Raw genomic sequence first — 144,179 nt, forward strand, 5'->3', positions numbered from 1 at the left:
AATCCCATCCCCAAACTGGGTCTTGAACCAGCAGAGGGAGCAAGACAATGCATTTCACAAGGAAAGCTGTATTCCAACCTGCTGAGATTTTTAAAATAGCAATTTCTAAGCCATGACAAGAGATCCTTGTCTGAAAGCTAAGCAGGATCGGAATTGGTTAGAACTTGGATAGGACAGCAACAACAGATCCCCGGTGCTGCAAGTTGCATTTCAGAGGAAGGAACAGGGAAAACCACCTCTAAGTCCTCTTATCAAACTCTACAAAATGAATGGGGTTTTCATAAATTGATATCACACATATACACATTTTCCTAATGAGTAAACAAGAGCCAAAAGACCCAGCTCCAGGCACATCCCAACTATGTGTTGGGAAAGCTTGGGCAGTGTCTTCCTTTGTGGAAGAATTCAGTGGACTAGATCACCTTAAAACTCTATGATTTTATGATAAAAGAGACTCATTGAGTAAAGTAAGAGTTTGGATGGTCATCTGTCAAAAGGGCTTTGATTGTGAGTTCCAGACTGGCAGAAGGGTGTTGGACTGGATGACCCTTGGGGTCGCTTCCAAATATAGTACATGGGGGTCCAATTGTATTTGTCTCTCTGCAGATTTTTTTAGCAGGGGCTGGATGGCCATCTGTCAGGAGAGATTGGATGTTGTCTTCCTGCCTGAAAAAAAGAAAGAGGTTGGCCTGGTTGGCCTTTGGGTTCTCTTCCAACTATATTAAAGTACAGGTAAAGGTTTCCCCTTGACATTAAGTCTAGTCGTGTCCGACTCTGTGAGGTGGTCTCATCTCCATTTCTAAACCAAGGAGCTGGATTTGTCCATAGACACCTCCAAGGCCATGTGGCCAGCATGACTGCATGGAGTGCCATTACCTTCCCAAAGACGCGGTACCTATTGATCTACTCACATTTGCATGTTTTTGAACTGCTAGGTTGGAAGAAGCTGGGGCTAACAGCGGGAACTCACTCAACTCCTTGGATTTGAATCACCAATCTTTCAGTCAGCAAGTTCAACAGCTCAGTGTTTAAACTGCTGCACCACCAAGGGACCCCTCCAACTATAGTCTATATAGCACCATATCGGAGCCCCCCCCCCCCCCGGTGGTGTGATGAGTTCAACCTTTGTGCCGGCAGGTGAAGACCAGCAGGTCAGAGGTTTGAATCTGGAGAGAGTGCAGATGAGCTCCCTCTGTCAGCTCCAGCTCCCCATTCGGTAGCATGAGAAAAGCCTTCCATAAGGATGGTAAAACATCAAAACATCTGGGGGTCCCTTGGGCAATGTTCTTGCAGATGGCCAATTCTCTCACATCAGAAGTGACTTGAAGTTTCTCAAATCACTCCTGACATGGTAAAAAGCAAAACAAACTACAGATCCAAGCATTATCTAGCATTGATCCATGGCAATTAAATTAGAGATGACATCTCTCAAATAGGAGCTTCAAATGATCTTGAAGTAGCTTCCCATTTTCCTTTGGCTCAGAACTAAGATGACCATATTACGCTAATCTGAGGTAAAGGTAAACTTTTTTCTATGAAGTCCAGTCGTGTCTGACTCTGGTGGTTGCTGCTCATCTCCATTTCTAAGCTGAAGGCATTGTCCATAGACACCTCCAAGGTGCCACTGGAGGCTCCTGTGAATCTAAAGCACACCCCAATTTTGACAGTCATTTAGCCAAAAAAAGGTGAGAATAGATTTGAGTAAATATAGGTTACGCTATGATTTGGTGATTCCACGAAGGCAACCCAAAGCAAGCGCCTTGCACCCTATGTTTGGGCCTCTTTGGCTGCACATGAAAGAGAGGGAGCTGAAGAGTGACACAGAAAATGGTCTGCCAGGGACGCCCCCTCCCTCTCTCCCCACTTTTCGGATGTGGCCTCTGCTGAGGAAGGCGCATCTCAGCTGTCTCCTCTCCCATATATGGTCATAGCTGAGCCACTGCCGAGAGCCACACACAAAAAGGAGGCTCCTCCTCCTCCTCCTCCTCCTCCTCTTCTGAGAGCCAGGAACAGGCAGCCTATCAGGCTCCAAGGAAGCCACGAAACCAGGTCAGGCGCAGCAGGATGAGGATAGGGGGGTGGTCTCTGTCACCCCTCTTCTCCCCAAAGAAAGGCCATCTCAGGCCTGAAACCCGACCCTTCTTGATGTGTGGGGAATGAGAGATGCGATGGTTGCAAAATCCAAGGGCAGCATTTCCGACACAGCATTTCTGAGAGGCAAGAAAGAGCACCTACCGACTCATTTCTTGCAGACATGGAAACTATGGAAATGGGTGAAGTGTAAAAGATATATCCTTAAGCACCAAAAGTCTGGGTCATCCGTGCTGTCGTCGTTGTTCTGATTTTCTAAGCATGAATTGTGAATGCGGAAGAAAGCTGATGGGGAAAACAGGGACTCCTTTGAATGGGGATTGTGGAAAAACTGGGCAGCTGAAAAAGAGAAAATGGAGTGCAAATGGAATTCTCCTAGAAGGTGAAATGATTCAATGGAGGTCGTCGTACTTTGGACACCTTTGAGCTCTTTTTGCAACACAAAGAAAGTAGTATTCAATCTGGAAGTGAATGGTTGACCAAACTGCTAAACCAGTGTTTCTCAACCTTCCTAATACTGTGACCCCTTAATACAGTTCCTCATGTTGTGGTGACTCCCAACCATAACATTATTTTCATTGCTACTTCATAACTGCAACTTTGCTACTGTTATGAATCATCATGTAAATATCTGATATGCAAGATGTATTTTCATTCAGTAGACCAAATTTGACACAAATATTCGATATGCCCAAATTTGAATACTGGTACAGTTTGGAAGGAGTTGTCATTTGGGAGTTGTATTTGCTGGGATTTATAGTTCACCTACAATCAAAGAACATTCTGAACTCCACCCACAATGAAATTGAACCAAACTTGACACACAGACAGGGGCAGCTCAACCCATAACGCAAAGTAAGCATTTGCAGTATAGTTGATTTTGCCCAGGGGCACTCTTGAGGCACTCTTGGGAGAAATATATGCGAGTTGTAGTTACTGGGATGTATAGTACACCTACAATGAAAGAGCATTCTCAACTCCACCAATGATGGAATTGAACCAAATATGCCACACAGAACTCCCACGATGAACAGAAAATTTATATCAGTGATTGGTTGGGGGGGGGGGGGCAGCACCAAAATACTGTTTGCTTACCGTTGAAAATTACCTCTGCACACAGAACTCCCACAACCAGCAAGGGTTTGGTGGGCATTGACCTTGAGTTTTTGGAGTTGCAGTTCTCCTACATCCAGAGAGCACTGTGGACTCAAACAATGATGGATCTGGACCAAACTTGGCGCAAATACTCAATCCGCCCAAATAAGAACACTGGTGTCGTATGGGGAAAATAGACCTTGACATTTGGGAGTTGTAGTTGCTGGGATTTATATTTCACCTACAATCAAAGAGCATTCTGAATTCTACCAATGATGGAATGGGACCAAACCTGGCACACAGAACTCCCATGACCAACAGAAATTTGTAGAAGGGTTTGGTCGGCATTGACCTTGAATCATAGAATCATAGAATCAAAGAGTTGGAAGAGACCTCATGGGCCAACAAGTCCAATCCCCTGCCAAAAAGCAAGAATATTGCATTCAAATCACCCCCTGACAGATGGCCATCCAGCCTCTGTTTAAAAGCTTCCAAAGAAGGAGCCTCCACCACACTCCGGGGCAGAGAGTTCCACTGCTGAACAGCTCTCACAGTCAGGAAGTTCTTCCTCATGTTCAGATGGAATCTCCTCTCTTGTAGTTTGAAACCATTGTTCCATGTCCTAGTCTCCAAGGAAGCAGAAAACACGTTTTCTCCCTCCTCCCTATGACTTTCTCTCACATATTTATACATGACTATCATATCTCCTCTTAGCCTTCTCTTCTTCAGGCTAAACATGCCTGAGTTTTGGAGTTGTAGTTCACCTACATCCAGAGACTACAGTGGACTCAAACAATGATGGATCAGGACCAAACTTGGCACGAATACTCAATATGCCCAAACATGAACGCTGGTGGCGTTTGGAGAAAATAGATCTTAACATTTGGGAGTTGTAATTGCTGGGATTTATAGTTTGCCTACAATCAAAGAGCATTCTGAAGCCCACCAATTATAGAATTGGGCCAAACATCCCACACAAGATCAGCATCACCAACAGAAAATACTGTTTTTTCTGATGGTCTTTGGTGACCCCTCTGACATCTCCCTCGCAACCCCCCCCCCCCCAGGGGTCCCAACTCCCAGGTTGATTAACGCTGTGCTAAACTGCAGAATTTGATAAACTGACTTTTGTCTCCTTAGAAACAAAACAATACAGTGTTTTCAAAATAATTGGAATCCTTTTGCAGAATATACAGATAGAATATTTAAAGGTGTTCCGTAAGAGTGCAGTGTGATTAAAAAAATATTGTCAGAAAGAAGAGCCGGATTATGATAAATGTTGTGCAATTAGGTCACCTTTGAATACTTTATGTAAATTTTATACATCTATATATACTGCTTGTTAAGAGTTTTGATAAGAAAATATATTGTAAGACTTTATACTGGCTTAAGGTCAGGAACTTTTCTTTCAAATGAATACACATACACACACACATACACACACACATACATAAGCTAGCCATTTCCTGCCACAAGTTGCTGTGGCCCAGTCTGTGTATATGTGTTTTTTGTTTGTATATATGTGTATATGCGTGTGCATATATTTGTGTATATATGTGGTTTTGTGCATGCGTTATAATGTATTCCTATTTTTTGGTTTTTAAGTCTCATCCTCTGTGTTTTTCAGTGTTTTTATGAGTCATGGTCACTTGTTGGCCTGAGAGGTGTATTGTGTCCAAATTTGGTGTCAATTCACCCAGTGGTTTTTGAGTTATGTTAATCCCACAAACTAACGTTACATTTTAATTTATATAGATATATTACTGTTACTAGAAAGTGTAAGATTGCAACTGTTAATTGGTGGCCTTACATACCAAAATTTATGTTATAATGTGTACACTTGGGAAATAAAAAAATGGCCACAAAAAGGAAGCATCACACCTCCTGCAATCCCAAAACTTTCCTCATGTTTTTCTCTGCTTTTGAGATTCAGGGCTAGATGAACCTACCCCAAGACATTCACCTCCTTTTGCCCTGAAAACTAGGCTAGTGAGGTTTATATATTTGTGGAATGTCAAGGGTGGGAGAAAGAACTCTTATTTGCTGGAAGCAAGGCATGAAGCAGCAAGGCTTTGAAGCTGCAAAGCCATTCAATGCTTATCAAGGTGGCCAAGTGTAACATTTACATTAGCCTCAAACAGACAAGAGTTCTTTCTCCCACCCTGGACATTATTCCACAGATATGGTATATAAACATCACTTGCCTCATTTCCAAGAGACCTCACAAGCTTTGAGGATGCTTGCCCTAGATGTGGATGAAACATCAGGAGAGAGTGCTTCTGGAACATGGTCATACAGCCTGGAAAACTCACATCAACCCAGTGATTCTGACCATGAAAGCCTTTAACAACAACAACAATAAATAATAATAACTGCATTGTATGGTAGTATAGAATTATAACATAAATTTTGGTATGTAAGGCCACCAATTAACAGTTGCAATCTTACACTTTCTAGTAACAGTGACCATGACTCATAAAAACACTGAAAAACACAGAGGATGAAACTTTAAAAACCAAAAAATAGAAATACATTATAACGCATGCACAAAACCACATATATATACATATACACAAATATATGCACACACATATATACACATATATACAAACAAAAAACACATATACACAGACTGGGCCACAGCAACTTGTGGCAGGAAATGGCTAGCTTATGTGTGTATGTGTGTGTATATATATGTGTGTGTATATATATATTGAAAGCAACCCTCATCATGTGTCATATTGTATTTTAACTTTGTATCAATGTACTGATATTTAATTGCTTTTTAATCTTTTGCTTTGTTTTTAATTGCCATTAGATGGTGTGGATGTTAGGCACCTTGAGTCCTTATGCGGAGAAAGGCGGAGTATAAATAAAGTTAACAATCATAATAATACTGTATATACTCAAGTATAAGCTGAGTTTTTCAGCCTTTTTTAGGCTGAAAAAGCCCCCTTTGGCTTATACTTGAGTCAAAGTTATTTATTATTTTACTCTGTTATTATTATTATTACATTTATTATTTTACACTATGATTATTATTACATCTATTCTTTTACTCTATTATTATTACATTTGTTATTTCACACTATTATTATTACATTTATTATTTTACTCTATTACTATTATTACATGTATTATTTTACTCTATTATTGTTGTTATTACAATAATTGTTATTACATTTAATTACATTTACTGTAATAATTGTTATTACAATAATTGTTTACATTTATTATTTTACTCTATTATTACTGCTATTATTACATTTCCATTATGTTACTCTATTTATTTTTATTACATTTATTATTTTACTCTCATTATTATTGGAAGGATATGTAAGCATATTTACATTGAAGAAGGTTAGAATAATGGTTTGATCAGAGTTGGGCAGTCTTATCTGAAATTACAGTTGAATGTAAATATTCGAAAACATTTAACCTACTGATATCTCAATTAATGTGATTTTATTGATATCTATTTTTATTTTGAAATGTACCAGTAGCTGCTGTATTTTCTACCCTTGGCTTATTCTTAAGTTAATACATTTTCATGGGTTTTTTGGTGGTAAAATTAGGTGCGTCCGCTTATATTTTGAGTATATATGGTAACAGCAACAACAACAACAACAACTCTGAAGTCTCTCCTAGATTTCAGCCAGGACTCTTTCCTAGTTCTTCCTAAGGATCCAAGTTTTTCTCTCTTACTAGTCTCCTATTAAAAGATGAACCTGGACCAGACCTGTTTAGCTTCCAAAACTGGGCTCGAGTACGTCTAGTTTGGGTTGTAATAATATAGTCTTTCCAGGAATGGTCTGCTGAGTCAGACCATTCAGCCACCAAAATAAGCCACCGTTGCCAATTCTTGCTGGCAGCAAGAGCCTTCCAGGGTTTCATGCAAGATCCTTATGCAATATCTTTGGAGATGTGCCTGAGGATTGATCTTGGGGCTTTCTGCATAGGGGCATATACACACATATATATTAGGGCTGGGCGGTTTCGTTTCGTAATTTCGTAATTCGTTAAAAATTCGTTATTTTTTTTTGTTATGAAGCGATAACGAAGCATTCAGGAGCATCTAAAAAACGAAACGAATTTTTCAATTCATTTTGTAATTGCTCCATATTCGTTTCGTATTCGTATCGAAATCGTTTCGTTATTATTTCCACATGTCTGGGGCAAGTTTTATAACTGTTGTTTGTTTAATCAGTGAAAAAAAATTATAAATATCACACCAACAGTCAACAACAGAGGGAGAGGGAAGCTTCAGAAGTTCCCCCTGTCCCATATGGAGGTTTTTTAGCGTATTGTGCGGTCGGGTCCGCCATTAACGAATCGATTCGTATTCGTTTCGTATTCATTTCGTAATTTTACGAAATTTCGTAAATATCGAACTTTTTTAAAGAAAAATTTCAGAATTCTTTTAAATATCAAAATGCAAAAACCCCCAAAAAATGAATCAAGTTTAGAAACAAATTTTTCCGTGGTTGCCGAGCCCTAATATATATACCTAGACCAGTGGTTCTCAACCTTCCTAATGCTTCAACTCCTTAATATAGTTCCTCGTGTTGTGTTGACCCCCACCATAAAATTAGTTTTGTTACTACTTCACAACTGTAATTTAGCAACTGTTAGGAATCGTAATGTAAACATCTGATATGCAGGAAGTATTTTCATTCACTGGACCAAATTTGGCACAAACACCAAATACGCACAAAAAATTTGAATGCTGGTGGAGTTGGGAGGGATTGATTTTGTCCGTTGGGAGTTGTAGTTACTGGGATTTATAGTTCACCTAAAATCAAAGGGCATTCTGAACTCTACCAATGATGGAATTGAACCAATCTTGGCACACAAAACTCCCATGACCAACAGAAAATACTGGAAGGGTTTGGTGAGCATTGGCCTTGAGTTTTGAAGATGTAGTTCACCTACATCCAGAGAGCATTGTGGACTCAGACAATAGATCTGGACCAAACTTGGCACCAATACTCAATATGCCCAAATTTGAACACCGGTGGAGTTTGGAGGAAATAGACCTTGACATTTGAGAGTTGTAGTTGCTCGGATTTATAGTTCACCTACAATAAAAGAGCATTCTGAACCCCAGCAACGATAGAATTGGGCCACACTTCCCCCACAGAACCCCCATGACTAATAGAAAATGTTGTGTTTTCTGGTGGTCTTTGGCAATGCCTCTGACACCCCTGTCAACCCCTCGCAGGGGTCCTGACCCCCAGATTGAGAAACGCTGAGCTAGACTGAATGACAGTCGTTACCCATTTGAACTAATGCTGCCCATTCCAATTGGGAGCAGGACCACTCTACACTTTAAGTCAGGATTATCTTCCTAGATCAGGCATGGGCCAAACTGAGCCCTCCAGGTGATTGGACTAGATGGCCTTTGAGGTTCCCTTCCAGCACTATGGTAGGTCTAGGACAGGCATGGGCCAACTTGGGCCTTTCCTCCAGGTGTTTTGGATTTCCCACCATTCCTAACAACCTCAGGCCCCTTCCTTTCTCCCCCCAGCCACTATCATCAAGCCATAACTATATTACTTCCACTGAGTGGGACTCTTTCCTGCAGTCCGGAATTGCATTGGCCTTTTTCACTGCTGCATGACACTTTAAGTGGCTGAGGGGGGAAAGGAATGGGCCTAAGGTTGTTAGGAATTGTGGGAGTTGAAGTCCAAAACACATGGAGGGAGGGTCCAAATTGGCCTATGCCTGTCCTCGACCAACCATAGTGCTGGAAGGGAACCCCAAAGGCCATCTAGTCCAACCATCCACCTACCAGGCAAGGATTCTTCCATGGTGTGGCACAGCTGGCAGGGGGTCAACTGCATTAAGATCACTACTGACCGAAAGGTCATGAGTTCGAAGCTAGCCCGGGTCGGAGTGAGCTTCCGACCGATTTGTGTAGCTTGTTGTCAATCTTTGCAGCCTGAAAGACAGTTGCATCTGTCAAGTAGGAAATTTAGGTACAATTTATGTGGGGAGGCTAATTTAACTAATTTACGAGGCCATAAAAATCTCCAGTAAGCAAGCAAAGAATGAGGAAATACTTCATCAAGTGTCACAAATGGACGACAAAGCAACAGCTCCCCTGGTGGCCAGAATACCTTCATGAAAAGCTGGAATGTTAAATAACCTCTAAACATCTGTCTATATATGTTGTGTGGGGTGGGTTTATTCCAGCGAACACTTTCGAGAAGTGCTCGGCCCATCTCTCTAGGGAGATATCTGCTCTGGGTGGTTCCTGGGGGTAGTTTGTTTTGTTTACTATTGACCAGAATTTCTTGGTGTCGTTTGATTGTGATGCCTCCAGCAGCTGCTTCCAGTCAGCTATGATGCGTGCCTTCTGTTTTTGGCCCATAAGGAGCTGGAGCTGTTGTGTGTCTATGGCATTGAATGTTTGCCATGCATATGTACTAGGGCTGGGTAACCACAGAAAAATTTGTTTCTAAACTCGATTCATTTTTAGGGGTTTTTGCGTTTCATTTTTTAAAAGAATTCCGAAATTTTTCTTTAAAAAAGTTCTAAATATACGAAATTTCATAAATTACGAAACAATTACGAAACAATTACGAATCGATTCGTTAATGGCGGACGCGATTGCGCAATATGCAAAAAAACCCCCCTCCAAATGGGACAGGGGGAACTTCTTTTTTTATATATAATAGTTTTTATTAAGGTTTTAAAAATAACATCAAAAGAGGGAGAATATTAAAAAAGATGATAGGAAAGTAGGAAAAAAGGAAAAAAGTAAGAAATACATCCCCCTACCCCCAAGTCCACCAAAAAAATACAAAAATATAAAAGCCACACAAAATAAAGGGGGAAAAAGGGGGAAAGGGGGAAAAAAAGAAAAAAAAGTATAAAATAAAAATTGACTTCCATCTCTCTATCAGGTGTTGTGTCCTCTATGATATTTCCATTATATCCACTTCATAGTATTCCTCTTATTTATTTATTTCCTTTTCGTAATTTTCATATAGAGTCCAATCTGTCCTCTTTATCGGGTTCCCGGTATTCTTTTTCAAGAAAAAAGTTAATTCGTCCATTTCTCTTATTTCTCTTAATTTCCCTAACCACTCTTCAGTGGTAGGGATATCTTCCTGTTTCCAAAACTTCGCCAATAATATTCTTGCCGCTGTTGTAGCATAGGTAAATAGTCTATCTTCGTTCTCATCTAATTGTAATTCCAAATCTGTAAATCCCAATAGATAATATTCTGGTTTCTTCTTAAAAACTCTTTTCAAAATTTTTTGTAGCTCTTCATGTACTTTCGTCCAATACTTCTCTATTTCTTTACACGTCCACCACATATGATAAAAAGTACCTGTTTGATGGCAACCCTTCCAACATTTATCAGAAGTATTCTTGTTCATTAAAGATAATTTCTTAGGAGTGGTGTACCATCTGTGGAACATTTTTATCCAGTTTTCTTTTAAATCTGTTGCATATACATATTTCAATTTTTTGTTCCACATCTGCTCCCACTCCCTAAATTGAATAGGTCTTCTTATGTTTTCGGCCCATTTTATCATACATGTTTTCACTTGCTCACACTCCGTTAGCCAGGTTAATAGTGTATTATAAATAACTGAAATTACTTTCTTATTCGTCTTTAATATTTTGTCCCAAGTTGACTCTTCCCAGGCGAAGCCTATCTTATTGTCTTGCTTGATATATTCTTTCATTTGCAAGTAGTGTAACCACGTCAAATTACCATTTATTTCTTTCATTTGCTGGAAGGATTTAATTTCCATAGTATTCCTCACTAGTATATCTCTATATGTTGGCCACGCTCTCCAACCCAGTAATCTTCTTTGATACGCCTCCATCGGTGAAACCCATAGATGCGTTTTAGTATAAAAATGATTCTTGTATTTCATCCATACTCTTAATAATGATGCTCTTACAAAATGATTTCCAATTTTTTTTCCTTTTTTTCTCGATCGTACCACGTGTAGGCATGCCAGCCTACACGTAGATCATGTCCTTCTAAGTTCAAGCCTTTTCCATTTTCTAATGTCATCCAATCTCTTATCCACAAAAGGGCACTAGCCTCATGATATGTTTTCAGATCTGGGAATCCCAGTCCCCCTCGTGTTTTTTTATCAATTAAGTTCAAATATTTAATTCTCGGTCTTTTCCCATTCCACACAAATTTCAATAGTTCTTTCTTCCATTTTATAAATTCTGTTTGATTTTTGATTATGGGTATATTTTGAAATAAAAACAATAGTTTAGGTAAAACATTCATTTTTATGAGCGCAATTCTTCCTAGTAGAGATAGTTTCAATAAGCTCCATTTCTTTAAATCTTTCTGTATCTTGCTCCAAGTCAAATCATAATTATTCTTCAATAGTTGGCCATTCTTTGCTGTCAACCAAATCCCCAGGTACCTTAATTTTTTCACTATTTCCATTCCTGTAATCCTTGTAATTTCTTCTTGGTCTTCTTTCCCTATATTTTTAGTTAGTATTTTAGTTTTCCCTTTATTTATTTTGAGGCCTGCCACTTTCCCAAATTCTTGTATTTTTTCAGTCCAGTTTTGTAAATTATTAATTGGGTCTTCCACTATTCCCAGTAAATCGTCCGCAAAAGCTCTTATTTTGTATTCATATTTCCCAATTTTTACTCCTTTAACATTTGTATCTTCTCTTATTTTCATCATTAATGGTTCCAACGCCATTATAAAAATTAACGGGGATAACGGACATCCTTGTCTCGTTCCTTTTGTAATCTCAAATTCCTCTGATAATTGGCCGTTTATCCGAATTTTTGCCTTTTGTAGATCATAAATCGCATCAATTGCATTTATAAATTTAGCTCCCATATCCAATTCTTGAATCAATATCTTAAAGAAGTCCCAATTCAAATTATCAAACGCCTTCTCGGCATCGATTGATAAAATAGCCATTTCTTTCTGGTGGTTCGCCTCAAAATATTCAATCAAATCCAATACTGTGCGGATATTGTCTTTCATATATCTTCCGGGGAGGAACCCTGTTTGGTCCTCCCCTATCCAATCTTTCAAAAATTCCTTTAGTCTCGCCGCCAGTATATTCGTAAATATTTTATAGTCCACATTTAATAGGGAAATCGGTCTATAATTCTTGATATCTTCCGGGGCTGAACCTTCTTTGTGTATCATTACTATCTCAGCTTGATTCCAGGTTTCTGGGATTCTTTGGTGGTTTAATACTTCGTTTAAGACTTTCTTTAACATTGGTACCACAGTTTTTTTCATTGACTTGTAAAATCCTGCTGTAAATCCATCTAGTCCCGGAGCTTTATCTGCATCCATTTTATTAATTGCTCTTTCAATCTCTTCTTCCATAATTTCTTTATTCAATTTTTCTCTTATTTCCTCTGTAATTTTCTGCAATTTCAATTGGCCTATATATGCTGTAATATCATCCTTCTTTATTCCATCTTTCGTATATAATTTACTGTAGAATTTCATGAATTCTCCCATAATCTCCTTATCAGTTGTAACAGTTTTATCTCCCGATATTATTTTTGTAATTTGTGTAGTTTGTTTCTTCTTTCTTACTTGTCTTGCTAACCATTTCCCTGATCTATTCGCATTTTCAAAAGATTGTTGTTTTAAAAACTTCAGCTCTCTTGCTTGTCTTTCCGTTTCCAAGCGAGACTTCTCTTGATTAAGTCTCACTAATTCTTTATTCAATTTTTTACACTGTGGTTTCTTTTTTAACTCTGTTTCTTTATTAGCAATCTTATTCATCAATTCTTTCATTTTTTTATTTCTGTCTTTATTTTTCCTGGACCCATGTTGAATAAAGCATCCTCTCAAAACCGCTTTGAGGGCGTCCCAAGTCACTTGTATTTTTGTCTCCTCAATGTCATTAATTTCTAAATACTCTTGAACGATTTTATTATAAGGTAATTTGTCTTCTTCCGTTTTAATCAAATTTTCATTTAATCTCCATTTCCTTTGAAAACCTTTATGATTAATTAGTATTTCTAATGGACAGTGATCTGAAACGTCTCTAGGCAATATTTCCATCTCCACAATTTTAGTAGCTAATTTTTTTGTTATCCATACCATATCAATCCTTGACCATGTTTGATGTCTATGTAAATAAAAAGTAGAATCCTTTTTTTCTCATTCTTTCTTCTCCACGTATCCTCCAGCTCAAATTCCTTTTGTAAATCAAAAAACTTTTGGGGTAAAACACTGTTTCCTCCCCTTTTTTGCAGTTTATTCTTGTCTTTTTGTTTGTCCATCACACCATTGAAGTCTCCTATCAGTAAGAGTTCATCGAATTCTGTTTCTCTCAATTTTGATTGTAAAAATTGAATAAATTTAGTCTTTGGGCCATTTGGCACATATATATTACATACTAGTATTTTTAAATTTCCCAGTTGAATTTTTACCGCCACACATCTTCCTTCCAAATCCTTGAATGCCAATTCTGGTGTTAAATTTTCCTTTATATATGTTACCACACCCTTCTTCTTTTTTTTCATCTGATGAATAAAATGTCTTTCCCAATTTTTTATTTTCTAAATGAGCCACATGTTTGTGGCAAATATGCGTTTCTTGTAGCAGGATGATATCCCAATTTGCTTTCTGTAATTTATTCCACACTTTTTTGCGTTTCTGGGGTGAGTTCAGACCGTTGATATTATTTGATAAACACTTAATTTGTCGATCCACCATTTTATTCAACTGTGTCTGTATCTAATCCAATGTCGCCTAAATCCATAACCGATAACCTCTGCGCTGCTACTTCTGGGCCATATGCACCTTCTCCAAGATCGTGAAATGTTGCTGTTGTACTTCCTTGTCCACTACCCGTAAGTCCATAATCTTCCGGAGAATCAAACCTTGCTTTCTTTTTTTCTTTTCCATTTCCATTTCCAGGGGTCAGAGTTTTCTTGTCTACTTTTCTCCCTTCTTGTTTCTCCCCTTCCGATTCTTTCATTAGATTATCATAGAAAACTTTAGCCTTTTGTTCTGTTGTCAACCAGTATCTCTCTTCTTTATATGTTACCATAATCCCTTCAATCCTTTCCCATCTAAATCTGATTGACCTCTTTTTTAATTCGTCCGTAAGGAAGTAGTATTTTCTTCTTCTATTTAAAGTTGCTTGGGGAAATTCCTTCAGAACCGCAATCTTAGTTTCTTTATAATATATTGGATTTTTATTACTTCTGAACAAAACTTCATCCCTAGTCTTTTTTCTCGTAAACTGGACTATCACGTCTCTCACTGTCTTATTTTTCCTTGAGTAGAATGAGGATATTCTATAAATTTGGTCCAATTCCTGCTCCAATTCATCTTCATCTTCACATTCTAGGCATTTTGCAATTAAAATTTGCATAATCTGGGCAATATCCTCCTGTTTTTCTTCTTGAATATTTCTAAACCGTAGGTGGTAATCCATTTGTCTCTGTAATAATTTTTCTTGTTCTATTTCCAATTTTTCCTTTTGTTTATCACTCGCTTTAATCTTCTTCAAGATCTGAGATTGTGTTTCCTCTATTTTTTCTTTACTAATTTTTAGTTCTTTCACTTCTCCATGTAACTGGGTTATATCTTTTTTAATTTGGCCAAATTCTTCTTGCATCTCTTTTTTCATATCTTTAAACTCTTCCGACAGCTTTTTGTAGTTCTTTTCTTGTTTATTGAAGAGTGCTTCTTGCTTCTCCACCATCTCTTTCTTTATTTCCTCTTGTTTTTCAACCATCTCCTTCTTTGTTGCATCTTGTTTTTCCGATAGTTTTTTAATTTCCTTAAGTATATTCTCCATGCTTAAGCTGGTATCTAGTGAAGCTCTCCTTACTTGAAGTTTTTCTTTATCTGATTTTCCTTTCATTGACATCAACTTCCCAACCAAATCTTTAAGCTGGATAACCTTTTAATCCCCTTAGTCCAAATATTTGGTTTTATTCCTCCTCAATCACTTTAATTTTAATTTATTCTCTTCAAATAATTTCTTATATCAATTCATTCATCAAATATTTTCTAACTAATTTATTATAGAGTAGATCAATTCCTTAAAAATTCATTAAATCCAATTTAGTTATATTAATATTAATTGATTTATATTTTCCTCTAATTCTTTTTTCTTTCCTGTCTTTGCAGCTTTCCTGTTCAATTCCTTCTTATTCTAATTTCAGCTTCTTCTCCTCTTTCTGTTATTTACGTCTACTTCTCTTCCTTGGGTCTCGTCTGCTTCTCGTCCTTGAGTTTCGTCTACTTCTCGTCCTGGCTCCACATCTGCTTCTCGTCCTTGAATTTCATCTGCTTCTCGTCCTAGCTCCACGTCTGCTTCTTATCCCCGCTGTTCTTCTCTATCCTTCAGCCACTGTTGTCCTTAAATATCTATTTGTTTAGGATTTACACTGTATTTGCCGCTCTGCCGCTCTGTAGCGATGTTTCTCTATGGTTTCTCTATGGTTTCTCTATGGTTCCAACTTCCTCCTCCCAACTTCCGCCCTTTTTGAAGCTCTTCTGCCCTTTCTTTGTTTCTCCACCCTTTCCTCCCACAGCCTTCTTCTTTGTCACTTCCTCTTTGTCACTTCCTGCCTTGTCCTTTCCTTTTGTTTATAAAGAAGAGTGCCAGTTAGACACAACAATATGGCGCCAAGGTCAGGAATTTTCCTTCTTCGTTAACTACTAGGCTGAGTGGGAGGATAAGGGAATCAGGGGGGGGCAGGAGGAGGGGGACTCTCAAAGCATATAATATCTTCTCACTTCTTTCAGTTTATCTCATTCGTTTCCCTGTCTTCCAAATGCTTATTTTAATTTGCCGCTCTGCCGCTCTGTAGCGATGTTTCTCTATGGTTTCTCTATGGTTTCTCTATGGTTTCTCTATGGTTCCAACTTCCTCCTCCCAACTTCCGCCCTTCTTGAAGCTCTTCTGCCCTTTCTTTGTTTCTCCACCCTTTCCTCCCACAGCCTTCTTCTTCGTCACTTCCTCTTTGTCACTTCCTGCATTGTCCTTTCCTTTTGTTTATAAAGAAGAGTGCCAGTTAGACACAACAATATGGCACCAAGGTCAGGAATTTTCCTTCTTCGTTAACTACTAGGCTGAGTGGGAGGATAAGGGAATCAGGGGGAGGGGCAGGAGGAGGAGGACTCTCACAGCATATAATATCTTCTCACTTCTTTCAGTTTATCTCATTCGTTTCCCTGTCTTCCAAATGCTTATTTTAATTTAGTTTAATTAATATTGTTTAGTTAATTATCTAAGCCAAAATAAATCAGTAAGCGGGGAGTAACTATGTAATTTGATAAGTATTATCCAAATTGATCTATTCACAATAGCCCTTTCCGGGTTTTAAAATATAGCTTTAAATTTCGGGGGGAGGGGGGGGGAAGGTTCCCCCTTGATTTTGTCTCCTTATCTATCTTCTTCCTTCCTTCTCCTCTTCTGTTCAAATCTTTTACCTGGTGTTGAGATATTCTTTAATTTCTCTTTTGAGTTTCTTAATTTCTTCTTCGTATTTGTTGCATGGGCTGGCAGCGGTTGAAACGGGTCAATGCCCGATCCCAGCGGGGCGCCTGTTCTCCCGTCGGCTCGGACCCTCTTTACCCCCCTCCTTGAGGAAAGGGAGTATTTGGGGTCTAGGAGCCTCCCACGGGTTACTCTACACCTTCACATTCAATCTGGTGATGGTGGGGGAGCTTAATCTCACCCTTAAGGCGCCTCAACGCTGGTCTGCATCGGAGCTCCCTCTCAATGCAGCTTTCCCGTCGCCATCACCCACCGGAAGTCAGGGGGAACTTCTGAAGCTTCCCTCTCCCTCTGTTGTTGACTGTTGGTGTGATAATTTCTTTTTTTATCACTGATAAAACAAACAACAACTATAAAACTTGCACCAGACATACGGAAACAATTACGAAACAATTACGAAACGATTTCGAAACGATTTCGAAACGATTTCGAACCAATTACGAAACAATTACGAAATAAATTGAAAAATTTGTTTCGATTTTTAGTTGCTCCAGCATGGCTCAATATCGGATCATAAGCTAATTTAAATACGAATCAATAACGAATTACGAAATTAACAAACGAAGCCGCCCAGCCCTAATATGTACATTGTAATCCACCCTGAGTCCTCTGTGGGTTGAGAAGGGCGGAATATAAATACTGTAAATAAATAAATAAAACATTCTCCCATCCCTGCTGTAATTTACTAAATCAGTTGAAGCTGGGGTGCAAATGCTGGTTGGCATGGGGCTGCTGTCCTGCAGTGCATGCTGGTAGGAGGCCTTGCACACTTTCTATCAGGGTTGCAGACAGGGAAGTTTGGAACAGAACCCAGGGTCAGATGATTTTGCTGCAAATTTCTTGTAGGAGAGCAAGAAAAGTCCACTCTTTCTCAATTGACCCCAAGTGGGACCTCTTCTTTGCATTTCAGAGGACACTGGGTATTCAGGTTCCATAGCATTGAGCCATAGCAGCTCAAAGTGGGGTCGAACTGCACTCATTCTGCAATGCAGATGAACCCTAGAGCACCCCAGCCATTTGAATGAGAAGTAGAAGAGGAAGAAGGCTCTCTGCACATGCTCAAGGGCATGGCGCTCTTCATGCTTTGGGAAGAAGACCCGGACTCCCAGCCAGGACCAGGCTAGATGACCTCTGGGTGCCCCTTCACGGCCACTTGGCCCTTGGAAAGAGATGTCGGGTGGAGAGCAAAGGAGGCGACGCTCCGGGGGGGGGGGAGGAGTTAATCTGCCCTTGCTGACGTCACAGGTGTCGGGGAGGGAGGGGGCTCTTTGGGGGTCTTTGTCAGCTGCACCATCCCTGCCTCTGACGCGCGGCCACCTTCCTCCTTTCCTCCCTCCCTCCCTCTTTCCTTCCTTCCCTCTTTCCCCCTCCTCCTCTCTGGAGGCGTCGGGAGCGCGCCCGGCTCTCCATCCTTCTCTCGCCTTCTCTCTCTTTCTCGCTCTCTTTCTCCGGATCGAGGCCACTCCACCCAGGAACCAGGTGGGTCCCCCTTCCTCTCCATCCAACCTTTCCAGAGTCCGACTCCATACGGGTCTGGAGCAGATGGAAAAGGGTTGCGTGTCTGCAGGGTGGGAGGCGGAGGAAATGGGGATCGCAGGGCTCTTGGGGGGTTGGAGGGGCTCCTTTCTGGTCGGCATTGCCCCCCTCCCTGCCCCTCCCTGTGTACAGAGAGAGGGGCGCAGCAGCAGCAACGGGGGAAAGCGGGCTAAAGGAGGGGTCCCCATCTCTCCTTCAGGGACTGGGCACCTAATGGGGGAGAAGAATGCCCCTTCCCCTTCCTTCCTTCCTTCCGTCCTTCCTTCCTTCCTTCCTTCCTTCCTTCCTTCCTTCCTTCCTTTCCTCCCTCCCTCCCTCCCTCCCTCCCTCCTGTATTTGGCCAACCTATTTCTCTATTTCTCTCCTTCCTTCATCCTATATTTGACCAACCCATTCTCCTATTTTCCTCTCTCCTTTCCTTCTGTTTGTGGCCAACTCTTCCTTCCTTCCCACGTTCCTTCCTTCCTTCCCTCCCTCCATCCCTCCTTTCTTCTTTTCCTTCCCCTTCCTTCCTTCCTTCCTGCATTCTTTCCTTCTCTTCCTTTTCCTTCCTTCTCTCCCTCTCTCCTTTCTTCCTTCCCTTTCCTTCCTTCCTTCCCACATTCCTTCTTTCCTTCCTTCCTTCCTTCCTTCCTTCTCTCCCTCCCTCCTTTCTTCCTTTCCTTTCCTTACTTCCTGCATTCCTTCCTTCCTGCCTGCATTCTTTCCTTCCTTTTCCTTCCTTCCTTCCTCCCCCCCCATTTTCTCCCTTTCCTTCCTTCCTGCATTCTTTCCTTCCTTCCTTCCAGCATTCCTTCCTTCCTTCCTTTTCCTTCTTTCCTTCCCTCCCTCTCTTCCCCTTCCTTCCTTTCTTCCTTCCCTCCTTTCTTTCTTTCTTTCTTTCCTTCCTTCCCTTCCTTCCTTCCTGCATTCTTTCCTTCCTTTCCTCCCTCTCTCCTTTCTTCCTTTTCTTTCCTTTCCTCCCCTCCCCTCCCCACATTCCGCCTTCCTTTCTTCCTTTTCCTTCCTTTCTGCATTCCTTCCGTCTTTCCTGCCTGCCTGCATTCTTTCCTTCCTTTTCCTTCTTTCCTTCCCTCCCTCTCTTCCCCTTCCTTCCTTTCCACATTCCTTCTTTCCTTCCTTCCTTCCCTCCCTCCCTCCTTTCTTCCTTTCCCTTCCTTCCTTCCTTCCTTCCTTCCTTCCTTCCCTCCCTCCCTCCCTCCCTCCCTCCCTCCTTTCTTCCTTTCTTTTCCCTTCCTCACTTCCTTCCTTCCTTCCGTCTATCCTTCCTTCTTTTCCTTCTCCTTCCCTTCCTTCCTTCCTTCCTTCCTTCTTTCCTCCCTCCCTCCCTCCCTCCCTTCCTTGTTTTTCCCAGGGTCTCTGCCTCACAACCGGGCAGTCTCTTCATCCGCTCTCCCCCCTCTCACTCCCCCAATTATTTTAGATTATTAGATGCCACCAGGTTGCCCTCCCCAAGTTGTCTGGAGGGGCAAACAGCCCCTTAGCAAACCTGAGAAGCGTCCCTTTCCTCCCGCTCCTCCTCCTCCAAGGTTTTCTGTGAGACGTTCTCCTCTCTTTGCAGACCCCTGTGTGCCCTGCTTTTGGGAAGGATGCTGTGTGTGTGCCGTGAAGCCAGGCTGGTCAAAGACCCCTTTGCCCCATGTAGATGCATGCCATTTGCCAGGGGCTCTTTGGGCCAGTACTTCCTCCCCCACCCTCTTGCTCTGGCCAGGGCTGCCTTCTTTTGCTGCCTGACCTTGGTCCAAACAGAGGTCAAGGTCTCCAGGGACAAGGATCAATCCCAGCCTTGGAATCGTATCAATGACTGCCTTATCATCTTTCAGACTGATTATCTGTACACGTACAACCTGATTATTGATAATAATGGCAGCCTCATTAGCACTAATAGATTTTCCAATTGCTCCTGTAATCATAAAGTCCAGCCTGGTCTTCCTCTATGCCATCGGGCCTCCTTTTGAACCTTCCTTCTTTTGCTCACACCTCAAAATAACCAATGCAGGTGGGAAGCAATGGGATGGGAAGCTGTTTCCTTTTCTCTGGCTCTCAGAGGGTTTGGGTTGTCCATTCCTGGGCAGAACACCAAAGCGAGGGCCATGTCCCTTGTGGGCCATGCTCTCCAACCTTGGTAGACCATCTCCTTGGGATGGATCCTTGCTGCTGAACAAGTGGTGGGATTTCTGTTTGGGAGGAGGATAATTATAGACACTGCAGTGGTTGCTCCTCCATTGGATTCCCTGCAGAGTGTGCCTCGGTTGTGTGTGTGCAGACTCATTAAGAAAGGGGGAAAAAAAAACAAACCCTGACCTTTGCTGCTGCCACTGTTGCTTCCTCCTCCAAGCCCCTCCCGGGGTTGATTTAGGTCACCCATTGATGGAATTTGGAACAAGGGATTCCAACAGCTCCCTCTTCTTGCCATCTCTCCGAAATAGGGGCATAACAGGGGCTCCTTTTATCTGGCACCCAATCCGGACCCCAAGTTGGTTATTGAAACCTGGAAATCTCCTTCATAGACCAATAGGACAAGGAAGGAGTATATCTTGCATTTCCTCAAAGCATCCAGGTGTGGCGGTCCATTTTTCTAATTGATTCCACATTGCCCCCAAAATGCATTACCAAACTAGAAGCAGACTTCTCTTTTCTGTGTGGGGGGCTTTTGGCCTTTTGGAAGCATTTTGTACAGATTTTGGAAAGTGCCATGGCAAAAATAGAATTGTCAAAGGCTTTTATGGTTGGAATCACTGGCTTGCGGTGAGTTTTCTGGGCTGTACAGCTATGTTCCAGAAGCATTCTCTCCTGACGTTTCACCCACATCAAAGGTGGAGTCTCCGGTGGCGCAATGGGTTAAACTCCTGTGCCAGCAGGATTGAAGACCGACAGGTCGGAGGTTCAAATCCTGAGAGAGCACAGATGAGCTCCCTTTGTCAGCTCCAGCTCCCCATGTGGGGACATGCAAGAAGCCTCCCACAAGGATGGTAAAACATCAAAACATCCATGCGTCCCCTGGACAATGTTCTTGCAGACGGCCAATTCTCTCACACCAGATGCAACTTGCAGTTTCTCAAGTCACCCCTGACATGGAAAAAAATCCTCAGAGGTTGAGGCAAGGCAGGAAGCAGCTAGGCTTTGAAGCTGCAAGGCCATTCAATTCTAATCAAGGTGGCCAGTTGCAACATTCACACTTGTTTCAAACAGACAAGAGTTCTTTCTCTCACCCTGGATGGGAGACTTCACTTGCCTAGTTTCCAACAGACCACAAAACCTCTGCTTGCCACAGATGTGGGTGAAACGTCAGGAGAGAATGCTTCTGGAACATGGCTATACAACCCGGAAAACTCGCAGCAACCCAGAAATAAAATTGGCCCCTAGACCTCCATCTTCCCATTGAATGTAGTGTTACAATGAACTAAGAAAGAGGAGGAATCCCATCCTTGGAACCAGCTCTACAACCCTTTTGATGTGATGGTTTTCATTGCCTTGTCCCTCCCTTCTGACCTTCTGACTGAGCAGGCCAAGTTTCACAATGCAGGAGGGATGCAGGAGTAGGAATGGATGGAGAAAAGGGCTGCCTTCATCAAAGGAAGGCAGGTAAGAAGCCTTTCACCTTCATGTGGTTTGCCAGTGGCAAAAGGGAGTGCACGAGGAGCTGGAACTGGGAAGGCACAGTTGGAAGGCAATGCAGCTTAAGGAGGATTTCAGCAAGCTGAAACCTGCATTCATAGCACATAGGAGCCAAGCCTTTGAAGAACCAAGGAGGGCACTGGGCAGCTTTACCCTGGAGAAGACATATGATGGCAAAGTGCTATGATTGGCATCGTGGGATCTTTAAATAAATATCTCTGCACATCTGAAGGGCTGTCATCACATCCAAGATGGAGCAGCTTTTTTTGCAGAGAAGATGGAGAGGTGGTATGATAGCTCCAGTCTCCAAAAATCCAAAGTCCTGCTTTGTCTGTAATGGATTTCATAGCCATGGATTTGAGAAAATATGTTTTGTGGAAATAGAAGCAAACACTTCAGAAGATGAAGGACCACAGGGCTCTGGAAAACATGGAGTTTCCCGCCGCCTCGGTAGGTGATCCTGTCGAGGCCCTGGTTGCTCTCTGGAATGGGGAGATGACTAGGGCAATTGACACGATCGCTCTGGAACGTCCCCTCTCAAGTAGCTGAGCTAAACCAGCTCCTTGGTTTACCGAGGAGCTGGCAGCGATGAAGCGAAGGAAGAGGGAACTAGAGAGTGTGTGGCGTTCGGATCCGAGCGAGCCAAATAGAACATGGTTTGTGTCCTTTTTTAAGGGCATATGCCTCAGCAATAAAAGCCGCAAAGAAGGCCTTCTTTGCGGCCACTATTGCGTCTGCAAAGAACAGTCCGGCTGAGCTGTCAGAGGCCTTTTAAATCCCACTGCTCAAGGTGGGAACCCTGATGATTCGACTTCTCGCTGTGAAGCTTTTGCTCAGTTCTTTGCAGACAGTCGCTTTGATCTGTTCTGGTCTGGATACCATGTTAACGGCAGTCTCTGAGGATGTAACACGAGCACCTGCTTGTCCAGTGTTGATGGATTCATTTCAATTGGTGAAACCCGAGGATGTGGACAAGATACTTGGAGGAATGAGGCCAACCATGTGCATCCTGGACCCCTGCCCATCCTGGCTTCTAAAGGAGGCCAGAGGGGGATTGGCTGAGTGGGTTAAGGTGGTGGTTAATGCTTTCCTTCGGGAAGGCAAGATTCCAGCGAGCTTAAAACAAGCTATAATAAAACCACTGTTGAAAAAACCATCACTGGACCCCACTAAATTAGACAACTGTCGACCAGTTTCCAATCTCCCCTTCTTGGGCAAAGTCTTGGAACGTGTGGTGGCCTCACAACTCCAGGTATTCTTGGTAGACACAGATTATCTAGACCCGGCATAGTCTGACTTTAGGCCGGGACATGGTACCGAGACAGCCTTGGTCGCCTTAGTGGATGATCTGCGCTGGGAGCTTGGCAGGGGGAGTGTGTCCCTGTTAGTGCTGCTGGACCTCTCAGCAGCCTTCGATACTATCGACCACAGTATCCTTCTGGGACGCCTGGTGGGGATGGGTCTTGGAGGTACTGTTCTGCAGTGGCTCCGGTCATTCCTAGAGGGTTGATCTCAGAAGGTGTTACTGGGAGACACCTGTTCAACCCCACAACCTTTGTCTTGTGGGGTTCCTCAGGGCTCAATATTGTCTCCCATGTTGTATAACATCTACATGAAGCCGCTGGTTTTGCTTTGACATTTCCCCCCCCCCTTTTTTTCTCTTCCCCCCCTTTTTTCCACCACAGTGCTCCCCTCCACCCGTCTCAAGCCACCATTCTTACATTTCATCTGTCCAAAATTTCATTTCTTCTTGTGACGGTAATTTTCCTTCCTTATTTTTTAATCCATTTACCACAAATTTTCCCCATACAGCAGCAAAATCGCTTTGTTTCCATGTACCTTTTTTAACCTTTAATATACATGTCAATTTATCATTTATTGCTATTTTCCATGCTTCCTTATACCACTCCTCTATTTGTATATTCATTTCTTTTTTCCAATTCCTTGCTATAAGAAGTCTTGCTATAGTTAGTAAGTTTGTTATCGCTTCTTTATCCTCCTTTTTCAGTTGCTTATTGTTATATAATGATAGTAAGGCTATACTAGGACTTTTATCTATTTTCATATTCATTATTGTTTCTATTTCTCTAAATACTTTCTCCCAAAAATTATTTACATATTTACATTGCCACCACATGCGTATATATGTTCCTGGTTCTTGACACCCTCTCCAACAATTTATTGAGTTATTTTTATTCATATATGCTATTCTTACCGGTGTCAAGTACCACTTCCATATTAACTTATAATAATTTTCTTTAACTTGTATCGATAAATTTTTTAAATGTCTTTGTCCCCATAATTGTTGCCACTCTATTTCACTTATTTTTATCCCTAAATCCTCTTCCCAAATCTCCTTAAGGGTACATTTTTTTTATTTTTTCATCCTTCATTTCAATTAGTATCTTATAAATTTTGCTAATTATAACTCTCAAGTTTTCATATTCTTCTACAGCCCTTCCCTTCTGTATTATTTGTTCGAATTGATTGAGTTGGCTTCCATTTCTATTGTTTTTTTCCCAGTTTATTAACCATTGTTCTAATTGTATACAATGAAACCATGACAATTTTATTTCTTTAAACTCTTCCAACATCATTTCCCTCTTCATTTCCACCTTCATCCAATCCCCTATCCTATCTAGATTTATTTCCCTTACCTTTTTATCCATTACTTTTTAAAAAAAATTTGGGAATTTCTTTTCCATCACTATTGGGGTTATAATTGATCCCTCCTTTATTAACCTCCCCTTATATTTATTCCATACTTTCAGTATGTTACTCAGCATTGGGTTTCTAATTTCCCTCATTTCTTTTCTAGTAAACTGTTTAAAAATATATTCCAGGTTTCATCTTCCACTTTTCCTGAATCATTACTAAGCCAATCTATCCCCTCTTTTTTAACCATTCCTTCTATAACCAAACTTAATCTACTAGCTTCATAATATTTTTTTATATTAGGTAGTGCTAGTCCACCCTCCTTTTGCGATCTATACCATAACTGTTTGTTTAATCTGTTTCTTTTACTTCCATTACAGTACTTATTAATCATTTGTTGCCATCTAGTTAGTTCTTCTTCTGTGATTTGAAGTGGTAGCATCCTAAATATAAAATTTATTTTTGGAAGTATTTTCATTTTTACTAATTCTATTCTTCCAAACCAGGATAAGCGTATACCTTCGTACTCTATTAGCTTTTTCTGAACTTCTTTCCTTAAAGTTACTACATTTACTTCCTCTATCTCTTCTAAATCCTTAGTTATTATTACTCCCAAGTATTTTAATTTATTCTTAATTCTTATTCCCATTTTTCTCTGTTCTATAAAATCTTTTTCTTCTTCTCTTGTATAATTAAGTAGCATCATTTCTGACTTGTTCCAATTAACTTGTAAACCCGTTGCTTTCCCAAATATCTCCAAATGTTCTTTTATTCTATCCATTTTCTCCACTATATTTTCTATAAATAACAATGTATCGTCAGCGAATAAGCTCACCTTCTGTTTCTCCTTTTTTCCTAACCCTTCTAAATTTTTATCATTCCTTATGTTATTAGCAAACAGTTCTATCACCATAGCAAATAGTATCGGAGACAAAGGGCACCCTTGCCTAGTTCCTCTAGTCACTTTTATTTCGTTTGTCACTCCATCATTTATAGTTACCACTGCTGAGTTCCTTGAGTAAAATTGTTTTAGTACTCCTTTTATTCTATTTCCCATTCCAAATTTATTCAATATTTCCCTTAATGTCTCCCATTCCACACAATTGAACGCTTTAAAAATATCTAATAATAGTATCCCTGCTTTTTCCTTCCCCTCTTTAGCCCAATGAATTTTATTTAATACTCTCCCTATCAAATTTGACATTTGTCTTCCTTTTACAAACCCGCACTGATCTTCTTTTATGTACTTATACATACATTTATTCATTCTATTGGCTATTATCGCGGACGATATCTTTGCATCCTGATTAATTAATGATATGGGCCTATATGACCCTGGATCTGTTAAGTCTTTGTCCGGTTTAGGTATGTCAAAGCAAAACAACAAAACAACATGTTAAAGAGGCTGATGTACAAAATGCAATAGTGTGTAATAAATGTGATAAATCAATAAAAATTAATAAAAAATACATGAAGCCGCTGGGGGAGATCATCCGGAGTTTCGGGGTACGGTGTCATCTGTACACGGATGATGTCCAACTCTGTCACTCCTTTCCACCTGCTACTAAGGAGGCTGTCCAGGTCCTGAACCGGTGCTTGGACACTGTGATGGATGATGGCGAACAAATTGAAACTGAATCCAGACAAGACAGAGGTACTCCTGGTCAGTTGCAAGGCCGAACAGGGCATAGGGTTACAGCCTGTGTTGGATGGGGTCGCACTCCCCCTGAAGACGCAGGTTCGCAGCTTGGGTGTGACCCTGGATTCATCGCTGAGCCTGGTACCCCAGGTTTCGGCAGTGACCAGGGGAGCATTTGCACAGCTAAAGCTTGTACACGAGCTGCACCCGTACCTTGGGAAGTCTGACTTGGCCACGGTAGTCCACGCTCTGGTTACATCCCGTTTAGACTACTGCAACGCTCTCTATGTGGGGTTGCCTTTGAAGATGGCTCGGAAGCTCCAACTAGTCCAACGCTCAGCAGCCATGATCTTAACAGGAGCGGAGCGCAGGGAGCATACAACCCCCCTGTTGCGCCAACTCCACTGGCTGCCGATCTGCGACCGGGCTCAATTCAAAGTCCTGGTGTTGGCCTTTAAAGCCCTAAACGGTTCTGGCCCAAGCTACCTATCCGACCGCATCTCGGCCTATGAACCCACCAGGACTTTCAGATCTTCCGGGGAGACCCTGCTCTCGATCCCGCCTGCTTCTCAAGCATGGCTGGCAGGGACAAGAGATAGGGCCTTCTCAGTGGTGGCTCCTCGACTGTGGAATGCCCTTCCTACGGATATTAGACTAGCACCATCTCTAATGATATTCCGCAAAAAAGTGAAGACCTGGCTGTTTGAGCAGGCGTTCGAATAATTAGTGCAATGACTGGTTAATGAACACTGGAATGGAACAATGGATGACGAATCTGGATCATGTTTTTGATGATGAGACGATAATGAATGGTTATTGTAGTAATTGTTATTAATTATGTAATGTGTTAGGTTATTAACTGTTTTTTATACTGTAGCATTGAATTTTTGCTGTTCTTATTTGTTGTGAACCGCTGTGAGTCGTCTTCGGGCTGGGAACAGTGGTATACAAGTAAGGTAAATAAATAAATAAATAAATAAATAAATAAATCTGGCCCAATCACTGGCTCATTGAGTTACATTGAATCTGGTCTTTTCACTGTGGCCCTTGGATAGACTTTGGGTGGTCCATGGTCTACCAGCCCCATAAGTTCCAGATCCTATTATATGCGGATGACATGGTGCTCCTGTCATCTACGCAAATAGGTCTCAGGAGACTTTTGAGGGCATTAAGTAGAATTTGTAGACAAGAGAAGCTGTCAATCAATCACTCAAAAACCAAAGTGATGGTATTTTCCAAAAGGAAGCAAAGACACACTTGGAAATTGGATGGTCAGTCAATAGAGCAGTGTGATAGCTTTAAATACTTGGGCTTACACTTCTCTCATAATGGAAACTGGAAGAACCACATAGAGGCAGCCAAATTATCTGCCTGGAGGTCAGCGAAGTCAATCCTAGCCTTTGGGAAAACAAAGGGAGGTTCCCTGGTATGTCCCACAGTAAAGATTTTTGCTGCTAAAATTTTACCCCAATTGTTATACGGAGCGGAAATTTGGGGGCAAGGTAATACAAAACAGGTTGAATGCATTCAGAACAAGTTCGCAAGAGCTCTTCTAGCCCTTCCCCCTGGGTCCCCAGCTGCCCTGTTAAGACTGGAATTAGATCTTCCCTCACTTAAGGCCAGAATGCATAAACTCATCATCTCGTATGGGAAGAGATTGCTAGGAATGGAGGAGGAGAGCATAGCAAAGCAATGCTTGAGGGAGCAGTATAAACGGGGAGGATGGGTGCAATCCTGGCTAGCCTTGCTCCATCAGTATTTTGATGGGTCAATAACAACTCTAATGCAGCTGGACAAGAAGGAGATTAGTGATAAAATCTTTGAGATGGATGCAGCTGGCAATTTGGAGATTAGTAAAAAGCAAGGTTTTTCTACATGGTATCCCAGACTAAAGAGTGACCAATACTGCCAACAATATCTTCAAGATCTAACGTCACCAGTGTTGAGGAAAGCCTTTACAGCTCTGCGCTTCCAAACAATGCCCTCAAACTGGCTAGAAGGGAGATACAAAGGGATCCCCCATGCCCAAAGGCTTTGCATTTGTGGCTCTGGGGATAAAGAAGATCTAACACACTATCTATTACACTGCCCTCTGTATAATGATCCCAGAAAAAATCTCCTGGGAACACTCCTTGAAGAAAGGGCAGCATGGCAAGAATCGGCCGTGATCGGTGACTTGCTAGCAGATTATGACAAAAATATAACGCTAAAAGTAGCCACATTTGCAATCGCAGCCCAAAAGATCAGAGACAGAGTAGCAAAATCCTCGCTGGAGACCAGACAGGGAAAGGGAGAAGGTTAAGGAGGACACATACTACTGTTAGGTTTCTGCCAGCAAAATTTTAAAGATCTAGTTTTTTAAACTTTGAAGGGGTTTTTGTTTATATCGGAATGTGTTTATAAAGGTTGTATGTTATTGATGTCATGGCCTATGGCTAGTGCAATAAACTTTATTCATTCATTCATTCATAAGTTCCCTTGACCATCTAGAGCAGCGTTTCTCAACCTGAGGGTCAGAACTCCTAGGGGGAATCGCAAGAGGTGTTTCAGAGCAGTCTCTAAAGACCATCAGAAAACATATTTCTTATGGTTTCAGGTGCCCTTTTGGCTGAGAAGGCTGAAGATCTCTACACCTGACCTTCTCTTCACTTTTGGAAACAGACGGCAAATCTTCCCACCAAAAGCCTTCCTCTGCTGTGATTGGCCGGCCTCTCAGATGTCCTCTCAACTAAGGGGATGACTTTTTCTGAGACAAGTTCTATGTGGCAGGTTTACTAGCTCCATCACCAGTTTGGTACCCAGTGCTCTTGGAGTGTTGGTGAACTACAACTCCCAGAATTTGAAAACAGCTCCCCTCAACCCCACCAGTATGCAATGTTTCCCATTGTACAGGTAGTGTGCCAAGTTTGGTACAGATCTATTGCGGGTTCAAAATGCTCTTTGATTGTAAGTGAACTATAAATCCCAGCAACTACAATTTCCAAATATCAAGGTCTTATTTTCCCCCAAATTCCACCAGTGTTCACATTTTGGCATATTGAGTATCCATGCCAAGTTAGGTCCCTATCCATCATTGTTTGAGTCCACAGTGCTCTCTGGATGTGGGTGAACTACAACTCCAAAACTCAAAGTCAACGCCCACCAAAGCCTTCCAGTATTTTTTGTTGGTCATGGAAGTTCTGTGTGCCAAGTTGGGTTCAATTCTATCATTAGTTGAGTTCAGAATGCTCTTTGATTGTAGGTGAACTATAAATCCCAGCAACTACAACTCCCAAATGACAAAATCAATCCCCCCCAACCCCACTAGTATTCAAATTTGGGCGTATGGGGCATTTGTGCCAAATCTGGCACAGTGAATGAAAATACACCCAGCATATCATATATTTACATTACAATTCATAACAGTAGCAAAATTATAGTTGTGAAGTAGTAACGAAAATAATTTTATGGTTGGCGGTCACCACAACATGAGGAACTGTATTAACGGGTTGCAGCATTAGGAAGGTTGAGAAACACTGATGGAGAGGACGCCTGTCTTCTCATTCCATGCAGCTTTCCCCTCTTTTCCTTCTGAGGCTATGCACAAATTTTCCTTCTAGCATTATTCCACATCCTCCTCTTCTTTCTCTTCCAGAAGTTGCATTTTCTATTAACATTCAGCAGCTGGCAGCTTTGTCCTCAGAGGCCAAATGTGGCTAATGGATGCTTCATGGTGAGGGACTGAAGTGGAAGTGAGGAGGTCGCAAGCCACAGACTGGGGAAAGGCAGGACTTTTGCCTGCTGTGGTTTTTTTGAAACAGAATCAGCATAAAGAGAGACTGTTCATTCTGAATGCCATGTTCCAGAGCGAAAGAGGCACCGGAGAAGCATCTTTGGGGAATGCATTTTGCAAACATGATGCATGCAGGCATAACAAGGCCTGGAGTATTTCAGTCCTGAATCATAGAATTCTAGAGTTGGAAGAGACCTCAGGGGCCATCCACCCTTGCCCTCTTCATTCTGCAAGACAGGAAGATATCATCATAGCACTCCTGACAGATAACCTTCCAGCCTCTGCTTAAAATAGTGTTTTTCAATCTTCCTAATGCCGCGACCCATTAATACACTTCCTCATGTTGTGGTTTGTTTTTTGGGGTTTTTTTGTCATGTCAGGAGCAACCTGAGAAACTGCAAGTCGCTCCTGGTGTGAGAGAATTGGCCGTCAGCAAGGCGATGCCCAGGGGATGCCCGGATGATTTGATGTTTTATCATCCTTGTAGGAGGATTCTTTCATGTGCCCGCATGAGGAACTGGAGCTGATAGAGGGAGCTCATCCACCTCTCCCGGATTCGGACCTGCAACCTGTCAGTCTTCAGTCCTGCCGACACAGGGGTTTAACCCACTGCACCACAGGGGGCTCCACCGGGGGCACCACATGTGGTGACTCCCAACCATAAAATTATTTTTGTTGATACTTCACAACTGTAATTTTGCTACTGTTGTGAATTGTAATGTAAATATCTGATAGGCAGGATGTATTTTAATTCACTGGATTAAATTTGGCACCTGATGTGCCCAAATTTTAGTACTGATGGGGTTGGGGCTTGATATTGTCATTTGGGAGTTGTAGTTGCTAGGATGTATAGTTAACCTACAACCTAAGAGTATTCTGTACTCCACCAATGATGGAATTGAACCAAATCTGGCACACAGAACTCCATGACCAACAGAAAATCCTGGAAGGGTTTGGTGGATGTTGACCTTGAGTTTTGGTGTTGTAGTTCACCTGAATCCAGAGAGCATTGTGGACTCAAACAATGATAAATCTGGACCAAACTTGGAATCAATACTCAATATGCCAAAATGTGAACACTGGTGGAGTTTGAGGAAAATAGACCTTGACATGTGGGAGTTGTTTTTGCTGGGATGTATAGTTCACCTACAATCAAAGAGCATTCTAAACCCCACCAATGATAGAATTGGGCCAAACTTCCCACACAGAACCCCCGTGACCACCAGAAAATACTGTGTTTTCTGATGGTCTCTGACCATCGTGAACTCCCTCCCCCCCCCCCACCACCTCAGGAGTTCTGACCCCCAGGTTGAGAAATGCTGCTATAGAGCACCCATACTGTGGTATTAATGAAGTTTTGGCTCCATGGGATAGGATCCTGGGAGCTATAGTTGGGCACTTTTTGACAGAGACAGTGAAAAACTTTGTGAAACTATAACTTCCAGAACATTAGAGCTAATTTCATCACTCCTTGGCTTTTAAAACATCCAGGGCGCACTGAAAGATATTACACCTCCCTGCTGCTCTCGGACTCTTGCTCTGCGACAACCTACAGTGTTGCCAAGTTCTGTGCAGCAGCAATCAACATTAGACGGCTGATGACAGACTCCACCAGGCAACTTCCTGCCGGGAATATAGTTAGAATGATTTGCAATAACTGAAATGCTGTAAATGCTCCCCTCTCATCCCTTTTATAGCTTCCCAGTCAGCTGATATTTGTTATTAGCCGCCCCCTATTTTAGATACATACATGCACTTTAAATTATAAGTTTAGTCTGTTTTATCGTTTTAATTTGTCTCTTTTATAACATGCTTTTAATCTGCTTTTAATCTGCTTTTATACCTGATCTACTTGGGAACTGCGATTCCCTTCCTTGGGCACCAATGCCCCATTCTGTACTGTGCTGGTCAAAGACCGTAATAAATCATTGATTGATTGATTGAACTTCCAGAACTCCACAGCATCCTGGCTTTAAAAACTTCTGAAGAAAAAAGCACCCAGTACAATCTTCTGCAAGCCCCCCTCCCCATTCTTCAAGTATCGACAGCCTTTTTCTTGGACAATAATGAGATGCAGAGGTGGGCATGGGCTTTTTTCTGACTGCTCCCAAATACAAAGGGGAGACTAAGCAGAATCCCATTGTGAGCAGCCTCCATTCTTTCTTCTCTCCAGCAGCTAGAATATGCCAGGTTTTGCCCCTAAAGCTGAGGAGAGACCAAGGAAATTGAGCTGAACCAATGGTGGCAACAAAGAATGTGACCCAAGTCAGTGGGATGGTGAATCTGGTCCTGGTTTTAGATTTGACTTTGAAGGGAGCTCTCCAAGATAGTGACCCAGGATAGGCTCAGAACTTTGGAGAGCTCCTGGAAAGCTATCCAAAATCTGGAATGGATCCCTGGGACCCATGAGCTACCACTGATACCTGGCAACCATGGTGCTAGCCAAGGGGAGCAACCCAGCCTTATCAGTCTTATTTTCAGCAGCTAGATGCAGATCTGGGGTAGTATACTCCAACCAAGAAATTCAGAAGGATACTAAAGATGTCTGTCTTCAGCAACTCCTTCTGAGGTCTATCCAGCCCAGATCTGCTTACTTGAAGGATGGCAATGCCATATCTACCCCATCTATCTCTCCTTCCCCTTCTTTTTCTGCTCTTCTCAATGTCCAGGATTGACTTGGCAGAAGTTGTCTTGTCTGGTGGATTTGGTGCCAGAGGATGCTTAAGCTAATCTCCCTTGAAATCTCCACTTGATTAGCATTCAGGGATTCGTTCTTCCTTCGCAAGGAGGGAGGCAAGCCAATCTGGGCCAGGAGCTTGGGAACAAAGGGCCTAATCCATGGGAAGCCACAAAAGCTTTCCCTTATTTTTGTCTAAAAATAGACAAGGCCGGGCAGGCCTTCATTGCCTCCTTCTAGCCTGATGTCTCATTCTGCTCCCTGGTGGCGCAGTGGGTTAAAACCCCTGTGCTGGCAGAACTGAAGACAGAAGGTTCACAGGTTTGAATCTGGGGAGAGTGCGGGTGAGGTCCCTTTATCAGCTCCAGCTCCTCATGTGGGGACATGAGAGAAGCCTCCTACAAGGATAAAACATCCGGGCGTCCCCTGGGCAATGTTCTTGCAGACGGCCAATTCTCTCACACCAGAAGTGACTTGCAATTTCTCAAGTCACTCCTGACACGACAAAAAAAATTGCATTCCCAAAGATATGGAGATGTCAGTGGTGTGCAAAGGGAAACATGCTTAGGAAGGGACTCTAAGGGCCATCAAGTTCAATGCATGCCAGACCCAAAAAAAACCTAAAGCATGCCCAGAAAAGGTACACCCAATCTGCTGGAAGGCCTCCAATTCTCCATCTAATGCTGTCTATTCAACAGCTCTTGCAGTCATGAACTGATTCCGAATATTTGTTGGAATCTCTTTCCTTGTCATTTGAAGCCATTAGTTTGTTCTTCTAGCCTTTGAAGAAGCAGAAACCAAGCTTGTTCCATTTTCTACACTCACAGACAGTTCTCCATGTCTTCTCCATCTTCCTCAGTCCTTTCTCATAGAGTTTGCTTTCTAGACCTTTGACCATCTTGGTCACTTTGGGCATGTTTCAGCTTCTCAAGGGTTTATTCATCAAGCCTGGGAACAGGGGCAAAATCAAATCCAGGGAAGGGGACTTTTTGGGACTATAACTCCCAGAATCCCTGGAGATTATGGCCAATAGAATCATAGAGTTGGAAGAGACCTCATGGGCCATCCAGTCCAACCCTCTGCCAAGAAGCAGGAATCACATTCAAAGCACCCCTGACAGATGGCCATCCAGCGTCTGTTTAAAAGCCTCCAAAGAAGGAGACTCCATCACACTCCAGGACAGAGAGTTCCACTGCTGAACTGCTCTCACAGTTAGGAAGTTCTTCCTAATGTTCAGGTGGAATCTCCTTTCCTGTAGTTTGAAGACATTGTTCTGCATCCTAGTCTCTAGGGCAGCAGAAAACAAACTTGCTTCCTCCTCCCTATGACTTCCCTTCACATATTTATACATGACCATCATGTCTCCTCTCAGCCTTCTCTTCTTCAGGCTAAACAAGCTCAGCTCTTTAAGCCTCTCCTCATAGGGCTTGTTCTCCAGACACTTGATCCTTTTAGTCGCCCTCCTTTGGACACATTTTAGCTTAGAGTCAACATCTCTTTTAAATTGCGGTGCCCAGAATTGGACACAATGTGATTTCAGGTGTGGTCTGACCAAAGCAGAATAGAGGGGTAGTATGACTTCAGTGGATCTAGACACTAGACTTCTATTTGGAATGTTTTTGGACCTGCATTGAAAGAAACTCAGTAGGGAAAGATCAAGAATCTTAGAGAAGGAGAAAGAGGAAATGAATCCTGCTAGACAGACGAAATAGCTCCTGCTGCCAAGATGACATTATGGTCTACCTAGACCACTACGTTGAAGGTCAAGACAGGATTGGATCCATGTAAACAATTCCATGATATCTCCAGATCAATAAATGACCATTTTGGGTCCCAATGGATTTGCCGGCAACAATTGATAATATAAAAATAGAAATGCACCTGATTGAGTTGTCTTTTGACTGAAAGTTCAGCGGTTCAAATCCGGGGAGCTGGATGAGCTCCCATCTGTCAGCTCCAGCTTCCCATGTGAGGACATGAGAATGGTAAAATATCCAAGTGTCCCCTGGGCAATATGACTGCAGATGGCCAATTCTCTCACACCAGAAGCAACTTGCAGTTTTTCAAGTCGCTGCTGACACACACACACACAAATTGGACACCCCAACTACATCTGATTCAGTTGTAGCCTAGTTTTCCGATCACAGCACCATGCGTCCTTGCATGACACATATCAATGACTAGGTGCTTTGTGGCAGTACGAAATACTTGGTGCACATGTGCAATGCACAACATATGATACACAACTTCAATGCACAAAGTACAGTGTGCAATGCAGGAGGTTGTGCTGGATGGCCTTAGTGGCCTCTTCCAACTCTGTATGATTCTATGACCAAGTGCAGCTTGCAAAGAGGAGACACAGAGGAAGGTGCCGCCTGTCTCTGCAGCTCCGCTTCTGCAACTCTCAGTAGAAAATGCCGTACTTTTTGGTCCTCTCCTGGGGAGCATCTTTTGTGCAGGCTTCTGACCCTGGGCTGGATGCAAACCACTGTGTGTCAATGGAAGATGGATGGAAATGGCTGACGTTGAATGTTCAGACTCTCCTTTTGCATGATAAATGCAATGAAGCCCCCATGCCAGGGTCTCAGCTTTCACACTGCTCTTTCCTAGCCAAGGGCACAGGATTAAACCAGGCAAAATGCTTAGCTCATGTGAACAAATTGGAAACCTAACGTTGTGTTTTATCTCTCCTCCCGCACCCTTCCATGCTGCAGGATTTTCCCAGTTGATGAAGTGCGTTTTGCGAACCCTACAGCAAGCCTCATCTAGCTCAAGAGGTTTCTGAAACATCCCAAACGGAGGTAAACAACAGCAGCAACAGCAACAAAACCTACCTTCTGGTTACAATGCAGGGATTTTGCCTGATTCTTGCATAGATATACTCAAGACTTTGTGAAACTGCAACTCCCACAATTCCATAGCACTGAGCCATGGCTGGGGGTGAACATGCATTAATTTGACAATGTAGATGCACCCAAAAGGTGATGTCCTTAAATCCTTCTTCAGACTATATAAACATATCCATAGCATCCCAATCGAATGGCTTTTGTGGGGAGCTGCAGCAGCTAAATGGTGAAGTGAGGGAGGTTGAATGGAGATATCATTCCCCTACACAAGAACTTGGTCATTCTATATTGAGACCTTCTTGTATGCAAAGAGAATAAATGAGGCACTAGCAGACCAGGAGAAGGCTTGCTCCTTGCAGAGCTAGTTTTCTACTTGCAGGGAGTTTTTGCAACCTGTCTTTGGCCTCTCTCTCACACAGAAGGGATTGACTCCCTTCGAGTAGATCTCGAGGAGACAGGCTCTTCTTTAAAAAGGGACTGATGGAGAAGTTGCGCCAAGCACCCTGGAAAACACATGGGAAAGGTCCTCTTTCTGTCTCGCAGGAAGTGGCCGAGACTTCGCTGTGCGCTCCACTTCCCTCTCAGAGTCCAAAATAGACAGAAAATATAGAAGTGGCTTTTTGTGGCATTTTCACACCAGACGAGCAAGAAAGAGAAAGAAAGAAAGAAAGAAAAAAGAAAGAAAGAAAGAGAGCACTGTGCAGCTCATTCACACGGGAGAGACACTCCCTTGGAAACAGGTGAGTACCAAAGGCTTGGCTCACCTGAGACTCTGCAAAGAGGCAGAAGGAAGAGGTGGAGTGGGAAGTGGGGGTCCCTCAGGACCAATGCCAATGGAGTTGGAGCATTAGGAAGGGTGATAATTTATGGGGATGTCCACTTTAGGAGGAAATCACGTAAAAACATAGGAAAGTTGGATGTAAATGATGCATGGGATGAAGAAAGCAGATAAGGAGGGAGGACCCTGTGGGACTCACCACCACTAGATGTTGCAATGGCAGTCAATGTGGACAGTCTCCAGTTCTGCACATAGTTTAAGGCAGAGTTTCTCAACCTGGGGGTTGGGACCACAGAGGGGGTCGCGAGGGGGGTTTCAGAGGGGGTTGTCAAAGACCATCAGAAAACATATCTTTCTTATAGTCTTAGGAACCATTTTGGCAGAGAGTGCTGAAGATCTCTCTGTCTGTCCTTCTCTTTCTTTTTGGTGTTGGTGAACTACAACTCCCAGAATTCAAAAACAGCTCCCCTCCAACTCCACCAGTATTCGGTGTTGGTTATGTAGGTAGTGTGCCAAGTTTGGTGCAGATCCATTGTGGGCTGGGTTCATAGTGCTCTTTGATTGTAGGTGAACTATAAATCCCAGCAATCACAACTCCTAAACGTTAAGGGACCTTATCACACTAGAGAATGAATCCACTTTAGATCCAGTTTCTACCTCCAGCAGAATTCTGGGGTTTGTAGTTTAGCGAAGCTGTTAAAAGCTCCTCTCTAAACTACAAACCCTAGAATTCTTCAGGAGGCAGAAACCGAATTCAAAGTGGATTCATTCTCTAGTGCAGGGGTCCTCAACTTTTTCAACAGAGGGCCAGTTCAAAATCTGTCAAACTGCTGGAGGGCCAGATTATAATTTGAAGGGAAAAAAAACAAGAATGAATTCCTATGCACACTGCACATATCTTATTTATAGTGCAAAAAAAGAGAGAGAAGGAAACCACTTAAAAACAATATAATAATTAAAATGAAGAACAATTTAAACAAATATAAACTTATTAGTATTTCAATGGGAAGTCTGGGCCTGCTTTTGGCTGATGAGATAGGATTGTTGTTGTTGCTGTGTGCTTTCACTTAGATTGACCCTGAGTGAGGGCCGGGTAAATGACCTTGGAGGGCTGTATCCGGCCCCCGGGCCTTAGTTTGAGGACCCCTGCTCTGGTGTGATGAGGTCCAAGGTCTATTTTTCCCAAACTCCACCAGTGTTCACATTTGGGCATACTGAGGATTTTTGTGCCAAGTTTGGTCCAGATCCATCACTATTTGAGTCCTCGGTGCATTCTGGATGTAGGTGAACTACAACTCCAAAACTCAAGGTAAATGCCCACCAAACCCTTTCAGTATTTTCTGTTGGTCATTTAAGTTCTGTGTGCCAAGTTTGGTTCAATTCCATTGTTGGTGGAGCTCAGAATGTTCTTTGATTGTAGGTTAACTATAAATCCCAGCAACTACAACTCCCAAATGACAAAATCAATCCCTTTCGAACTACACCAGTATTCAAAATTTGGGCGTATCAGGTATTTGTGCCACATTTGGTCCAGTGAATGAGAACACATCCGGCATATCAGATATTTACATTATGATTAATAACAGTAGCAAAATTACAAAAATAATTTTTTGGTTGGGGATCATCACAACATGAGGAACTGTATTAAGGGGTCATGGCATTAGGAAGGCTGAGAAAGACTGGTTTAAGATAAAGTGTGGTGTGTCTTCCATTCTGCTCCCTAAACTTCAAACTGAAGCTGGGAGTAACCAAATGCCAAAGGATGGTATTGGCTGGATCCACACTGCCATATAAAGCAGTGTATTTATTTATTTATTTATTTATTTATTTATTACATTATATGCCACCCTTCTCACCCCAAAGGCGACTCGGAGTGGCTTACAAGATATACATATATATACAATATATTATGTTATTAACATAGTACAATATCAGTATTAAATATTGCTATGTTGTACTGTACCATTATATTGTAATATTATTAGTAACATTACATGCAATATAAATATATAATTATAATATCATATTATTATTAGCATTGTATTGCATTACATTATAATATTATTATCTCCCAATATTTATTTTTTCTAGAAATTTAAAGAAAAACAAAGGCTGGTGAAAAGGAAGCAAAGTCAGAAAACTAGATCTGAAAAGAGATAAAAGAAGGAAAAAAATGCCGTTAGTCAAAAGTAGTACAATAATATCTGCAAATACACAGACAGAATACATTTATCCATTGTCTTCCCATCAGCTGTAGTGTAGACCCATAGGATGCAGTTCAGTGCAGTTACGCTACATTATATGAGTCTACACCTGGCATAGGCAAACTTGGGCCGTCCGGGTGTTTTGGACTTAAACTCCGGACGGCCCAAGTTTGCCCATGCCTGGTCTACACCAACCATCCAATGCAGATTCAAGTTACATTATATGGCAGTAAGGATCCAGACATTGTTAAAGGGCAGACCAAAAGGATAATGGACCCAAAGCGCCTCCCTGTAAAGGAAGGTTTCAGATTGTGTGGCTTTGGGGAGGTATTTGTCCATTTTGGGTAGAAAACTGCACAAAATTGCGTCAGGAGGATCAAGCAGAAGGAGAAACGCCTTCAACGCCTCTCGCTCTGGTTCCCTCGCAGGGTCCGAAATAGAAAATAGGAAGTAGTTGAGGCACTTCCGCACCCGACAAAGAGGAACGCAGACAAGCGACAGGGGCAGAGTAGGTCTAGCATGGCTTCCCTCTGAGGCGGAGAGAGTGTGACATATCCAAAGTCACCCAAAGGAGTTTCCATATTGCATTCTAACTTCTGCCTGCTTTTATTGATATGCATTTTGGTGTATCCATTCTTTGATTTTTGCAAATCCTCTCCCAAGACCGAAGTGATTCTACCCCTGTTTGGATCGTGTTTGGCCTCACTCTCTGTTTCTTTCTCTCCTCTTCTTTTTCCCAGTCCCTCGGTTGCTCTTTTCCCTTCTTTTCTGTTTCTCCCGCTCAGGTCTGCTGGCCATGGGCAACCTGATAAAGGTACTAGGAAAAGATTTAGAAAACTGCCCTCATTTTTTCCTGGATTTTGAAAGTAAGTCCCTTGCACGAATGAGGAGTGCGTTTGCCTGTGTAACAGTGGCAACGGTGGTATAGTTTCTGTGGTTTGGTGGCAGCAGTCGCTGTTCACAGCAGATTTGGGGATGCGATGGTCAACCTTTGGACCCATGAACTATATTGAATGAGAAGGACCAAACTGTGACAGCTGAACACTGGAACAGATTGGATAAAAACCCATGGCACACTGGCAGGTTTCTTTCTATATTATTATGTTTTGTATATTAGATTTGCCCTATAAGGGCGGCTCAGAGTGGCCAAATTTGGGCTGTAGTCCTCTTGGGTCACCTATGTGGACATAGCTCTGTTTATGTACATATAGTCAGCCTGCCACATTTGCAGATTTGGCTATTGCAGATTTGATTAAACTATTTTCTCTAGGTCCTTCGGTGCAATGCTATGTTTCTGGGGAATCCATAGAGTCTGTCAAAAGCATTGATTCTATAGATTCTGTAGCCTCATTGATTCTATTTGACTATGGATTGCCTTGACCTATTTATTCTATAGACTATGGATTCTATACATGCATTCATTCTATATTATTTATTTATTTATTTATGCTATTTCTACCCCACCCATATCAGCCAAAGGCGACTCAGGGCGGCGGAAAGTTGGCATAATTCGATGCCATATATAAAATACATACATCAATTAAAAAAATCACAAGTATTTAAAACATAACAACAGTGAGCAATAATTTTTTTAAAACTATGTCTTCATGTTCAGCCCTCATCTGTTCCATCGTCATAGCTGTTCCTAGGTCATTTCCGATTCAAGTTTGTCTAAGTTATACTGAGGTTCTGAAGGCTTGCTCAAAAAGCCAAGTTTTCAGTTTTTTTCTTCAAAAGTGTATAGATTCCATAGATCAATTGATTCTGCATACTTCTATGGATTCTATAGAGCCATGGATTATAAAAACTGTATGGATTCTATAGATCCATTAATTTTATAGACTCTGTGGATTCTATAGATCCATTGATTCAATAGACTGCATGGACTTTACCAATCCATTGATTTTATAGACTCTTGGATTCTATAGATCCATTGATTTTATAGACTGCATGGACTTTATGAATCCATTGATTTTATAGCCTCTATGGATTCTATAGATACATTGATTTTATAGACTATGGATTCAATAGATCCATTGATTGTATAGATCAGTGGTTCTCAACCTGTGTTTTAGCCTGCACGCTCAGAAATCCCAACCAGTTTACAATCAGGGCCAGCTAACACCTCCCAACAAAGGATTCCCCCCAGGGAGGAATCAGCCAGGACTTAATTTAGGTTTCTGGATCACTGTGCCATGTGTTCGACTCCAGTATTTCTTGGCATGTTTACATGCCATCCACCACATATGGTAGAAGGACCCTACTTGTTGTTTACATTTCCAGCAAGTGTTGGAAACTTCTTCAGACATCATAGAAAGCTTTTTAGGAGCTTCCCAGGAGCCCCCAGTAGTGCAATGCGCTAAACCCTTCTGCCACATGACTGCTGACCAAAAGGTCAGCAGTTTGAATCCGAGGAGCGATTTGAGCTCCCTCTGTCAGCTCCAGCTTCCTATGTGGGGACATAAGAGAAGCCTCCCACAGGATGGTAAAACATCAGGGCATTCTCTGGGCAACGTCCTTGCAAATGGCCAATTCTGTCACACCAGAAGCGACTTGCAGTTTCTCAAGGCACTCCTGACATGGGAAAAAAGAGCTTTCCATCAGTACACTATCAATACCATCTATACATCATTTTATAAAAATTATCTTTCAAATTATAACATAATGTAGGTTTTAACCCTTTATTCCCCATGTTCTCTCATTGGTCCAACATTATATTATGGGAGGATGACTGCTTTTGGATGGGCTTTGCATGCAGCTGGCACTGAATTGAATCAAACTCCCTCCAGAAACGAAGGTGTTCCCATCGCCTTCCTGAATCTGCTCAGAGAACGGTGTTCCTTCCTCCCTGCTCATTGGTTTCCTTTCCCCATCCTCATGAATCCCTTTCCTCCAGGGGCAGAAAGAGGCCAAATTCAGATCCCCATCAACCTTTCTTAATTGGGTCCTTAACTGGGAATGCAATGTGAAGTGATATCTCAAGGCTGCAAAGAAGCTTCACCACCAGAGATGCAAAAACAGGGGCAACTGGTTGATGACTATGTCTGAATGCTCCTAAAGGCTCTTCCAGCCACTTGACCCCAATGTGTGTCCCCCCAAAGCCATGAACCCCTCACATACCCATCATGCTTTTCTCCCTCTTGTCTCTTCTCTTGCAGGTGTCACATGGGGAACCTTCTTAAAGTCTTGACTTATAGTGAACTTGACCAAGGGCCTATTTTTTTCCTTGACTTTGAACGTGAGAAGGGATCTTTTAATTTTTTTGTTTTTTTAATTTGTTGGCTTCTGTTGTAATTCATGCCTCCCTTTTGCTAATTTACTTATTATTTGAACTGATTTGTCCCCTTTTAAATTTTATATATATATATGGTTTTATGGATTGTGATGTATAATTGATTGTTTTAATTGTTTTATAATTGCTGTTGATATATTTTTTATCTTATTGTTTGTGTTGGTATTGAACTGTGCCTTTTGTAAGCCACCCTGAGTCCCCCCTCGGGGGTTGACAAGGGCGGGGTAGAAATGCGCAAAATTATATATATAGGGGTGGGCTGGATTGTTGAGTTTAGGGAACGCCTCCTTATGATGTCACAAGTGGTGGGTTCCCATGAGGTCAAGATTCAAGAAACAGCTCCATCCAGAGTTGGATAAACTGTGCCATTGAAATAAAAAACACCCGGATAACAAAGAAGGAAAACATCCACCACCCCCATCTACCTCTTTCAAGACTGTTCTCTCACCGTGAGATTCCTTCCCTTTGCCAGGCCTTGAGATCTGGGCTCCCTATGTCCAATAGCAAGAGAAGCTGAGAAGGATAGAGATCCTTAATGTGATGGTTCTCCACTTTTGGTCCTCCAAGTCTTTTAGGACTTCAGATCCCAGAATTCCTGGTCTTCGGCTCTCTGGATGGGACTTCTGGGAGTTGAAGCCCAAACCATCTCAGGAGGATCAACAGTTGGGAACCACTTCTCTTGTGCATGTTCTTGAACTATAATGCCCAAGGTTCTTTGGGAGGAGGAACTGAGCATTACATTTAGGTATCTTTGTAACTATAACTCAAGGAAGTGGACTAGAACTCCCTACCAGTGGACTCTAAGGCTGGATCTACCCAGCTACATATCCCAGGATCTGCTTCCAGATTATAATCTGTTTATTATCTGGTAGTGTAGACTCAGACCCCTTCTACACGGGCGTATAACTCAGATTATTAAAGCAGATAATCCATATTCGTTGATTTGAACTGGATTATTTGAGTCTACACTGCCATATAATCCAGTTCAAAGTAGATATTCTGGATATCATATAGGTTTTTGTTCCATGTCAGGAGTGACTTGAGAAACTGCAAGTTGCTTCTGGTGTGAGAGAATTGGCCATCTGCAAGGAAATTGCGCAGGGGAGACCTGATGTTTTGATGTTTTATCATCCTTGTGAGAGGCTTGGGGAGCTGAAACTGACAGAGGAAGCTCATCCATGCTCTCTCCGGATTCGAACCCCCAACCTGTCGGTCTTCAGTCCTGCTGGCATAAGGGTTTAACTCATTGTGCCACCAGGGACTCCTATTATATAGTATTGTAAAAAGGGCCTTATATAATCCAGTTCAGACAATGTGGGATCAGATCCTGGGATATAGGGCAGTGTAGAAAGGGCCTAAGACCATATAAATTCCATATTATCTGCTTTGAATAGGATTATATAGTCAGATTCATATAATCCAGTTCAAAGCAGATAATCTGTTTTATCTGATTTGATAATCTGGATTATATGGCAGTGTAGATCCAACCTTAATCCCTCACCAAACTGCAAAATCAAGAATGAAGCCATAGTTAAGACCCTCTGTTCTTGCTCACTTTCCAGAAGATTTAGTATCTTGGTATCTACACTTGAAGGGAGTGGATTCCAACTCCTAGTTGGTCACTAAACTAGAAATCCCAGGGCAGAGTTGTGGCAGTTGAAGTGGGACCGAATGGCTGTGTCAGCCATTCTGGGTCTCCATGCCTCCCCAGCCAGCTGTGCAGATGCCCTTTGTCCTGCACTGTGTTGACTGCTATGTCTTCTCCAAGCCAAGCATCTCCTGAATTCTGGCTTTCTTTGTGGTCATCCTTTGCTGCAGATGCCCAGCCGACCGAAGCCGAAACCGCTATCTGGAGCCAGGTGAATGCTGTCCTGGAAGAGGCCCAGACCATCCTGGCCGAGCTGCAGTCCTACACTGGAGCCGGGCAAGAGATCCGGGAGGTAGGCAGCCAATTGGCATCTCTCTTCACAGAAGACTCTCTAAAAGGTCTCCTCAAATGGCTGGATCTAGAGTTTCAGTTCATGGCCCTGTACTTACTTACTTACTTACTTACTTACTTACTTACATAGGCAATCCCTCATTGTCCTCCAAGTGCCGTGTCCTGGCGGTGGGTACTTAGGCGACTGTGGAGCCCTATTCTTGACCCGCATGTTTTCCCGCAATGAGGGCATCGGTGTCCAGGTGGAAGGTGGTCCCGGTCGGGGTTGGCTTGACATGCCTTCCTCTTGGCACATTTCTCTCTTTCACCTTCCATTCGTGCCTCTTCAAATTCTACAGCACTGCTGGTCACAGCTGACCTCCAGCTAGAGAGCTCAAGAGCCAGGGCTTCCCAGTTCTCTGTGTCTATGCCACAGTTTTCAAGGTTGGCTTTGAGCCCATTTTAAATCTCTTTTCCATTCTTGAGTTGGGAGTAGAGTAACTGCTTTGGGAGACGGTGATTGGGCATTCGGACAATGTGGCCAGTCCAGAGGAGTTGATAGCGGAGGACCACATAGCCCTGTACAGCACCTTTAAAATGGGAATAAAACCCAAACTGGATTCATTGACAGACACTGTTGAAGCCATGGTTCCTACTGGACCAAGACTTCATTCTCAAACTAACTTTCTGATTATAGCCATAAAGGCTAAAATACTATCTCTGCTTCATAGTTATAGAAGTTTGATACCTTTTAAATAGCAAGATTGACTGCCTTCCCAGCCTTAGGGAAAAAAGTATTTTATTGATTACATTATGTAACATGATTTTTATTCCCTGGGTTATAAATGTCATTTTCTAATTGGTTCTATTATAGAAAAGTTTATTAAACTGCAAAAACATCCTGTAGTACAATTAATAGAATCATAGAATCATAGAGTTGGAAGAGACCTCATGGGCCATCCAGGCCAACCCCCTGGCAAAAAGCAGGAAAATCGCATTCAAAGCATCCCCGACAGATGGCCATCCAGCCTCTGTTTAAAAGCTTCCAAAGAAGGAGCCTCCACCACACTCTGGGGCAGAGAGTTCCACTGCTGAACGGCTCTCACAGTCAGGAAGTTCTTCCTCATGTTCAGATGGAATCTCCTTTCTTGTAGTTTGAAGCCATTGTTCTGCATCCTAGTTTCAAGGGCAGCAGAAAACAAGCTTGCTCCCTCCTCCCTATGACTTTCTCTCACATATTTATACATACATGGCTATCATGTCTCCTCTCATCCTTCTCTTCTTCAGGCTAAACATGCCCAGCACTTTAAGCCGCTCCTCATAGGGCTTGTTCTCCAAACCCTTGATCATTTTAGTCGCCCTCCTCTGGACACATTCCAGCTTGTCAATATCTCTCTTCAATTATGGTGCCCAGAACTGGACACAATATTCCAGGTATGGTGTAATGAAGGCAGAATAGAGTTTGCTTTAGTATCTCATCATAGAGCCTCAAGCAATCCAACCAAGTTTGTGGAAGCCACAAACATGAAGCACATGCAGTACATGAAGCTTCTGGAATAGAACAACTACCTTCACAGTAAAGACCGCATAACTAAACAGGAAATAACACTTTTGAATCAGGAACAGGACATTTTCCATATTGTGTTACATAGTGTTATCCAATTTAGTTGTTTTGTTCCAATCTAGTAGTAACGTACCCCAAATGCACCCTTGAACCCTTCTGCATCACGGAGTTACAGCAGTTTGGAATTATGGGGGCATCGTATAGGATCCTGGGCCTTGCAGTTTCCATATAGTGTCTATAACTCCCTGCCAGGAAATTACAAATCCCAGGTGTATTCAGGGTGCAGGCCCAGTAGCAATTGCTAGACTGTACACAACTACTGGTTTGGGGTTTTTGTTTCAATATGAAGGATTGAAAATGCAAACCTTTTTGGCTCCTTTCTTGCAGGCCATCCAAAACCCCAGTGACTTGCAGCTACAGGAGAAGGCATGGAACGCCGTGTGTCCCTTGGTGGCCAAACTCAAGCGCTTTTACGAGTTCTCCCTCCGACTTGGTAAGCCTTTCCCCATCGTATGCTCATTTCATTTAGTGGGGAGGATCTCCATAGGTAAAGAAGAGAGAAAGTTCTCCCCGGATCAGAGGCAACCTGTGGCTGTAAGGTCATTGAACTGCTGAAATTGCTCTGGGTTTTAGTCTGAACTTGAAAGGAGATAAAGCTTCTGGAGTAGATTTCCTACCCTGACTCTGAAAATGGAGACTGAGAGCCCTCCATATAATCGCCAGAGAAGATTATCTGCTTTGAATTGGATTATATGAGACTACACTGTCATATAACCCAGTTCAAAGCAGATAATCTGGATTTTATATGGCAGTGTAATAAAACTTGCCAATACGAATGAAAATAAGAATGGATAATAAATGTTGGAAATGTAAGACAAAAGAAGGAACATTTGAAAGTCGAGCAAACTGCTAAACTTTGCAGAATTTGATAAATTAGCTTGTCTTCTTAGAAATAAAACAATATAATGTTTTCAAAATAAATGGAAGCTTTTTGCAGAATACTAAAGACTGGTGCATAATGGCACTGAGTGACTAAAATACATTGACAGAAAGAAAAGCAAGGTTATGATCAATGTTATACAATTAGGTCACCTTTGTATCAAAGGTAAAGGTTTCCCCTGACATTAAGTCTAGTCATGTCCAACTCTGGGGGGGTGGTGCTCATCTCCATTTCTAAGCCAAAGAGCCGGCATTGTCCATAGACACCTCCAAGGTCATGTGGCCAGCATAATTGCATGGAGTGCCGTTACCTTCCTGCAGAAGCGGTACCTATTGATCTACCCACATTTGCATGTTTTCAAACTGCTAGGTTGGCAGAAGCTGGGCCTAACAGCAGGTGCACACCCCCACTCCCTGAATTTGAACTGCCAACCTTTTGGTCAGCAAGTTCAGCAGCTCTGCGGTTCAACCCACTGCGCCACCAGGGGGACTGATCTTTGTATACTTTACATTAAATGTGTGTGTGTGTATATACACACACACACACACACACATTTATGTCAGGAGCCGGTTTCCAGGCTTTGGGTTTTGGCGCTAAAAACCAGGATCCTGACATGCAACGCTGATAAGAACTGTGCAGCTGGTGACCTCGGGGGGAGCAGTTGGCATTTGGCGGGAATGTTGCATGGGACTCTTGGCTGGCGGGAAAGGGGATTTCGAATGTGGGGGAGGGTATATAAGGGTTGACCGGCGGCTGTTAGTCAATCCTGGCTTTCTTTGTGTCTGAATGTCCAGAGGTAAAAGTTTCTGATTGATTACGGAGTGGAGTCCTGTGTCATTTTTGGGAACGGCTGTTGTGAGCTCACATTAAGCCAGGATTGCTGGCACCATCCCGCAGCTGTGGTGAGGTGCTCCCATGGAACAAGAAGAGATTCCAGCAGGGGAGGGACCGGGTTCCCCTTTCGAGAATACGGATAAGGAATTGGCTGCACGGGCATCGTCGACCGGTTATGTCCGGCCCAATGGTGTAACCCAGATGCGGGTGAAGGGGCCGGAAGCAGCGGCAAGAGAGAGCAGCGGACTAGAAGTTCCCTCCCTACAGAGGATGGAATACCTGGAGGAGAAGGTGGCGGCCACGGAAACCACCCTCGCTGTGATTTTGAGGCTGATGGACCTTCTAGCCCCCTTGATGGAGGACCCGCAACCCCGGGGGGAGTCGATGTGGAGTATGGAGGGGAGAAGTGACCGAGGACTTGGGGCACAGCCCAAGAGACAGGCGAGTGGAGGAGCTGGAGCGGAGAGTGACGAGGAAGAGGGACGACCACAGCGTCTCGCACAAACATCCCAGCAGGCGCTCCTGGTGCCCCCAGCCGAGGCTGGGCGCGGCACAGGCAATGGGGATGGCGTCCCAAGCAACCAGGAACTCAAGGGGGGCCACCGCGAGTAGATGGTCGGGAGGTGCAACCCCCCTTCTATCAGCAGAGGAGAGAGGAACTGAGAGTGGAGTTTGGAGGCAAGGCCGGGAGCCTCAATTTCTTCCTGACCATGGTGACAGGCTATCTGGAGGACAACGCACTTACCTTTCGGTCAGAAGCCAGCATGGTACGGGCAGTGGGCGCGGTGCTGAGGAGAGGAGCGGTAGAGTGGTATGTCCAGCTCCATGCCAGGCATGACCCATGCCTGGGATCCACGAGACGATTCCTAGCAGCGATGGAAGCGCGCTTCCGGGACCCACTTGAGAGAGTCAGACTTCCAGTTAGAGCTGAGGAGAGAAAGTCGCATGGAGCCTCGGCTCCGTGCATCGGAGAGACGGTCGGGGGGGGGGGAGCATATCTACACCCCTCAAATTCCTCATCTTCGGGCGAGACGAAGAGAGGAGAGCAGTTGTCAGCAGTTGCCAACAAAAAGCATCTGGAAACAGACATCTTAAAGGCACAAAGAAAGATCTCCCGTCTCCGGATTCCCTCTTCGTGCAAGGCTCCGACTTTTTTTTAAGTAAGCACATGATTTACGTTTATTTGTTTTAGCACTGAGCACTGAAGCTATAAATAAGCTCCTTGAGAGTTAAATACTTGAACTTACCTGCTGGAGGCAAGATAATTTTCCAAGCTGACTCTGAGAGTGAATAGCCTCAATACGATTGTGTTGCTAGTGCAAAGGCTGCACTGAAAGACTGAAAGACTTTGAAATACTTTGCAGAAAGAGGCAGGTCGTAATAAAAGACTATGTACAAACGCATTAACGACCATGTCCACTAAGACGCTTATCCAGATGTCCTCTAATTCAGAAGATGGACAGTCTTAAGGACTTAAATTGATCTAAATTTTGGAAGAGTAAATTTGGATTAAAGAACATCTTTCCCTTTTATGTTTAAGGGCTAAGTATACCTATCCTGCCTGTCCCATCCCCCCACCTACCCACGCTGACAGATTCCTACAAGCAGTAAAGAGAGGCACATTTGTTTTGTCTACGGAAGGAACTGGACGGCCTTGAGCAAGAAAGAGGGGGTGTGAAGGAGAGGAGAAGGAGAAGAAAAGGGAAAAAAGTTAAGAACCAGATACATACCAGATACATTCCAGAGACATACAAGAGAAGGAGTGGGGGGGGGGGGGTGGGGAATGGATAAATGCTCCCCCAAAGTATCGGGCCCCGGGATGAAAGGCTTGATATCATCATATGCCACAATCCCTTCAGCCCATGAAAGAACAAAAAAACAAGCCTCCACGGCAGCAGCAATTCCAACCCCAATTTCAATTCCAACATCAACATCAACCCCAGACCAAACCCTCCTGGAGATTAAATCAATGTTTGAAAACCTGACACAAGCAATAGGCTCACTACAGCTCACTGTAGGCTCACTACAGCTGGATGTACAAAAAATTGCTAACAGGCAAGACCAAATGGACAATAAGTTTGCAAAATTGGATAAAGATCAAAAATCTGTTAAAAAGAGAGTGGAAAGACTGGAAGAACAGAGTCAAACCTATGAGGTCCAACATGAACAGGTCTTAGATGCCATAGCAATGCAAGAGCTGAAAGCCTGTGAGTGCTCTCTGAGGATTCGAGGTCTCAGGAAGGGCCTGGAAGAGGAAAGTCTCATCTCTTTCATAGCTAATATGCTGGCAGGGTTACTGAAAGAGCAAGATTTGGACATTATTCATGCTTTAATCTCGACCTGTTTCAGAATCAACTCAGCCTTCGCAAGACAAAAAAAAAGTACCTAGGGATTGTATAATTCAATTTGTTGCCAAAACATTTAAGGAGATAGTGCTGAAAAAACAATATGAATCCCCAATTGTGATTGAGGGGAAGAAAATATTAATGATGAAGGAGATGCCAGGAAGGCTTCCCAGAAAAAGAAAAGAATTCAATGCACTGGTGGTTAAATTGAAGAGCAGAGGAACCCCATTTCGCTGGCTGTTTCCACAGGGGGTCTCATTCTACCATAAGGCAAAGAGACACTATATTACAGATACAGGGAAAGTTGAACAATTTCTAAGGAAATATGCCCAGGACTTCCCGGATGAAGAAAGACTGCATGCAGGTGATGAGAGACAAGGACATGGAAGGGGTAAAGGGGTGCTACAGGAAAGGAGAGAGCCAGAGCGGAAGGAAAACGAGAAGGAGAACACTCAAATGGATGAAGAAAAAGAGGAAAATGATGAAGAAGTGAAAGAAGAAGAAGAAACAGCGGGGGAATAGACTAATAAATAATGGAACATTAAGAGCAATGTAATGTGTATCAGGAAATGTAATGTATTTTTTTTCTTATTGGAAAGGGTGGGGGGTGGGGGGATAGGATGGGGTAGAGTAGATTAAAATGTCTATACAAAGTGTAAAAATTATAGCTTCCAACATTAACGGCTTAAATAACGGCTATAAACGCAAGAAAGTGGTTCATTACTTGCAGAAAATCAAACCAGACATAGCATGTTTGGTTGAGACACATCTGGATTATGAGGATAGTCACCTGTTAAAAAAAGAAAGGTTGGGCCAATTATTTACAGCATGTAACAACAAAAAGACCAATGGAGTATTGTTCTATATAAGAAAAGAACTGACACCAGAGAAAATATTTTGTGATGAGGAAGGTAGAATATTAATAATAAAGGTGTGTATTCAAAAAAAACCTGTACTATTAGTAGGAGTGTATGCTCCCAACAACAAACAAAAAGCATTCTACAAAAAGCTAACACGCATATTAGCAGAATATGGTGAAAAGGAAATGTTATGGATGGGGGATTTTAATGGAGTCATGGTGCCCAAAGAGGATAGAGATAGTAAAGTAAAAAAGGACAGAAAGGAAGGCAAACTCCCGGGATCCTTCTTATGGGAAATCCAGCATTGGGAACTTTATGATATTTGGAGGGTCCACAACCCAACAAGAAAAGAGTATTCATATTATTCACAACAAGAAAAGAGTATTCATATTATTCACAAGAGTATTCATATTATTCAATATCAAGAATTTACTTGATATTTGGTAGTAAGGAACTAGTGGGGAAAACAGAGAAAATCGAGTTATTACCTAGAGTATTAGCCGACCATAACCCAATATTAATGAAATTAAGAGTGGGATAAAAAAGAAACAGAGCTTGGAGAATAAATGATTACATTTTGAAAATTAAGTCACATAGAGAGAAACTTAGAACGGGAATTATTAATTACTTAAAGGACAACTCTAAAGAAGGAATGAAGGAGGGAATAGTTTGGGAGGCCGGAAAAGCAGTAATTAGAGGGTTACTGGTACAATAAAACTCGATTTGGTTCAAAGGAAAAAATAAGGCCCAACTGGAGTTGTTGGCAAAAATTAGGACAAAAGAATTAGAAATAGAAAAAGCAAAAGGAACAAAAATGGGACTACAAGGAGAATTAAAAAAACTGCACCAACAATATGAACAGCTAATTGCTAGTGAAATAGAAAGGAAAATGATGTTTAATAGATACAACTTTTTTGAAAACGCAAACAAACCAGGGAAATTATTAGCTTGGCAAATAAAAGATGTAAAGAAAAAACCATTGATAATGAGAATAAAAAATAAAGGTGAAATTATCACTGATTCACAACAGATACAAAAACTATTCGAAGAATACTCTGCAAACCTATATAAAAGAACTCAGGGGGAGATCAGGACAATCTCGCAGTATGTAGAGGAGACAAATCTAAAACAAATTTCAGAAGCAATGAAAGCTGATTTAGATAGAGAAATCACACCAGAGGAAGTAATTAGGACAATAAATTTGGCTAAAGCAAACAAAAGCAAACAATAAATTTGGCTAAAGCAGTCCCCTGGGGCAGATGGACTCTCAATTCTATATTATAAAACATTTAAGGAAGAGCTGGTCCCATTGTTGGTGTCAGTGATGAATTCGTTAATGAAAAAGGGGGAACTTCCAGAGTCATGGAAGGAATACATAATTGTTTTAGTGCCCAAACATGATAAAGATTTAGATTTAATTAAAAATTACAGACCAATATCTTTGTTGAACTGTGATTATAAAATATTCACCACTATATTGGCAAACAGAATTAAGCAAGCATTGGCACAGTTAATACATAAAGATCAAGTGGGGTTCCTCCCAGGAAGACAAATAAATCAAAACATCAGACTGATATTGAACACCCTGGAAATAGCAGACAAAGACCCAAATAGAGTTCTGGCATTGTTCTTTATTGACACAGAAAAAGCTTTTGACCATGTTAGTTGGGTTTATTTGGAAAAAGTGCTAGAAAAAATCGAAGTTGGCCACCAATTTAAAAGGGCAGTAGGGGCAATATACACCAATCAAAGAGCAAGATTAAAAATAAATGGTCAACTATCAGACTACATTGACATACAAAAAGGGACAAGACAAGGCTGTCCGTTGTCCCCACTATTGTTTATTATGGGATTAGAAATCTTAAATGTAAAGATAAGGGAAGAGAAAGAAATCACCGGTTTAAAGATCAGCGGCTAAGAACTAAAAATTAGGGATTACGCAGATGATATAGTCTGTATCCTAACTAACCCACTACAAAGTATTAAAAAACTGTTGGATACAATCCAAAGATATGGTGACATATCAGGATTTATCATCAATAAGGAGAAATCTAAATTTTAGTAAAAAATATAGATGTTAAAAGTCGCAAGAAATTGGAGGCCGCAGCAGACTGTGAGGTGATAACGAAAATAAAATATCTAGGAATATGGCTTTCAAACAAAAATATCAATCTATTCCAGGATAATTATGTTAGAACATGGGAAGACATAAAAAAAGATCTCACTAGATGGTAAACAATCCCTCTAACTTGGATGGGCAGAATTGCAGTAATAAAAATAATGGTACTCCCCAAAATGTTATTCCTGTTTCCTATTATTAAAGGAACAAAAATCTTTGAGAAATGGAAAAGAGAGATTACTAATTTTATTTGGGCTGGAAAAAGAGCGAGGATAGCATACCGAAATTTAATTGATGATAAAGGAAGAGGGGGGGCTAAGCTTACCCAATTTAAGGACCTATTATGAGGCTGCAGCAATGTCCTGGCTGAAAGAATGGATAAAATTAGAAAACAAGACCCTACTAGATTTGGAAGGATTTGGATTACGATTCGGCTGGCACGCATACGTGTGGTATAATCGAGATAAATTAAACAAAGATTTTAATAAACATATAATTAGAGGGGGGCTATTGGATATTTGGAAAAAATACAGAAAAGGTATGGAACCAAAAAAACCCCTTTGGCTGAGCCACTAGAAGCAGTCACAAGACCAACCTTAAGGGTAGAAACAAGAACATATAAAGAATACCTTATTAGAGAAAATGAAAAGTGGAAATTAAAAGGGTGGGAAGAATTGGAGATTAATGATTGATTTCGATATCACCAACTGCATGAAAGATACAAAAAGACTTGAGGATTGAATTTGCAACCAAAGAATCAGAATTGGAAAGAATATGGAAAAAGGGGGATAAAGGGTTAATCTCTAGATTATATAAATGCATACTAAGTTATAACATGGACAACAGAGTCAAGACAGTAATGATATCCTGGGCCAAGGACCTAGGCAGACCTATAGAATTGGACAAATGGAAATACCTATGGAACAAAGAATTCAAATTTACTTTATCGGGTTCAATTAGGGAGAATCAATACAAAATGTTTTACAGATGTTATATCACTCCAGCTACATTGGCTAAAATAGACAAATCACAACAAGGTATTTGCTGGAGGTGCAGGAAACAGAAAGGGACATTTCTCCACATGTGGTGGACCTGTGTGATCATACAGGAATTTTGGGATAAGGTAATTAAGGAGACAAATAAAATGTTACATAACAAGATTAAAAAAAGCCCAGGACTGTCTCTGCTAGGTCTACAGAGAGAAAACAATAATCAAAAGGACCAAGAAATATATCAATATAGCTTTGCAGCGGCAAGATTGACCATAGCCAAAGATTGGAAAGGGGGAAAAGGTCTTGTAAGGGAGTTATTAAACTGCTGCCACCAATTGCAACGATGACTGTTTTAATGCCACCGAATGCCACCAATTGTGAAGGTGCGCGTGGTAAAGCACCCACTGCCACCTAATCTATGAGGGAAGCCGGGCAATGATCAATATCAACCTAGGAGCTATTTTATAAAGGGACTGTTAATTATAGAAGGCTTTATTCACTTGATAGCGTAGCGTTTACTTTCTTGACTTGACGTTCCTATTGCAGGCTGTTCAACTTAGGAGAAACTGTATCAGGCAAGGCTTGAGGAAAACAGTAACAAGTTTATTTTAACAGGAGTATAACAATGTATAACTTCAAAAGAGGCACAAATCTTGATGGTTACATTGGAAAGGTTTCATGAGTAATCTCAGGCAAACACTTCAAAAGGTTTCACAGCTGGCACAACAGGCTTAAACCCATCCAAACCTTGATTCTTAATTCATAATCAACAACCCCCTGTACCGGGTCCTTCTCTGCAACCACTTGGTCACCAATTGATTCCCTGAATCTCCACCAAGAGATCTTTCCCTATAGCACACTGGCTACAGACACATTCCCTGAATCTCCACCAAAAGATTCAGTCCACTCAGTAGCTCGCTGGCATACTGACTGACTCTTTTTTAAAACAGCTGCCCCTGAAGAGGCAGTTGGCTCTGCCCCTGTTGCTATGGCAACTCAGCTAACGCCAAGCCACTCTCTCCAACAAAACATAATCTTACATACTTACCATCCCTAAACCACTGTCCAAACTACACATAACCAAAGGAATAAAATTTACACATCGTCACAGGTCTAACCAAAAAGGATTGGAGGGAAAGAATGCGAGAATATATGCTAATGGCCAGACTAACTTATAACAGGAGGAATAAGAGTAATGAGGACTTTCTAGAAAAATGGAAGTTGGCCATGGCATATCTGAATAGAGAGTCAGTAATATAGAGGAGCTCCACTAGGAATTTAGGTTTACCATGAATAAGGATAGATAAATAGGCTTAAAGGCTTCATAGTGTTTCAGTGCAGGAAGTCATGGTGAAGGGTGCACGGGTGTGGGGATGAGGGTTTAGTTTGTTCAGGATAGGGGTTTTGGGTTGAGTGTAAGGTCTGGGGTATGTGTGTAAAATGCCATGTGCTGATTTTCTGAATGTTATGAAAAAATTTAATACTAAGCTCTGACTGAAAGCAGTGGAAAACAGCCAGAAATAGCAAGTTTATGTGTATTAAGATATGTAAATGATAATAATTTGTACATAACATCAAAATTAACTGATTGATTGAATAAGGTAAATAGGCATGTACACGTCAAAAATATTGGTACCTGATTATATCTGATTTGCCATGGTTTGCTTTTCTGTTATGTACCATAATCAAAATAAACAGTTTTAACAAAACAAAACAAAAGAAAGAGTCAGAGCGAGAGAAAAGTTGCAGACCATAACCCAAGGCCAGCGATCCGTGTCCGAGTATGTAGAGGAGTTCCAGTTGCTGGCGGAAAAGGTGCCAGAATGGTCCGGCACCACAAAGGTCCAGATATTTAAAGGAGGGCTGCGGAAGGAGATCTTGCCTGGGCGCTCCATCGCGATGACCCAGAGACGATTGGTGAATGGATTGAGCTGGCTGGCCGCATCGAGACGACGCTGGCTCAGCTCAGGAGGCATCGGGGGGGGGGGGGGCGCCGCAGCAAGCGAGAGCCAAGGAGGAGAGTCGGAGGACGGAGAGAGGCCCGATCAGAAAGGGACCAGCCGGAGGATCCAAGGAGCAGAAAAGCGGATGTTTTGTATGTGGTCGTTTGGGGCATAGGGCTGCAAGTTGTTGGCAGTGCAAAGGGGGGGAACCCTCTCAGCCAAAGACTAAACCGGCTGCTGGGAAGAGAGCAGAAGAGAGCCTCCCTCATGGGGCCCCAGTGGGGGATCAGGTGAGTCACAGCCCAGGAATGCTAGTGTTCCCGATAAGGCTGGAAGGGGAGGGGAAGTGGGCTAGTTGCAAAGCTTTCATGGATTGCGATGCTCCAGGAACATTATGACCCCCGAATTGGCAGACGAACTGAAATGTGAGAAAGCCATCTTTCCAGCCCCTATAGCATTTTCCCAACTGGACGGATCAGTGGCAGCCGGAGCTCCGGCACAATTCGAGGTGGGGAAAGTGCAATGCAAGATAGGGAATTGGGAAGGCGGCATAACGTTTGTAGTGTTCCCTATGGCGACTTATAATGTGATATTGGGGATGCCGTGGTTGAAGGAAGCAAACCCACAGGTCAACTGGAGGAAGGGCAGCATAAGTTTCCATGAGGCGCAAAAGGGAGAATGCTGTAAGGGGGAGGGGTGCACGACAGATTGGGTGCAGGAAATCCCTCCCGAATATCGGGACTTTGCAGACGTGTTTGATGAGAAGGAAGCGGATCAACTCCCTCCCCCAAGAAGGGTGGAGGTGAAAATTGAACTCAATAAAGACGCTAAGCTGCCTAGGAGTAGATTATACCCTATGTCGGCGAGAGAGATGGAGGAATTGAGAAAGTACATAGATAAGAACTTGGCCCGAGGGTTCATAGAACCATCTGAACCCCTTTTGGGGGCACCGGTGCTATTTAGGCACAAAAAGGATGGCTCATTGAGGTTGTGTGTGGACTATAGGGGGCTGAACGCAGTGAGCATGACCAACAATTACCCGTTGCCTCTAACCAAGGACTTATTATCGAGACTGTCGGAGGCACGGGTGTTCACGAAAATCGACCTACCATAAGTTGCGGATATGGCCTGAGGACAGATAGAAAACTGCGTTCTCCTCTGCGCTCGGCCATTTTGAATATTCCGTGTGTCCCTTCGGGCTAAAGGGCTCGGGAGGGGTGTTTATGCAAATGATTAACGAGGTGCTGCATCCATTATTGTACCGGGGGGGGGGGGTGTACTGCTTTGTGGATGATGTAATCATATTCAGTCACGATAGACAATCCCACGTCCAATTGGTGAGGGAGGTAGTTCAGAAATTGAGGGAGGCAAAGCTGTTTGCGAAACTACCCAAATGTGAATTTAATAAGGAACAAATAGACTTCCTTGGGTACAGGATCTCCCAGGGAGGGGTGGCGATGGACCCTTCAAAGGTAGAGGATGTCAACGGGTGGGAGCCTCCCAAGGCACACAAGCAGTTGCAATCATTCCTGGGCTTTGCAAACTTTTATCGGGTGTTTATAAAGGATTTTGCCCAGTTGGCGCTACCCCTCACTGAATTGCTGAAGACAAAGGGGAGGGGGGAGACAGTGAGTGCGGTCTCTGGGAGCAAAGTTAGATTGGTCAGTAGAATGCCAGAGGGCTTTCGAGGAACTGAAACGCAGGTTCACAGAAGAGCCTATCCTGGTTCATCCCGACCTGACTAAGCAGTTTGTGATTCATTGTGATGCGTCAGATTAGGCCTATGGGGCAGCGTTGATGCAAAAGGACCCGGAGGGTAAATTGAAGCCATGTGGGTTCATATTAAAAAAGTTCAGCGAACCTGAGCGAAACTGGCCAGTGTGGGAAAAGGAAGCCCTGTCGATATTAAAAGCTTTGGAGACTTGGAGGGAGTTTCTGATTGATTATGGAGTGGAGTCCTGTGTCATTTTTGGGAACGGCTGTTGTGAGCTGACACACACACACACACACACACACACATATATATATATATATATCCTGAGACGTATATCTTGGGTCGAGACGTTTTACTATTATTAGAAGGTATAAAATTAATAGCGCTCCATGCAGTCATGCCGGCCACATGACCTTGGAGGTGTCTATGGACAACGCCGGCTCTTCGGCTTAGAAATGGAGATGAGTACCACACTCCAGAGTTGGACACGACTGGACTTAATGTCAGAGGACAACCTTTACCTTTACCTAAAATTACTACTGTTCATTGGTAGCTTTATATATGTACCAATAGTTATGTTATAACGTGTACACTTTGGAAATAATAATAATAATAATAATAATAATAATAATAATAATAGAAAGATATCCAAAAAAGGGGGAGGAGCCAGTCTGTGTCCCTGACTGCCCCTTTCCTGCCTCCTAGAGAACGCCTTGCGGAGCCTTCTGGAAGCCCTGACCAGCCCTCCCTATGCGCCGACACAGCACTTGGAGCGGGAGCAGGCCCTGGCCAAGCAGTTTGCCGAAATCCTACACTTCACTCTTAGTTTCGACGAACTTAAGGTGCCTTGGAGTGGCTGGACCAAGAGATCCTAATGGGGCCCTGTTGTCGTAATGGGCTTTTGACAATGATGTGTTTTAATTTATGGGGTGCCTTTCCTCTTGTGCCATATCCAAGGCAGCTCACCAGCATTTGCAAAATAGGAGAGCATTTTAAACTTGTTTGTTGCCATTTGTCTTGGAGTCCTTTCCAGCTAAAGATTTCCCCGTCTCTTTCTCAGATGACCAACCCTGCCATCCAAAATGACTTCAGTTACTACAGAAGGACCATCAGCCGAAACCGAATCAACAATCTACAGGTAAGAAGAATCCTGGCTGGCTTCCTATTGTTTTGAAGTGCGATGGCAAGGATGGAACTGACAGGAGCAAAGAAATTGGGGAGGTGCAGAACCCCAGAATTAATAGAAGATTGGCAGAGATGTCTCAGACAAGCGAGGGGTCTCACTTTGGAGATAGTCAGCATTCATGGGCAGTGTTTGACAATTTGAATTCAAAATTTTACTAGGCCTGGGTAACAACGGAAAAATTTGTTTCTAAAATCGATTTGTATTTGGGGTTTTTTTTTGTTTCGATATTTAAAATAATTACAACATTTTCCTTTTAAAAAGTTCGATATTTACGAAATTTCGTAAATGGTAAAAAATTAACGAATCGATTTCCGAAACAATAACGAATCGATTCGTTAATGGCGGACGCGACCGCGAAATACGCTAAAAACCTCCAAAACCTTCTGAAGCTTCCCTCTCCCTCTGTTGTTGACTGTTGGTGTGATATTATAATTTTTTTTCACTAATTAAACCATAAAACTGGCCCAGACATGCGGAAATAATAATGAAACGACCTCAAAACAACAACGAAACGAATACAATATTGAAATACGAAGCATTTACAAAACGTTTTTGGAAATTCGTTTTTTTAAATAATTGCTCCAGAATGGTTCGTTATTGTTTTGTAATTGAAAAAATTAACAAATTATTAACGAATTACGAATTAACGAAACAAAACCGCCCAGCCCTAAATTTTACACTTTGGGTCTCATGTTTTGGGGGTGAACGTTTCACATAAAAGTGTCCCAAATTAAGAAAAAAATCCAAACCATGGTGTTTGACTGTTTTCTCAGCAGAGTGCCTTAATATGTCAAAATACATTTCCTCTTTGAGGATAACTAAGTCTAGCATCCTGCCCTCCACTGATGGATTCATAAACTAGACTGAAGGATCTGCAGTGATGCCACATTCAGCTTTGATCCACATTTCCAACCGGAGCCTCACCAAACTACAACTCCCATGGCTATATAGCATTGAGCAATGGCAGTTTAAAGGGTGTCAACCTGCGTTTGTTCTGCAGTGTAGATACTCCCATAGTGAAACACCTTTGTACTGGCTTTGCCCCACAGTTAGATGTCGAGAGCGAGGTGAACAATGAAATGGCCAACAGGATGTCACTCTTCTACGCCGAGGCCACGCCGATGCTGAAAACTCTCAACAACGCCACTACCAAGTTCGTGTCAGAGGTCAGTTCTCAAAAGCAGAGAAGGCCAGAGGAAAAGATGAGAAATCAGTAGAAAAGAGCTCTAGACAAGGAGAGTAGTTTAGCAGTTCCAGCAATTGCTTAGAGCAGAGTTCCTCAAACTAAGGCCCGGGGGCCAGATACAGCCCTCCAAGGTCATTTACCCAGCCCTTGCTCAGGGTCAACCTAAGTCTGAAATGACTTGAAAGCACACAATAACAAAAATAATCTTATCTCATCAACGAAAAACAGGCCCACACTTCCCATTGAAATACCAATAAGTTTATATTTGTAAAAATTGTTCTTCATTTTAATTATTGTATTGTTTTTAAGTGGGTTTTTTTTACAGTATACATAAGATATGTGCAGTGTGCATAGGAATTCATTCTTTTTTTTAAAAAAAAAAATTATAATCCGGCCCTCCAACAGTTTGAGGGACTGTGACCTGGCCCTCTGTTTAAAAAAGTTTGAGGACCCTGGCTTAGAGAAATTGTGATGTTTCCTTCTCTGGACATCTCCGAAAATAACCTGGGGAGCTCTTGGTTGAGGCTCATGTCATTGGAGGTCCTGCACTGAGCAGAGGGTTGGGCTAGATGGCCTCCAGAGAACTTTCCATCTCTATATTTTCTATGACTTTCTGTGAGCCTCCAGTTGGGCCTAATTGAGAGGAATCAACCCTGAAACAAGGGTTGAAGTTGGAGATATGGCGAGAGAGAGAGAGAGAGAGAACGAGAGAGAGAGAGAGAGAGAGAGAGATATGGTGTAATGAAAATCATGCTTAGTTCACATCTTTAGCAATCCACAAACTGTCTTGTTAGAGAAAAGATATGCCATGCAGATGATCAGCAAAGAATGAAATGTGAACAGTTGCATTGACACACACAATGTCCTTTGAGAGAAATATATATAGTCCTTAGATGTCAATGTGAAGGATCTTCTTCCAGCATCCAAACATGTCTAGGCAATCTCCTGCACAGAAAACCTAAACATGTAACTGTTGCCAAAACTTCCAGGCTCAGCTAGCTTCTTGGCCATAGCTCAACACAGTTTCATGTGTTGCATTTTTCAGTTAACACACTCACCAACTGATTTTACAAGCTCCAACAAAATACCGTTTTCAAATATTTCAAAAGAAGGGTGCTAAAATGTGTGTGTTTGTGCACGCTCATGCACGTGCACATGTGTGTTTATTTTATAGCCCACCTTCCCCCTGAGATGAGGATGATAATATTAGAAAGTAAGAATGATAGTAAAATGATCTGGGAGCTCTACAATTGTCCCAAGGAACATCCACAAAGGGATGAAGAATGTCTAAAAGTGCCCTTCTTTTAGACATCTTGGACTTCCGGTGAGGGCGCAATGGCGGCAGCCACGGGTTGCCGAAGCTCTTAGCTTCGACGTAACTCGCTCCCCTTCCAAAACGGAGGGTGTCTACTAGAAGATACCCCAGGCTGGTGGTAAGAGGCCAGCCTGGCTGCTAACCTCTAAAGGGCACCTGGACGGGAGGAGGAGCCTTCCCTCAAGGAGGTTCATGGACCCTCCGGGGGAGCCACCGAGAGGTGCATCCATGGATGGAGGAGCAGTACTCCTAGAGCCCCCGCAGAGCCGACCGCCCTCACTTTATATAAGAAACAAAAAAGACAACTAAAAGAAAGAAATTTGAAGAAAAGCAAGCGACACGAGAACTGTTGAAGTAATTGCACTGCTAAGAGATAATACCTGCTGCTGTTAACCTGCCCAATGTCTGCACTTTAACCCACTACCTCCATAGTAAAGTGTGCTGCTAACCTGCCCTACTACAGCACTTTAACTCACTCTCCTATAGTGGAGTGCTGCTAATTTTGTCCAACTACAGCACTTTGTTCAATTACGGCACTTAGTTCTTTTGGCTCAACAACTGTTACCTCGGTCGACCAACGCCTTGTCATATTATACCTAGTACTTTAGTTATTGATATTATTGATAGATCTAAATCCCATTGCACTTTAACAACTTGACTATTTGCACTTTACATCTGTTAGCACTTTACGAATTCCTAAGGATATTGTGCTAATATTTACCACCCATGCAGCTCCCTGTCCCTTGGTATTTGTTAAGTGTATTTTTAATTGATTGGGGAAGTGATAAGGGGTGGAGTGGACCAGGGAAACGACTGGGGGGGGGGGGGGTGGATTACGGCAAGTGGAAACTCTAACAATCTATACTACTGGATATAAATCATGGGTTAACAATCTAATTGTGGAGTGCGACATGGAGGAGGGAGGGTGTCCCGACAGCCGAGGGGCCCCCATAGTCACCATAATGGGGAGGGGGAGATGCAGGAAAGGGAGACCTTTAATTCAGCCTAGGGACTCTGGTAATTTAGTAACCATAAATCGGTCTCCTGACATGGTAAGTTGGTGTACCCAGGATGGCGGTCCCTCTGGACTGAAGGTGGTGCTGTTGAACGCCAGATCTGTCAACGGAAAAACAACTTTTATCCAGGATTTGATCCTAAATGAGCGGGCAGATCTGGCGTGCATCACGGAGACCTGGTTGGACGAAGTGGGAGGTGTAAATTTAACCCAGCTCTGTCCACCAGGTTTCTCCGTGCAGCACCAACCAAGATCCGGAGGGTGGGGAGGCGGGGTTGCGGTGGTCTATAGAAATACCATCCCTCTGACCAGGAGCCCCATCCCGCAGTCAACCAATTATGAATGTGTCCACCTGAGGGTGGGTGACCGGGACAGAATAGGGATTATGTTAGTGTACCACCCACCTCGCTGCACTACGGTCTCCCTACCTGAGCTAACGGGGGTGGTCTCAAGCCTGGCGTTGAAGTCCCAAAGGCTTCTTGTGCTGGGGGACTTCAATGTTCATGCCAAGGCTACCCTAGTAGGAGTGGCTCAGGACTTCATGTCGGTTCTTTGCAGACAAAGTCGCTTTGATTCGTTCTGGGCTGGATGCCATATTGGAGGAATGAGGCCTACCACATTCGTTCTGGGCTGGATGCCATATTGGAGGAATGAGGCCTACCACATGCCTCCTAGACCCCTGTCCATCCTGGCTTCTGAAGCAAGCCAGAGGGGGATTGGCCGAGTGGGTAACAGTGGTGGTTAACACCTCCCTTCGGGAAGGCAACATTCCAGCGAGCTTAAAACAAGCTATAATAAAACCGCTGTTGAAAAAACCATCACTAGACCCCACTCAATTCGACAACTTTTGGCCAGTTTCCAATCTCCCCTTTTTGGGCAAAGTCCTGGAACGTGTGGTGGCTTCACAACTCCAGGTATTCTTGGATGACACGGATTATCTGGATTCGGCAGTCTCTGAGGATGTAACTGGAGCATCTGCTTGCCCGGTTTTGATGGATTCATTTCAATTGGTGAAACCCGAGGATGTGGACAAGATACTTGGAGGAATGAGGCCTACCACATGCCTCCTAGACCCCTGTCCATCCTGGCTTCTGAAGCAAGCCAGAGGGGGATTGGCCGAGTGGGTAACGGTGGTGGTTAACGCCTCCCTTCGGGAAGGCAACATTCCAGCGAGCTTAAAACAAGCTATAATAAAACCGCTGTTGAAAAAACCATCACTAGACCCCACTCAATTCGACAACTTTTGGCCAGTTTCCAATCTCCCCTTTTTGGGCAAAGTCCTGGAACGTGTGGTGGCTTCACAACTCCAGGTATTCTTGGATGACACGGATTATCTGGATTCGGCGCAGTCTGGCTCGGGACATGGAACCGAGACAGTCTTGGTCACATTAGTGGATGATCTATGCGGGAGCTCGACAGGGGGAGTGTGTCCCTGTTGGTGCTGCTGGACCTCTCAGCGGCCTTCGATACTGTCGACCACGGTATCCTTCTGGGACGCCTCGCGGGAATGGGCCTTGGAGGAATTGTTCTGCAGTGGCTCCGGTGCTTCCTAGAGGGTCGATCTCAGAAGGTGTTATTGGGAGAAACCTGTTCTACCTCACAACCATTGTCTTGTGGGGTTCCTCAGGGTTCCAGCTTGTCTCCTATGTTGTTTAACATCTACATGAAGCCGTTGGGGGAGATCATCCAGAGTTTCGGGGTACGGTGTCATCTGTATGCAGATGATGTCCAACTCTGCCACTCCTTCCCACCTGCTACTAAGAAGGCTGTCGAGGTCCTGAACAGGTGCTTGGCCGCTGTAACGGTCTGGATGAGGGCGAACAAATTGAAACTGAATCCAGGCAAGACAGAGGTACTCCTGGTCAGTCGTAAGGCCAAACAGGATATAGGGTTACAGCCTGTGTTGGACGGGGTTACACTCCCCCTGAAGATGCAGGTTCGCAGCTTGGGTGTGATCCTGGATTCATCGCTGAGTCTGGAACCCCAGGTTTCGGCGGTGACCAGGGGAGCATTCGCACAATTAAAATTTGTGCGCCAGCTGCGCTTGTATCTTGGAAAGTCTGACTTGGCCACGGTAATCCACACACTGGTTACATCCCGTATAGATTACTGCAACGCTCTCTACGTGGGGTTGTCTATGAAGACTGCTCAGAAGCTACAAATGGTCCAACGATCGGCAGCCAGGTTGTTAACAGGAGCAGCACTCAGGGAGCACACCATTCCTCTGTTGCGCCAGCTCCACTGGCTGCCAATTTGCTACCGGGCACAATTCAAAGTGCTGGCTTTAGCCTTTAAAGCCCTAAACGGTTCTGGCCCGACCTATCTGTCCGAACGCATCACCCCCTATGAACCAAGTAGGACATTAAGATCATCTGGGGAGGCCCTGTTCTCGATCCAGCCAGCCTCACAAGCACGGCTGGTAGGGACGAGAGACAGGGCCTTCTCAGTGGTGGCGTCTCGGCTGTGGAATGCCCTTCCCGCAGACATTAGATCGGCCCCCTCCCTGCTGGCGTTCAGGAGAAAAGTAAAGACCTGGCTCTTTGAACAGGCATTTAATTAAGCAGTGCAACCAACTGATTGATCTTGGAACTTGGAATAATGGACGAGGAGATCGGATTATGACTTTACTGATGAGACGTGAGGGATTAGTTATATAGATCTATAGATGTTATATTGATGTACTGTTGTATTGTTATATCAATGTAGTTGCTTTAGTTACTGTTTTAAATGCTAATGTTGTGCACCTTGTATATTGTCCTGGCTGTAAACCGCACTGAGTCGCCTACGGGCTGAGAGAGTGCGGTATACAACTAAAGCAAATAAATAAATAAATAAATAAAAGCCGCAGATCTGAGAAAAGAGAGAGAGAGAGAGAGAGAAAGCGGCAGAAAGAGGAGAAATGTATAACAAATTACTACCTACAAAGGAGAGGGGGGAAAACTAGCAGAGAAGACAAGAACTCCCAAAGAGTGAACAGAGGAGGTGGAAAAAATAAAGGAGAAGGAGAGGAAAGAAAAGAAGAAACCGAGAGATAATCAATTGAGGGTCCTACCTGTCCGGCGCCTTTAAGAAAAAGAAAGCTGCTTTCAGAAAACAAAGGCAAAGAAGGAAGGCGAGCAACCTCACAGGAAGGGGCGGGACTATCGGCTGTGACGCGTCAGAAGGGAAGAGGCCAAGCAGAAGGGCAGAAGAAGGGCAAGTAAATAACAATAACAATTAAATTAAATAATCATTTAAAAATAAAAATAATAAAATAATAAAAATATAATAAAAATATAATAAAAATATAATAAAAATATAATAAAAATATAATAAAAATATAATAAAAATAATAACAAATAATAATAATAACAATAAAATAATAAAAAATTCAAAATAATAATAATAGTTAGTTAGTTTTCAAAAAACTTTCAAAAACCAATAATAATAATAATAATAATAATAGACTTCCGGGTGCGCATCATGGTGGGAAGACAGGCACTTTAGTGCTCTGCAAGACACCGGCTCAATCCAAGCAGCTAGGTAGAGCAAAAGCTCCCTTCCCCTTCGTGGACCAAAGTGGGGGAACAGCGAAACCACAGGTGGTTCAGCTGACGGCCCAAAGAGGGTCTTCTCCTCAAGAGGAGGCTCTCAAAGGGTCTGGCAATGTTCACCCAGGTACCGCAGGCTGCGGATGAGCCAACAGGGATAAAAAATCTCTGCAAATTCCTGTCCGGATGCACTTTTTAACCACCAGAAGAAGAAGAAGGAAAAGAAAAGCAAGTAACCAAGGTGTATCGGAAGGTGGAAGAAAGCCCCCCTCAAATTAATACAAATTTAAACCGATCTGGACAAGTTAAAAACAAAGTGCCGAGTAGAACACTCAGGCAACTCGACTGGGAATAAAGAAGGCCAGATAAGAAGGGCAAAGACTGGAGTACAAAGCCCAAAAGACATCCAATTATTATGCCAAGAAATGGAGATAAACAATATAATCAGTAAAGAGAGAAATAATATACCCGGTAAAAGTAAACTCAAATAAAGGAAAAATATAAGCATATAAGCAAGAAAGAAGATAAGCTAAAAATAAAAGAAAAAAGAAAGAGAGGAAGAAAACCAAGTAAAAAGTAAACTAAAGAACAGCCCAAAGGGTTAATTAAAAAATGGTAGGTTACTCACCTGTAACCATGTTTCTTCGAGTGAGCCTCTGTGAATCCACACTTATGGAGAATCTGCGCCTGCACAGGTTCCAACAGAAAACTTTTCCAAGTTGAAACTTTTAAGTTTTGGCGGTAACCCTGCCCAGCCGCCCGCAGGGCATAAAAGGCGCCCCGCGTGTGCACTCCGCCATTCCTTACGCCGCCTAGCGAGGATTAGGGGGAGGTTTGCAAGAGGAGGCAGCCGGGCGGGTTAGTGTGGATTCACAGAGGCTCACTCAAAGAAACATGGTTACAGGTGAGTAACCTACCATTTTTCTTCGTGGCCTCTGTGAATGCACACTTATGGAGAGCTAGCAAGCTAAGGTCCTGGCTGGTGGGAAGCAAACCGACACCAATTAAAGGACCAAAACATGTCTTGTTGTGAATAAAAAGAGAGCGTGTATGGTACAGGAGAGTTTCACGTGTGCATAAGCATATGCAGTAGCAAGAACATAACTGTTGCATAAGCAGTATACAATCAAACAAGGGGAAGGAACACATTCCCACATAGTTAGCTAACAGTACATAACCTGGTAGGCTCTCAAGTGGATAACTTACGTCATATCAGAGCAAAACCCCGGACCACCATGAGTCCAACAAGAGGTAACAAGACAGATAACAAGAAGAGGTATCAAAACCTTAAGTACGTGCAAGTACCGAAAGTGTATTGCAGGCATATCATTTAAAAGAAAAACTGTTACACAGAAGAGACAAAAGCACTTCAGAACTTTCATACTCCCGGTACGGGAGGGAACCAGTGAAAGTCCACACGATCAATGTACCCAACAGGGGTTGTCCAAAGCATAGTCCCTACTGTACAGTAGTGCTGGTGTCCCGAAAAAAGAGGACAACTTAGGAAAGAAAACCACCCCGGTGAGCCCGAGTGACCATATTCATAGGGGGCAAGTCAACAGGATTGATTGACCGAAGGCGGTCTCCCATCGAGAACGAGTGTCCAGTGGGAAATGAAAGTCATTGGGCTAGACCAAATGGCTGCCCTGCAAATCGAGTCCAACGGGATCCCCTGCAGGAATGCTGTCGTGGCCGCCATGGCCCTTGTCGACCTCGATTTAACCGTTGACGGTGGTGGCTTATGTGCCAGTTCATAACAGAGTTCGATCGTCGAGGCAATCCATCGAGAGAGTCTCTGGGAAGAGAGTGGTAGTCCCAGCTTGTCTGACGCATAAGCGACGAAAAGTCTGGGGGTCTTTCTCAGGGCAGCAGTCCCTTGTCTATAAAACAATGCCCTTCGAACTTCGAGAGAGTGCAGTTTTTTCTCTGGTACAGATGAAGGGTTTTGGAAGAAAGCTGGCAGGACTATGTCCTCGTTGACATGGAAGGAGGATACCACCTTTGGTAAGAAAGTGATATCGGTTCTCAACACTACTCGATCGGTGTGAAAGAGCAGGTAGGGTTCGTTGACTCGCAACGCCGCCAATTCTGAAGGTCTACGTGCCGACGTGATGGCGACCAGGAAGGAGACTTTCCATGAAAGTAGGCGAAGGTCTGTTGTGGCCAAGGGCTCGAAGGGAGGGCCCATTAGCTGGGAGAGCACGATGTTGAGGCTCCATCCCGGCGTCGGCGGGTGAACCGGTGGATTAAGATGGTTGTAACCTCTTAAGAAGGTCTTGATGAGATGGTTGCTGAAGAGCGAGGGAGCACCTAGGTCTAAAACGTTATCGTTCTGGTTGGTGGCTGCATGGTGGAAGACATGTCCCAATCGCGCTGCTCGAGGCAGCCAGTTTTTTAGTGAGTTAGGCAGGTAGCAGCTCCCCACCTCCTTAAGGCAGATTGAGGTCTTGGAGAGAAAGGGTCACCTTTTCTTGGCCCACGGTGTCCGAGAGGTGCCCCCCTCAAGGGGACACCCAGGGACGCCCGGCAACGAGAAGAGGTTGGAACTCACACCGCGGCGGGAGGACATCTTTGAACCTCCCCAGCAACACAAGAATACGAGAAGAAAGATTGTATCGAACGAAATCAGACCACAAAGCAAGAATTTCTGCATCGCGACAGCCGATGCCTGGAAAGAACCAACGACCTTCAGAAGACGCTGGACAGGTTAAGTTCCTTATAACTCAGATCTAGTAGGTTCCGGGCAGAAGGGGGGGGAGAACCTCTGACAAAACGAGGGGTATAGTCTCATAGTTTTAATGCGACAAGAGCATCTAACGCAATAGAGAAATAGGCAACAGGAAACCAGCTCGGCGGCATAAATAACAAAAAAAAGCCCCCCTCCCCCTCTCCCCAGATCAACTTAAGAGAAGGGGAAGAGGAAACCCAACCACCAACCAGCAATTAAAAACCACTGCAGCTGGGTAGAGCAGTCCAGGCTCTCCCTCCTGAAAAAAGGGACGGCATAGCTGGGTGGAAAGGGTAGCATTGGTCGCCTCGGAGGAGACGCCCGCTGGGACCTCGGAAACCCAAGGCATAGCGTGCTGCGGTAGGAAACAAGGCTGGGAGAGAGGAAAATAAGAAAATAAGAACGCAGAGAACGTGGAAGGGAGAAGGGGGAGGAAAGGGGAGAGGGCAAAAGAAGACAGAAGGAAGGAAGAGCAAGTGCCGAGGGACGAAAGAGAACTAGAAGGAAGAATCATTACAAGAGGAAAAGAGGAGAAAGAAAGAGAAAAACAGAGACAAAGAGACAAACCCTGCAGTGAGGTTTAGAAGGGAAAGACCAGGTCTTTTCCTATATTTCCTCAGGGTTGTAAAATGCCCCTCTAAAGCCCAAACCTCAAAGCCAAAGCTAAGAGGAGAGGAGAAACAAAGAGCACTGTCCTTGGAAACCTCTTCAGTTGTTATCAAATAAAGAGAGTTAAGGGAGGAGACGACCTCAAAGCATGAGCCAGGCGACGAGGGAGGCGTAGGAGGAAAGGGGAGAAGCGGGACAAAGGCAGACGAAAGACAAAACAAAGCAACGAGTTCGAACATCGCGCGAGCAAGCAGATCACGCGAGACCACGCGAGATAAGGAGAAGGGAAGAGAAGAAGGGACGTCATCATCGCGCGTCATCATCACGCGAGAAGTGCAAATAGCTGAATAAAAGCGAGAAGGGAGAAGGGCGGAAGAAGGGCAGTCTTAAAGGGAAAGCAGGACAACGGTAAGAGAAATTAAAAGAAATTAAACAGAAAATAAGAAAACAGAGTGCAAAAGAAACAAACAGACACAACATCAACAATAAAGAAAGAAGAGCAAAGTAAAATAAAATAAAACAAAATAAAGGCCAATGCAAAGCAAAACAAAATAAAAACAAGAAATCAATACAAAACAAAATAACTATAACAATAAGAACTCTGGGATGGGGCAATCACAAAATAAATAATCAAGGAAACCTTAGCTCAAGGAACCGGAAATAAAAGAAAAATACAACACCATAGAAAAGCAAGAACCAAAAGGGTACGGAAATAACCCACTAAAAATACAAAAGTAAACATCTAGAATAAAAAATAAGCAGGAAAAGATGCAAAGCACAAAAATTAAATCAACACCACAACTGGCCCAAGCGGCAAGACCACAACCAAAAAAAGACTCAGTCACGGAAGACTCAGTACTTCAAAGCATACTAGAAGAAATTTTAAAAAATCGGCAAAGCAAGATACACAACACAAAAAATTACAGGGAGAAATAAAAAAACTAAAAGTAGACCTCAAGGAAGATATAAACAAAATACAAGAAGATGTAGACAAAATAAAAAAAGAAAATCAAATAATAACAAAAGCGCAGAGCAAAACGGAATCTAGGATCTCAAAACTGGAAAATTTAAATCAGAAACTACAACAAACAGAACTACTAGAAAACAGAGAACTAGAGTACCAACTGAGAATAAGAAACCTACATGAGTCTAAAGAAGAAAACATTAAACAACTCATAATTGTGCTCTTAGCAGTATTGCTAGATGTAAGCCCCGAAATCATTGGGCAGGATTTAGAAAGGGCCTACAGAGTCCCATCCAGTTTTGCCAAGAAGAACAAAACTCCAAAAGATGTTGTCATCAGCTTCTGCAGAAAAAGCACTAGGGATGAAATATTAAGAGAAAACGCAAGAAAACCAATTTATTATAAAGACCAAAGAATAATCATTATGAAAGAAGTAACTAAACAAACCTTAGCAAAACGCAGAAAGTACATCTTTTTGACAGAGGAATTGAAAAAAAGAAAGATAAAATTTAGATGGGAGAAAGCGGAGGGAATTACTGTCACCCTAAATGATACCAGATACTGGCTGAACTCAGAAGAGAAGGCAAAAGTGTTTTATGCAAATCACATCAAAACAAGGAAGTTTGAAACCCCAAGGCAGTTCCACGGAAACAAGAAAGGAACACAGGAAAAGGATCCAAAAACCCACCCAGAAGAAGTGGACGTAATGGAAGACAAAGAAAAGGAGAACATAGAAAGATGCAACATACAGATGGGACCAAAAGAAAGAGAACAAAAGAGACTGCGGGAGTTCTCCCCTGAGAACTATCAGTTAATGATGCCCCAAGACATAGCTCAGTGGGAGATGCAAGATAATACACATGAATAGAGATGTAAGAGTATATTCTAACAACATAAACGGATTGAATTCTCCCAATAAGAGGAAACAAGTTTTCAACTACTTAAAGCAAAAGAATTACGACCTTATAGCGTTGCAAGAAATGCATATAATAAACAAACATACAAAATACCTAGAAAATGAAAAATTGGGAAAATACTTTTATGCATCGGCAGACAAAAAGAAGAAAGGAGTAGTACTCTACATAAAGCCTTGGCTAAACCCTACACTGAGTTTTAAAGACATGGAGGGGAAGTTTATCGGTGTCAATATTGAAATAATGAACCAAAAGATTTTAATTTGCAATATTTATTGCCCTAATGGCCCAAAGCTAAAATTCCTCAGGGAACTTAAAAAACAGATAGATAGCCAGAAATATGGCGATCTATTATTAATGGGGGACTTCAACAGGGTCATAGACCTCAAATTAGATAAATCCTCTAAAGACAAAAGAGACCCCCAAGATAAAAATAAAAATAAATCAAGTCTTCTACCAAAAAAATTTATACTGCAACTTGAAAAATTAAATTTAAAAGATACCTGGAGACACCACAACAACAATGCAAAAGACTATACCTTCTATTCAGGGAGACATGAAACATGGTCAAGGATTGATATGGTCTGGGCCACCAAAGCCATACTATTAAGAATAAACAAAATAAAGGCAATAACCAGGCTAATGTCAGACCACTGTGCCATAGAATTAACAATAAAGGGGAATGACTTTAAATACAGATGGCGTCTAAAAGACAATCAATTAAGAAGAGAAACCGACATAGAAAAGAATAAGAAACTACTTGAAGAATATTTAGACCTAAATAAGGGCATAGAAACAACTAGACACACACAATGGGACGCCATGAAGGCGGTTATGAGAGGGTATTTTATCCAACAGGAGACCCTCAGTAGGAAAAATAAAAATAGGGAACTAAAAGAAATAGTAGACAAACTAGCGACAGAAGAAAAAACACTAAAAAGAAATCCGAAAGACAGGAAAGTTAAACTAAGAATAGAGATCCTAAAAAAGCAAATAGAGCTATTGCAAATTGAAAATCTGGAAAAGCAAATGAAATATGCAAAAGCAAAATTTTTCCAAAATGCCAATAAAATCAGAAAGTGGTTAGCTAACAAATTAAAGAAAAAAACAAAATAGTTTTATCACAAAGATAAAAGTAGGAGATAAAATCTATATGAAAGGAGATAGGATCACAAATCAATTTACTGATTTTTACAGCAAACTATATCAGAAGACAGAAATACCGGAGGAACAAATTGCTAACTATCTGGGCAAGTTAAAATTAGCAAAACTTACAGAAGAAGAAAGAGCCACATTGAATAATCCGGTAAATATGTCAGAGATAGACGTAGCAATCTCTAATCTAAAAAAGAATAAGGCTCCTGGACCTGACGGTTTTACCGCGATCTTCTACAAAACTTTTAAGAATGAATTAGGACCTCTGCTCCAAAAGGTTATAAACAACATCTTAGATAATAAATCACTACCAAAATCCTGGGAGAGGGCAAACATAACTCTGATTCATAAAGAGGGTACAGACCCAGAAGATATAAAAAATTACCGTCCGATATCATTACTGAACAATGATTATAAAATATTTTCGATAATTATGGCAAATAGATTAAAAAACTTCTTAAAAGGTTGGGCGGTGGAAGAGCAGACGGGTTTCTTACCACAAAGGCAAATCAAAGAAAACACGAGAATGCTGATAAATACAATAGAATACTATGAAAAACATAATGAGAAACAAGTAGCACTACTGTTTATCGACGCGGAGAAAGCATTTGACAAGGTTAATTGGAATTTTCTTAAATTATTGCTACAGGAGATAGACATTGGATATAAATTTAAAAATGTAGTGGAGGCAATTTATGGAACACAAAAAGCAAATCTGATAATAAATGGATGTGAATCAGAAACAAAGATTAAGATCACGCAAGGAACACGTCAAGTATGCCCGCTCTCCCCGCTCCTTTTCATTCTAGTGATAAATACTTTAATAACAGACATAAATAAAGATCAAAAACTAAAAGGTATGCAAGTGCTTAAACACCAATACAAATTAAGGGTATACTCAGATGATGTAGTGTGTATTGTGGAGGACCCCCTGAAAAACATCAACAATGGGTTGCAAAAGATTGAAGGTTACGGTAGATTGGCAGGCTTTAAATTAAACAAACAAAAAACCAAGATTTTAGTGAAAAATATGGATAAGAAATCCAAGGAAACCTTACAAGAAATTTCAGGAATAAAAATAGAAAACAAAATAAAATACCTAGGGATATACATCACACAAAGCAATATAAATTTGTTAAAGCATAACTACATACCCCTGTGGAAGAAAATACAATGCAACCTAAACAAATGGAAACATCAAAACTTCTCCCTTTTGGGGAGGATAGCGATAATAAAAATGTTGATATTACCGCGACTTTTCTTCCTGTTTCAAACACTCCCAATACTCAGGAACGACCATCTCTTTAAAAAATGGAATGCTGAAATCTCTAAATTTATATGGAAAAACAGGAGACCTAGAATAAATTATAAAACCCTCACAGACGATAAGAAAAGAGGAGGATTGGGACTCCCCAATCAAAAATTATACTACGAGGCTTGCAACTTAGTAGGGGTAAAGGAATGGGCTACCTTAAAGAATAATAAATTACTGGCATTAGAGGGACATGATCTGAGGATGGGATGGCACAGCTATCTCTGGCACAACAAAAGGAAAACGGAATTTTTTTTTAATAATCATTTTATTAGGACCTCCCTCATAAAAACATGGGGAAAATATAAATTAAGATGGTATAATAAAACACCAATGTGGATATCGCCGGTAGAAGCAAGGCATAAAAGAGAGCTGGAGGAAAGAAACTGGCTGACATACCAACAAATACTGTAACAATCTAGAGAACAACAATTCATCTTAAAATCATTAGAAGAGCTAAGAATAGTGAATAAAAAAATAAACTGGTTCCAATATCTCCAAATACAACAAGGATTTAAAGAGGATGGGAAAGTTGGTTTTAACAGAGAACGAGGATTATGGGACTTAGTATTAGAAAAAGAGAAGAAACTAATTAAAATACTATACCAACAGCTCTTAAAATGGTCGACAGAGGACGAACAGGTCAAAAACTGTCAAATTCAATGGGCTAAAGATTTAGGGCACAACATATTAATGCACCAATGGGAAGAAATTTGGAACATTAAAATAAAATATACAGCAGCCAGTGACCTAAGGGAAAACTGGTTTAAAATGTTCTACCGCTGGTATTATACTCTGGAAAAGTTAGCTAAATTTAATAAAGGGATATCCAACAGTTGTTGGAAATGTAGCAAAGAAAAGGGAACCTTTATTCATGTTTGGTGGGAATGCAAAAAAGTGAAAATATATTGGAAAGAAATACACACTGCCACTCAAAAAATATTAAAAACAAAATTTAAAAGATCCCCCGAAATCTATTTATTGGGCATATCAAACTCAAAATTTAATAGAAGTCAAGAGAGAATATTATTCCTATTAAGTACCGCCGCTAGAATTCTGCTTGCAAAATACTGGAAGCAAAGAGAAATTCCAGATTTAAACGCATGGATAATCAAAGTACTAGAAATAGTACAAATGGACTCTTTGTCCCAAAGATTAAATAATCATAGTAAAAAAACCAATTGGTTAGGGCTCAAGGACTACTGTGCGGAAAAAAGAATCCCACTGTCGATAGACCTGTCCAACGTGTAAGGAACTACACCTGAAGAAGAAGAGACATCGGAGAAACAAAAAGAAAAGAAGCAACGCACTCAACCTGTAAAAGATCCTCAAACTCTTGGGAAGTCCTTTTTAAACTGTATACATCACTCTCACACCATACTCTCTCTTTCCCCCTTCCCTCACCTACTCCGGCACCCTCCCCATACCCTTGCTATCTCTCATCCCCTCTCTCTTCCCTGTTCCATCCCCCTTTTTTCTCTGGTTTTTCCTCTATGCAACAGTGTTTTTTACAATGATTTTTGTCTTTTTAAAAGCATAATAAATTTTTTTAAAAAATAAAATAAAACGTTATCCTCCATGCTGCCAGATGGAGGGATGAAACATCTGGGTGTAGAAGAAGGCCATCTTCTCTGGATAAGAGATCCGGACGAGGCGGTAATTTGATCATCTGAGTGTTGGATAGTCTCAGAAGTGCTGGGAACCAGACTTGTCTCGGCCACTCCGGTGCGATGACGATGCAGTTGGCCCTGGACATCTCGATTTTCTCGATCACTCGGAGCAAGAGAGGGATTGGTGGAAAGATGTATAGAAAATGGGTCGACCAGTCCATCAGGAATGCGTCTCCCAGACACCCTGGTGCTGAGTCCTGCAGAAGGTGTGCACCGAAGAGCGGGAGCTGATGATTGTTCGGAGCAGCAAACAGATCGATCGAAGGCCATCCCCACTTGTCGAACAGGGCTTGAAGCTCTATTGTGTCGAGCTTCCACTCGTGGGAAGTCGACATGGAGCGGCTCAGGGAGTCGGCTTGGTCGTTCAAATGACCTGGAAGATGAAGTGCCGATGGATAAATTGTATGTTGGATGCACCAGTTCCACAGTCCCATGGCCAGTGCTAGCAGCTTTCTGGAGCCAGTGCCCCCCTGTTTGTTGACATAATACATGGCCACCATGTTGTCTGTCTGGATCTGAACCACTCGCGCCGACAGGAGGGGAAAGAAGGCCTTGAGAGCCTTGAAAATGGCTAACAGTTCTAGGTAGTTTATGTGGTGAGATTGTTCTTCTGGGGACCACACGTGTTGTATGGAAAATTGTCCCGTGTGGGTGCCCCAGGCGAATGTCGATGAGTCTGTCGTGAGCACGACCGATGGTTGCCTTGCATGGAAAGGCAGGCCTTTGCAGACATTTTGTCGATCCTTCCACCAGTTCAGGGAACGGCAAACCACAGCCGGCATTGACAGCAGCTTTGTCTCGGGATTTCGACAAGGATCGAAGTTGTCAAGGAACCAACGCTGTAATGGGCACATCTTGAGTCTGGCAAACAGTGTGACAGCTACCGTTGACACGATGTGTCTCAAGAGAACTTGGATCTGGCACGCCCTCAGCTTGACAGGAAGAAGGCATCGTGCAATCTCGTGCTGAAGGGCCTCGAACCTGACCGCTGGAAGAGACACCTTTTCTCTCATTGAGTCAAAGTCGATGCCAATAAATTTTATCGATGTCGTGGGTATAAGGTGGGACTTCTCGGCATTTAGCTGTAGACCGAGCCTTCGCAGCAAGTCGAGGGTGAAGGCAATCTGATCCTGAAGAAGGTCTGGAGACTTTGAGGCCAGCAACCAGTCGTCCAGGTAAGGAAAAATGCGGATTTTCCTTCTGAGATGAGCAGCAACCATGGACATGCATTTGGTGAATGTTCTGGGTGCCGAACGGAAGAACGGTAAATGAAAAAGTCTTTTCTCCTATTTTGAAGGAGAGAAACCTTCTGTGATTTTCTCGAATGGATAAATGGAAATAAGCATCCTTTAAGTCTATTGATGTGAAAAACTCGCTTTGATGAAGCAAGGAAATGATTGACGATACCGTCACCATTCTGAACTTCGTCGGTTTCATGAATTTGTTGAGTGCCCTGAGGTCGAGAATTGGTCGAAGGGAGCCATCCGGCTTCGGTACTGTGAAGTACCTGGAGAAGAAAGCACGACCGTCTAAACGAGTCAGAGATCTTCGGATCGCCCCTTTTTGAAGCAAGGAATCGACTTCCGCCAAGATCGGAGGAGACGGCTCGGTTCGAACAATGTGTCCAGTTGGAGGTAAGTCTTTGAACTGCAACACATAGCCGTCTCAAACAATTTTCAGCACCCATGCATCGGATGTGATATGGTGCCAGGCCTGTATAAAAGTCCTTAGACGGTCTCCAAACTTGACGGGATTGTCGATTACCGTGTCGGGAAAGCATACCGACGAGGGCGAGGTAGGCATGGCAGAAGTAATGGACACGGAGTCGGTATCATTGGGGAAAACATCAAACCTGACGTCTAGAGTTGGCGTTGTTTTGTGTCTGGCGAGTTCGGGACCTCTGTGGCTGTTGAACTCGGCGCTGCTGCTGTTGTTGCTGCTGGGGCTGTGCCTGGGCCAACGGAAGCGGACGAGGCGCCTGCCTGGTTGATTGATGGCAGTAGGACCCGAAGCGTCGTTGACGATATCCGTACCACCGTGTACGCTGGGTTTGCGGATGCGTCTCAATCCCGCATTTTGAGGCAAGGATCTTATAGTCCTGGTTTGACTTTAACTTATCATCTGTTCCGGCATTGAACAGTCCCAGAGCATCAAAGAGAAGATCCTCGATGACTTGGCGGGATGACGAGGACAGACCCAAGGAACGCAGCCAGGAGTGCCTTCGGATAGCCACGGCATGGGCCGTCATCTTGCCTGCAGTGTCTCCAGTGTGTTTAGCCATCTGCATTTGATGGTGGGCCAGAGAGGTCGCTTCCTGTGATAGCGCAGAAAGGACTGCTCGATCCTCATCTGACATCTTAGCCAGGAAAGGTTGAGCCTTTTCCCATATAATTTGTTGGTAGGCTCCCATGCAGGCTCCATAATTGGCCATTCTCGCCAAGAGGAGGGCTCCTGAGTACAGTTTCCTGCCTACGGCGTCGAAACACTTCCCTTCCCGGTCCGATGGTGTGTTAGATTGTCTTCTGGACTGGGACCCCTTGACCACCACCGAGTTTGGGTCCGGGTGGTGCTTGAGCCACTCAAGCCCCTGGTCATCTGTGCGGTACCAGGCTTCGATGCACTTGGATGTCGGTGGAATCGAGGAAGGAGTCTTCCACGATGCTTGTATCACCTCTAGTAGATAAGGGAGGAAGGGTAGAAGAGGAGCTGGGGGTGCCTCGGACTGTACCCTTTTAAACACGGGATCGGTCACAGCTTTTGATGTCTGCTTGACCTCAAGACCGAGCGTTTCGGCCATCCTGGCCATCTGGTTGGCGAAAGCTCGAACGTTGTCAGTGGGCGATGGAGGGTCTGCCTCGTAAGCATCGTGTGTGGGAGACCTCTCAATGCTGAGAGAAAGAACTGACTCCGAATGGATCGAGCCTTCAATGTCTTTATCTTGGTTGTCCTCCTCGGATGGATGAGGAGACGCCGACGGTTGTCTAGAGGCGGCCGGGAGAGGTCGCGCAACTCCCACTGGAGATGACGGTGGAGGAGGATGTTTGGAAGCTGAGGCCTGTGCAGCTCTAGCCAATCGTGTGGTTTGGCACTCTCTTTCTGGTGTAGATGGAGGCGGGAAAAGCTCTTGCCTCGCGGTCGATTGTTGTTGAGGGAGTTGTATTACTGTCTCCATCGACTGTTGAGGTGAGGCGTGAGACTCTGTCTCAGGTACGACCTCTGGGGTATGCTCGATCGGGAGAGGTTGTTGGGCCGGCTGGATCGGCAACGATCTTGATGAAGAGGTTGCCGAGGAAGTCGGAGCCACTCTCCTCGACGAAGAAGAGGAAGAGGAGCATTGGGCCCTCTTTTTAGCCGGAGGCTGTGCAGATTGGAGAGACTTCCCCGGAGTTGGGGGAACTGAGGGCTCAGTCGACTTGGCCCGTCTAGCCTCCTCATGAGAATGCTTAAAGGCGATTCTCATGGCCAAAGTCGAGGGTGGAGTGGCGGAGGTTGATCTTGTCGATCGGACCGAGGGCACTGAGCTCGATGTAGACGGGCACCTCGCCGGCACCATCTGTGTAGTAAGGGTGCATGGCTGTTTGGCTTGGCGTGGTCTTCTCGACACTGTGGAAGCCACCGATGCCGGTCTAGATGATGAAGGCGCAGCCAATGTCGGTCTTGATGTCGAGGGAGTAATCAACGGTTGAGACATCGTAGCCGTCGATGTCGACGGCTGAGGGGCTAAGGTTTGTTCGTAGAGCAACACCTTCAGCTGCGCTGCTCTATTTTTTCTTGATTGTGCCGTGAGGGCCTGGCAGTGTCGACAAGCCGAAGTATTATGACCCTCACCAAGGCACCGGAGGCACTTCGAGTGCTTGTCTGAATCAGGGATTTTCTTCGAGCATTGTACACAATGCTTAAATCTAGTTGTTGACATAATACGATTTTCCAAGCGGGACGTGCGGTGGAAAAAACAGGAATGGCGGAGCGCGTGCGCGGGGCGCCTTTTATGCCCTGCGGGCAGCTGGGTGGGGTTACCACCAAAACTTAAAAGTTCCAACTTGGAAAAGTTTTCTGTTGGGACCTGTGCAGGTGCAGATTCTCCATAAGTGTGCATTCACAGAGGCCACAAAGAAAAAGATAAGGAGACCAGACTGTACTGACCTTGAGGAAGCACCATTGTTGAGTCTTCAGCGTGGAGGAATGTGGAGGGCGAGAGAGAGAGAGAAGGAGGAGAGAGAATAGGGGGGGAGGAAGCAGCAGAGAGAGGAGAGGAAGGCGAGGCTCGGAGCGAGAAGAATAATAAAGCAGGAAGCCGGAAGCCGGAAGAAAGAATCAACACGAAATAACGCGGGAAGACCAAAATAACGTGAGAAAAAACGTGGAGGAAAAAACGCGAGAAGTCGCAAATCCCGCGAGAGACCGCGAGAAGAATAACAGGAGGAAATACAGGAAGTAAACAGAGAGAATAAGCACGAAGACATCAGAGGACAAGGAGAAGGAACCAGCGACCAGAAAAGTAGGAGCAGTGAGAAGCAGAAAAGAAGAAGGGAGAAAGAGAAGAGGCGAAGGGGGGGGGGGGGGAGAAGAAAAAAGCGGAGAAGAAAAGTAAAAAGAAAGGTAGGGGAAAATCAAGTGGAAAAAATAGAAAATAAGAAATAATAATAATAATAATAATAATAATAATAATAACAACAGGAAAAAACCAATCAAACAAACAGATTAAATAAAAGCATAAATTGACAAAGTAAAAGACAAAAAAGAAAAGAAAAATAATAATAAATAATAAATAATAAAAATAATAAATAAATAAATAAATAAAAATATATAAATTAAGAAAAAATTAAAACTAAATTACGAATTTAGAAGTCAACAGATTAACAAGGGTGGAGAATAAGGGAAAGCCGCCTCCCCACTTAAAGAACTGTTTAGATGTCCCAAAATAATCCCCCCATTCAGAAAGAAGAAGTACTATACAGGTAATAACAAAACAAAGTAAATTGTTAATCATTTACAGATCTTCCAAAAGAATACAGAGGAAAGCCTCCATAGACTACTCAAAAGAGCACAAAGGAAAGGAGAAAAGAGATGGTGACCCCGAAGATAAAAGAGATAAAAGAGTGGAAAGAAAACAAAGGGACAGTAAGAAAGGGCTCAGTCTCAGAAAAACCAACCGTGAAAGAAATGTTGAAAGAGATTATTAAAGCGCTACAAACAGTGAAAGAAAATCAAGAACACCAGAAAACAACCCAGAATCAGGCGCAAAGCCTGAAAGAGATAAAAGAGGAAATGAAGGGAATGAAAACAGAAATAGTGCTGCTCCAAAGTGAAATCAAAAGTATAAAAAGTGAAAAGAAAGACATGCAAAAAAACACAAGAAAGCCTAGAAAGAAAGATAAAGATACTACACCTAGAAAAAAGAAAGACTAGAAGAAAAACAACTGCACGCTGAGATAAAAGAGATGGAATTCCAATTAAGACTAAGGAACATCCAGGAGAAAGAAAGTGAGAATATAAGAGAAAAATTAAAAGAGATATTGGGAGAACTGATGGAAAAAACAGAACAAGAAATTGACGAACAAACAGACAGAATACACAGAATTAACACCAACTTTGCGAGAAGAAATAGAACGGCGAGGGACGTATTAGTCCATTTTGTCAAAAACATCCAAAGAGGCGAGGTACTAAACAGCAAAAGAACAATTTTCTACAAAGGCAAAAAGGTCATAATACTGAAAGAAATACCTGGAGCAGTATTAAGCAGAAGGAAAAAATACACACCACTTGTGGAAGAACTCAAAAGACAGAAAATACGCTTCCGATGGGAAAGGGTGGAAGGCTTAATGGCAACCTTCCTGGAACAGAAACACTGGATTACAAACGAAGAAACAGCAAAAGATTTCCTAAAAAAGATCATAAAAGAAAGAGAAAATAAAATGGACTACAAAAGAAAGGGAGAGAAGGAAAGAAAAAGAGCACATACAGACTCGCCGGAGAAAGAGGATTTAGAAAACTACAAAATGGACCTAAGGAAGAGTAATAGACACAGCAAATCTCAACAAAGTAGAAGAAGAGACAGAAGGCGAAGGAGAAGTAGAAAAAGAAGAGGACAGAGAAGAAGGAGAAGAGCAGGAAGAGAAAACAGAGGAAGGAAGAAACTAAAGGAGAAACACAACCAAAAAAGCACTTAACCAATACTGGATTTTATAAGAATATACTCAAATAATATTAATGGTTTTAACTGTAAAAAAATAAAGTATTCAATAGAATAAAAAAACGGTATCATGTGATTGCATTTCAAGAAACCCATGTCGCCCAGAAACAAATAGCCCATTTAGACAACAAAAACCTAGGTAAAACATACTATTCTTCAGCCCCAGAAAAAAAGAGAGGGGTGGTTACATATATAAATAAGGATATCCCATCAAACCAAGTATTTAAAGATGAGGAGGGAAGATTTGTACAAGTAATAATAATAAGGAACAAGAGAATTCTGCTGTGTAATATATATGCACCCGACTCTAAAACAAAATTTGCAGAAAAACTAAAAACACATATTAGCAACCATGAATTTGATCATCTGATTATTATTGGAGATTTCAATGGAGTAATAGACGCATCCCAGGATAGAAGTAACAATGAACACATCGGAAGAAAGGATAGGAAAAAGAGAGGAGGAACCCTACTAAAAATAATAACTAACATAATGACGGAAATGAATTTAGAAGACATTTGGAGAAGGAAAAACAAAGGAAAGAAAGATTTTACCTATTATTCGGCTAGACATGAATCATGGTCTAGAATAGACATGGTCTGGGCATCAAAATCTCTTGCTACAGATATCAAAGAGGTAAACAACCTACCAAGGATAGAATCACATCACTGTCCAATAGAAATGAAAATAAAATTCGAAGAGAAAGACAGAAGATGGAGACTAGACGACAATCTATTGAGAAATGAAAATGTGGAAAAGAACAGAAAACTATTAAAAGAATATTTTGATATAAATGACAACCAGGAAACACACCCTTTTATAGTATAGGAGGCAAGCAAAGTGGAGATGCGAGGTAATTTTATACAGCAGAAAGCAATAAAAAACAAAATTAAAAATATAAAAGAAAAAGAAATAATGAACGAAATTGCACAAGAGGAGGCCAACTTAAAGAAAAAACCCCAAAAATAAAGAAACTATTAGAAATCTGACGAGATTACAAAAACAGAGGGATTTTTTAGAACAAGAAGAGAGAGCAAAACAATTGAAATTTATAAGACAAGACTATTTCAAAAATTCAAATAAACCAGGGAGATGGCTATCAAACAAGTTGAGTAAGAGAAGAGAAACAACTTTCATAACAAGACTGAAAGAAGGGGGAAAGATATACACACAAGGAAATGAGATAAAAATCAATTCGAAAAATTCTAACAAAAACTATACAAAGAAGAAGAAATAGATAAGAATGCAATTTATAGATATCTAGGTGAAAGAAATATACCACATATAACTGAGGAACAAAGAGAAGAACTGAACAGAGAAATATCCAAAAGAGAAATTAAGAAGGCAATAAACGAGTTGAAAAGAGATAAAGCACTGGGCCCGGATGGCTTAACAGCCATATACTATAAAACATTTCAAAATGAATTAACCCCCTTTCTGAAGAGAGTAATAAACGAAATTACAGACAAAAGAGAAATGCCCCAAACATTGAGACAAGCACTGATAACCCTAATACATAAAGAAAATACAAACCCAGAAAATGTCAAAAATTATAGGCCCATTTCATTATTAAATTTGGATTATAAATTACTAGGAAACATCATTGCAGAAAGATTGAAAAAAATTCTGAGCAAACGAATTAAAGAAGAACAAGCAGGTTTCTTGCCCAAAAGATCGCAAGCGGACAATGTGAGAACCATCATAAACCTCATAGAATATTATGGGAACAACATACAAAAGAAGATAATGTTTCTAGCATTAGATGCTGAAAAAGCCTTCAACAATGTAAATTGGGATTTTATCAAAAAATTAATAAAAGAGATGGACATGGGTTACTATTTTGAGAACATAATCGGAGCAATATATAACAATCAGGAAGCGAAAATTATAATAAATGGCCAACAAACAGAGACAATTCATATCCAAAAAGGAACGAGACAAGGTTGCCCAATATCCCCGTTAATCTTCATCCTAACTTTAGAAATCCTATTAGACAGAATAAGAGAAGACACAGAAATTAAGGGAGTGCGAATCCAAGGTCAAAATTATAAGATAAGAGCGTTCGCAGACGCTATAATAGGGATAATAGAAGAGTCAAAGAAAAAATTTAGAAAAATTTTTAATCAATGATTATGGTGAAATTTTGGGATTCAAGATCAATCCAGAAAAGACTAAAGCAATAACAAAAAATATTACTAAGAAAGAACAGGAAAAAATAGGAGAAGATTGGAACATCCAACTTCTTGTTTACTTCTTATAATTATTTATTCCTTTCTCTCATCTACCATCTTCTTTTCCTCTTTCCTCTTCCTCCTCTCTTCCCGATCCTTCCACCCCTTCTTCGTTCCTTATTATGTCTTTTATATATATTATATATTCTCACTTGATACCTTGGGCACTGTTAATGTGTCCCTTTCTTTATATCCTTGTCTTTGTCCTTTGTCTTTCAGTTCTCATTACCCCGTGGGGAGCTCACCCTTTCTTGATCAAGGTTTCTTACCTTCTTCCTCCACTGTGCCTTTCTTTCTTTCTCCAGTCTAGAAGAGACTTCTTTTCCACACTTCCGATACTTTCTTTCGACCTTAGTCTCTTTTCTTCATCCTTTTTCTTAGAAATTCTGTATGCACGTCCGGAGATATACGGGGGTGCCTTACCCCCGTGAGCTACTGCGGCGGCCCGCCTTACCTCGGGGATCTGTTTGCCGGGACCTTTAGGTGCCCCCCCTTGAGGGGAGAGCCCCTTTTAGGTCCGTCGGCCGAAGCCCCTTGCGGTTACGCAGTTTCCCCCACCTCAATCCGTGGGGGAAAGGGAGCCTTGGCTCTACCCAGCCGCCTACAGAGCTGACACCTCTCTGCCGAGTTCTAAGGCGTCTGTCTCTCCGCCATCACGGCATACCGGAAGCCTGCACGAAATATCTGTGAAAGTAAAGACCATGGACCTAAAAAGCTACAGACTAGAAGAAAGGCAGGAAGCCATGGAAGCAAAGAATATGGAGTATCAGCTTAGATTAAGAAATATAGTGGAAGAGACAAAAGAGAATATACAGGAGAAAGTTACAGAAATCCTGACAGAAATGCTAAACTGGACAGAACAAGAAGTGATAAATCATACAGATAGGATTTATCGGGTAAATACGATCTATGCAAAAAAGAACAGAACCGCGAGGGACGTGATTGTGAACTTTACGAAGAAAACGGTTCGTGACGAAGTGTTAAGAATAAACAGCAATAAAAATGTGTTCTACAAAGGGAAAAAAGTAGCAATCCTGAGAGAATACCCAAAAGCGACGCTGAATAAAAGAAGAAAGTACAACTTTCTTACCGAAGAATTAAAGAAACAAAACATCAGATTTCGCTGGGAGAAAGGAGATGGCCTGATGGCAACGTATAAAGATCAAAGATTTTGGATTCTAAATGAGGAATGTGCTAAAGATTTCTACGACAAGATAAAAAGAGAATCAGAGAAAGGAAAAGGAAGGAGAAGACAAGGCAGAAATTCCCCGAAAAGGCAGAATGATCAAGACAGTGCAAGAGGACAAACAAAATGGACGACAAGAACAACAACAGAAGAAAGCATAAAAGGAGATAGACCAAAAGGACCAGAAGAAACAAGATATGACGAAGACGAACAAACCGAGGAAGAAGGAGAGGAGTACAGAGAATCGGAGAGAGAGGAGGAAGAGGAGGAGGAAGATATACCAAAAGAAGAATGCATGGACAATTAAAAATTTATTCAAATAATATTAACGGGATTAATTCACCGAATAAGAGAAATAAAATATTCAATAGATTAAAAAAAGAAAAGTATCAAATTATTGCTCTCCAAGAAACCCACATAACACACAAACATGTAGCTCACTTAGTCAATAAAAAATTGGGCAGAGTCTTTTACGCCTCAGCAAGCGAAAAAAAAAGAGGGGTGGTAATATATGTAGACACAAATATTCCGGCAACCCTAGCCTTCAAAGATGATGAGGGAAGGTTTGTGGGAGTCAATATTATGATTCAAGGGAAAACTTTACTAGTCTGCAATATTTATGCCCCCAACGGCTCCAAAACAGTATTCGCAGAGAAACTGAAAAAACAAGTAGACACCCAACTATTTGATCAACTGTTAATATTGGGGGACTTTAATGGGGTATGTGAGAGTAAATTAGACAGAAGTAAAAATACAAAGAAGAAGGGAAACAGAATATCAATTAGTGGAAACCTGCCGAAATCAATTCTAAAATGGAAAACTGAGTATGGACTACAAGATATCTGGAGAGCAAAACATGAAAAAGAAATAGATTATACCTTCTATTCAGACCGTTTTAGAAGCTGGTCCAGAATAGACATGATGTGGATATCAAAGTCATTAACAATAAAAGTAAAAGAAATACAGATACTACCGAGGATAGAATCAGACCATTGCCCCCTAGTAATGAAATTACAGTTAATTAAACCGACCAGAAGGTGGAGACTAGACGAAAATCTGCTGAAAAAAGAAGAGGATATAGAAAATAACAGGAAAAAACTAAAAGAATATTTTGAGCTAAATGACAAAGAAGAAACTCATTTGTATGATATTTGGGAGGCGAGCAAAGTAGTTATGCGAGGTAATCTGATTCAACAAAAAGCAAGAAAGGACAGAATGAAAAGACAAGAGTGGGAAACAATTATGGAAGAAATTAAGCAGGAGGAAGAAAACTTAAAGAAGAACCCAAGGAATAATAAAAGCCTAAATAAACTTAGGATACTACATAAACAAAGAGAACACATTGAAGTAGAAGAGAGAGCAAAAGAATTAAAATACCTAAAACAAAACCACTTCATGAACGCAAATAAGCCAGGGAAGTGGCTGGCTAGGAAATTAAGAAGAAAAAGAGAGGCAACATTTATAACAAAACTAAAAGATGAAGACAAAATGTACACCCAAGAGGAAGAAATAAGAAGACAATTTAGAGGATACTACCAAAACCTATATAAAGAGGATGAGATAGACAAGGAAAAAATTGTAAAATACCTAGGAGAAAGAAAAGTAGAAAGGATATCAGAAGAGGAAAGGGAAGATTTGAATAAAGAATTTGAAGATCTGGAAATTAAAGAAGCAATCAAAAATTTAAAGACGGAAAAGGCCCCCGGCCCTGACGGCTTTTCTGCCACCTATTACAAAACATATCAAAAAGAACTAATACCCTATTTGAAAAAAATCATGAACACAATTAGAGAAACTAAGACCATCCCAAATTCATGGAAACAAGCACATATTTCGGTTATACATAAAGAAAACACTGACCCAGAAAAAATTAAAAATTACAGGCCCATATCACTCTTAAATATAGATTATAAAATATTTAGCTTCATAATTGCGGAGAGACTTAAGAAATTGCTTACGAAAAGAATTAAAGAAGAACAATCCGGTTTCCTCCCAGGAAGACAACAGAAAGAAAATGTCAGAATAATATTAGATTTGATTGAACACTACGATATCAACAACCAAAAAAAAGTAATGCTGCTGGCCCTAGACGCGGAGAAAGCCTTCGATAGGGTAAATTGGGATTTTTTTAAGGCACTCCTACAAGAAATGGATATAGGATATTTTTTTCAAAATATGATAAATGCAATATATCAGAAACAGGAGGCCAAAATCTGGATAAACGGACAGGAAACGGAGAAAATAGAAATTGAGAAAGGGACAAGACAGGGATGTCCCTTATCCCCGTTGATATTCATCCTGTCATTGGAAGTTCTACTGGATAAAATTAGAGATGACAAGGAATTGGAAGGTGCAAAAATTCAAGGTCAGGAATTCAAATTAAGGGCCTATGCGGATGATATTATCTGTATAATAGAAAAACCGGAGAAAAAATTGGGAAAATGGATACAAACAATAAATGAATTCGGAGAGGTGGCGGGATTCAAGTTAAATTTGGAAAAAACAAAAGCATTGACGAAAAACATCACACAAAAAGAAATGAAAAAACTGGAAGTCATATGGGGTATTCAAACAGTAACGAAACTGAAATACTTAGGAATAATATTAACGGCTAAAAATTCACAATTATTACAGAACAATTACACAGAAGGATGGAAAAAAATGAAAAAAGAAATAGAAAGTTGGAAAAACATGAATTTATCGCTATTAGGAAGAATAGCCAGTATAAAAATGAAAATATTGCCAAAATTTATCTTCCTTTTCCAGAATTTGCCAATAATTAGAAATCAAAATCTCTTAATAGAATGGAACAAAGAAATAATGAAATTTATTTGGCAAGGTAAAAAAGCAAGAATTAATAAAAAAAATATGATTGAAGATACAAAAAAAGGAGGATTTGCCGTCCCCGATCTAAGGATTTACCATGAAGCTAGTGCACTAATGTGGGTCAAAGACTGGACGGAACTGAAGAAAGAAAAATTGCTTACCTTGGAAGGAATGGAACTACGAACCGGATGGCATCACTATTTGTGGTATGGAGACCCAAAAAAGGAAAAAAAATTCGGGAACCATTTTATTAGATCCGCAATTATGAGAAGCTGGCAAAAATATAAATTGAGATTATGCGAAAAAACCCCATTATGGGTCTCACCGTTGGAGGCCAATCACAGAAGAGAAATGGGATGGAATAGCTGGCCGATTTATAAAGTATTATTAAAAAAAGGACAAGGAGAGATGGTACTGAAGACCCAACAAGAAATGAATGTGATAGATAAAAAAATATCATGGTTCCAATACAGACAAATAAATGAATGTTTCAAGAAAGATAGAACACTAGGTTTCCAGGAAGAAGAGTCCTTTTGGGATAAGATATTAAATACCAACAGAAAGATAATTACTAAAATATATAAGAAACTTAGAGAATGGGATTTAGAAAAAGATGGAGAGAAAAAATATATGAAAAGATGGAACGAAAATCTGGGTAAAACAATTAGGAAAGAAGAGTGGGAAAAGATATGGAAAACGAAGATTAGATACACTTACGCTATAGATCTGAAAGAAAACTGGCTAAAAGTGGCACATAGATGGTATTTGACCCCCAAAAAATTAAGCAACTCAAACAAAAATTTAAGCAGTAAGTGTTGGAAATGTGGGAGGATAGACGGCACATATTATCATATGTGGTGGTCTTGCCCGAAAGCGCAAATTTATTGGAGAAAAATTCACAAAACAACACAAGAAATCTTAAACATAAAACTACAGTTTAATCCAGAAATATTCTTATTAGGAATAACTGAAGAGAAAATAGAAAGAAATACAGATAAACTCCTCTTCTTAATGAACACAGCAGCAAGAATGTGTTATGCAAAGATGTGGAAGAAAGAAGAAGCCCCAGAGGTGAAAGATTGGTTTGAAAAAGTACTAGATATCAAAAACATGGATAGATTAACATACCTGATAACTAAAAGTAAAGGAACCCCGATAAAAGAAACTGATTGGACAAGAGTGCTAAATTATACAGACCAAATGAGTAAGAATATAGGTCAATAAATAGAAGAGAGAATGATAAGGGATTATGAAACAAAGAAGAAAGAAGGAAAAGGAACATCCACTCGGAAGATACGAAGGAAGTCAACGAGAGAGACGTTTCCATCTGTCTCCAATCTCATTTTAACTACTATTTTTCTTTCTTGCTATTTTCTCCCCTCTCTTTTTCCCCCCCTCTTCTCCTTTCCTCCCCTTTATCCTTTTTCTTTTCTGTTTCTATTCTATTCTTCACCCTTCCACCTATTACCCTCACTGTTCTCCTTTCTTTCTAATGCACTCACCTTTCTCTACACAACCTATCCATTTTGATTTGTAACATAAAGAAAATCTTTTAATAAAGAATATTTAAAAAAAAAAAGATTGGAACATCCAAATTGCACAAAAAAATAAAGTATCTTGGAATTATTCTTGCCGCAAAAAAAATCTACAATTAATGGAAAACAATTATATAGAAAAATGGAAAAATAAAAAAGGACCTGGAAAAATGGGGAAATATGAAATTATCTCTACTAGGAAGGATAGCAGCTGTGAAGATGTCAATATTGCCAAAATTAGTGTTCCTATTTCATAATCCACCAATAATTAGGAGTCAAAAAATACTAAACAACTGGAAGAAAGATATTATGCGATTTATTTGGCAGAAGAAAAAACCAAGAATAAACTACAAAAAATGACAGATGGGAAAAACAAAGGAGGCTTAGCAACCCCAAATATTAAATTACACCATAATGCTTGCGCATTAATCTGGATAAGGGTTTGGACAAAACTGAATAAGGAGAAGATTCTAAATACAGAAGGAGAAGGATTGAGATCAGGGTGGCATGCCTACATAGGATACGACAAAGCAAAGAGAAAAAAATTCGGCAATCATCTTTCATTAAAGTCTGGAACAGATATAAGGACAAATTTTACAGGAAAACCCCATTATGGCTTTCACCATTTGAGGCCTCCCAAAGAAGAATTTTAGGATGGTACGATTGGCCCAAATATAAAGATATAATAAGAAAAGAAGGAGGAGAATTTAAGCTAAAAACACAACAAGAATTAAAAAATATAAATAACAGAATCTCATGGTACCAATAGGAACAAATTAAAGAACACTTTAAGATAGACAAAGAAAAAGGATTAGAAGAAAATACCGGTTTCTGGGACAAAATAATGCAAACGGAAAACAAACTAATCTCAAAGATATACAAAAAGTTATTAGAAGGAGAAGGAGACACAGAAAAGGAGAAAACCTATATGAAAAAGTGGAAAGATAACCTAGGAAGAGAGATAAAGAAGGAAGAATGGGAAGAAATATGGAATAAGAAGCTAAAATACTCAAAAGCAACGGAACTCAAAGAAAATTGGTTCAAGATAGCCCATAGGTGGTATATAACCCCACATAGGTTAGGGAAATTCAACAAAAATACGAATACAAAATGTTGGAAGTGCGGAAATCAGGAAGGGACATATTACCACCTATGGTGGACCTGCCCAAAAGCGACAATGTATTGGAAAAAAATACAAAAATCGTTACAAAGAATACTGAAGATCAATATACCTTGGAAAACGGAAACCTTCTTATTAGGGATACATAACATAAAAATGGAAAAAATAAGGACAAAATCCAATTCCTCTTAACGACAGCAGCGAGAATAATTTACGCGAAACATTGGAAAGAAAAAGATCCCCCGGAGGAAGAGGAATGGCTAACGAAGATTCTTGATATAAGAAATATGGACAAATTAACTTATATACTTTTTTAAAAAAGGGGTACTCCCACAGCCGAAATAGACTGGAAACAAGTAACAACATATTTAATAGAGGATAAAAATATGAAAATAATTACATGAAAGAACTGAAAGAAGATATAAATTAGGGGAGACCAGAGGAGAAACAAAAGATGAAAAGCAAATCGAGGGAAGGAACGAAGGAACAGGGAAAACCTCCTAAAGATACCAGGAAGTCAACGCCAGATTCAAAACAATCACACACCCCTTCCCTCACAATCTTTTTTCAAATTGCCATCACCACACCTGGCACACTATGTATGATCAGCAGCCATAACCCAGTCTACTCTCCACCTTCTCTATCCTGCTATTCCCCCCTCCTATTTCTTTCTAACCCCCCTCTATCTTACCCACCCAGTTACTGTATGTTTTTAATGAAAATCAATAAAGATTATTTTAAACGGATTTTTTTTAAAAAAACCAATAATAATAATAATAATAATAATAATAATAAACATTCGTAATAATAATAAAAACAAATATAGTTAAAAATAAAGCATTATAGAGAGTGAGGAGAAGTAAGAAACAAGCACTGAAGAGTGAGGAGAAGCAAGAGCTAAGAGAGGGGGAAGGGGAAAAATACTAAACTAAAAATCATATATATTCTTTACATGGACTGCATGAAGGATTGGAAGCAAGACAGTGTATAAAGGAAACCAAGAGAGGAAGGAGGAGTTAGCGGTGGTCTAAAACATACTAACATACACTGAGGGAATAAAGTAGGGGGGGGGGGAGGGAAATGGATACATACATTCATATTTACATAAATAAAAAATACAAATAATAATAATAATATTAAAAATATAATAACAATAATAATAAATATAATTAAAGCTAAATAAACAATAAAGAGAGAGAGAGAAAGACAGGGAAAGAAAAATGACACAAAAAGAAAAGAGATAGAGCATAAACAAGGAATTAATAAAATATATATTAGATATTCCATGGATAAATACACTACCTCCAAGAAGAGTAAAACAACAGCAACAGTAACAACTCCATCTACAGCTAGAAGACCCTCAATACAAGGCAACCCCTCTACAAAAGAACTTATGGCGCAATTACAAAAAAATACAAGAAAATCAAGAAAAAGTGCAGGATAAACAAGATAAAATACAGGAGAACCAAGATAAAATGCAAGAAAGACTGGAAAAGATCTTTCAAGATGAAATGGGAAAATTAAGAAGAGAAGTCAAAGAGGAGATTTCCATGGTAAAAAAAAGAATTTAAAGAAATTCAACAAGAAATGAAAGAGATTAAAAAGGACAAACAAACTTTAACCAAATCAGCTGAGAAGACCAACCAGAAAATTACAAAATTAGAAGAACTAAGTGAAAGATTGGAAAAACAACAAGAACAAATGGCAATAAGAGAATCAGAATTCCAACTTAGATTTAGAAATGTTAGGGAATGTGAGGGAGAAGACTTGAGAGATATAATTGCAGACATAAAGGCAAAAATTCTTGATATCTCCAAAACAGAAGCCGACCAAAACATGGACAGACTATATAGAATTTATACCCACTATGTGAGGAAACACAAAGTGGCCAGGGACATTGTGGTCAAATTTGGAAGAAAAAGGGTTCGGGATGAAATTCTCAAACATAACTCCAAAAAGCCTACATATTACAAAGAGAAAAAAGTAATTATCCTAAAAGAAGTACCCCCATCAATAATGAATAAAAGAAGAAAATATTATTTCCTATCGGATGAACTCAAAAAATACCAGGTCCAATTCAGATGGGAAAGAAACAAAGGTCTGATGGTTCCTCTCAACGATAAAAAAACACTGGATAACATCAGAACAGAAGACGAAGGACTTCTATAGAGACCACCAAAAAGAGATTGAGAAAGGAAAACAACAAGATCCAAGAGATAGAGAATCGACTAGCAGACCAGACCCAGATGGCAGGAAAAAGGGAGGTAAACAGTTTGGGGAAAAAGCTGAAAAAAGACCAAGAGAAAAATCCCCAGAGGAATACGATGTGACAACGGAATTGGAATTGGTGAACCAGGACTGTCCAGAAGAAGAAATGCATAAAGATGGTGAAAGTCTTCTCAAATAATGTAAATGGTCTGAACAGCTCAAATAAAAGGAAATTAGTATTCAAGTATTGATGCTGTCAAGGTGATGCATGCCATATGCCAGCAAATATGGAAAACACAAGAATGGCCATCAGACTGGAAAAAAATCAACTTATATCCCCATACCAAAAAAGAAATGCGAAAGACTGCTCCAACTTCCGTACAGTGGCTCTTATTTCTCATGCCAGTAAGGTAATGCTCAATATCCTGCAAGAAAGACTCAAAGCAATACATGGAGCGAGAGCTGCCAGATGTTCAAGCTGGGTTTAGAAAAGGCAGAGGAACGAGAGAGCAGATTGCTAATATCTGCTGGATAATGGAGAAAGGCAGGGAGTTTCAGAAAATCATCTATTTCTGCTTCATTGACTATTCTAAAGCCTTTGACTGTGTGGATCATAATAAATTGTGGCAAGTTCTTGGTGGGATGGGCATACCAAGCCACCTTGTCTCTCTCCTGAGAAATCTGTACAAGGACCAAGTAGCAACAGTAAGAATTGACCACGGAACAACAGACTGGTTCAAGATTGGGAAAGGCATACGGCAAGGCTGCATACTCTCACCCAACCTTTTTAACTTATATGCAAAGCACATCATGCGATGTGCGGGGCTTGATTAATGCAAAGCTGGGGTGAAAATTGCTGGAAGAAACATTAACAACCTCAGATATGCAGATGACACCACTCTGATGGCCGAAAAGGAGGAGGAGCTGAGGAGCCTTCTAATCAAGGTGAAAGAAGAAAGCACAAAAGCTGGGTTGCAGCTAAACATAAAAAAACCAAGATTATGGCAACAAGAATGATTGACAACTGGGAAATAGAGGGAGAAAATGTGGAGGCCGTGACAGACTGTATTTCTAGGTGCAAAGATTACTGCAGATGCAGACTGTGGCCAGGAAATCAGAAGACACTTACTTCTTGGGAGGAGAGCAATGTCCAGTCTCGATAAAATAGTAAAGAGTAGACATCACACGGGCAACAAAGATCCGCCTAGTCAAAGCCATGGTATTCCCTGTAGTAACCTACGGATGTGAGAGCTGGACCTTAGGGAAGGCTGAGCGAAGGAAGATAGATGCTTTTGAACTGTGGTGTTGGAGGAAAGTTCTGAAAGTGCCTTGGACTGCGAGAAGATCCAACCAGTCCATCCTCCAGGAAATAAAGCCCGACTGCTCACTGGAGGGAAGGATACTAGAGACAAAGTTGGCCACATCATGAGGAGACAGCAAAGCCTAGAGAAGACAATTAAGCTGGGGGAAGTGGAAGGCAAAAGGAAGAGGGACCGACCAAGGGCAAGATGGATGGATGGCACCCTTGAAGTGACTGGATTGACCTTGAAGGAGCTGGGGGTGGTGACGGCCGACAAGGAGCTCTGGCGTTGGCTGGTCCATGAGGTCACGAAGAGTCGGAGACAATTGAACGAATGAACAACAAGTATTCAATCAAATAAAGAATTGTAATTTTGATATTATTGCCCTTCAGGAAATACACATTACACAAACACATTCATCTTACCTTATCCAGAAACAATTAGGAAAGGAGTACTACTCGCTAACCCAAGAAAAGAAGAGAGGAGTAATATTGTTTATAAAGGAGAAACTCAATCCAAAATTGGCCTTTAGGGACCAGGAGGGACGTGCCATAGTAAAAGTGTGGAAAAAAAGAAAGAAGAAGTTAAATCCAGGCAATGAGAATAAGATGGCAACTATATGGCAAATGAATTATTATAATAATGATGAAATTATAGGCAGAACATTGAGATTGATTGAAAGTAGAGGGAAAAGGTTAGTAGAGGATCTATATACAGAGGATAGAAACCTCGTAGAACAAAAAGAAATTCAGAATTGGATAGGGTCAGGGAATTGGATTCAAAGCTGGGCTATAAGACAGGAAATTTTAAGATGCAGGGGAAAAATTAGAGAACAGGATAGTCCATTTGAGAAGGTGATTAGGAAATGTTTGAGAGGGGAGACGAAAGTGGCAGGAGATCTGTACGACCAAATTATAACAGTAAAAGAAGAAATAATAGAGGAAATTTTCCAAACATGGAGATTGGACATGGAAATTGAGAGGGAAGACATCCAAAGGGAAATAAGTAATATAGCAAAAGAAAAATATAATGTATTAAGAGAAGCAAGAAGGAAAATGTTACAAAAATGGTACAGAACTCCTGCACAACTTTCACGCTCTGTATCAGGGATCAAGGATAGGTGTTGGCATGGCTGTGAACAAAGAGGGGTGTTTAATCATATGATATGGGAATGTGATCAAGTGCAAGAATACTGGAAAAGGATTGAAGGGGAAATCAATAGAATGTTAAATTTACAAATAGTAATAATTAATAGAAATATACTACATGCACGGATAGCAGGAGTGAAGAATATACAAAAGGAAAAATTGGTTGACAAATTAATTGCATGTGCACAAATTGTTTTAGTGAGGGGTTGGAAAGACAAAACAAAATGGACGCTGATTAATTGGTACAACTATATAGTTAATATGTTAAATGCGGAAATAACAAATTGCAAATGGAATAATATAGATAAAATTGAAAAGGTTGCAATAACTAAGAGGATGTGGGAACCAGTTAGGAATTATTTAGAGAATGTGTTAAGATGTGGATAGATATTTCTGATATTTCAAATGTAACTTCTGTAGTTTGATGCATAAATGGCATGTACAAGGAGGGGAGGGTGGGAGTGGGAAAATCCAATAAAACATAAGCAGCTTGCAAAAAATAAATAAAACAAGGGGAGGAGAACCAAAATCTGGACAATTACCATTGAACTTTTTACAGATGAAAAAAGATTTTTGTTTACAAGCTGTCTGGAGACTGAAAAACACCACGGTAAAAGACTACACCTATTACTCCGATAGTCACCAATCGTGGTCCCGGATCAATATGGTTTGGGCCCCGAATTCCATTGTTATAAAAATGGATAAAATCCAAATCAAACCAAGATTAAATTCAGATCATTGTGTGTTAGAGATGGGCATAAAGGAAAGGCCAAAAGCAAGGAGATGGAAACTAAATGAGAATTTACTCAAAACAGAGAATGAGATAGAAAATAACAGGAAGTTACTTAAAGAATATTTCAAGATTAATAACAACAAAGAAACAAAAATAGAAACAATCTGGGATGCCAGCAAGGCAGTATTTCAACAGGGAACTAAAAAAACAGATTAAGACAAGAAGAACAAATAAAATTACAGGAAAATCTAATAATCAAAGAGAATCTGCTTAAGAGTAATCCAGGAGATAAGAAAGCTAGAGATAGAATTAATTAAGAAACCAATGAAATCATTACAATTAGAAAAATGGCGAAGAAGCTGAAATTCCTGAAAGTAAATCATTTCACAAACGCCAACAAACCGGACAAATGGCTCGCTAAGAAATTGAAAACAACAACAACAACAACAACAATTTATAACCCAGATAACAGAAGATTGAACAACTTATACTTTATCCTAAACTATACCAAGAAGATTTATCCAATAGAGGGGACATTACAACTTACATCTTGGAGCAGAAGTTGGATAAAATAACAGAAAAGCAAAGGGAAGCTCTTAATTAGCAAATTACAGAGGACGAGATAAGATCAGCAATTAAAAATCTTCCTAACAATAAAGCCCTTGGCTCCGATGGATTACCCTCTATATATTACAAAAATTTTCAAGATGATCTGATCCTGACACTAAAAGAAATAATGAACAATAGTTTGACTACCTCCAAAATTCCAGAATGCCAACATAACCTTAATACAAAAAGGTGACTCAGATTCCTCAAATGTTAAAAATTACAGACCAATTTCGTTATTAAATAACGACTATAAGATCTCTTCAAGTATTCTGGCCAACAGACTTAAAAACTTTTTAGAGGATCAAATAAAAGATGACTAAACAGGCTTTATGCCCAACAGAAAGATACGGGACAATATAAGAACAACTCTTGATATAATAGAATACTATGAAAGTAACGCACAGAAAGAACTTGGACTGTTATTTCTCGATGCTGAGAAGGCATTTGATAATACCAACTGGGAATTTATACTAGAAATAATGAGAGAAAGAGATATGGGTTTCAATTTTATCAATGCGATACAGGCCATATACTCTAAACAAAAGGCCAATATAATAATTAATAATTTGGAAACAGGAAGTATACCGATTGAGAAAGGGGTAAGACAGGGCTGCCCCCTCTCCCCCCTGTTATTTATAATGGTAATGGAAATATTACTTGAAGAAATTAGAAGGGATGAAGAACTAAAAGGTACAAAAATCCGATCTTCAGAATATAAAGTAAAGGCGTTTGCAGATGACCTGGTCTGTATAATACAATCACCACTAGAAACAGCACAAAAATGGATAAAGAAGATAGAATATTTTGGAGAAAGAGCAGGTTTCAGAATAAATAAAACTAAAACTAAAGTATTAACCAAAAATTTGGCCAACATCAAAAAAGAAGAATTAAAGAAGATATCCGGTTTTGACATATCAAGCAAAATAAAATATTTAGGAATTCAAATTACGGCTCAGAACTCACAACAATTAAAAAATAATTACAAATCAACTTGGAAATATTTAAAGAAAAAATTAGAAGAATAGAAATATCTTAATCTATCTTTGTTAGGTAGAATTTCTGCCATTAAAATGAGTATTCTCCCCAAGATGATATTCTTATTTCAAATGTTACCAATTTGAAGAACTGAATTTTGGTTTAAAGAATGGAAGATATCACAGAGTTTATTTGAGACAAGAAGAAACCAAGAATAAAATATAAGATTCTTACAGATTTGAGGAAAAGGGGAGGCCTATCATTACCAGATTTCCAAGCATATTATGAAACGTTTGCATTATCTTGGGTGAAAGAGTGGGCCACACTATAAAAATAAATAAATACTAGATTTGGAAGGATTCGACTTACGAAGAGGATGGCATGCGTACCTTTGGTATAATAAAGCCAAGATTAAAAAGAATTTTACCCATCATTACATCAGGGCAGCCCTCTTAAAAGTTTGGAAGAAATATAAGGAGAGACTTTATAATAAAACCCCTCTGTGGCTCTCCCCTGTGGAGGCCCACCACAAAAGAGAGATCCCATCAGATATCTGGCTTAATTATAAACAACTTCTGAAAAGACAAAATAATGTATGGACACTAAAATCATTAGAAGAGATAAGACATGAGGGCCACAACTTAACATGGTTCCAATATAGACAAGTAATGGATGTGTATAAAGAAGATAGAAAGGCTGACTTCAATCAACAGGATGTTATATGGGATATAGTTATGAAGAAGGAAAAAATTGAATAAGGATTATATACCAAAAGATCCTAGAATGTAACACGGAAACTGAATTGGTAAAAGTGAATATGATTAAATGGGCAAAGGACATTGGCCATCCTATTCTATTAGAAAACTGTGAGAAGGTGTGGAAAATTACAACGAAATTCTCCAAATCTTTAAATATCATTGAAAACTGATATAAGATGTTTTACCGTTGGCATTTAATTCCAGAGAAACTTGCAAGATTTTACAAGAACCAAAGCAATAAATGTTGGAAATGTGGAGAAGAGACAGGGTCATTCTTCCACTCATGGTGGTTTTGTAAGGAAATTAATAAACACTGGAAAAAATAACAATCATACCCAAAGTATATTAAAACTAAGGTTTAACATGAAACCAGAATATTATCACCTAAATTTGACAGATTCGAAATTCGATAGAAACAAAGATAAAATCTTCTTCTACTTAACGACAGCTGCGAGAACCCTATTAGCTCAGAAATGGCGCTTAAAAGAAACCCCCACAATGGAAAACTGGATCTCTAAAATAAGAGACTTTATGGACGTGGACTCTTTATCCTTCCTGCTTACAGACCAGACAGAAGGACATAAGATGGGCTGGTCCCAGCTAAAAGAATTTTTGCAGGAGCTGAAGATAAACTGCTCTCAATAAAGGATATAATTAATCCTACTAGTAGACAACAACTAAGATTGAAATCACTCGCTGTGCTCGCTGGACAGGAAGACAACCCTCTACCCCTACCTTCCTTATCCCATCCTTATCCCATCCTTTTTTTCCTCTTATGTCCCTTCGCACTTCCCTCCCCCATTACCCATACCCCTCTGTTCTGGAACAGCTGTTCCAGGAGCTGCAATTTTGTTTGCTTTGCATTGAACGTTTGTTTGCAGTCCTAAGTTTCAGGGACTCCGCAGATTGGTGGCTTCTTTTGGCTGCAATTATAGGGCAAGCCACCTGTCAATTATTGTTAGGTCCCTGGTCCCGCCCCTTTTTGGGGTTTTGGAGGGAGCCAGTTTGAGTTCAGTCCACACAGAGAAGCACAGTCCACACAGAGAGGACATAAAACCAAGACCTCCTGTAGAAAGCTTTGTTTTCTACAGCTGGCCGGGGAGTTATACAGCCCATAGCTTGGCCGAGGATCATACAGCCTTACAGCTCCTTTGCTGAGGGACTTCAGCCAGCCATCACAGAAACCTGAACTCCTTCTTCTCCCCTGGGAGTCTACAAAGCTCTGCTTGGTAAGGGTCGCTTGCGGAAGCCAGACGCAGTTGGTACTGGGTGCAGGGGTTCCACGCCAACAGAGGCAAGTACAGACTTCCCAGATTAGAAGTTGAGGATTTCCCCATTAGTTAATTACAGTTAAGAAGATAGTGCCTGTTCCCAGTGAACAAGATTGCAAGAGCCAATAGACTGTTAAAAAAAGCTTGAAAGTACCTGTTTGTTTTCATAAATAAAGAACTTTGTTGGACTTACTTTAAGCTTCTACAGAACTTTGTTTTGGGGGAATCCAAGGGCCTTTAATCTGAGGCAGCCCCGGTGTCCCATTGGGCACACAGAATTTATGTCCTGTCTACAGTCATATGCACAGGCCCAGCGTGCGACAGCACACCCTCCCCCTTTTTAAAAACTTTCCTACTTTCCTATCCCCACTCATTTCCTTTTTATCTATGTAAAAAAAAATTATGTTACTTTTAAAAAAAAGTTATTAAACCAAAAAAATTAAAAGTGCCCTTCTTTTTCATTTCAGAATAAAACCCTCCCAATCGAGGATACAACCGACTGCTTAAGCACCATGGCCTGTGTCTGCCGGGTGATGCTGGAAACTCCGTAAGTGATCCCCTATCATTGGGTCAAAAGCACATCCACCATTGTCCTGCTCACAACAATGCCTACAAAAACAAAACAAAGCAAAAAAATAAGGGTGTCCCCCTCCCATCAGATGGCTAAAACTTGCTTCCAACTTTTTAGGCCAACTTTATGGCAGAGAAGGTGAAAGACCTTGCAAAATTACAACTCCCATGATTCTGCAGCATTGAGACATGTCAGTCAAAGTGATGTCTAATTTTACAGTGTTGGTTGCACTCTGGATGGATCTGAACTGCCATATAAAATACAGATTATCTGTTTTGAACTGGATTGTATGGCAGTATAGACTCATACAATCCAGTTTAAAACATATAATATGAATTATCTGCTTTGGTAATCTGGATTATATGGCAATGTAGAAGGGGACTAAGAATGAAGATATGCTAGGGAGTCTTCGTCTTTCTTCCACTGGCACAGTGTTTCCCAACTTTTTTTTGACCAGAGACCACTTGACCAGGGACCACCCTCCAACATTAGTACCAAAAGGGTTATGAATCAGTTTTTGGTCAACTTTATATTTGGTTTGGTTATTTGAGGTGCTGATTCAGAAAATTGTATTGGATCAATCACATCAGCTCTAGTTTCTGATACAGAACATATGACATCCAAGTGTCACCATCTGCTCACCCACAGAAGACCATGTTTAATAAACTTCGGTTTTGCGAGACCAGTTGTTCTCATTGCAACAGTGTAGTAATGGTGAGGGCACACACCATATTTTAGTTCCTGCAGACCACTGGTTGTCAATGCACCACAGCCTGGGAACCACTGCACTAGCAGGAGCTACACATTGTGGGCAAATATGGGAGAGCGCTTTCTCTGCTATGGCACCCTGATTGTGTAATGCCCCCTTCCGTTGGGGTTCTTGCTCTGTATCAGTTGTGCAACATGATGTGTCTTGGGCTGGGACTGGAGTATCTCAACTGACTACAACAGAGGTCTGAGCCATAATTTCATGATTTCTTTCTCCGGTCTCTTGCAGGGAATACCGGAGCCGGTTCACCAATACGGAGACACTCCTTTTCTGCATGCGGGTGATGGTAGGCGTCATCATCCTCTACGACCACGTTCACCCCGTTGGGGCCTTTGCCAAGACCTCCAAAATTGACGTGAGTTATGTGGATGAGGAGGGGGGAAGGCAGCCATATTAGAAGCTTCTTAAGAAAGATCCATGAAAGAGCCGAAGGGGAAGAGGGAAAGCTATCACTAAAGGGATGCATTATTTGCATGTTGTTCTGTGTCGCAAGGCAGCGGAGCCTTCCTGGGTCCTTTCCACACTCCCCTATTATCATGCCATGATCCCACTTTAACTGCCATAGTAATATTCTATTGAATCCTGAGATTTGTAGTCTGGTAAGAAAACACCAGAGTAACTCTCCAGCAGATAATTTTAAAATCTGGTATTTAGTTTATGCCACACGCATAGGTTTTCCCTCTCATAACACTATGTAACACAATTTTTGTTCCTAAGTTATAAATATCATTTCCTAATTGGTTGTCATAAAAACATAGAAAAAAATTATTAAACTTTGTTTTTGCGGGAGGGACATCCTGCAGCACATTTTGCGATAGTTTTCCAATGAAGATTGTGGCGTATTGTAAAATAAACCATGTGTAGTTCACATTTGACCAGTCCACCCACTGTCTTGGCAAAGAAAGAAAATGTGCCATGCAGATGATCACTGAAGAACAAGCAGTTTATTCTTCGTAACTCAGAACAACATATTTACAATCATGTGATCATTTGCATTGACTCACATAATGTCCTTTTAGACAGATTTAAAATGGTCTCTCTTTGTCCATGTGGAAAATCTTCCTCCAGCAGCTCATGAAATAAGAGCACACTTCAAACTCTCTCTCTCAGTGCTTCTCTGCAAGAACCTGTATAACTGAAGCCTGAAAAATGTAACAGTATCCAAAAGTCCCAGGCTCAGCCAGCTCCCTGGGCATTGTCCATCCAATCAGCTTCGTACAACTTATTTTACAATTGACACACTAACAGATTTCTTGTGTGCTCCCATAAATATCTCATGGAGTCTCATCCAATTCAACCTAGTTTGTGGCAGCCACAAAAATGAAATTTCTGGAATAGAACAATGACTTTCAAAGGAAAGACCGGACAATTAAACAGGAAATAACACTTTCAAAATAGGAACAGAGAATGTTTCAAACATAGTGTCATCTAAGATCCTTTTTGTGTGAAAAATTCCTCCATACAAAAAAAAGAAAACAACATTGGCACCCCAAAGTGCCAAAACAGGGAATCCATAGGATATTGCAATTAAAATGTAATAATTGTAATGGTGTTATGATTGTAGAGGGTGAAAGAGTCCCATGTTTGTGTTTTGGTGGTCAAATTCAGCCTTTGACCTGCCACAGCCTTGCAGGGTTGGTGTTCAAAGGGTCAGAAATATCCTCTTCCTTTTGTCTCTCATGAAACTTATTGTGGAGAGCTGGCAAGTTCGGCTTAACTTCTCCTGTTCTTCTCCTGTCTGTTCAGGCCCGTAGCCAGGATTTCGTTTTGGGGGGGGGGGGGCTGAATTTTTTTCAGGGGGGGTTTCGGGGGGGGCTGAGTTTCGGGGGGGGGGGCTGAGTCTGAGTGAAAGAGGGTCTAGCCTAGCAAACCTTTTGTATCATTACCCCAATACCCCCATGCATATGGGATATATTGAGTATGGTGATCAGATCATGATATGAATAAACATAACAGTTTAAATAATGCACCAATAAGGCCTTTTCGCGAACCACCATGAAAATTTCGGGGGGGGGGGGGCTGAAGCCCCCCCAGCCCCCCCCCCCCTGGCTACATGCCTGTGTCTGTTTATTCCTGTTTGCAATCTAATAGGCATGTTTTGTCTTTTCTCTTCTTCCCTGCTCCAGATGAAAGGATGTATTAAGGTCTTGAAAGACCAGCCTTCCAACAGCACAGAGGGCCTTTTGAATGCACTGAGGTAGGCACCCTTGCAAGACAAGCACCTCTGTACATAATGCCCAGCATGGCTCTTGGAATGGGAAGGCAAGCAGGCCTACTGCACATTCTCTGGAAGCAGGGGAGTACTGGGGTATTTTCAAAACCTGGCTGGGTCCAAAATGGCTGCAGACCACAGTGCCTTCAGGATTTGTCTTTAGGCTCCTGAGCAGCACTGAAGAATGTTCAAGACCTGTGCTGATGGCCTTTGTTAGTGAATACAAACATGGCCTTGCTTAGATAGGCAAACCAGAGGGTAGGCCTCAGTTTGCAGAAGAATTCTGCAAATCTTTGCCTTCATATCCCTTGAAGTGGACAACCTATTCCAAAAGTGTCTTTAGGGGTCCAGTCATTCCTAAAAATAGTGGTTGATGAACAGAAAAGACAGACAAGATCCCTTGCAGTGTTGTTTGTGTGTGTGAGATAGGGAAAGTACACATATGTTGTTGAAAAAAATGTAGTTTGGCACATGCATTGTTGAATACGATACAATCCAAGAAGTTTGGATTGTATCGTATTCAATCCAAGGTCTTGAGGCTCCTCCTCCAAAGAGGTGCTTTACCAAACTACAAATCCAGAATGCCATATTATTGAGCCATGACAGTTCAAGTGGAGTCAAATGGCATTAATTTGCCAACGTAAATCAGTAATTCCCAAACCTTGGTGCTCCAGATGTTTTGAACTTCCAGAAGCCTTAGTCAGTTTGGTCAACAGTGAATGCTAAAGAGAGGGGATCCACTCCTTCCTTCCTCTTTTCTTCTCTCCTTCTCTCTTTCCTTCCTCTTTACCTCCCTCCCTTCCTTACCTCCCTCTTTCCTCTGCCATCTTTCCTTTCCTTCCTTTCATCTATCCTTCTTTCTTTCCTTCCTTCCTCCCATTCTTCCCTTCCATCCTTCCTTCCTTTCCCTTCCGATCCCATGGAGAGCTCCCTCAATTTAGAAGGAGCTCTCCATGGTGCTGAATCCCATCTGATTCAGTCAGTTCAGCACCTGGAGAGCTTTTTTTAGCAAATGCCTTTTTGGAAGCATGGAGCTCAGCATGGGTTGGAAAGCATCCTATTGTCATGGCAGGGCCCTGTGTCCCCCGTCCCACCCACCAAACTGCACTTCCCATCCATGCCCTGCCCTTTCCCACAGGTACACCACCCGGCATCTGAATGATGACACCACCTCCAAGCAGATCCGGACCTTGCTGCAGTGAGCCACACGGAAGGAAGGAAGGAAGGAAGGAAGGAAGGAAGGAAGGAAGCCCCTTGCCTTCTCTGGAGACCCGGAAGGGAATAATGTACTCCATGGAACCTTCAGCTGAAAGTTTTAATGTTGACATGTTGCTATAAATAACCATTGGCCCATCATATTTCTCATTTTGTAAAAAGAAGAAGAGGAAGATGACAAGAAGAAGAGGAGGAGGAGGAGGGGGAGGAGGAGGAGAAAACAATAGGTGGGAAACTACCATGAGATCATCCAGGTAGCCGAGTGCCAACATGCTCCGTCTTCCAAGATCACACCGCCTTCAGCAATGGCCAAGGTGCGTTGATGTTGTCTTCCTGTCTGCTCCATTTCCAGACCGACTTGTAGCCGTCCAAAAGTCCAGTCCTTGGATGTGGTGATGGAGCTGCGGACAAGTTTCCAAAGAGAAGGAGGCCATCTGTTCCAAAGCACCTTGGAGAGCTCTTTGGGAAAGCATGGAGCTCAACCTGAGCTGAAAGACAGAGACTGTCCATTTTAAGAAGGAGGGCCAATGGAGACCTTGGGACCCGGTGGGAAGTCCTCTTTTAGACTCGCTTCTGGAATCCAGAGGCAGATCATCAGACTCCGGGGAAGACGGGGAGGCAGAAAGGGAGCAGGAAGCAGGGAGAGTGGCTCTCTGGATCTGAGATGTATAGGGCTGGGTAACCATGGAAAAATTTGTTTCTAAACTCGATTCGTTTTTAGGGGGGTTTTGCGTTTCGTTTTTTAAAAGAATTCTGAAATTTTTCTTTAAAAAAGTTCAAAATATACGAAATTTCATAAATTACGAAACAATTACGAAACAATTACGAATCGATTCGTTAATGGCGGACGCAATTGCGCAATATGCAAAAAAACACCTCCAAATGGGACAGGGGGAACTTCTGAAGCTTCCCTCTCCCTCTGTTGTTGACTGTTGGTGTGATAATTTCTTTTTTTATCACTGATAAAACAAACAACAACTATAAAACTTGCACCAGACATACGGAAACAATTACGAAACAATTACGAAACGATTTCGAAACGATTTCGAAATGATTTCGAACCAATTACGAAACAATTACGAATTAAATTGAAAAATTCGTTTTGATTTTTAGTTGCTCCAGCATGGCTCAATATCGGATCGTAAGCTAATTTAAATACGAATCAATAACGAATTATGAAATTAACGAACGAAACTGCCCAGCCCTAGTATATAGTGTGCCTGGGAAGTGATTGCCAATCGGCGACGAGGACAATGGGTGGGAACAGGGGTGATGGCGGACATCATAGTTAAAAAAATTATATCTTCCAACACTTGACTCCATTCAAAATGGCTCAGTCACACCTTTTAGATTTTTAATATAAACAATTAAAATCCACTCACCTGTTCTTTTGTACATTTTTTGTGTCAAATAAAAGAGGAAAAAGGAAAACAAATCATAAATCTCTTGTGTGAGAGGTGAGCCTGCATTTGATGTGCAGGTGCATTTGAGTTTTCTAGGTTCTCAAGAGGGATGGGTTCTCTGTGGACAACCCATGTTCAAAATAGCACTACAAACTAGCACAAAGATAAAGGTCTTTTATTTCACCCAAAATAAGGGCACAACACCCAAAAGGAAGGCGGATCTATGTATGCAACCAAAATGTCATATCTCACTTTTAAGAGGGAATGGGATGGGGTAACATATAAGGGGGAAGCAGGGCAGTTGTTGAGTAATGGTTGAAGTGGAGGACTGAGGCAGGAGGTCACTGGGGAGGAGTCAGGAGGTCACAGGCATGAAGCCAAGAGGTCATCAGGGTGGATCCAAGAATTCATGAGGAGTGGATGCCTTATGGATGGAGCCACCAAGATATCAGCTTGCACAGTGGCCATTCTTCTACAAGGCCTAGGTCTATTCCTTGACTGGTTGGGAAGGCAAACTGTTGCGGGTTAGATGACCGGTGTCCATGATCAAAACATTACTTCTGTCCTGAAGAAGCAGAGAAAGGAGCAAAGTGAAGGGGGTCTCCAGTGGCACAAGCAAGTACCACCTGGATGGTATTAAGATGACCTTATGGATGTCACTTTGCACAGTGGCCATTTCCCTACAAGACCTAGGTCCATTCCTTGACTGGTTGGGAAGGAAAACTGTTGGGGATTATATGGTTGATGTTCATGAACAAAACATTACTTCTGTTCTGAAGAAGCAGGGAAAAGGCTTGGAGAGAGACTGGCTGGAGAAGGCTTGGAAGACATCTCCCCAAGGCTCCAGAAGGGGTGTACTGCAGGAGGGGTTCAGAAACATCAGAAGTTGTTGTGTCAAATCATGTCCAACTTACGGTGGGCTTAATGCTCAAAGGGGTTTCTTGCATTATTTATTTGCCTTTACCTTCCTCTAAAACCGAGAAGAGTTGACTTGCCCACAGTCGTCCAATGGTTTTCCATGACTGAACAGGGATTTGAACCCTGGTCTCTAGAATCATAGTCTAACACTTGAACCATTTCACTATGCTGGCTCTCAGGGCCTTCGCTGGCAGGTTTCAGTTAGCAAGGAAAGCCAAAAGTAGAGCTAAGATTTTAAAAGTGAATTTTAGAAGAAAATTTGAGAATGGGTTAAAGATAGGAGAGGAGAGGGGATGATTCTAACTACCCCTTAGTATTTTCTGCAGATTAAACTATTTTATTTTACATCTTGTTTCTAGTTTCTGATTGGAAATAGAGGCTAGATATATTTGAACACAGCCTCAACAGAAACCTTGCATGATTGTTACACCCATTGCAATGGTGTGGTAACAGTGAGGCTACAGACTCAACACTTCCCTGCTTGTTTTGCTTTTCTTTGCTGGCAGGGGGGCACCACAAAGAGCTATGCATCCCTTTCACCCACACACATACATGTACACATTCTGTGTTGACTACCCCAGTGATACCTAACCTTTTTTGACCAGGGACCACTCTCCAACATTAGGACCAAAAGAGTTATGAATCAGTTTTTGGCCAACTTTAGATTCAGATTAGTTATTTGGGGTGCTGATTCAGAAAATTTCATTGGATAGACCACATCAGCTGTAGTTTCTGATAAAGAACATATGCCATCTAGTAATCGCCATCTGCTTGCCCACAGAAAACCATATTTAATAAGCCTTGTCACTATAAGAGGGTTTTGCAAGACCAGTCACTCTCATTGCAACAGTGTAGTAATAGTGAGGCTGCATACCATATTTTAGTTCTTCCGGACCACTGGTTGTCCATGGACCACAAATTGGGAACCACTACCCTACCCAGATGGCTCACCAACCTTTCCCGAGGTGGTCTGTAGATTTTAAAGAAGGTACAGGAGGAACACGCTGCAGTTGTGGCCAAAATATACCTCTTCCCCTCCCCCCTCCGGATTGTTTTTGCAGCTTTGGAACCCCTCCAGACTCCCCCAACTGCCCTTCTTACATTCTCCAGAAATGAATTTACTCTCCCAGGCAGTTCTTTGCTTTTTTTCAATTAGAAGCAATCCTCTTACCTTTGCCACTTCTGACATTCAAAATGCAGAAGTGAATCTTGGCCCACCCCCAGTTTTCTTACAGGAGGCCTTCTTGTGGTTTGCAGTTGCTGAGGATCCAAGGACCATCAGCTTGGGGTTCAGGCAGAATCGTTTCCCGAAAACATTGCTGGGGACCAAAACCAGGGAAACATGGGAAGCTGCCTCTGTCCTGTGTCACCTGGGCCAGTATTGCCAGCTCTGAGCAGCAGCAGACATGGCTCTTTTCTAGCACCCTCATTATTATTATTATTATTATTATTATTATTATTATTATTTGATACATAACAAGATTAGTACAGTGCAAACAAGACCACTTTGCTGGCTTTTGTATTCGATCACACATCTGTCACTTCCCAAGTGTCTAGGACTGTGTGATGTATCGGTGAATAATGCATGCAGATCTGAGTAGGATTGCCTTTTGCAGCTGACAGGAATTTTGCCAGCTCCAATTGTTTTTAAGTGCAGTCCAAGGTCTTTAGGCACTGCACCCAGTGTGCTGATCATCACTGGGACCACTTTTGTTGCCTTGTGCCACAGTCTTTGCAGTTCTATCTCTAAATCCTCATATTGTGTAAGCTTTTCCAGTTGTCTCTCGTCAATTCTGCTGTCTCTGGGATTGCAATATTGGTGATCCATACTTTGTTTTTTTCCACAATAGTGAGGTCAGCAGTCTTGTGCTCCAACATTCTGTCAGTCTGAATTAGGAAGTCACAGTCATTTTCTGTAACTTTTTCAGGCTTGTGATCCATCACTTCTTTGTCACAGGCAGATAGTATTTGTGGCACAAGTTCCAATGGATCATCTGAGCAACAGTATTATGCTTCTGCTTGTAGTGTGTCTGCTCGATCTTCTTTCAGCAGTTGAGTTTGTGATCCATTATTTTGTCTGCTTCCTTGCAGAGTCTACACTTGGAATCTGTCATCGACTTTTCAATTCTGGCTTGGATGGCATTTGTTCTAATTGCTTGTACTTGGGCTGCAAGAATCAGGCCCTTCATCTCCTTTTTCGAAGTTCCATTTGTGAACCACATCCATGTTTTTTCCTTGTCAATTTGGCTTTCAATTTTTCCCAGGAACTGTCCATGGAGAGCCTTGTTTTGCCAGTTTTCTACTCTGCATTGTATTTTCACAGTATTCGCTCTTTGTCTTTTCCCCCTGAAGCAGTTTTCTACTATTGACTTCCATCAATGTTTGTTCTTGACTGCCTTTCACATAATCTGACAGTGCATGTTACTATTACTATTAGTAGTAGTAGTAGTAGTAGTAGTAGTATCATCATCATCATCATGCTTATTTATACCCCATTTTTCTCTCCACAAGGAGATTCAAAGGAGCTTACATTAAAAGCATTTCCATACAATTTAAAATCTGCAAATATACAAATATTAAAACAGGTGGCCGCTCTCCCAACGGCTGGCCAACCACTTTGCCAGGCCAAAGTCTACATTCCAAGGGGCCTTTCCTGTATCTGTGTGCAAAAAAGCAAACATGGCAGGTGAGCTTTGCCGCCAAACCTTCATACTTTCCTGCCTGAATCTGCAATTTTGCATGGCAACTGTTTGCCCTCTTCCCTGGCACCACTCCTTCCTTTGGCAGCAGACTGAAGGAGAAAAGCCACCCCTTGGATCCCTCAGCCTCTATGCGGGTCTCTTGATTTCATTTGATTAGAGTTGGCACAGTACAGCAATCTGAGCACTGGACTAAGGTTCCTGGAGGCTAGGGTTCAAATCTCTGCTCAGTGAGGCATCCTGGCCAGGTCACACTCCCTCAGAAGGTGACAAAGGGTAGCCCCTCTGAAGAAATCCTGACAAGAAAACCACCACCACCTACTTCCAAATCTTTTTAAAATACTCCCTTCCTTGCAATGTTCTGAAGCAGTTATGGGCAAACCCAGGCCTGGGAGCCAGATGTGGCCCCTTGGGCTCTTTTCTCAGGCCTTCTCTCTCTCTCTCACCATCCAATCCTTCCTTTCTTCTTTCTTTCCTCCTTTCTTACCTCCCTCCATCTCCCTCCCTCGTTCCTTCTCTTCCATCGTTTCATGCTTCCTTCTTCCCCTTTCCTGCCTCCTTCCCTCTCTCTTTCCTCTTCCTTCCTTCCTTTCTTCCTTCCCGAGCTCTGAGGATTATCTGGGAAGGAATCCCACTGGAGCATTGCAGTGCACCCAAATACCTTGGAGTCACTCTGGACAGTGCTCTGACCTACAAGAAGCACTGCCTGAATATCAAGCAAAAAGTGGGCACTACAAACAATATCATACAAAAGCTGACCGGCACAACCTGGGGATCACAACCAGATACAGTGAAGACATCTGCCCTTGCGCTATGGTACTCTGCTGCTGAGTATGCATGCCGAGTGTGGAACACATTGCACCATGCTAAAACAGTGGATGTGGCTCTTAATGAGACATGCCGCATTATCACAGGGTGTCTGCGCCCTACACTTCTAGAGAAATTACACTGCTTAGCCGGTATTGCACCACCTGACATCCGCCGGGAAGTAGCAACCAATAATGAAAGGACCAAGGCAGTGACATCTCTGGCGCACCCCCTGTTTAGGGATCAGCCAGCATGCCAACGACTTAAATCAAGAAATAGTTTTCTTAGATCTACAGCGACACTAGCAGGAACACCTCAGCAAGCGAGAGTCCAAAAGTGGCAGGCTCAAACCCAGAACCTCATTCAATGGCCGATACTAAATGAGAGACTCCCCCCTGGGCACACAGAAAACTGGGCGACTTGGAAGGCGCTGAACAGACTGTGCTCTGGCACCACGAGATGCAGAGCCAACCTGAAGAAATGGGACTACAAAGTGGAATCCACGATATGCAAGTGTGGAGAAGAGAAAACCACAGACCACCTGCTGCAATGCAACCTGAGCCCTGCCACATGCATAATGGAGGACTTTCTTGTAACAACACCAGAGGGACTCCAAGTGGCCAGCTACTGGTCAAAGGACATTTAATCAACTACCAAGTTTGCAAACTTTGTTTGTTTGTTTTAATGCAATACAACTGTTTGGTTCGCTCCTGACACAATAAATAAATCCTTCCTTTCTTTCCTCTTGTCTTGATTTATTTCCTTCATCCTTCCTCCCTCCCTCCCTCCATTCCTTTCCACCCTTCTCTTCCTCTCTTCCTTCCTTCCTCCTGTCTCTTTTTCCTTCTCCTTTCCTCTTGGGGGATGTTCAGCGGGGAGAACAGAAGGTAAAGAAGGAACATGGGACCTGTGCAGGTACTGCTGTACCAGGAGCTCCAATTTTGTTTGCTTTGCATTTAATGTTTGTTATAGTCCTAAGTTTCAGGGACTCTGCAGATCGGTGACTTCTTTTGGCTGCAATCATAGGGCAAGCCACCTGTCAATTATAGTTAGGTTCCCTGGTCCTGCCCCTTTTTGGGTTTTTGGGGGGAATAAGAGCTTTTTTGGGTCAGTCCATACAGAGAAGCTTTTCATGCAGGATATAATACCAAGAACTCCAGTAGAAAGCTTTGACTTCTACAGCTTGGCCAGGGAGATACAGCCCCACAGCTTGGCCAGGGTTATACAGCCCTATAGCTTGACCGGGATTATACAGCCCACAGCTTGGCCAAGGATCATACAGCCTTACAGCTCCTTTGCGGAGGGACCTTTAATCTGAGGCAGCCCCGGCGTCCCGTTGGGCACACAGAATTTATGTCCTGGTTACAGTCTGATGCACAGGCCCAGCGTGTGACAGCACAGTAGAAGACGAAGCTGGTGGCTTCTGCCCCAGTAGAAGATGGAAGCTGGTGGCCTATGCCATCCGGGAGTAGAAAAAAAGACCTATAAAAGCTATAGAACAGGGAGCCTGCACAGGGCCATTTCAACTTCCATTACCTGTATCCATCTGCCTTGTTTCTTCATTTTCAGCCATCTTGGAAGGACAGCCCACGTGACCAGAAGGGAGGGGCTGGTTGCCTCCTTCTTTGCTCCAAGCTCCACCTGTTTTGCAAGTTTGCTACAATTCTCTCCCAGTCTTCGCACAGCAGACTTTAGCAAAATTGCAACATTTTGCTAGCAACAGAAGCAAACCCTGCTCAGTCTTGCACAACTATTTGCAATGTCTTCAGCCAGCAACCAGCAGACCTCAGCAAGATTGCAACATTTTGCTCCAGCCACAAGCAAGCCCTCCTCAGTTCTGCACAATTTGCTACTTTGCAAAGGCTCCAGCAACAGAAGCCAGCCCTGCTCAGTCCTGCACAGTTTGCTATTTTGCAAAGTCTCCAGCCACAAGCCAGCTGTCTTAGCAAAATTGCAACAATTTGCTACAGCAACAGAAGCAAGCCCTGTTCAATTCTGCACAGTTTGCTACTTTGCAAGTCTCCAGCCAGAAGCAAGGTTTTCCCGCCCTTTTGAAGCAAGCCCTGCTAAGTTCTGCAGCAGCCTTTGATGCTTTGCTTCTCAGGTTCTTGGAAAGGAGATATTTGCAATTGCCTTTGGCTTTTTGCAACCTTACAGCAAGAGTTTAATGTGCAGTTGAATTATTGTGTCTGCTGTGTCTATTCTGCCTTAAAGTGATAAATTTTGAGTGTGCTAAAAACGGCCTTGATATTTGCTTGCTCTATTTGTTGTTGTAATTGCATTTATATGCTGTTTGCTGCATCCTATTGAAATTGCATTGTTATATTGCTTGCCCTATCTGTAATATTTGCATTGACACACTGACTGCTTTATTACTGCATGTTATATCGCCTGCTCTTTGTGCTTATGATTGCATTTTCATATTGTGTGTTCTATTGACTGTTGGTTATTGATATACTGATTGCTTTACTTGTCAGTTTACCTGCATTACTATACTGTTTGTGCAATTTGCTGTCATGGCTCACACTTCAAGATCCCCAAAGTCTGAAGGTAAAGCCTATAGCCTCTGTTCCGAGAATTCCCGGCGCCCATCCCAGAAAGCCTTAGATGCACTTCTGCAGGAGGAATCTCTGCTTACAGATAGGCTTGAAAGTGTATGGCTTTCTATTGTTGACCTCGATAGCCAGTTACAGCATTCTGAGGATTTAGAGAAATCTCAGGACATCAGAACAGATCTTAAGGTTTTGATTAATAAGTGGAGAGGTTTAGTTGATGACATCACTCAGTTGTTTAGTAAAATAAACAGCCAGGATGCAGATTCTAGGGCAATTCAGTTTTTGAACAGTGTTAGGCATAGGGAAGTTAGCTATGCTCATTTGTTTCATGCAGCCAACTTTGGTCCCTCCCCCAGAAGGGACAAAGAAGGTCAAGATTCGCCCGCTAGTAGTGTGATCCCTGAGCTCCTTAAGCATTCCCCAAAGGCTTCAAGTGCAAAGGACGGTCAGGCAAGCGCATCTGCACATAGCAAACACAGCCACGCCAGCAGGAAGCAGAGCAGCAGATGTGACTCAGCGTCTGGATCGTCCGTCTACAGAAGCAGCTCCTCATCGATGTCAGCCTTTTACAACAAGGAAGCCAGGTGTCTGGAAATGCAGGAAAAAATTCTGGAGGCCGAAGTTGAGGCTGCAGCTGCAGATCTAGGCCTGGACTTTGAGCAGGCTCACATAGAGTTAGAGACAAAGCAGAAGTTGTCGCAAGCCGAGTTAGAGGCGAAGTTGAAGTTTTTGCGCATCCAACAGGAGGCAGCACAGAAAAGGGTCCATGCCAACATCCTGGCAAAGGTGCTGCAAGGAGAGTTGTCTCGAGAAAATGTCAACCTTTTGCCAGCCCCTCCAAAAATGCTTCTTCTGCCAGCCCACGTTGGTTTCCAAGACAACAAACTGGTGCATGTGGACAACGACATCGTGCCACACAGGCAGGCTGAGCAATTCAGGGCCAGGAGCCCACAGCCACCAACTCAGGCGCCAAAGCCCAGCCCGGAAACCAGGGTTTCACTCATTCCTGAGGCCACAGGTGTCCCCTGGAATGAACCTTCTAGATTCCAGCAGAACTTCACCTTTACCCCTGACCAAACATCCCATCCGTTTCTGCAAACTCCTCAGTCACAGTTTGAGTCTTTGTTCAGGAACCTGAAGAAGGATTTGAGGGACAAAGGGGTGGAAAAATTCTCTGACCAGCCAGAAGATTTCCTACTTTGGAAAAAGACTTTTCAGCGAGCCATACAGAGTTTAAGACTCACCTCTGAGGAACAATTGACTCTTATGATCTCCTGGCTCAGGCCAGTATCAGCTCAGCAGGTGAGAAGGATTTTCTCAGCTCTCATCGACCAACCAGATAGAGCATTAGACACTGCATGGATGAGGCTTGATCAGCGCTACGGGTCCAGCACCCAAATTGAAGCCTCACTGATGGACAGACTTCATAAGTTCCCAGTGCTTAAACCAAAGGACTTTAAACAGCTTTGGGACCTATCAGATTTATTGGTTGAGCTCCAGTCAGCCAAGGGAAACCCACAACTTCCGGGGTTTGCCTGCCTGGACCAACACCTGTCTCAAATTGCCATCACTCAGAAGCTGCAGTACTCCTTACAGGAAGAGTGGGGCAGAGAGGTCTTCAAATTCAAGCAGGCCAATCATCAGGTCAACCCACCATTCACCCATCTTGTGGATTTTGTTACAAATGCCACCATGCAACTCAACGACCCACAGACAGGATTTCCAACTCTTTATGGGACTCCAAGGACAGACAGGCCCATCAAAGACCCTAAGAAACCTGCAGACAGTGGTGCTAAGAGAAACATCGCCGTCAAGTCCATGGAGACCAACCCTTCTCCAGCTGATGCCGTCAACGCCTAAGGATGTTTTGTGCCCACTGCATGCAAAACCCCACAATTTGGCTGACTGCAGAGAGTTTGCCAAGAAGCCTCATGCAGACAAGGTCAAGATCCTCAAGAAGTCCAGGATCTGCTTCAGGTGCTGCGGTGCAATTCCCCACCAGTCAAAGTCATGCAAAGAAAAGATAAAGTGCGAGGTGTGCCAATCCAAAAAGCATTGCTCAGCTATGCATGACAAGGATTTTGTGCCCTCCAAGTCAAGAGCGGCACAAAATCCTTGTCACAAAATCCATCAGTCAACGCTCCCCAGAAGTTTCGGCTGGACCTTCATCGGGCACAGAGGCACCCTCTGTGGCCTGCACACAGCTGTGCGGCAGCCCAAAGAAGACTAGGATTTGCCATCCCATCTGTTTGGCAGAGGTCTATCCTGCCAGCAAGCCTTGGATGAAGAAGAAAATGTACGTGGCCCTTGAGAACCAAAGCAATAGTTCCCTGGCCACCCCTGACTTCTTCAGAATCTTTAAGGGGCAGGCAAAGACTATTGATTATTGTATTTCTACTTGTACAGGCAACAGCGATGCCAGAGCCGCGTTGCATCTGGATTTATCATTTCGCCATGTGGCAAAGACATTTGTTTTGAGTTACCTGACCTTATTGAGTGTGCATCCATCCCACGCAATAAGGACCAGATTGCTACCAGAGAGATGATGCAAGCGCATCCTCACCTGGAAAAGGTGCGCATTTTGTTTGATGCCAGCACCAAATGCAAAGATTTGGACATTCCTTTGACCCTCGGGTAGCCCAAGTTGTTAATCAGAATTTTTGTGTAAATGACTTGCTTGCGTCGTTTGACACCACACAGTCACTGTACTAACTGCGCATTTTGTTTGATGCCAGCACCAAATGCAAAGATTTGGACAGTCCGTTAAGAATTCTTGGACCGCTTGGGCCACCCAGGCTCAAGATTTACACCAGTTGAGCATCCCGCATCAATTCACGGCCAGGAGCCCTTTGCAAGGCTCGCACACAGAACTCCATGTCTTTTGCAACATCTCGGAGAAAGCTATCGCAGATATGGCTTACGCCAGGCAAAAAGACTCTAGTTCTTGCACTTTAGGTTTTGTCATGGCCAAGGCCAAGATTGCTCCATGTAACGCCACCATTCCTTGGTTAGAACTGTGTGCAGCTGTGCTAGCCATCCAATTAGCTCAGATAATTAGGAGAGAAACAAGTCATTTATTTTTAGTTATCTTCACTTGTTTAGTTATCCGAACCATTCACATCGAAGTGATTGAGTGTGTGCATACTTCAGCCTTTTTAATTGCAGAAAAAGTTACATGGCTATTTAATGTACCGCATGCGTGTCACATGGGGTGAGTGGGAACGTATGATTGGTTTGAATAGAAAGATTTTAAATGCTATGCTTTTAGAATATAAGATTTTGACCCACGATGTTTTGATTACTTTGATGGCAGAGGTGACAGCTATTATAAATAGTCGCCCATTGGTGCCCATCACCACAGACTCAGACATTCCACAGTTTCTCACTCCTGCGTCCATTTTGACTCAAAAGACTTCTGAATGGCAGGAAATTATGTACCCTGTCCCTGAAGGATCTTACAAAGCACTCTGGAAAAAACTCTTGCCAACCGGTTTAAAGATGCTGGAAGGCAGAGTACCTGGCTCCAGAGTCGCAGGAAGTGGAGAGACTCTAAGCCCAACCTCCAAGTTGGGGATATTGTGTTGCTTAAAGACAAATCCTTACCCCATTTCAAGTGGCCTTTGGCCAATGTTACAGAGACCTTGCCAAGTCCGGACGGAATGGTATGGAAGGTAAAACTAAAAGTGTGCCAAAATGGCAATGTTTCTGTGTTACACAGACCAATTTGTGATATTGTGTTGTTATTGAATGGGTAATTGTTCATTGCCAAATTAGATTTGTCATTGTTATACTGTAGATTTCTCATCATTGAGAAAGCTAGGCCAGAAGTGTGCAGGTACAGCTGTACCAGGAGCTCCAATTTTGTTTGCTTTGCATTTAATGTTTGTTAGGGTCCTAAGTTTCAGGGACTCTGCAGATAGATGGCTTCTTTTGGCTGCAATCATAGGGCAAGCCACCTGTCAATTAGGTTCCCTGGTCTCGCCCCTTTTTGGGGTTTTGGAGGGAATAGGAGCTTTTTTTTGGGTCAGTCCACACAGAGAAGCTTTTCATGCAGGACATAATACCAAGAACTCCAGTAGAAAGCTTCGACTTCTACAGCTTGGCCAGGGAGATACAGCCCCACAGCTTGGCCGGGGTTATACAGCCCTACAGCTTGGCCGGGGTTATACAGCCCACAGCTTGGTCAAGCCTTGCAGCTCCTTTGCGGAGGGACTTCAGTCAACCATCACAGAAGCCTGAATCCTTTTCCCCTGGAGGTCTACAAAGCTCTGCTTTGTAAGGATCTCTCACGGAAGCCAGAAGCAGTTGGTGCCGGATGTAGGGGCTCCATGCCAACAGAGGCAAAGACAGACTGCCCAGATTAGAAGTTAAGGATTTCCCCATTAGTTACAGTTAAGAAGATAGTGCCTGTTCCCTGTGGACAAGATTGAAAGAGCCAATAGACTGTTAAGAAAGCCTTAAAGTACCTGTTTGTTTTCATTAATAAAAAACTTTGTTGAACCTTTAAGTATTCTAGAGACTGTGTTTTAAGGAAATCCAAAGGCCTTTAATCTGAGGCAGCCCCGGCATCCCGTTGGGCACACAGAATTTATGTCCTGTCTACAGTCTGATGCACAGGCCCAGCGTGTGACAGCACAGGACCCATGTTTCAAGATTTAAAAGGGTGTCCTATTGAGGAGGAGGGGGAGAGGCTGGGAGGAAAACTGACTTTCTGCTTATCTAGAGACCAGGGCACAAGGGAGCAATAGATTCAAATGGCAGGGAAAGAGATTTGACTGAAAAGATGAGGAAGAACTTTCTGGAGAGTGGCATAGGCTGCCTGAGAGTGTGGTGGAGTCTCCTTCTCTGGAGGCTTTTCTGCAGAGGCGGTCTATTGGGAGTGCTTTTTATTGTGCCTTCTTGCATTGTGGGGTGTTGGACTGGATGGCCCTTGGGGGTCTCTTGTAGCTCTAGTATTCTAGGACTCTAATAGGCAATACAGGGTCTACACTTTTTCTCTCCCATCCACTACCCTTGTGCTGGCAGGACTGAAGACCAACAGGTTGGAGGTTCGAATCCAGGGAGAGCACGGATGAGCTCCCTCTGTCAGCTCCAGCTCCCCATGTGGGGACATGAGAGAAGCCTCACACAAGGATGGTAAAAGATCAAAACATCTGGTTGTCTCCTGGGCAACGTCCTTGCAGATGGCCAATTCTCTCACACCAGAAGTGACTTGCAGTTTCTCAGGTTGCTCCTGACACACACAAAAACAAAAACAAAAAAACGCTATCTCATCCTGACCAAGGCTAACCCTTTTGGGATCTAAACGTTTCCTGTCTTTCCTTCACTTTCTGCCTCTGAAAGAGAAGAAAAAGTTGAGGAAAGGCAGGAAGGGACTTGGGGAGAATCCCCTCCCTCCTGGCCCACACAGCTCACTCCGGCCTGCCATGCGTCCCCCAAGTTAGAAAGTTTTGGCTTGCTGAAGTCTTTCATGGCTGGAATCACTGGGTTGTTGTGTGTTTTCCGGGATGTATGGCCATGTTCCAGAAGCATTCTCTCTTGACGTTTTGCCTGCATCTATGGCAGGCATCCTCAGGAGTTGTGACGAACTTCACAATCTCTGAGGATGCCTGCCATAGATGCAGGTGATATGTCAGGAGAGAATGCTTCTGGAACATGGCTGTACAGCCCAGAAAACACACAACAGCTTAGAAAGTTTTGCCCGTGCCTGCTCTAAAGTCACAGGTGGGACTTGGATGAACTTGGCTGACCTTATATAGGGCATCTTTGGGGCACGCATTTGGGCGGGGGTTGGTTTTGCAACTTCGGAGGGCACCCTTATTTCCTTCAGACCTTGGTTTGTTCTGTTTTCGGTGCATGTGGTGCTGAGACAAGAAGGGCAAGAAGCAGAACTGAAGGCTGTCAGTCTTGGTTCCTCCTTTGCAAACCAAAAATCCCATTGCGGCAGCTGCAAATCTTTGCAATGCACTCCCAGACACATTTGCTTTCTATATTCCTTGAGATATAACTTCCTTTTAAAAACACACACTGCTTTCAAAATCCAAGGCCAAACTGTGCCATGTTTGTGCCCAAACATTGCCTTTTGCCTTCCAGTAAACCTGGCTGGCAACTCCTGGGCAAATATTCACTTTGGCTGTTTTCATATCCACTGCCCTTGCCACTCAATAGCTCTTTTACTCTGTTGAAATGACTTATCGATCGGCTTTAAACTATTTCCACCGCTGGCACTTGCATGCCACCTGGAGATCTGGGGCAGGGCATCAATCTTTTACAAAACAATCAATAATTCATGCTGCCGTCTGCTCATGACGAGGAGGCTGGGGCTGGAGACTCTGTAGTGGAACGGCGGCAATGGATCAAAATGGCACAGACATTTTAGCTAGTTAGCTAAAGTGGCCAGCGAGAGAGGGGAGGGGCAGTCGGGAGCACAGATGGGCCACCGGCCTTGATGCACCAAGGATTAGCCCCGGGCAGATGGAGCCAAAGTGGCACCCAAGGCTCCAGGCTCCCCCTTCCCTGCACTCACATGCACATACGCTTGAAGTACGCACAAATGCCCCTGTGGGTCTGGTTTAGTCTGTTGCAGGATTTGCATCCAGAGTCAGAAGGGACCCCGCACAAAGGCCATCCAATCCAACCCCCTTCTATCATGCAGGAAGACACAATCAAAGCCCTTTCAACAGATGGCCATCCAGCCTCTGTTTTATTACAATGTTAAGGAGCGTGCAAAAAAAATGCATGACCGACACTTACGATGCACGTAAGAAGACAAGAAGGGGAGTGTAGATATGCATCATCATTGTCATCATCATTTATATAAAAAAAGAAACTTAAGCGGGTTGCTGTGACCTTTCTGGGCTGTATGGCCATGTTCCAGAAGCATTCTCTCCTGACATTTTGCCTCCATCTAAAGCAAGCATCCTCAGAGGTTGTGAGGATGGCTGCCGTAGATGCAGGCGAAACGTCAGGAGAGAATGCTTCTAGAACATGGCCATACAGCTCGGAAAACTCACAGCAACCCAGCAATTCCAGCCATGAAAGCCTACAACAATACATCAAGCAGCTCACAATAAACCCAATACAATACAATTCAAACTGAAATGAGCTGTCAGGTTTTTAAAACCATCTAAAGCAGTGGTTCTCAACCTTCCTAATGCCCTGACCCTTCAATACAGTTCCTCATGTTATGGTGACTCTCAACTAAAATTATTTTTGTTGCTACTTCATAGCTGTAATTTTGCTACTGTTATGAATTGTAATGGAAATATCTCATGTGCAAGATATATTTTCATTCACTGGACCTGGTTTGGCACAAATACCCGATACATCCATATCTGAATATTGGTGGGCTTGGGGAGGGAGGTTGTTTTGTCATTTAGGAGTTGTAGTTACTGGGATTTATAGTTAACCCAGGAGCCCCTGGTGGTGCAGTGGGTTAAACCCCTGTGCTGGCAGGACTGAAGACCGACAGGTCGCAGGGTCAAATCCGGGTAGAGTGTGGATGAGTTCCCTCTGTCAGCTCCAGTTCCCCATGTGGGGACATGAGAAAAGCCTCCCAAAAGGATGGTAAAAACATCAAAAAACATCCTGGCATCCATTGGGTAACGTCCTTGAAGACGGCCAATTCTCTCACACCAGAAGCAACTTGCAGTTTCTCAAGTTGCCTCTGACATGAAAAAAAAAGTTAACCTACAATCAAAGAGCATTCTGAACTCCACCAACAATGGAATTGAACCAAATTTGGCACACAGAGCTCCCATGACCAACAGAAAATACTGGAAGGGTTTGGGTAACATCGATCTTGAGTTTTGGAATTGTAGTTCACCTACATCCAGAGACCACTGTGGACTCAAACAATAATGAATCTGGACCAAACTTGGCACAAATACTCAGTATGCCCAAATGTGAACACTGGTAGAGTTTGGGGAAAACAGACTTATAATATGTATTTTATAGAAATGTGTTTTAATATGTATTTTTATAGAGCCCCAGGTGGTGCTGCTGAACTTGCTGATCAAAAGGTTGGCAGTTCGAATTTGGGGAGCAGGATGACCTCCTGCTGTTAGCCCCAGCTTCTGCCAACCTAGCCATTCAAAAACATGCAAATATGAGTACATCAATAGGCATTGCTTCTGCAGGAAGGTAATGGCGCTCCATGAAGTCATGCTGGCCACATGACCTTGGAGGTGATTATGGGCAATGCCAGCTCTTTGGATTAGAAATAGAGAGTTGGACACAACTAGACTTAATGTTGAGGGGAAACCTTTACCTTTTATAGAACTACATTTTAATATGTGCGTTTATAGAATTTTTGCAATGTTTGTGTGTTTTGACTGTGCTGAGGCCTGTCTCAAGCCACAAGAGAGGCAAGTAAGAAATAAAATTCTTATTATTATATTTGAGTGAGGAAGCAACCAACCTCTGCAATATAAAAATATATAATCTTCACCTTTCTAACAAGTAGAAAATTTAAGGTTGGCACTGTAGTACCAAGGCTGAGTTCTTTGGGTGGATGGGGCCACTAGTCCTGGGGTGAAGAGATGCTATGTGGTCAGGGCTAGGCCAGGTCTGAGGTCCTGATTCCAGCCTCTTCCTCCTCTTCTGTCCACTTTGAGCCATTGTCCAGACAGGCCTTGGGGAAAGCTGAGCTTTGTTGCTGCAGTTTCTTTAGGTGGAAGCGGTGGGACTTGGATTTGAGGTGAGCTGCCAAGACATGAAGAAGAATAGATAGAATAGAATAACTTTATTGTCATTGTGCATCATACGACAAAATTAAATACCATCCCCAATATTCATTACATATGTAGTATTACAAAATAAAACCACACATCCTCCCACATTCTAATTCTATTGGATAATCCCTAATGCCACATCATTGTGAAACCAAAGAGTTGCATATAGTCTTAGCTCTAGGATAAAAGCTTTCCCTCACTTATTTGTCCTATACCTATTTATCCTATACCTATACCTATTTATTTTATTTTATTTATTTTGTTTATTTTATTTATCCTATACCTATTTATTTATTTGTCCTAAACCTATACCTATTTATCCTATACCGTCTGCCAGATGGCATGCACAAAACCACGCACACACGCACACACATATACATATACGCAAACACACACACATATATACATATACACAAATATATATACACATGCATATACACATATATGCACATACAAAACACATACACAGATTGGGCCACAGCAATGCGTGGCAGGGGATGGCTAGTCTACTATAAGCTCCTTGGTCTTAATGATGTTAAGAACCAAATGATTGTCCCTGCACCATGAGTGCAGCTGAATCATTTGGAAGATCCCCAGAAATGGGATCACTGAACCGTAAAGGCTTTTCTACCCTACAATGCCAGCAAGACCAAGGGCGCATCTACATTGGAGAGTGGAAGCAGTCTGACCACTCTTGAACTGCCATGGCTCAATGCTAGGGAACCAGGTTGTTAGCCCTCTCCAAAAAACAATGCTGGTGCTTCATAAAACTACTTATCCCAGGATTCCATGTCAAATGTCAAAGTGGTATCAAACAATATCAATTCTACAATATAGATGCACCCTTCAACCTGCTCCTTCTCTTGAAAGGCCTGAATTGTGTTTGCAAATGCTCAACTGAAGTCATTGCAGTGCTACTGCTGCTATTATTATGATTATCACAATGATATTATTATTATTATTTGATACACACAGCAAACATGATGCTGGCTTTTGTATTCAATCACACGCCAGAAACTTCCCAAGTGACTAAGATAGTGTGATGTATCAGCAAATCTGAGTAGGCTAGCCTTTCGCAATACACTGATAGTAAATTTGGCAGCGCCGGTTGTTTTTAAGCTCTTTAGGCATTGCACCAAGTGTGCTGATCACCACTGGGACCACCTTGACTGGCTTGTGCCAGAGTCTTTGCAGTTTGATCTTTAAATCCTCATATCATGTAAGCTTTTCCAGTTGCTTCTTGTCGATTCTGCTGTTGCCTGGGATTGTAACATCGAGGATTCACACTTGGTTTCTTCCCACAATTGTGAGGTCAGGAGTACTGTGCTCCAAAACTCTGTCAGTCTGAATTCGGAAGTCCCAGCGTAGTTGGACATGTTCATTTGCTGAAACTTTGTTAGGCTTGTGATACCACCAGTTCTCTGTCACAGGCAGATGATATTTGTGGCACAAGTTCCAGTAATAGCATTGTGTCTCTGCTTACAGTCCATCTGCACGATCTTCTTGCAGCAGCTGAGGATGTGATCCATCATTTTGTCTGCCTCCTTGCAGAGTCTATACTTGGAATCTGTCGTTGATTTTTCAATTCTGACTTTGATGGCATTGGTTCTAATTGCTTGTTTTTGGGCTGCAAGAATCAGACCCTCCTCCATTTTCAAAGTTCCATTTGTGAGCCACATCCATGTTTTTTCCCTGTCAATTTTGTTCTCAATTTTTTCCCAGGAACTGTCCATGGAGAGCCTTCTTTTGCCAGTTTTCTCTTCTGCTCTGCATTGCATTTTTATAGTATTTACTCTTTTGTCTTTTGCACTTTAAGCAGTTTTCTACTATTAACTTCCAACAATGTTGGTTCTTGACTGCCTTTCACATAATCTTCCAGTGCATGTTTCTCTTCTTTTACTGTTTGTTTCACTTGCAGAAACCCTCTGCCTCCTGATTTTCTGAGCAGGTAAAGTCTATTGACATCACTACGCAGGTGTAATGAGTAGTGGATTGTCATCAGTTTTCTTGTTTTTCTGTACAGATCATCCAGCTCTGCTTGCGTCCACTTCATAATTCCAAATTTCGGGGTTAACCCATGTGTTGATAGCCTTGATCATATTATTATTATTATTATTATTATTATTATTATTATTATTAACACAGAACACTATGCCAGAGCAAACAAGACCTCTATGCTGGATATTATTATTATTATTATTATTATTATTATTATTATTACTATTATTGCCACAACCACACTGCTCCCCCACAAGGATTGGGACCCAGGGCAGTTGCCAGCTTAAAAGCAATACAATTTAAAAACATACAAAAAGTAAATGTTAAAATAAATGAAATTGAATGCTACCAGCAACCGACAATGTCAGGACCAAAGGGAAATTTCACAAGACAGGGGCATAATTCATAAATGCATTCCTTCTGCCCCTTGGCTGTTCCTATCTCTTGAATTACACCATGTAACAAAATTTGGGGGAAAAAAATCTGTTCCTGGTTTTGAAAGTGTTATTTCCTGTTTAATTGTGCAGTCCTTACTTTGAACTAGGTGTTCTACTTCAGAAACTTTGTTTTTTGTGGCTGCCACAAACTAGATTGAATTGGTTGAGTCTCAATGATGAGATATTCATTGAAAAACTAGAGCAAAAAATGCTGCTGGATGTCCCTCCCATAAAAACAAAGTTTTTGTAGTTTAATAAGCTTTCCCCATGTTTTATGTTACAACTAATTAGGAAATGACATTTACAAAAATAATGCTGCATAGTGTTATGAGAGTCTTTCTCTCCCAAAGGAGGGAAGCAAAACACAGCCTAGAATTCAGATGAAATAGTCTCTGTTTCTCTCTTCCTCCTCCTTCTCTTTGTCCAAGGAGCGGGACAATGGGGGTGTCTCCTGTTACACTGGGGGGGGGGGGCTGAAGAGAGGTATGGACTGCAGCAACAGATGGCCACTTCTTGGAACTCAGCTTAGGTTGCCCACTGCCCCTCTTTCTGCAAAGGGGCCCCTTCCATAAAGGAGAGCTGTAAACGATACCTTGGGGAGAAGGGTCCTTTTATTGTAGAGATGGAGGAGGAGGAGAAGCCTTTATATCCCCAAAGAATGGGGAGGGGGTACGATGGCCCCTTTGCCCTGCATTTCCACCCCTTTCCCTCTCTCAAGCCCCGCTGCTCCGTGCGCCTTTCCCCTGAAGCCTCACCTTTCCATTCTCGGTCGCCAATGATGACCCTTTGGCAGGCCTCACAGAGATGGCAGCTCTGCTTATCCTCCTGGGCTCCCACAGAAGTTGAGGAAGCAGGAATCCATTTTGTTTCCTTCTGCTTCAGGATAAGCTTTGTTTAAATTTAACTGCTTTCAGTGTTGCTTGTTTGAGAGGAGGGGTTTCTGTGTTTAAATAAATTTAACTGCTTTCAGTGCTGCTTTGTTTGAGAGGCGGGGCTTCCTGAGTTTAAAAATTAACTGCTTTGTCTGAGAGGCGGGGTTTCCTGAGTATAAAAATTAACTGCTTTGTTTGAGAGGCAGGGCTTCCTGAGTTTAAAAATTAACTGCTTTGTTTGAGAGGCGGGGCTTCCTGGTTATCCTATATAAACCAGCGTCGCGCGCGCCTGACGCTGCGTGCGAACTTGTACACTCAGTAACCTATACTTTCACCCCTGCATACAGACAACAACATCAAACACACACCAAGAGGAGGTAATTAGCAACCTCCAGATGGAACAAACACGAAAACTTCCCATCTCATGCACAAGCTGTGGCATGTTCAGCTTTTTCACACTACAATTACTCAATTACATCTGCCCCAAGTGTAAACAGATCACTCGCATGGAACACAGTATCCGACAACTCGAGGACCGTATTAACACCCTTAAGGACATTCAGGAACTTGAGCTGTTCTTAGACACCACACACCACACTGTCCTAGACACGCAGCCCATATCACACCAACATTACGGGGAGGCTCAAGAGAACAGCACCTCAGATGTGGACAACCCTCAGGCTTGGAGAAATGTCACCCTTAGAAGGACACATAGGACCCGGAAGCCTCCTCAGAATACTTCCGCTCAGCTGCAGTTACACAATAGATTCCAAATTCTCACACAACTATCACCTGACCAAGAAACACAACATATTGGGGAAGACCAGAATGGCTTAGACACTGATCAGTGGCTCATCCTTGATCAGTGTGCAGGGGATAGCCCTGACTGGGACACTTCACAACATTCACACTTGCACAATCGTGCAGGTGTACCATCCCCAACCATAGACCAGGTGCAACAGGAACACATACAGGAGAACCATAGGCTCTTGGACGAATCTCAATGGATTGTCCTTGACGAATGCACCGGGGATGTCGAGGAGGAGGACAACACTTTTCACCTACACAATTCACACCAACAGGATCACTTTTCTGGAGACCTACACACTACATTGCACAAAAGGGGCCCTGTCATTCCCGAAAGTAAACAGGTCTTGGTAGTAGGCGACTCCCTCCTTAGAGGAATGGAAGCTGTCATTTCCAGACCAGATGGGATGGCTCGAGAAATATGCTGCCTACCGGGGGTAAAAATACACCATATCACTCAGAGGCTCACCAGGCTCCTCAAGCCCTATCACCGTCCTCCCCTCATGTTGATTCATGTAGGAACCAATGATACTGCAAGGCATACGTTTCAAAAGATCACAAATGATTTTCGAGCTCTAGGAGCAAAGCTAAAAGAATGTAATGTACAGGTGGTCTTTTCATCCCTCCTCCCTGTTGTAAGACGCAGACCCACAAGAGCCAGAAAAATAGTACAGATCAATAACTGGCTTAGAAAATGGTGTCAGGAGAAACGCTTTGGCTTCCTTGACCATGGCCTGCTTTTCCAGGAGGATGGCCTACTGGCAAGGGATGGGGTGCATCTCACACAAGTAGGAAAACACCTTTTTGCTCACAGACTCGCAAACCTCATTAGATGCACTTTAAACTAGGTCCACCGGGGGAGGGGGACAACAGCCTTGCGAACACTACTTTACCCATAATGTCTGGGAACCGCCAGAAGGCTAAACGGAGAGCTGCACAAACACAACAAGGACCAAGTACCAAAAGCACAATAATCCCAATTAAACAGCTCAAAGGAAGATCTCAGGGTCTCACATGTCTTTACACTAATGCACAGAGCATGGGAAATAAACAAGACGAACTCCAACTTTTAGCACAACACCATAAATGTGATATCATAGGGATCACTGAAACCTGGTGGGATGACTCCTATCGCTGGAATGTAGATATCGAGGGGTATAACCTCTTTCACAGAAACTGAACAAAGGGGAGAGGAGGCGGAGTAGCCTTATATGTCAAAAACTCTTACGCTGCAGAAGAGATTCAAGACAGCAATCTGGGAAACCAGCTTGAAATCATCTGGATAAGAATCAAGGGAACTGGGACTCAAAAAGATGGCGTTGTAGGCGTCTACTACAGACCCCCAAGCCAGGAGGAAGAACTTGATGAAGTCTTCTGCCAACAGTTGACCAAACAGGCACAGAGAAGAGATGTAGTAGTCATGGGCGATTTCAACTATCCCGATATTTGCTGGAAAACAAACTCGGCCAAGAGTACAAAGTCCAACAAATTCCTCGCTTGCCTTGCAGACAATTTCATGGTCCAGAAGGTAGAAGAGGCAACAAGGGGATTGGCTACTCTTGATCTCATCCTAACAAATGCAGAGGACCTGATTGATGCGGTCGAAGTAGTAGGATCCTTAGGGGCAAGTGACCATGTGCTCCTGCAATTTGAGGTACAAAGGAAGGCCGAAACTAAGACAAGTCAAACCCGCATTTTAGACTTTAGGAGAGCTGATTTCCAAAAAATGAAGGAAACGCTGAGCAGCATTCCATGGACACAGATACTAAAAGACAAGGGAGTTACGGATGGATGGGAATTTCTCAAGAGTGAAATACTCAAGGCGCAATTGCAAACCATGCCAACAAAGAGAAAAAATAGGACAAGTGCAAAGAAGCCAGAATGGATGTCCAAAGAACTTCTAACTGTGCTAAGACACAAAAGAGGCATGCACAAGAAGTGGAAAAAGGGAGATATCACCAAAGAAGAATTCAAACAAATAGCCAACACCTGTAGGGAAAAGGTCCGCAAGGCTAAAGCAAAAAACGAGCTCAGACTTGCCAGGGACATTAAAAACAATAAAAAGGGCTACTATTCTTATGTCAGTAGAAAAAGGAAAAACAAGGAGGCGATAGGACCTCTTCGAGGAGAAGATGGGGCAATGCTGACAGGGGATAGGGAAAAGGCAGAACTACTTAATGCCTTCTTTGCCTCGGTCTTCTCACAAAAAGAGAGTCTTCAACCTCAGCAAGATGGAGCGGATGAGGGATTGGAGGACATCCAACCCCAAATTGGGAAAGAAGTCATCCAGGAATACCTGGCCGCTCTTAATGAGTTCAAGTCTCCAGGGCCAGATCAACTACACCCCAGAGTATTGAAGGAACTAGCGGAAGTCATTTCGGAACCATTGGCAACCATCTTTGAGAGTTCTTGGAGAACGGGAGAAGTTCCAGCAGATTGGAGGAGGGCCAATGTGTTCCCAATCTTCAAGAAGGGAAAAAAGGATGACCCAAACAACTACCGTTCGGTCAGCCTCACGTCGATACCGGGCAAGATTCTGGAAAAGATTGTTAAGGAAGCGATCTGCAAACACTTAGAAACAAATGCAGTCATCGCTAATAGTCAACATGGATTTATCAAAAACAAGTCATGCCAGACTAATCTGATCTCTTTCTTCGATAGAGCTACAAGCTGGGTAGATGCAGGGAATGCCGTGAATGTAGCATACCTGGATTTCAGTAAGGCCTTCGACAAGGTCCCCCATGACCTTCTGGCAAGGAAACTAGTCCAATGTGGACTAGGCAAAACTCCGGTGAGGTGGATCTGTAATTGGTTAAGTGGACGAACACAGAGAGTGCTCACTAATGCTTCCTCTTCATCTTGGAAAGAAGTGACAAGTGGAGTGCCGCAGGGTTCCGTCCTGGGCCCGGTCCTGTTCAACATAGAATCATAGAATCTAAGAGTTGGAAGAGACCTCATGGGCCATCCAGTCCAACCCCCTGCCAAGAAGCAGGAACATCGCATTCAAATAACCCCCAACAGATGGCCATCCAGCCTCTGTTTAAAAGCTTCCAAAGAAGAGAGGTCTGGACTGCATCTTTATTAATGTCTGGACATCTTATTAATGACTTAGATGAAGGGCTAGAAGGCATGATCATCAAGTTTGCAGACGACACCAAATTGGGAGGGATAGCCAATAGTCCAGAGGACAGGAGCAGAATTCAAAACGATCTTGACAGATTAGAGAGATGGGCCAAAACTAACAAAATGAAGTTCAACAGTGACAAATGCAAGATACTCTACTTTGGCAGAAAAAATGAAATGCAAAGATACAGAATGGGTGACGCCTGGCTCGAGAGCAGTACGTGTGAAAAAGATCTTGGAGTCCTCATGGACAACAAGTTAAACATGAGCCAACAATGTGATGTGGCGGCAAAAAAAGCCAATGGGATTTTGGCCTGCATCAATAGGAGCATAGTGTCTAGATCTAAGGAAGTAATGCTACCCCTCTATTCTGCTTTGGTTAGACCACATCTGGAATATTGTGTCCAATTCTGGGCACCACAATTCAAGAGAGAGATTGACAAGCTGGAATGTGTCCAGAGGAGGGCGACTAAAATGATCAAGGGTCTGGAGAACAAGCCCTATGAGGAGCGGCTTAGGGAACTGGGCATGTTTAGCCTGAAGAAGAGAAGGCTGAGAGGAGATATGATAGCCATGTATAAATATGTGAGAGGAAGCCACAGGGAAGAGGGAGCAAGCTTGTTTTCTGCTTCCTTGGAGACTAGGACGCAGAACAATGGCTTCAAACTAGGAGAGGAGATTCCATCTGAACATTAGGAAGAACTTCCTGACTGTGAGAGCCATTCAGCAGTGGAACTCTCTGCCCCGGAGTGTGGTGGAGGCTCCTTCTTTGGAAGCTTTTAAGCAGAGGCTGGATGGCCATTTGTCAGGGGTGATTTGAATGCAATATTCCTGCTTCTTGGCAGGGGGTTGGACTGGATGGCCCATGAGGTCTCTTCCAACTCTTTGATTCTATGATTCTATGATTCCTCAGAAGGGTCGCAGGGCATTTTGAAGGGTTCCACAGCTGGTGTTTGGCCCTAGAGGAGGAAATAATACATAATGCAAATCATAGGATCCCAGAGTTGGAAGAGATACCCAAAGGCCATCCAGTCCAGCCCCCTACTGCCAGACAGGAAGTTGAAGTCCATGCCTACGATGCAGCCTCATAGGCAGGGGCGATGCAGCCTCATAGGCAGGGGCGGCTCAACCCATTACACAAAGTATGCATTTGCAGTATAGTTTTGTTGCCCAGGGACACTCTTGAGGCACTCTTGGGGGGAAATAGACCTTGACATATGTGCGTTGTAGTTACTGGGAAAATACACAGAGCAGTTAGATATGATCTCACTAACATTCCTAGCGAATATACAGTGGAAGTGAAGAACAGATTCTAAGGACTAGATTTAGTAAACAGAGTCCCAGAAGAACTATGGACAGAAGTCCGTGACATTGTTCAGGAGGCGGCAACAAAGTACGTCCCAAAGAAAAAGAAAACCAAGACGGCAAAATGGTTGTCTGCTGAGACACTGGAGGTAGCCCAAGAAAGGAGGAAAGCAAAAGGAAACAGTGATAAGGGGAGATATGCCCAGTTAAATGCGCAATTCCAGAGGTTAGCCAGAAGAGACAAGGAACTATTTTTAAATAAGCAATGCATGGAAGTGGAAGAAGACAACAGAATAGGAAGGACAAGAGACTTCTTCCAGAAAATTAGAAACATTGGATAAATTTCAGGCAAAAATTGGTATGATAAGAAACAAAGATGGCAGGGACCTAACAGAAGCTAAAGAGATCAAGAGAAGGTGGTGAGACTATACAGAAGATCTGTATAGGAAGGATAATAATATCGAGGATAGTTTTGACGGTGTGGTGAATGAATTAGAACCAGACATCCTGAGGAGTGAGGTTGAATGGGCCTTAAGAAGCATTGCTAACAACAAGGCAGCAGGAGACGGCAGGATCCTAGCTGAACTGTTTAAAATCTTAAAAGATGATGTTGTCAAGGTGATGCATGCCATATGCCAGTAAATATGGAAAACACAGAAATGGCCATCAGACTGGAAAAAAATTAACTTATATCCCCATACCAAAAAAGGGAAATGCGAAAGACTGCTCCAACTTCCGTACAGTGGTCCTTATTTCTCATGCCAGTAAGGTAATGCTCAAGATCCTGCAAGGAAAACTCCAGCAATACATGGAGCGAGAGTTGCCAGATGTTCAAGTTGGGTTTAGAAAAGGCAGAGGAACAAGAGAACAGATTGCTAATATCCGCTGGATAATGGAGAAAGGCAGGGAGTTTCAGAAAAACATCTATTTCTGCTTCATTGACTATTCTAAAGCCTTTGACTGTGTGGATCATAATAAATTGTGGCAAGTTCTTGGTGGGATGGGCATACCAAGCCACCTTGTCTCTCTCCTGAGGAATCTGTACAAGGACCAAGTAGCAACAGTAAGATCTGACCATGGAACAAAAGACTGGCTCAAGATTGGGAAAGGCGTACGGCAAGGCTGCATACTCTCACCCAACCTTTTTAACTTGTATGCAGAACACATCATGCGATGTGCAGAGCTTGATGAATGCAAAGCTGGGGTGAAAATTGCTGGAAGAAACATTAACAACCTCAGATATGCAGATGACAATACTCTGATGGCTGAAAAGGAGGAGGAGCTGAGGAGCCTTCTAATCAAGGTGAAAGAAGAAAGCACAAAAGCTGGGTTGCAGCTAAACATAAAAAAAAAAACCAAGATTATGGCAACAAGAATGATTGACAACTGGAAAATAGAGGGGGGAAATGTGGAGACCGTGATAGACTTTGTATTTCTAGGTGCAAAGATTACTGCAGATGCAGACTGTGGCCAGGAAATCAGAAGACGCTTACTTCTTGGAAGGAGAGCAATGTCCAATCTCGATAAAATAGTAAAGAGTAGAGACATCACAGTGGCAACAAAGATCCGCCTAGTCAAAGCCATGGTATTCCCTGTAGGGCTGGGCGGTTTCGTTCGTTAATTTTGTAATTCGTTAATTATTCGTTATTTTTAACAATTACAAAATGATTTTAAAACTTATTTTCAAACCCGGAAGTGTTTTTAACTAGCGAAACGGCATCCTCCATTTTTTTTAGGAGCTTCCGCCCGTTTCGAAAATGACGTTTAAGGATGGAGGATGCTGGGTGCGCCGGGAGCTAATCCGGCGCTCCCAAGCACCGTGGCTCATTCTGATTGGGCGGGCTGCCCTTTATAAGCGGCTCCACGTGGCCGCATTTCTCATTCTGGGCTGAGGCGAGGAGCCGGGAGGAGCGGGTTGGGAGGCTTTAAAGCGTTGCTGGCTGCTGCTTGGGACTAGGGAGAGCGAGGAGGGTGGGAGAGAGCAAGAGGCATTGCTTGCTGTGTGTGTGTGTGTGTGTTTCACCCAGTTGTTGTGTGCCTGCCTGTGGCTGTTTTTGCCCCACTACACTGTTTGACTGTTTGACTGTTTGTCTTTGGTGAAACAAAAGCTCTGTTTCACCCAGTTGTGTGTGTGCCTGTGGCTGTTTTTGGCTAGCATTTTGTAAATTTTCTTTTTCTGCTAAATATTTCTTTTATTATTAAAAAAAATTAAAAAATATTCAAAAAAAACAAAAAAAACATTTCTCTTTGGTGGTGAAACACAAGCTGTTTCACCCAGTTGTTGTGGCTGTTTTTGCCCCACTTCAGGGCTAGCATTTTGTTAATTTTCTTTTTCTGCTAAATATTTCTTTTATTATTAAAAAAATTAAAAAAATATTCCAAAAAAAGCAAAAAAAAGCACATTTCTCTTTGGTGTCACCCAGTTGTTGTGGCTTTTTTTGCCCCACTACAGGGCTAGCATTTCTTTTGTGTAGCTCCAACCAGTGTGGCCCTTTTGCCAACACAAAGTGGTATAATATAGTGCTCCTTCCTTATTTGTGTAGTTCCAACCAGTGTGGCGCATTAGCCACCTCAAAGTGCTATAATACATTGCTCCTTCCTTATTTGTGTAGTTCCAGTGCGGTCCTTTTGCCAACACAAAGTGCTATAATACAGTGCTCCTTCCTTATTTGTGTAGTTCCAACCAGTGCGGCGCATTAGCCACCTCAAAGTGCTATAATACATTGCTCCTTCCTTATTTGTGTAGTTCCAACCAGTGCGGCGCATTAGCCACCTCAAAGTGCTATAATGCATTGCTCCTTCCTTATTTGTGTAGTTCCAGTGCGGTCCTTTTGCCAACACAAAGTGCTATAATACATTGCTCCTTCCTTATTTGTGTAGTTCCAGTGCGGTCCTTTTGCCAACACAAAGTGCTATAACACAGTGCTCCTTCCTTATTTGTGTAGTTCCAACCAGTGCGGCGCATTAGCCACCTCAAAGTGCTATAATACATTGCTCGTTCCTTATTTGTGAGTTCCAGTGCGGTCCTTTTGCCAACACAAAGTGCTATAATACAGTGCTCCTTCGTTATTTGTGTAGTTCCAACCAGTGCGGCGCATTAGCCACCTCAAAGTGCTATAATACGTTGCTCCTTCCTTATTTGTGTGGTTCCAGTGCGGTCCTTTTGCCAACTCAAAGTGCTATAATACAGTGCTCCTTCCTTATTTGTATAGTTCCAACCAGTGCGGCGCATTAGCCACCTCAAAGTGCTATAATACATTGCTCCTTCCTTATTTGTGTAGTTCCAGTGCGGTCCTTTTGCCAACACAAAGTGCTATAATACAGTGCTCCTTCCTTATTTGTGTAGTTCCAACCAGTGCGGCGCATTAGCCAACTCAAAGTGCTATAATACATTGCTCCTTCCTTATTTGTGTAGTTCCAGTGCAGTCCTTTTGCCAACACAAAGTGCTATAATACAGTGCTCCTTCCTTATTTGTGTAGTTCCAGTGCGGTCCTTTTGCCACCTCAAAGTGCTATAATACATTGCTCCTTCCTTATTTGTGTAGTTCCAACCAGTGTGATGAAACACTTCCTTCCCGGCTTTTCTAGTTGCAAGGGCCAAATGCTATCACGAATACCTAAGAAAGGCAGGGGACTGAAGATGAACACATTGACAAGAAGGGAACATTCAACCAACGAGATGGTTATTGAAACACCCACAGATGCTTCAACCAGCTGTGAGAAGGCAGAACCTTCTTCATCATTTCAAAAGACTCTACGTTCAGATCCTGATGTCCTTCCAAGAACCTCTGATACTACTTGTTATGAAGAGGAGGGCGAGGAGGCAGATGTGTCAGAGGAATGGGAGGAAGACAATATGGAATCTGCTTCCACCACAGGAATTAGTGATCAAGAGGACTGCATGCTGCTGGAGGGCGAGCTACAGAAACAACCAACAATTATACTCCCTTCCACAAACACCGACAGTCCAAACATGCGCATGAGTACATCTGAAGTGCGTAGTAGGGGTAGGCCGAGATCGCTCCTATGGGATCATTATGACGTCCATAATCAGAGGGCCACTTTGGCAGTTTGCAGGCATTGCGGTGTGAGCGTCAGCAGAGGAAAAGATATGAAGCATCTTGCCACAACAGGGCTAAGGATGCACATTAAGAGACACCACCCAAATGTGAAGTTGGACGCAGTTGAAGTCGCCAGCACATGCAGCAGTACACAGAGTACTCCAACCACACCAACAGGCCCCATGCAGAAAACCATCGATGCTTGGGGCGTGCAAGTTACAAGGGTGAGATCTGGATTTAAGCCGCCATCAGTGAAGGAAATAACATGTCGCCTGGGAGAGATGATGGCTCTGGACCACCAGCCCTTCCGTATGGTGGAACGGGAAGGTTTCCGCCGATTTGGTCACCTCCTGGCACCATGGTACAATATCCCATCGCAGAACTTTCTCTCGAACAGTCATTCCCGATTTGTTCGAGGGATGCAAGCAACGTCTCAGAACCCTGTTGAACAAATCACAACCCGTCCATGTACATTTTACCTCAAACATTTGGACGAGCACGGGAGGAGGGCATTCCTATTTGTCCCTGACCGCTCACTGGTGGGAGACGGAGGGTTGCCTTGACTCGGGTCATCGTTGGGCACTCCTGTCCCTTGAGGTGATAGATATGGATCACAGGGCCGACACCATTTCTGAGTACTTGCGAGAGATGATGAGAGACTGGATGCAGCATACTCATTCCGGTGGTACTAACTCAGGATTCATGGTCACAGACGCAGGAAGGAACATGATCCGGGCGGTTGAAAATGCCGGCTTCTCAAACGTAACATGCATGGCGCACTTGCTGCATAATTGTGTAAAAGATGGCTTCAAGGGGCCCGATGAGAACAGCGCCAACGCCATCACTCAACTCATTGACCGCTGCCGCAGAATCGCGGGCTTCTTCCACCGTAGCTCTACGTCCACAAAACTGCTGCGTGACAGGCAGATCCTGGAGTGCCTCCCACAACACCGGTTACTGCAGGATGTCCCCACCCGCTGGAACTCCACCTACATCATGTTGGAGCGCATGGTGGAGCAACAGAGGGCAGTCCATGCTGTCTCACTATCAATTGCGGCTCCGATAAACAAGCTGGTCCCCAACAACCAGGAGTGGATGACCATCACTCAGCTGGTTGAGATCCTAGAACCATTCAAACTGGCTACCGAACAACTTTCAGGACAGAAAGCACTACTCAGCCATGTGGTCCAGTCATCTTGTGTTTGAAGAGCCATTTGGAGTCGCTGGGTAGACACAGTACATTGCAGTCTATGGCTGGGCCCCTGACTCCACAGGCCCAGGAGGTGGTCAGAAAGTTGAATTTCGCCCTCCGTAAACATCTTCTACCGTTGACGGAGAGTAAGACTCATGTTTTGGCAGCACTCTGCGACCCTTGCATCAAGGACTCTGTCTGCCCCAAAGAACTGCCAAAGTGGAAGGCCGAACTTCTCTCGCTCGTGAGAGAAGAATACTCTCGGAGGGTGGGGGAACGCTCAGAGCAAATTCCTGCTGCCGTTACTCCCCGAAACACCAGCGGTTACGGCAGCACCGATAACATTAGTCCCACCTTGCCACCTACCAGGGATGAAGGAAGAGCAGTGCAGCTGAAAAAGAGGAGAGCGGAGCATTTCATAACCGACAGTATCGTTTTGATGGCAGGGCAAGGAACATCTTTGTCGGCCCAGGCGGCAAAGATTGACTCGCCAGAGTTCTCTGTCAATCGTTACTTTGAGGAGCCTCAGGAGATTGTACCCAGCGATCCATTGGCGTACTGGTCCTCCCGAAGCAATTCATGGCCTGACCTCTCAACCGTTGCACGCAAGTATCTCAGCTGCCCACCAACTAGCGTGCAGAGTGAGAGGGTCTTCAGTCTGGCAGGAGATGTCGTCACCCTCCAACATACCTCGCTCGACCCCCTTGCAGTGGAAAAGCTGGTCTTCTTAAAGGCCAACTTGCCACTTTTGGGCTACCCAGAGATTGATTTCGACAGCAACCCTTGCTCCATGCCGTAGATCACCTTAGTAGCCTCCTGTTTTCAAAAACCCGAATTGAATTACTTTGAATACCCTTACCCTTACCCTAACCCTAACCCTAACCCTAACCCTTGCTCTGTCCCGTAGATCGGTATATTGCCTGCTGAATGAGGGAACACTGCCCTTATTGATCACCATGTGTACTTTGCTTTGTGTTGCCTAAAATTACTACTGCCTGCTGGATGCGGGAACATTGTCCTGATGTGTACTTTGCTTTGTGTTGCCTTAAATTACTACTGCCTGATGAATGCGGGAACATTGCCCTTATTGATCACCATGTGTACTTTGCTTTGTGTTGCCTTAAATTACTACTCCCTGCTGAATGTGGGAACATTGCCCTTATTGATCACCATGTGTACTTTGCTTTGTGTCGCCTAAAATTACTACTGCCTGCTGAATGCGGGAACATCGGAACTTTGAAAAACAACTGTACTTTGCTTTGCGTTGCCTAAAATTACTACTGCCTGCTGAATGCAGGAACATTGGAACTTTGAAAAACAACTTTACTTTGCTTTGTGTTGCCAAATATTACAACTGCCTGTGGAATGCGGGAACATTGCCCTTATTGATCACCATGTTTACTTTGCTTTGTGTTGCCTTAAATTACTACTGCCTGCTGAATGCGGGAACATCGGAACTTTGAAAAACAACTGTACTTTGCTTTGCGTTGCCTAAAATTACTACTGCCTGCTGAATGCGGGAACATTGGAACTTTGAAAAACAACTTTGCTTTGCGTTGCCTAAAATTACAACTGCCTGCTGAATGCGGGAACATCGGAACATTGAAAAAAAAAGTTTACTTTGTTTTGTGTTGCCTTAAATTACTACTGCCTGCTGAATGCGGGAACACTGCCCTTATTGATCACCATGTGTACTTTTGCTTTTTAAAAAAAATACTGTAAAAAAAGGAATACACTCCACATTTGCACAGTTGTTGTGTGTCCTGTGGCTGTTTTTGCCCCACTATTTGTATTTTTATTTTTACAGGGCAAGCATTTAGATAATTTTACTGCTAAATATTTCTTTTATTCATAAAAAAATTTAAAAAATATTGCCCCACTACAGAGCAAGCATTTAGATAATTTTCTGCTAAATATTTCTTTTATTCTTAAAATTTTTTTTTAAATATTTCAAAAAAAAAAAAAGAAAACACTGCACATTTGCACAGTTGTTGTGTGTCCTGTGGCTGTTTTTGCCCCACTACAGGGCAAGCATTTTGATTATTTTCTTTTTTAAAACTTTTCCTGCTAAATACTTCTTTTATTCTTTAAAAAAATAAAAAATACTGAAAAAAAGGAATACACTGCACATTTGCACAGTTGTTGTCTGTCCTGTAGCTGTTTTTGCCCCACTACAGGGCAAGCATTTTGATTATTTTCTTTTTAAAAACTTTTCCTGCTAAATACTTCTTTTATTCTTAAATTTTTTTAAAAAAATACTGAAAAAAAAGGAATACACTGCACATTTGTCTTTGGTGAAACAAAAGCTGTTTCACCCAGTTGTTGTGTGCCCTGTAGCTGTTTTTGCCCCGCGACAGGGCAAGCATTTTGATTATTTTCTTTTTAAAAACTTTTCCTGCTAAATATTTCATTTATTCTTAAAAAAAATTAAAAAGATTTAAAAAAAAAAAAGAAAGAAAACACTGCACATTTGCCCTGTGGCTGTTTTTGCCCCGCTACAGGGCAAGCATTTTGATTATTTTCTTTTTTAAAACTTTTCCTGCTAAATATATTTCTTTTATTCTTAAAAAAACAGCCACATATTTTATTCTTAAGAAAATATTCTTTAATAAAAGAAAACACTGCACATTTGCCCTGTGGCTGTTTTTGCCCCGCTACAGGGCAAGCATTTCATTTGTGTAGTTCCAACCAGTGCGGCCCATAAGCCAACACAAAGTGCTTACAGTGCTCATTATTTGTGTAGGTCCAAGCCGTGCGGCCCTTTGGCCAACACAAAGTGCTTACAGTGCTCCTTATTTGTGTAGTTATAGCATTGGAACTTTGAAAAACAACTTTACTTTGCTTTGTGTCGCCTAATATTACTACTGCCTGCTGAATGCGGGAACATTGCCCTTATTGATCACCATGTGTACTTTGCTTTGTGTTGCCTTAAATTACTACTCCCTGCTGAATGCGGGAACATTGCCCTTATTGATCACCATGTGTACTTTGCTTTGTGTTGCCTTAAATTACTACTGCCTGCTGAATGTGGGAACATTGCCCTTATTGATCACCATGTGTACTTTTGCTTTGTGTTGCCTAATATTACTACTGCCTGCTGAATGCGGGAGCACTGTGGTCCTGCCTTTATTGACAATCATGTTTTACTATTGCCTGCTGAATGCGGGAACATTGACCCACTGTGGTCCTGCCCTTATTGACAATCATGTTCTCTAGGCTTTGTGTTGCCTAAAATTACTATTGCCTGCTGAATGCGGGAACATTGCCCCACTGTGGCAATGTACGCTTCCCCCCTACTCACGACTCCCTTTTGTACACCCTTTCCCCAGTCATTCCCTGCCGGTCCCCTTTCAGCCTGCTGGGCATCGCCTGGGGTGCACTTCTCAGCCTACGTCTCTCTGGAGTGCCCGGAAAAAAGGGCCAGGCATAGGGCTTTTGTAATATAATAAGTATTGCCTGCTGTCAGTTTCAACCAGTGTTTGTGTCCCACTCATTTTCTTTGGTGTCATTTGTGCCCTTAGCTTTCACAGCATCTCTGCCGTCCCTCGCTCAAATGCCAACTTGACTTGCCCATGGCCTCCTGTGGTGGATCGCTAGTCGGCATCGTTTGTGGTCAGAACGACGGTATCTGATCGTCTTCGAACCTCCGACTTTCGTTCTTGATTAATGCGAGCGGCCTGCTTTGAACACACTAATTTTTTCAAAGTAAACGCTTCGGACCCCCGGGACACTCATTTAAGAGCATCGGGGGAGCACCGAGAGGCAGGGGCTGGGACAGGCATTGGAACTTTGAAAAACAACTTTGCTTTGTGTTGCCTAAAATTACTACTACTACAGGGGAAGCATTTCATTTGTGTAGTTCCAACCAGTGCAGCCCATAAGCCAACACAAAGTGCTTTGAACACACTAATTTTTTCAAAGTAAACGCTTCGGACCCCCGGGACACTCATTTAAGAGCATCGGGGGAGCGCCGAGAGGCAGGGGCTGGGACAGGCGGTAGCTCGCCTCGCGGCGGACCGCCAGCTCGATCCCAAGATCCATTTAGCTTTCACAGCAGGCAAGCAGGCAGGCATTCCTGGAGCCCCTTCCCACAGCCCCTGCCCGCACACACACACCTGCTGTCTACGGGGACATTGGCCCTTTGGGGTCCAGCACTTATTGAAAATCAATTTTGCTTTGCTTTACTTTAACCTCAAATGAGTTACACAGACACACACACCTGCTGCATGCGGGGACATTGGCCGCACTTTTAATAAATCCCAGCACTTATTGAAAATCAATGTTACTTTGCTTTACTTTACCCTCAAATGAGTTACACAGACACACACACCTGCTGCATGCGGGGACATTGGCCGCACTTTTAATAAATCCCAGCACTTATTGAACATCAATGTTACTTTGCTTTACTTTACCCTCAAATGAGTTACACAGACACACACCTGCTGTCTGCGGGGACATTGGCCCTTTGGGGTCCAGCACTTATTGAAAATTATTTTTGCTTTGCTTTACTTTAACCTCAAATGAGTTATACAGACACACACACCTGCTGCATGCGGGGACATTGGCCGCACTTTTAATAAATCCCAGCACTTATTGCGGGGACATTGGCCCTTTGGGGTCCAGCACTTATTGAAAATCAATTTTACTTTGCTTTCTGTTTCCTCGAAAGACTTACTAGGCTTGGCCAGTTTCGTTCGATACTTTTGTATTTCGTTAATGATTTGTATTTAAATTATTTTACAATCGAATATAGAGCCATTTTGTAATAGTGTGAGGAACAATGAAGAATCAAATTAATGACTCCAATTTTTGTAATTGTTTTGTAACTTTTTTGTATGTCTGGTGCAAGTGTTACAATCTCCGTTTCTCTTCCCTCCTGGACCCCTATGTGATCGTTAGTTCAGAAATCTGTAATCGTCTTTCCCATCTTCCGATGCATTACAAAGTTCTGTGTTACGTGCGCTGTCATCCAGAATTACTCTGATTGCCTCACATCACCTTATGTGTGCAATTCCTGGGTGGCCTCCTAATTTCTTTTTGTTTATAAAAAAGGAGTACTCCTAAGAAACTAGTTTTCCTAATGCTTTAGTAGTATGGTACCCAGAGGGTTGTGCCTGCCTGGCTGCTTTGTGTAGGCATGTTCTTTTTTCGCAGAGTTTCAACTGGAATACAGTATCCTCTGCTCAATGCTTCTTGCTTGTTCTGAGCCTTCCAAGGTTTTCAAGAGTCTGCTTCAGTTGCATACTCTCTAACCTCTGGAGCTTACCGTAGGTTTCTTCTCCTTGAGGGTTCTCAGTCTGTCTGCTGTGTTGTGGTGGTCGTGTGTCTGCTTTACTGCTTTATTAGTGCACTCCTCCGTGGTGGAACCAATGTGCTTTCTCTTAGCCTGCAAGAGTTTCGTTCTAGGTGGATTTGGGAAGCTTTCTGCAATTAGTCGTCGATTCTTCTTCTCAAGCACGATTTCTTGCAGGGCAGTTCTGTGAGTCTTCTCTTGCTGTTTCGGAAAATGTACAAATTCTCTGGTTCGAAATGTCTTCTTGGCTGCTGTGTGTAGGCCAGTACTTCATCCCGTGTTACAATGCAATGCAATGCAATGCGATGCGATGCAAATTGCCATCCCAAATACAAGCACTGCAATTACTCTGGAACCCTCCCCCCACAACTCCCTTTCCTACAACCTTTCCCCAGTTGTTCCCTCCCTGCTCCTGGAACTCCAATCTGTCTGCTATCCACCCTCTTTACCTCCTTTGTCTCCGGGCAACTACTGCTTGATTACTGGGTGAGTGTGGATCGGTTGTGGATCGGTTGGATCTATCGGCTGAGGATGTACCTTGATGGTACAACCATCACGTTTCTCTAATGAATAAGAGTCATAAGACCCTTGGTGAAGAAAATCGTGTTTCATCCCAGATTTGCCTCCTGAATAACCATTATCCTCAGCTTGAAGGGTGTTAGTGGTTCTTAATTGCTCACAGTTTGCAAACTGATTGCACTCTATGAATCTGTGCTCTGTTCAACATTCCTTGATGAGTTACCTTTTTGTCTTTTTTTTGTGTTACCCGATATAAGGAGTGCTGCATAAATTCACTTAAAGGCTTCCTTGTCTTCCTCGTTCATGGTGTTACAAATTGACATTTATTACAAACTACATTGGGGACATGGCACAAGCAGGATTACTTGAGAAAGGCATAATGTTACAAAGGTGTTCTTTATCGGTTATCAGTTCATGAAGGTACTGCAAATCAAATCCCATTATGCATGGTTAATCCTTCTCCACTCGTCCCCTGAATGTAGAGTGGGTTATGTTGGCTCTGTGCGCCAAGTTCGATCTTGCTCTGCCACTGCAAAGAACAGTGGATTTTCAAAAAGGGCTGGACCAAAATGGGCCACAGAGGCCACAGTCACTGGTTGTAACTACTTTGAGTTAACAGAAAAGCAAAGAACACTGGATTTCCAAAACACACTTATTGCCAGGGAGAAATCCCCTTGGCACCAAAAAAGAGGAACAGCATCCGCCATCTTTGAAACGACTTCCACCAGTTTAGGGAAAAAAAGAAAAGAAATTATTTCGTTGTAATGATTTAAAAGTAATTTGAAATTGTTTATAAATATTAAAAATAAAAACAATAATAATAAAATATCAATTTAACCCAATGCTTCCCCTCCCCAAAAAAAAGGTGGCACAAGCCGCATCCACAGCCAGGGACCGGGAGGCAGACAGCTACAAGCTCCCTGTGAGATGGTGGATGATGCTTCGATTTAGAAAATACACTTCCGGGTTTGAAAAAAACATCGATATCATTGTGTTATCATTATAAAAAAAATAACTAAATACGAAAATAACGAACGAAACCGCCCAGCCCGATTACGTCATGGGCATATTCATACCCTGACCTCCTGTACAGCCAGAGATTCTTTGGGGTGTCAACACAGCATTGGTTGACAAAGAGAAGAGGAAGAAACCAGGCACCATAACTGCAGAGGAGCGGTCATTCAGACGCAACGTAAGCATGTGCTTACAGTCTGTCTCACTGTCTCACTGCCTCACTGGGGGACAGCTGATATGCTGTGAACGATAAGTGCACACCATGACACTCCTGGGGGGGCACTGACCAATGTCCCCCCGGGAGGGCATGGGAGAAGGCCAGGCAGGGTCTTGGCCTTCCCACAGCAGACAAAAAGGCAGCCAATCCCGGGGGGGCCAGGGTCAAGGCCCCCCCCTGAAAGGATTTGGAGAATGCTGGGAAGGGAATTGGCCTTCACAAAGCAGGCAGCCAGCCATTCCCAGGGGGGCAGGGTCAAGCCCCCCCCCCGGGAGGTCGTACAGTCGGTCTCACTGGGGGACAGCTGGGATTAGATGCTGTGAAAGATAAGTACACAGCATGACACTTCAGGGGGGGTTGAATGTCCAATGCCCCCCCGGGAGGGCATGGAGAAGGCCGGGAAGGTTTTGGCCTTCTCACTGCAGGCAAAAAGGCAACCAATCCTGGGGGTGCAGGGTCAAGAGCCGCCCCCCGGGAGGACTTACAGCCTGTCTCACTGGGGGACAGCTGATATGCTGTGAAAGATAAGTGCACACCATGACACTCCCGGAGGGCACTGACCAATGTCCCCCCGGGAGGGCATGGAGGGCATGGGAGAAGGCCGGGAAGGGTATTGGCCTACACCCAGTAATCAAGCAGCAGGTGGCCAATCCCGGGGGGCCAGGGTCAAGAGCCCCCCCGGGAGGACTTACAGTCTGTCTCACTGGGGGACGGCAGAGATGCTGTGAAAGATGCAGTGAAAGATGCTGTGAATGTCCTATGCCCTCCCCCCCGGGAGGGCATGGAGAAGGCCAGGAAGGTTTTGGCCTTCTAACAGCAGGCAAAAAGGCAGCTGTTGGGCATCGCCTCTGGGGTGCCCGGAGAAGAGGCACTCCTGTACTCCAGTGTACGCTTCCCCCCCCAACTCCCTTTCATACACCCTTTCCCCAGTCATTCCCTGCCGGTCCCCTTTCTGCCTGTTGGGCATCGCCTCTGGAGTGCCCGGAAAAGAGGCACTCCTCTACTCCTGTGTACGCTTCCCCCCCCAACTCCCTTTCATACACCCTTTTCCCAGTCGTTCCCTGCCGGTCCCCTTTCTGCCTGTTGGGCATCACCTCTGGGGTGCCCGGAGAAGACGCACTCCTGTACTCCAGTGTATGCTTCCCCCCCCAACTCCCTGTCATACACCCTTTCCCCAGTCGTTCCCTGCCGTTCCCCTTTCTGCCTGCTGGGCATCGCCTCTGGAGTGCCCGGAAAAGAGGCACTCCTCTACTCCTGTGTACGCTTCCCCCCCCCCAACTCTTTCCCCAGTCCTTACCGGCCGCCCTGCGGTTGTCATGTGTGCATTTAGCTTTCACAGCATCTCTGCCATCCTCTCTACATTTTCGTGGAAGCACTTCTTTTTATTGATGATTTTAATGGCGACTTTTAGGCAAGTTTCTCTTTCGAAAGCAAGCTTGACATCGCCACTCTACTCCTGTGTACGCTTCCCCCCCCCCCAACTCCCTTTCATACACCCTTTTCCCAGTCGTTCCCTGCCGGTCCCCTTTCTGACTGTTGGGCATCACCTCTGGGGTGCCCGGAGAAGAGGCACTCCTGTACTCCAGTGTACGCTTCCCCACCCAACTCCCTGTCATACACCCTTTCCCCAGTCATTCTCTGCCGGTCCCCTTTCTGCCTGTTGGGCATCGCCTCTGGAGTGCCTGGAAAAGAGGCACTCCTCTACTCCTGTGTACGCTTTCCCCCAACTCCCTTACCCATAAACTACCTACCTCATAAAAAAACCCACAAAAAAAACCTAATGAAAAACCCATTAAAAATGAAGGGACTTGCATGTATATTTTTATTTTAATATTTATTAGAGAACAGCTGCTATTATTTATTTAATTATTTAAAAAAGGAAAACAAAGAAACTCACCAAAAAAACTGCTGCTATTATTTATATATTTATTTATTTAATTTTAAAAAAACAAAACAAAAATAACCCCACAAAAAACAAGAAATAAATCCCCCAAAAAACAAAACAAAAAACCCCACAAGAAAACCAGAAAAAACCCACAAAAGAACCCACAAAAAAACCACAAAAATACCCACAAAAGAACCCACAAAAAATGAAAAAACCCATTAGAAATGAAGGGACTTGCATGTATTATTTATCAGAGAACAGAGCTGCTACATTTTTTCAGTACTCTTTATTTTATTTCCCTCCTGGGAGATAGTCAAGGTGGCTTGGTATGCCCATCCCACCCAGAACTTAATGAAATTTATGAACGTTCCTATGAAGTTTGATGGAGAGCCCCACGCATTATTTTGGAACATTGGAACATTGAAAATCAAGTCTACTTTGCTTTGTGTTGCCTAAAATTACTATTGCCTGCTGTATGCGGGAACAACATTGCCTTTGTGACTGTCTTTTTGGGTTCTTTTTTCCTTCAACTGGTGGCACTGATTGCTTGGGGCTGGGGACACGGAGAAGTCCCAGTCCCTGGCAGTGGCTGTTGCTTGCCTTACTGAATCTTGGGAGGGCAAGCATTTAGTTGATTTGTATTTTTAACAATTTATTTTAGCGTTATATAATATTTTTATTTAATTTAAAAAATTACCAAAAAAATAATATTACAAATAAAAATTACAAATAATTATAAATAAATAGTTAGTACTTTAGTAGTGTAGTGTTGATCCTTTGTTTTGGTTGCCAAGGGGATTTATCCCTGGCAATCAGTGCTTTTTGGAAACTACTTTTTTACTTACTTTATTTACTTATTGCACTGTGTCATTTTGTAATACAGTGCCCCACTGTTTTTCTGCCCTTCTTGAAAATCAATTCGGGAAAATCAATGTGGGAACATTGAAAATCAAGTTTACTTTGCTTTGT

At 42.5% G+C, this 144,179-nt stretch overlaps 1 protein-coding gene across 11 annotated transcripts; it reads left to right on the top strand.

The window, feature by feature from the left end:
• Positions 1 to 15,774: 15,774 nt before the first annotated feature.
• Positions 15,775 to 104,750, top strand: LOC137094732 (CYFIP-related Rac1 interactor A-like). 11 transcript variants are annotated; one of them, XM_067461627.1, is made up of 12 exons: positions 15,775 to 15,813; positions 35,294 to 35,380; positions 41,566 to 41,645; positions 43,518 to 43,639; positions 45,569 to 45,674; positions 57,634 to 57,770; positions 57,989 to 58,066; positions 59,164 to 59,280; positions 99,074 to 99,153; positions 100,175 to 100,301; positions 102,073 to 102,143; positions 103,297 to 104,750. In XM_067461627.1, the coding sequence occupies exons 3-12, from the start codon at positions 41,573 to 41,575 to the stop codon at positions 103,358 to 103,360; spliced, it is 975 nt and encodes a 324-aa protein (XP_067317728.1). In that variant the 5' UTR covers positions 15,775 to 15,813; positions 35,294 to 35,380; positions 41,566 to 41,572; the 3' UTR covers positions 103,361 to 104,750. The 11 variants fall into 11 exon arrangements, with proteins under 11 accessions (XP_067317728.1, XP_067317726.1, XP_067317731.1 ...); XM_067461625.1 differs by lacking the exon at positions 15,775 to 15,813 and adding an exon at positions 16,145 to 16,222; XM_067461624.1 differs by lacking the exon at positions 15,775 to 15,813 and adding an exon at positions 17,953 to 18,161.
• The last annotated feature ends 39,429 nt before the right edge of the window (positions 104,751 to 144,179 follow it).

This window comes from Anolis sagrei, chromosome Y, assembly GCF_037176765.1.
Source record: "Anolis sagrei isolate rAnoSag1 chromosome Y, rAnoSag1.mat, whole genome shotgun sequence".
Taxonomy (NCBI): Eukaryota; Metazoa; Chordata; class Lepidosauria; order Squamata; family Dactyloidae; genus Anolis; species Anolis sagrei.

Bases quoted from the DNA above. Each gene is read 5' to 3' on its own strand.
- LOC137094732 (XM_067461627.1), top strand. From the start codon at position 41,573: ATGGGGAACCTTCTTAAAGTCTTGACTTATAGTGAACTTGACCAAGGG. The intron at 43,640-45,568 runs GTAGGCAGCCAA...CCTTTCTTGCAG, and splicing joins CCGGGCAAGAGATCCGGGAG to GCCATCCAAAACCCCAGTGA. The intron at 59,281-99,073 runs GTCAGTTCTCAA...TTTTCATTTCAG, and splicing joins CTACCAAGTTCGTGTCAGAG to AATAAAACCCTCCCAATCGA.